This window comes from Clytia hemisphaerica, unplaced genomic scaffold (genome assembly GCF_902728285.1).
Source record: "Clytia hemisphaerica strain Z4C2 unplaced genomic scaffold, Clytia hemisphaerica genome assembly, whole genome shotgun sequence".
NCBI lineage: Eukaryota > Metazoa > Cnidaria > Hydrozoa > Leptothecata > Clytiidae > Clytia > Clytia hemisphaerica.
Window position 1 is genome coordinate 1,781,654 of NW_027103721.1, and position 132,763 is coordinate 1,914,416.

Below are 132,763 nucleotides of genomic sequence, written 5' to 3' on the forward strand. Positions count from 1 at the left end.
CCTAGTCTACTTCACTGGACTCAGCGTCATAAAAAAATAATCAAAAAGCAAAGTTCAGTCACAAGTAGACTCTACCACGCTTTTTTTTTTAATAAGAATACACTTTATAAGAATGTCCATGATGAAAATGGCCAAAAAATTAAGAATATGGTAAGAATATCACCATCATGGAATTTAGCAACTGAACCTAAAAATGCCATTTTTAATGCATTTTAACCTGTAGATTGCCAATTTCGATCTTAACCTAAGAATACCGTAAGAATATTTTTGGAAGAATATTTTTGGATGATTTTCGCCAAAAAGTTAAGAATATCCATGATGGAATGAAAATACACCATTCTTATAAATAAAAAAGCGTGTATTATATGCTCCCTTATTCAATGAAAATCCAAAAAGCCTTTTTATAAATTATTTTAAATATAATGAGTGTCTCGTTTTAAAACCGTGTTTAAATCTCTTGAGTCTTCAAATGTTACTTATAAATATGAACTCCTCTAGGAGTCAATTACCATAGCAATATTTTGAAAAAGAGGTAAGCGTTGCTAGTGCCGTAATTAATAAAAAGATCTAATCCTCTTGAAAATCGAATAAGAGGAGTGATAACTGTACTTGAATGTGAAAGCAAGGTCCAACCTCGTCCCCGTGTATCCCAGGCTTTATTTATGTTACTGGTTGACACCAAAGAAAAACAGACAATGACAGGGTATCAGTAAGCCTCAAAAAAGCTGACAATGCACCGGGAACGAGGAACGATTGCTGTCTCGCAAAAACCACTTTAAATCATTACATATAAATTACTTTTTCGGGGACAATTCGCAATGTGAAAATTTTGAAACCCGAAATCGCGAAACCAAATCATCAAACATCATTGTTATTATTTGAACTTTATTAAATTTATAAAGACCTAACTTACAGTAGTCCCCTAGTCCCGTCTATCCTAGGTTTTATGGGGTCTTCTCAGCGGTTCGCGTTGACGCGCGAATGGGCTTTTTCACTTGCGTGAATGCGTGAATTGGCAAACTTTGCGTGAACAAAAATTACGTGAATTGCAAATAAAAATTACATGAATGTGTGAATTTGGAAAAAAATTTGCGTGTTTGTTTGAATTGAAGGTCTGCTGGGGGCCTCCTTTATTAACGTTACTGATGGACGCTTCAAGTAATTTTTTTTCAAATTCTTATCCGTCATATTTTCTGGCAAATGATGATTGATGACTTCGATCCTTTTTTTCCTGAAGAAGGAAATGATGAAATGCATTTTCTTTTTCCCTCTCTTTCCCAGTTCTTCCATAAACAATTCTATAGGAACCATACTAATACCAAAGTGTTTGAAGTTTTGATGTTCTTATTTTTCCAGTATGTTGTTCTTAGCTTGATTTTTTTATTTTTCGGGGATTTAAAAGAAGACTTCCAATAAATTAACAATTAAAATCCAAGAGAAGTATGGAAACCTTCGAGAAGAACACTGCTTGATTAGATTAGCTAACAATTCGATTGAAAATCTACCCGAAGGTAGGGGAGGGCGCCACTCTTTCTACCTGGATTGCTCAACTTTCCCTTAATCTTTCTCTTCAATAGCTAGGCATCAAGTAGGCTAGTGTCTTCTTCTGACTGAGCTTTGCTTTTTGATGATTTATTGGCACAGAGTCCAGTGAATTAAACTAGAGGATTTCGTCATCTTGAAGTTTCACTTTTGTGTTCAAAAATTATAAACACCAAAGCAGTTTAAAATATTCGAAAACCCCAAAAAGAGTTTAACTCAAATAGAAACATAAAGATACCTCCTAATTTTGAAAAAAATGGTCTTTTGCTCATGGTGCTTTGTTTGTTTTTCTTCAAAAAGGGACTGGATCTAGTGGTATGGATTTGCTACCACCTCAAGTAAAGCCAAAAAAATTAAGTCTGTTAAATAACACCAGGCCACTTATGCGTTTATCGAACTGTAATCGTCGCTGACTCCCCGTCGCTGACTTACTCACGCCTAAATATACTTCGTGCAAAGTACAGCCAGTCCAAAATTATGAGCCTTCATTTGCTAAAGTGGCAACCCTGTTTTACAGAGAACTCTTATATACGTTTTTTTTAATAAGTAAAACTTTCATAAGAATATCAGGGTGAAACTTCGGAGTTAAAACAAAAGGCCTAATGTTTAGACAATAGAAAAATAAGAATAATGTTCACCCTCAGCCAAAAAACACTACATTCTTATATAAAAAAGTGTGTAAAAATCAAATCATAAAACAACAACCGTGCAATTCTTAACCACAAAATACCAAAAAGTGGAAAAATAGCTAATTTAAGAAGAAGAAATGATTTCATATGAAGGATGTATTTTGTAAACATTTAATTGGTTGTTTAACGGACGAAATTATCGTCGATAATGATCTCCTTCCTGCACATGCGTAGAAAGAAAAAAAAAAAGAAGAAAAAAGCTCTGGAAATACGAATGATCTGAAATCTGAAATTTTCATGCTCTAAAGACTATACAACCATTGTACTCGTAATCGACTATTAACACATGCGATGATGCGTAAGAAATTTCTATGGTGTAGCTTACCGCTAAAGAAAATTCATCTGTACAAAAATTAGTCGGTAAAAAAATTCTTACTTTTTGTACCCAATCAATCATTTCGTGCCAGTGCGCAAAATAAAGACAGTTGACATTATTTATACGTTTTTTCTATAAGAGTAACCAAAATTTCTGAAGCTTCATCATCATCCTTCGATCTAGGTCCGAAAGACCTTGGCTAGGACCAGGCTTCAGAAATGTTCTCAACATCTTCTTATTTTCACCATTTTGTGAGTGTACACACTTTTTTAAATAAGAATACACTTTATAAGAATGTCCATGATGAAAATGGCCAAAAAACTAAGAATATGCTAAAAATATCACCATCATGGAATTTTGTTACTCAAGCTAAGAATGCAATTTTAAGAGCATTTTCAATTATAAATCATCAATTATCCCCAAGTAAGGCTCACTCCTTTTACAAAAGTGCCAATTTATGCTTGAGACGTATGAACTAAATGTTAATCTAGTATGAATTAGGATCCTAACATAAGCATGTGCTAGTTTTTAGGTGTTTCCGGGGGGGGGGGATAGGGTTGGTGAATGAGGGGTATTCGGCGGGGACCTCCGAAACCGACCCGAGAAACCAAATTTTATGAAAAAGTGACCCTTAGAGAGGACTTTCGAAAATTTTTCTCTCTGATTTTTAAAATTTCCTACCCTTATGAGACTTTTTTGTAATTTTTCTCTCAAATCAAATTTTTTTTTCTAAATCGTGATTTTCCCACCCTTAGAGAGACTATTTGAAATTCCTGATTTTGAACCTAGAGAGACTTTGAAAGTGAAAAACCCACCCTTCAGTCCCACATACCCAGCACATTTTTGCTAAGTACCCCCCCCCCCCATGACCTCCCAAAAATGTTAAGAATATCCATGATGAAATGGATTTACACCATTCTTATAAAAAAAAGCGTGCATTCGAGAATATTGAGCTTTGAGCATTATCGTATTCCTATTCAAGCTCGTCCGCTATACTTTTTTTAAAAGAAAAAACTATAAGAGAACATGAGGCTACGATGGCCAAAATTTAAAGAACATGTTTACATTTTAAAGCTTCAGACTCTATTTTCTTAGAAAATTTATGGATGTTCTTATCATAAAAAAACCATGTACTAGTTTCATATTCCAAAATAACAAAGTAAAAAAAAAGTAAAAAAGCAGTGTAAGCAATTAAAGCAAAGGAATAAAATTATGAAACATTCATACCATAAGGATATTGCTGCAAGATGTTGATTGAATAGAGATTGATCATGAAACATAAAATGTGGCCAATTATTTCTTTCCTAGGCCCGGTTGCATATCCTTGATTCTACATAAGATCATCCATTGATTCCCATGACGTCATGTAAACCTATGTGAGTGAGTCACATAATAATAGGAAATCTTCGATTTTATAACTGCACTGTTTCCAAATTTTCACATAAAGTAGAAAATTTTATTATTAGAAAGCCAAAACAAAAAAATGGAAACCTTTAAGACGTTTCTGGATTTGTCCAAGTCTATCAATGTCGCTTGATGAGGGTTTACTAAGAACACCCTCTACTCATAGACCCATCAGTACAATTTCTAAGCCTGTAAAGGACTGAAACTGATATGGATTGATATTCCAATGCTTTGGGATTGGGATTTGAATTCCGTTGTTTTCAAGTTAAAAACTTGTGCTTGGATGGGAAATATAGCTCGAAAATTGATCACCATTTTTAATTCTATAATGTTAATCAAAAAAGGTAAAAAATGTTAAGTTTCTTCATAATTTCAACATTTTATTAACAAAGGTCGTAAATTATGACTTGAAGCTTTTCCCATGAACAGTCAAGCTTCTTTAACCCTTTAAGTGCCGATGTCGGGTATACCAGACATGGGCTATATAGGAAGGCAAAGTCCTCCTGTAATACCCAGTCTGAGTTCGAAATCGTCATTTTTGGTCTAACTCGTAGAAATTGCATTGGGCTTAATGGTCAAGGCAAAAAATAAAATTTAAAGTGAGTATCTTTCCAGCTAGATTTTAAGCAAAAAAAAATGCTAAAATTTGACGAAAATCTATTTTTTAAGATTTTGACCGCTTTTTGGTCAATGAGTGATCCAAGAACCTCCAAATTTGGCCCTGCTTTACTTGATTCTGTCCTCTAGCGAATTCATTTGAAGTTTTACTACTGGGCACCTTTCCATCATTCAGGCAGGTCCGCTTTAATTCCCCTAACTTAACCCTCCTTAGCCGCCGCCGCCCACCCTCCCTTCCTAAATTGGGTGGCACCTAAAGAAGAGACTCTAAGCTATCCAATGAACTATAAACGAGCTTCTAACTCCTTCTAGATCCGGAGATATAAGCCTTTAAAGTTTAAACTAGCGATCTTCTTTAAAGAAAAATGACCGTGGCAATTAAAGGGTTAAGTTAGTCTGCAAGAAGGTTTGATAGGATTGCAAATCAATGATAAACAAATACAAATTTTGTTAAAAAAAGATATTTTCAAGTAGAGCATTCAAAATAATATTTTGGTATTTTTTACAAATTGCACTTTTTTTTAGGATATTTAAATAATAAAGTTAAGAATTCGTTTTTCTGAAATTTTTAAGATGAGGTTAGAATTGATTAGTTAAAAGATTCTAAAAAAATACGTGCAACAGTGTGACGTCATTTTAAGCCAATGGATGACGGAATTTCTTGCCAGCATAAACAGCATTTGCTCCGAGCTCCTCTTCGATTCTGAAAATAGAGAAGAAAACATACAAATTTATGACAACAAACAAAAACTCATTTTCAGAACTCACATCTAAGAACAAATTGAGAAACAAACAATTACACGTTTTTTTTTATAAGAACATCCACAATTTTTGAAGCCTTCGGATGATCTTAACTTTTTGAGTTTTAAGCCTAAAAACGTTCTTAACACGTTGTCTTATTTTCACCATTTTTTGAGTATTTTTGTCGATTTTCCTAAGAAATCTTGTGAGTCCGCGAAGCCTTAAAATGTTCTTAACTTGTTCTTAACATTTTGGCCATCGAAGCCTTATTTTCTTATAGTTTGTTCTTATGAAGAAAAAAACGTGTACACAAACTTTAGATAATGTACCTATCCAAGAACACCTTCTGAAAGGTAAAGTATGAATATCATGAAAATATATCAGAATGGCTTAAGTTAAGCGAAAACTCACGGTTCCTATATGAAAAAGATTTTGTACTCTTGCCAGTCAGAAAAAGTTGTTACTCTTGCTAAATTACGATTTAAAAAAGATGATGAAAAAGAGTAAGGAACATTTATTAGCGGACACTGCTAAAGGCCCACACCTCTTTCTAGTGGACAAAAGTTGCGAAGCAGGGTGTTTCACAGTCCAACTCTAATGAAAAAAAATCTCCAAAAGGCGGACACTGATTAGCGGACCACTCAATTTAGCGGACAAGGTTTTTGCAAATAATTTTTTCAATCATTGCCCCCGCAGGAGCGTAGCGACGAGGAGGCACTCATAGTTTCACGCATAGATATTGGACTGGAATCTCGAAAATTGTTGTCTTGTCGCGCAAGCATCCCCGTAGTTAGTCTCTTCCGTAAATGCTCGGTTTTTTTCCGGGACGGTAGTATACATATTTTCATATTACGTTATATGGTATTATCATTATTACATATTACAATTTTAGTTTTGATTTAGCTTTGAAAAGCTGATAGCGATTTGATACAATAAACTGTGCAAATCAAAACAAACAAAATGGCAGACTGGTTATGATTATGATGAGCTGATTCATTGACTAGAAAAAGTGGGTTGTTGTCAAATTTGTTTCTTGTCCTTTGAACTGAATACTAACTCTGTAATTTAGTCAGAAGTTCACTTCAGCAAGGATTTCAATTCGTTTCCGGAATCTTTAAAGAAATTGCTTATTTTCAATGTACATTGATATTTTTGTTCAACTCAAATTTATTTTTGTCTGTCATTTTATTGATAACTACCTTTATTGTTTATAGGGCTTTTGAGCTTTAAATACCATCATGGTCGTAACCGAGAAGTCCTTCTTAACTGTAAAACAACCGACAAAGTACAAAAAAGTTTGAATGTACGCATATGTAAGTGAATCCAACGTGTTTGACTTTTTCTTTTGGTCGTCAAAAAATTTAACCCCTTCTTAGAGTGTTTTTTACGTCTTTTCAGTGGGGTAAATCTTTTTCAAAAACCTGAAAAAAGTTTGTTTACTCGTTAAACGTTACATGCGCATTAAACTTTTCATGCAGTTGTGATGCCTAAATAAACTACGCCCAGTGGTTTGGTGAACTCGCTCCAAATTCTGGCTTTCTAAGGTAGGAACCTTCCCGAAGGCATTTAACGGGTGGTTAGACTAGGTACACAGACAGTCATACAGAAACACCATAAAGGAAAAGTATATCGCTAGCTATAAACTCAAAAAGTCTAGCTTCCTGAAGGAACGTCTCTTCATTGTCTGCGCTGCGATCAGCTTGGAGAAAAGATTGCATCATGAAAAAGTACTATGCACTTGAAAAGAAATTTAGGCGCATTTTAACTTTTCTCGACTGTACGTCTGAATGAACCAAAAATGGCCTCCTTTACTTTTCTTTTGACCAACAACATAGAAGATTTTGCTTGAGAAGTGCAATCACAGCGTACGCTAGTGGAACCCGGGCCTTAACTAGGATAAGTGAGTTTCTATTTCACCCAACTTAAGATGGCGCAGAACTTTTTGATAAATTTTATACGCAGTATCCTCTTGACTATTGTTTATTAGGCAAAGTAGCAATAGAGAAATGTTGAAATATAGCAGCCAATGAAAAAAAAGAAGCTATTTCTGATTGGTTACCTTGTGGATTTATTCACTGCGTATGTCCATATATTTTGCCTACAATCTAAGATGTCTGCGACATTATTAGAAAAGGTCTATTTAGTGAATAGTAATCATGACATATATTGCTATAAGAAAGAAAATAGGAGAAAAAACAAACAAACAGGAGATGTGAAAATCAGTAAGATAATGATACCATAACTTTTTAAATATATTTTTGAGAGGCTTTTCCAGCTTTTCATTAAATTTTATTAAGTTATCAAGCTGCATGAATTCTTCAAGTATGTATTTTTTTATAATGGAATATAATTTCTTTTTTCAAGCAAACGCCTCAATCAATCAATCAATAAATCAATCAATCAATCAATCAATCAATCAATCAATCAATCAATCAATCAATCAATCAATCAATCAATCAATCAATCAATCAATCAATCAATCAATAATTAAATCAATTATTCCTGATTATTTTTTAAATTTTTAATCTTTAAAGCATTAAAGCTTTATAAGTGCATGACATGATCTTTATGTGGGGGCATTTAGTGAAAGCTATGACTAGTTTAAATAATACTGTTTCAAAATTTCGTAATGTATTTCAAATTTTCTTCTGCCCAATCTTTGGCCGGTAAAATAATGAAAATCTGGCACCTGAAAAGTGTGCCTTTCCTATTTATTTGAAGATTTTGCCAGCTTTTAAATTACAACTTTGCAAGCAATCGAGGCTTAGATTTAGGAGAAAATTATGCAAAAATCCTGTTAAAGAGCAGCATTAGAACAGCCAAACAACAGCCAAAATATTTCCTTGTTCTTATCACAAGCGTGTATTTAATTTTTTTCAAAGGGACCAATCAACCAAACGTTACACAATTATCCGTAATAGGTGTATATTAAAGTGTTATCTTTGTAGGTTAAGTCTTTATTAGATAATAGGCTGTTCAATTTTAAATCTATACAGGGGAAGTGGACGAACCTTTTCAAGCAAAAGAATATTTCTCGAAAACGAGTGGACACCCACTGGAAAATGAAAATGCAAAAAAAAACTCTTGAAAAATTCTTCTTAGTAATTTAAAGTGAGGAGGGACGAAATGAAACCACTTAGCCTTACCCTCTGGTAGTTTTATAATAATTTTTTACCCCCTGGAAAAGTTGTTCAACCCTCTTTTATGTGGGTGTAGAATGGAACAGCCCAATCAAAAGTTGAAAATGGTAAAAGGGTAAAGCGGTAAAAGGTCATTCGTTCTGCGTGGTGAAAAATTATCCTAACTTTGGAAAGTCACGCTACCCTTCGTATCCTTTTCGAACATAAGTAGCATAAAACTAGAATATGGTAATTGATGCCTTTATTCTTCATAATTCTTATCAACTAAAGAGACATAATCAAAGGTTGAGAAATCTTCCTAAAAAGTAGTCACGCCCTTCTTAGGTGAAAAGACGCATTTGGGAACCCTCAAATGCCATCGTGAAATTAAAAAAAAAAAGGTTTGTTAAGCAGCTGAAGCTTATTTCGGGAGAGAGGGGAATTCTTAAAAGAATTTGACTTGTGCCATAGAAGCAATAAAAAGAAAAGCAATCTGTAAACTAACTAACTCAATATACATTTTAAGAGCTAATCAGCTCATTACAAAATTCCAAACAGATGCGCTATTTTGAAAAAGGAAGTTAAACTTGTTAAAGAAATTCTTATCATTTTTCAAAGGTTCCCTGACCCATATAAATAATTGCCTAAACATGACAATAAAACGTGTTTAGGGTTATTTTTATAAAACATAATACCAAAGCTAGGTAAAAGACCGGTATAACGACGACAACGAAAACAGAAAAAAGAAACTCTGGCGATATCACTTGGTGCCTAGCGGGGGGATAAGGGGGGGGGGGGGGGCTATTATTTTTTGTCAGTAATGTTTCGTCTTATTTTTTCGTTAATTTACCGTGTAACCTATATTATAAAGATACGAAAACGCGACTGATTGTAACGCAATAAGTAGCCTACACATTATTATATTTTCCATTCATTCTTGTGACTATAATTGTATCAATGCCTTATGGAAATGACCAAAGATAATGCTACTCGAAAGGTATAAATGCAAGTCGAAAAACACGCTTCACAAAATCGAATTGCATCAATAACATAAGTTTTCTATTTACGTGCTTAGGTTTCTAGTTATAGTTCCTTAATTAAAAAACCCCCATAGTGGGCAACACCCGCCCTTCCAAACCTCTCCTGAAAAAGGTCAACCCCACCTACATAGGTTTACCCCCGCCTAATATTTCTCATCACCCAACCCAACCTTTTTTAAAATCTGGATTGAAAATCCAGGGGGATGCCCACTATGAAACCAATACCATAGTGAATAATGATATTAGTTTAAACTCAAACTCCCGCCCCATGGCTCTGGTTCTTATCAGGCCAAGAATCGAATTAGCAGGCCAAATGAGGTCATTGAAGGATAGATTCCTTTCACAGATTTACCTTAAAGGTTGAAACATGAATACACATATTACCTTAAGATTTGGTTGTATTTGGCTAATCGCTCAGATCTGCATGGAGCTCCAGTTTTGATCTAAAAGAAAAAAAAAAAAACAGAATACAGTCAAAGCTTCCATGAGTGGTCAAAAATATTCTTCCTGGGCTAACTCCCGCAATTCAATAATTCTTCAATTATCAAGATCCTTTTTCAATGTAATGATTAATACATTATTTCTTTCTTCAAAATGTATGATATAAAGAGAGGGTACCTGTCCAGCACAAAGACCGACAACGAGATCTGCAATGAAGGTGTCTTCAGTTTCACCACTACGATGGCTCACCATTACGCCCCATCCACTGCTTTGGGCTAATTTACATCTAGAGAAATAGACAAGAAACATATAGTGTAAGACATGTGTAAGGGATCGAGAGTTTTAATTTTGGAGTACAGTAGACCATTGCTTATTCGAACTTTTATTATTGTTTGAATCTTTTATAATTCGAACTAAGTCTCAGTCCCCGTTAAGGAAAAAACCCTCTTGCAATACGTTCTATAATTTAAATCTCTCTGTAATTCAAGTAAATAATATTGCCTGTTTGAGCTCCAATCCCAGTCCCCGTTAAGGAGTAACTCTCTAAAAATACTTAAAATACTTTCTTCAATTCAAATCTCTTTTTAACTCGAATAAATAAGATTGTAAATAAGTTCGAGGTTGCATTAGCGAGGGAAGGGGGAAGTTCAATAACTCGAATGAACGCGAAGAAGAGATCAGCCAACATTTGAGTTGCGGAGACTTATCTCTTAAGAGGCGTTGAATTGCCTTACAATTCCCTCAAGGGACCGTTCTTTTCAAGTTATGGAGACGCAAAATTGCATAAAGACTCCTTCAAGGGACCAGGAAAGTTGTTTACGTTAAGGATACATTTAAGTGTAATGGTGGTTCGAGTTAGAGAAAATTTTGATAAGGGTTATTTACATGACATTTGTCGAAATGGTTGTAAATTTGGCGATAGCAACCCTATAAGTTCCTTCCTCTGTAGATCTCAAAAGTATCGTTGCAAAAAAAACTTACGCCTCAATAGATTCCGTTACTGATCCAATCTGGTTGACTTTCAATAATAACGCATTGCAAGCTTTCTTTTCGATAGCGGTTTTCATTCTTTTCGGGTTGGTGACAGTCAAATCGTCACCGACAATTTGACATGAGGTTGTAGCGTTGAATGCTGACCACGATTCCCAGTCGTCCTGGTCAAAGACGTCCTCCATGGAGACGATCGGGTAATTCTCGGTGAATGAGGTGTAGAGATCGGCCAATTGAGCACCGGTCAAGATTTTAGACGTGTCTTTACCTTCCTTGGTTTTAAAATCGAGATCGTATTTTCCATCGATATAAAATTCTAAAAAAGAAGGAAAATTGATATAGATTTTTCGCTTCCTGTCGCTTCACAAATTCGTCCGTATTTTCATTTGCATAGGTACTGATTACGTCATCGTCATCCTTCGATGTAGGGTCCGAGAGGAAGGAGGTCCGAAATGAGGTAATTGAGTCGCCTCTTACATTTCCCGTTTGTCTCCGTGATTCTTTCTATTTACTGAGGAATTAACATGGCAATTTTAAAGTTTCTATTTAACAAAGACTGTTTTATTTATTAGCATGATTAACATATACCTTTCCGAGGGGAAAAAAAAAATAAACCAGCTGCGCTGGAAGCTCCGGCTTAAGAGATTAAAAGAAGTAAAAGATGAGTTTGTTGAGTTAGTTGTGTTAGAACGTTGCCCACAAACTACTAATCAGAACATATCAGAAAGCAAAGTAATTATTCTATTGCAGAGCGATTATGAGAAATAATCTTAACGAATATAAATAAACCAGCTGAAAGTTTACCTCTTCTAAGTGATTACACATGCATAAAGCATATTTATTTATTTATTATTTATTTACTACTTTTTATTCAACTTAATATTTTTTTTATTGAATTGTACACTAGTTGTTTTATAATCTGTAAATTACTTAATATTTTTTCATTTATTTATTTTTTTGTTCCATTATAGCTAAAATAACTTGTAAAAAGTTCATGCTAATAAAGAAATAGAAAATAGAAATAGAAATGCACTTTCTTGCCTAAAGAACCAACCTCACCCCCCCCCCAACTCATCCTCGACTAAAAAGTTCAAAATGGGATTTAAAGGAGATAAACATTTGGGAGTCAATATTTTCAAGTTCTTATAAATTTATTTTTTTCTAAACTTGCCAATAGTGAAGCCATGATGCGCCGTTGATATGATTATCCGGATAAATTTTGGGGAGAAAAATAGCCTAAATTAGAGGCCACGGCTTTTAGCTAAGCATTATTTTTTCTGTTGGGATAATACTTGGAGGAGAGTAGGATAAACCAAATAAAATGGTACAATAGTGTGTATGTAATAAATAGTGGTATATTTGGAAAAAACCTGTTTCGGGTTTGAAAAATCTTCAAAAGGAACGGTTGCCCCAGCCAATGAAATTACGACAAAGTCCAAAAAATATCATTTTCAGTTATAACACTGAAAATTTCTCCAATCTTGTTCAAATTTCCACAGGAATTGTGTTTTAGTATCCTTTACTGAATTCTCATAGTGATATGTTTGTAAAAAATATGTGTCGGGTTTCAAAAATCAAAAGGAACGGTCGCCAGCCGCGATGAAAATTACGACAAAGTCCAAAACGATCATTTTCAGCCATAACACTGAAATTTCCACAGGAATTGTGTTTTAGTATCCTTTACTGAATTTTCATAGTGATATGTTTGTAAAAAATATGTGTCGGGTTTCAAAAATCAAAAGGAACGGTCGCCAGCCGCGATGAAAATTACGACAAAGTCCAAAACGATCATTTTCAGCCATAACACTGTGAAATTTCCACAGGAATTGTGTTTTAGTATCCTTTACTGAATTCTCATAGTGATATGTTTGTAAAAAATATGTGTCAGGTTTGAAAAGTCAAAAGGAACGGTCGCCAGTCGCGATGAAATTACGACAAAGTCCAAAAACGATCATTTTCAGCCATAACACTGTGAAGATTTCTCCAATCTTGTTCAAATTTACACAGGAATTGTGTTTTAGTATCATTTATTGAATTCTCATAGTGATATGTTTGTAAAAAATCTGTGTCGGGTTTGAAAAATCAAAAGGAACGGTCGCCAGTCAACAATGATGAATACAAAACAGGATCATTTTCAGACATACACATAACACCATAAAAATTACTCAGATCGTTTTTAAATTTGCACTGTAATGTTGTAATTTTAGTATTCGCTTTTGAATTCCAATGGCTTTGTGTTTGAAAGTTTCATTTCCAAGTTACAGAGTTTTATGGTTTTGTGCGTCTAGAAGAGAAGTTAGCCATATGCAAGATTTAAAAGCACTCGATCAGCTGACAATTCATGGCCAAAATTTCTCCAAAGTCTTTCCACATTGTAAGAGAACCAGTATGCATCAAACTTCTTATAAATCATGTCCAAAACATCATAAATAATGATGAAAATTATCAATTTTTCACTGAAATTTGCCCATTCGCTACACAGTCAGCTAGCCCACTTTCGGCAGCCATCTTTTTCTAAATACTTTCGGCGAATCAAATCACAATATTATCGAAATCCAGATAATCCGTTTTTATTAAATCGGAATAGATGATCGGATTAGATAAACAAACAAAAAATGTCTTGACCGGACGAGAGAGAATTTAAGGCTCCTAGGCCGGAGCAAAAAAAAGAAGATACGAGAAAGATTTGACTTCCAAAAGAAAATTGAAAACTACCTTTTGGTTTTAATAAAAATGAACGAACACCCTGACTAGAAGTAGTCAAAATAACGAAAAGAGATGTTTTCATGTTCATGGCCTGGTGTACCTTTGCATAGTTTTTCTCGTTTGTTGGCGAATTCACGTCAGTTAGTAGACTAGAGTCAACTTTTGACTGAACTTTGCTTTCTGATGATTTTGATAGCGCTGAGTCCAGTGAAGTAGACTAGAGGATATCATACTTTCGTTTTCAAAAATTATAAAACAACAAATCAATAAAATATATTCTATAACCACATCAAATTTTTTGGAACTAATTAAAACATATAAATGTATCAAAAATTTGAAAAAATGGTCTATTAGTCATGGTTTTCCATTTGTTTTTCTTCCAAAAAGGGACTGGATCTAGTAGCATGTATTTGCTACCACCTCAAGTAAAGCCAAAAAAAATGGAGTCTGTCAAATTACGCCAGGTAATTACGCTGATAAGTGGTATCAGCGCCATTCAGTCTATCAAAAAGCTTTAGTTTGATCCAGAGCTGGTCAGTTAGGACTAGCAGTTTGCTTGAGTTTAGTCTGAAACTTGTTCCCCCTAGATTTGTAGAATCAGTCTATTCTGCTTTTAATAGTCGGACAAAATCATTTACATAAATCATCAATCAATCACAATTTCAGAAAATAAATATCCAAACAATATCCATTATATGATGACGTCAGCACCATTCAAGTTCTTGCAATGTTTCGACCAATCCGTCAACAATGCAGAATCTTTCCGTTACACAATGTTCTCACATACCAGCAAATTATTCTTTATTCGGCACGCTTTAAATGTTATACTCATCGCCTTAAATCTCATGCTGATATACGGATGTTATAAGACACGTCGTCCATACACGATAACTATCAAATTATTTATCCTACTATACATACTGGACATCCTAACAATCGCCATATATTGCGTTAACATGTTCCTGATTACATTTTACAAACATATGACTTGTTTTATATTCTTGGCATTTTTCTCGTTCAGCCAATTCGCAATGCATTTTGGGGTGTATCTATTCGGTACGATTTCCGTTCTACGCTTTATATCGTTAAGGAAGCCGTTCCAACACCCGAGTTCAAGGCATATTTCATATGTACTATTCGTGGATTTTGGAATTTCTACTATTTCTACTACCTATAGTTCGTTCTGGTCTTTACTATATATCCGACGTCAATTCAGTATGGCTATTATGCGCAAAGCTTCCGTTTTAACATACATAGCATATCTCTGCTTTATTGCGTGCACGCTAATAGTGAAAGTACTTTCTTACAAACAACTGACGAACAAAACGCTCAACGTGACAAAAAAGATAAAGATAAAGGATGTAGGGAATACGCGCCTGGCAGAAGTTAGAGACATACGTGACACTTCATCAACGAGACACACCCGAAGTGATGACTTGAGTGACCAAGGAGCCAAAGATAACCCCGTTACACTTTTTTATAAGAACCAGTAAATTTTTGCTGAGGCTCGGCTGTTCTTATTTTTTTGGCACTTTGAGCCTTGAATTGTTCTTATTTTGTTCTTATTTTTTCTAAGGTAAAAAATAAGTTTTGGCTATTTACTTTACTATTTAGAGGATTTTAGAAACCAGTGATTCTTTTTGTTATAACTCCTAACTTCAGCCTCTCCACTGTTCTTAAATTTTTCTTATTTTATGGCATTTTTGAGCCTCATTGTTCTTATAAAATTGTTCTTATTAAAAAAAATGTGTAACGTCGAAGATTTATCAACAGTTCTTGGTCGACCAGGAGTACAAAACAAATATCATACAAGCAACGAAGCAGTAGTAATTGAGAATCAAACTTCCCTAATGAAGAAACGCCAGGCTGTCAAAACTCTAATTATTACGGATTGTTAAATGGACATATCAGTTGATGACTTAAAAATCAACATTGCGTTAAGACTACTTAGACTGAACAATATATTTACGAACAATATTTGACGATATCGTTTTCGGATCGTAGTGTACGAAGTAAATAACATGTACTCTATCATAAAAAGAAAGTTTCTTTCTGTGTAAACAATCCCCTATATTGTTGGAATGTTGAAAATCGAGGTGATAATATATTGCAGACAACTTTTCAATATATTGCCGCCGGCACTCAGCAATATATCATCAATATATTGCCTGACAATATATTGTGTAGTGTTAAATACATTGATACTTATAATAATATATAACAATGGATATCTTTTGTGAAGATGTTGAAAATCGTTCTGATAAATTCAACCAAATCTTTTCCAAGCAAATTAGAATTGAACAGTTTTTAAAGCTGGTGTTCACGATGACAAGTTGACTGGATGCTGGTTGATGATGGCCGTAAACTCGTCCCGTGTCTTCCTCGATTCAAAACAAAAGCGCGGAATCCTTTCACGAATTTGAGATAAACGAAAAAATTGAAAGCACAGCTTGCGAATACCAAATCACAAGACGTTTGATACGACACCAGTAACCATGACTGATTTAGTAGAGCTGTAGCGGAAAGTGACGTAGTGAGGACCATAAAGCATATTGACGCAATCACTCTTGGTATGAAGTTGGTCACGATAGCTAGAATCATTAGAATTCGTAACGTCTTGACAGCTGTTAGATTCCTCTTATACTCTAGGCGAGACATTCGGTCATTCGCATTAGTATTGCTATTTTCATCGAATAATTTAACAGTCTTTAAATATCTCATTGTCAAGATGTTGAAGCCAACAATCAAAACAATAGGAGTGGTCTCTGAAACAGCTATTACAGTAATAATTGCCAATGTTGAATTATAAACTCCAGACGTGTTTTCAGTGCAAACTCCAGCCTCAGGATAAAATATGTAAGCACCTTCCATGAAAAATTGCGTGCGCGCAGAGAACGCAAGAATATATAAAACGAGACAAAGAAGCGTCCCCATTCTTCTTTTAATCTGTTTTTTCAGCGGTTTGGTGATCTTTCGGTAACGATCAAACGACATTGCAAGTAGCATAAATAAGGAGACGTCACAAAAAGCAAAAGGCGTTTCATTCCATCTACAAGCAAATCTACCAACTCTCAAAAAATCATTGAGCATAAAACTGGATAGACATGCAATTCGTGTCAAACAACTTAATGAATCAGCTATGGCCATGTTCGTTATGAACAAAAAGTAGCCATTGAAAGGTCTTTTTCGTGACTTTGGAGTAAAGTAGTAAAGGATAGCCGCGTTCAAAATGGTAGCCACGAACTGTAGACTAATGGAAATAATACGAAAAATGCCGATTAAATCCATAATGTCACCATTCAAGGTCAAAGATGTTGCTAAAAGAAGTCACCAAAATTTGGTATACTTATAAGTTTAAGCTAAATGATGCAAATCATTTTTCTAATTCCGATTATTTCATAGCAGTTTCTCATCTCTCTGAGAGATTTCTTGAAAATATATTTTGAAATAGTCAAAATATGAGAAAAACAAAAAGAATGAATGAATTTTATCATTGTTCGCGGAACTGATTAAACCTATTATTATATTAAATAATTTATACAAAAACAAGTGATACTTTTATGGGTCTACCTGGTTATCAAACTAATCAATGAACATTGATTGAAACAGTGAAACACATGAGACGTAACTGGTCAAAATAAAAAAAATAATAAATAATGAAACCATATCTATTGGGAGAAGCTATCAACACTATTGAAAAAGACTTTTGAAAAAGAAATAAAAAAGCAATTAAACGCCTTTCTATTTAAGAACAATCCACTATCAGAAAAATGTAGTCTAATAAATAAGGTTTCTAGAAAACTCAAACCATTGCCCTCCATCGTGACATTTACATCTAAAAAAACTAATAAAAATAATAATAATATGACTACAAGAACATTGCTCTATGCTTATCAATAGCGATTCTTATAGATAAAGATTCGTTTTTTGAGCGGAAAAACTTTTGTGAAAATCTGCTTCAGTCATCTTTTACCAATGAAGTTACCCTACTTTCATGCAAAAAAAATCTGAAAAAATTAATGATCCAATTTTTCACAAAGTCTTAAAAAGCCGTTGTTTGGCTGAAATTTGGCCCAAAATTTTTTTTTTCGAAAATCGGGTTCACATTTTGGCCACCACAATGTGATGTTTTTGCACCTTTGTACCAAAAATCTTAAGATTCTATGATTCAATCCTGAGAAAAGTTGGTAACAGACGAACGAACACAGGTTAATTTATAGGACCTCCATCCCACCGGGGTAGGTCCAAAAAGATATGAAATAGATTTTGGATTTTGTCTTGTTCGGTACGGGGTCACCGCCTCCCAAAAGCATCTAAACCTAAATTTTATGTTGTCAAATTCAAGTCGTTTCATAATTCCTATCTACGCACACTTTTTGTCCAATCATGTGAGATTTGCCGATTTCTACCTTAATTCACAAAATTGTAGCCAGTGTCTTAGAAGTAGTTATTTTCGAAAAGATAATCTATTCAATCGAGTCTTCATAACTCGAACACGCACGGGGAACACAAATTTATTCGATAAATCGAATTTGTTTCAAAATAATTCATACAGTCGAGGCTTCATAACTCGAACACGTACGGGGAATCTCAATTTGTTCGAGTTATGGCGTAAGGTTCATAACGTTAACTGAAGGGACAAAAAACTTGTTTCAGTTAAAGAGACTGCACTGCATATACTCATCCTGGTCTTAATTTGAGGGTTCGATAAATGAAATTAATGAAAAGTCATCTTACCTGAGGCAGCAACATCCATTCCGATGTCAACTTTGTCGGTGTATCCAGCTTTGGCGATGGCTTCCTTCAGTAGTTCCAAACCTTCACGGTTGTCTTGGATGTTTGGGGCGAAACCACCCTCATCACCAACGTTCGTTGCTAGGTAACGAAAAAGCGTTACAATCTTAATTGAATCCTTAAGTTTACGCCTAGAATTAGAAATATTTTTTCATTTTGTATTTTTTTATCGATAGATTTTAAAGTAGTATACACGTTTTTTTTTTTTTAAACACTTTTATGAAACACGAGGTTCAGAATGCCTAAAAACTAAGAAACATCAAGAAACATGACGAGGCTGAGGCTGAGAAATTAAGATTTTTTAAGGGGACTTGGAGTTTCATTGAATAAGGGAACGTACGAAATAGTAGGGCGTGGTAAGTGACTTTCAATATTATAGAATAATGAAACATATCGAATAGTAGAACATCGAATTAGAGAACATAAGCTGTAAGTTTGCCAAGTTTTTGACAACTAGAATTTCGCATGTTTTCTTTTTAGTTAGATTTTCAACGTCTTCTCAACAAGAATAAAACATGCAAGTGGGTTTCGTTTCAAGAGATGTCTGATGTCAACGATTTATATAAATGTATTATACTTAATATTCATGATGAAATTTGGCATATGAACCCTGACATTTTTTGAGGTATGTATAATGGTATGGTGAGGTATGTTGAATTTGGGTTCTAACTTAAGAAAACTGTTTAGAATAATTTAGGATAACTTTCCCCATAGAGAATATTGATATGATGAAATGGAAAATAAACACCATCATCCTTTTAACAAAGCGTGTACATACCATCTTGACCGTACTTTTTCTTGATGACCGATTTCAAGTTGTGGTAAACTTCAGCACCAATCCTCATGGCTTCGGTGAAGTTTGCAGCACCAGTGGGTAGAATCATAAACTCTTGCATGGCAAGTTTATTTCCTGCATGTGAGCCACCATTAATGACATTAAATGCCTGTCAAACAGAGAAGAAATGGGTTCAAAAAAATTCTCAGCTTGTCAATTTCATTGCTTAGATAAGTTAAAATCATAATAAGACCTGAAGGCTAATAATAATGTTGAATGTACATACAATCATTAAAGATGATCCAGAGGGTAAAGAATAATTCTATATCGTCCATCCTCATTCTAATATATAGTCGGTCAGATAGGTGAAATTTTCGTCTCCGGAATGGGAGTAATCCTAAGGTGGTTTTTTGGTATCCTTAGACATCCTAGTTATGGAAAAAGTTGGTCGACCAGATCAAATCGGTAGCTTAATATAATTTTTAGGCCCAATTGTGTGGCTCGGTGGTGTGAAATTACAGCAAAAAAATCGCCATTTTGGGGGGTCTGGCTAGCTTGATTCTGCCATAACTTTTGATCTAATAGTGTTTTGTGCTTGAAATTTGGAGGAGTTTTTCATCATTATATGTTAAATTCAATGGCAAAAAATTTTTTTCAAAAATATGAGGTGGGGACCTACAACTGGCCCTTCGAGGCCAGCAAAGACCTAAAAATGAAATTTTCGTACATGAGGTATATTTTTGAGCGTATATCATGATGAACTGGCTGAAATATCTTGAAAATGCTTTGAAATAGTTCACAATAGTTCACTAACATGAAATATATTTAAAAAAATTATATACTGGTCCTAGTTAGTTAAAGGTAAGAAAAGATAGAACTCAAAATTCTCAAAAAATCACTTTTTTAGCATTTTCTATACAAAAAATGTCATATTTTTTCATTGAATGATCAAAATCACTTGAAGTGTTAAAGAATGTTTTCTTTATTGAACCCAAACTAGAATAAAGGGGTAGGGTCCCAAGACTGGCTCTCAAACGCCGTCTGAGGCCGAAAATGCTATGTTTATTCCTGGTCCGATTTTCAAGTTTTCAGAGATATTTTGAATAGTCTCAAAAGCAAAGTATAGTTTATATATAGACAGGTAGATAAAATAAATATAGAAAATCACTTAAATAATAAAAAGTCCATTAAATGAAGACTTCATCATAATCCTCATCTTCATTTGATTCTTCTTCACTTTCAAAGTCATTTTCTTCATCGCTAACTTCCTCATCAAAACCATCCCCCTCATCAAAATCGTCGTTGTTTAACTCAAAAACCACGAAGTTATCACAATTTTGCTTCGTACAAGCATCTGTGCATTTTAAAGAATTGTCTACACAAGGACATGAACCAGCCACGCATTTTTTTGTACAAATACAAAACATCATTTCAAGCACCTCGTCAGGTGCAGGGTTGACATGGTTCCACGAAATGATGAAATCTCCTTCATTTTCATCCCAACCCAATCCAATAGGAGATGGAATTTCTGGATGACTCTCCAATGATTGCCTCCATATGTAAACCTGGTATGAGGCTCTCATACTGTGTTGCCTGAGACTGTCAGCACACGGAGGTATTGACTTCGGGTCCAGATGACCATGTTTGGCTGCATACATCTTGTAACGCACAATGTTCGTGTCGTCTTCTTTATGACCATATAGGTCACACACGAATTTCTGTATTTGCTCGAACTGCTCCTCCGTCAATTCGGGTGACACTCCAAAGTTGGCGAAAAGGTTGATGTAATTCTTGGTCTTTCATCATTGTTTTCACTGGCTGGACTTTTCCTTTCCCAGCAAATGAGCTGATCGTGTCACAGCCAGTAAACCCATGTAATCCAAGGAGTGCTTTCGATGCGTTGACGGTATCTTTGACTCCATACTTGGTTTCCAGTGACTCTACGATTCCATCCAGACTGATGATTCTTGCTTTATTCTTTACGCCGGTTTTCATAAAAAGCGTGCAGTTGATTTTATTAGCGAGCCCAAGAGCAATTAGCAGGACATCGGTGTCTGGGGTATGAATTACAATTTTGTCAAAGGTTTGGGATATGTGCTTGGCGTGAAAGATCAAACGAGTGTCTGCTTCCTCGTGGTTACAGAACAATTCTGATACGTTTGTATCATTCTGAATGTTGATACAGGTTTGATCAAAGCCAACATTCACATTAGTCGTCCCAATACATGTATGGTTGGCTTTCCATCTTTCAGCGAGGTATCGAATCAGTGCCATCTTGTTTTTGCCATTCGACAAAAGTGACGTGAATTGCTTGATCTTCTGAGAGCCAATGATTTTCTTGATCTCCAGTTTTCCACTTTCTCGGTTCCCTCTTTCTGCATTTTTGATCGATTTGTCACGATAAACGTCAAAAACGATGTCCACTCGTGATGCATTTCCAGAGGAAGATATGGCCGATGCTAGGAGATGATCTGCATAACTTTGATAAGTGTGTCCTGTTGGTTTTACTTTTCGTACCAATGCCATACCATCGATGATCGCAGCAAATGGTTTGTCAACTTTCTGCTGAGGGGCAACATCTTTTTCCAAATGATGCATCAATGAAGATTTTGTTGTCTTGTTTAGTGATCCATTGGATTCAGCCAAAGACCATGGAACGGGACCAAGCGGAAAACGAAATACTTCTTTGAGGTCGAGTTGGCGGAATTGTTGGATTAATGCAATCTTGCCAAAAATGTTGCTCTGGGTCGAGAACTGAGCTTCTTTACCATTTGGCATCTTTACTGTTTTCCTCAATAGTTTGGTGAAAGTACCCAAATTAAGCCTATTTAACGTTGCGAAGAAGTCAACTTCGTTTCTTTGTAATCTTTCTTGTTGGAATTTCACCAAAGCGTTTTCACCAAGCATTTCAGCATCAAGAAGTTGATCTTTAACCTCTTCTGTGGGCGCAACACCAGATGTCAAGCTCATCAAATCGCATTCTTCAAAAGGATTGATGAACATTGAATCAATTGTATCTTTGACGTTCTTTACATCCTTTTGATCCCGTCTGATTCGAGCAGGGCTAAGGTCTGGGTGTTTGGAATTCCTTGACATGGAAAGGAACTCTTGCATGTGCTTCCTAACTTCCGCTCTGTATGCTGCAGTGAGAACCCATCTTTGAACAGCTCCGTGGTTTGTACTGAAGCCTGAAAATAAATCAACAAAAGTCTGAAAATGGACAGTTTTTACTTTTCAGTAAACAAATTTCTTTTAAAAACTATTTTTTACAATCTGCTTTAGGCTACTAGCTTTCAGGCAATGTCTTCCAGTCATTGTTTAAAGTAGTTGGTTAAAATCAAACACATACCTGTTGTTCCACCGGGTGTCTTTGTGTCTTTGTTGATTGTAGTTTCGATGACTTTATCAGCTTCCATTCTTCCGAAAGGATTATCAGATGACAGTTGGACGGAGAAGTTACCACTTTGGAATTCGTCGTAAATATCAGGAAAATCTTCTTTGAGGTGTGTCAGTTCTTGGTAGTGAGCAGTTAGGTAATGCGAGTAATTTGGACGGTCGTATGCAAAGAACCAAGGTAAAGCCTGTCTAAGCGAAACAAGGTAGAGTGACCAATGACCACTTCGAGTTGCAAAGATTAGGTTGAAGAGCAGCTCGCACATCTCAAGAAAGGTTAACCAAAACTTTGGAAGATCTGCTTTGTCAGACAAACTTTCTTTGAATGAAACGAGCTTGTTGGAATATTCTTGCATTTCTGTTGAAGATACAACATCGGTGTAATTTTCGATGGTTTTGCTTCCAATGCTGTCATACAACGCTTTGACAGTTTTAGGATGTTCCTTTTTGAATTTTTCCAGTAACAAACGTGAAAATGCTTCATACAGTATCTTGTATGCTCTAACTGCCCTCTTGTAAGCCCGTGATCCCGAAAACATTGTATCAACTGAACCTTCGGCGACAAGAACACTTTGGATGACTAAATCCTTCAGCCCAGCGTCTTTGAATCTGGTAGCCAACACAGCGAGGAAGGTCATAATGATGTGGAATGTGCCCATCATAAGGAAGACGCTTTTAAACTTCTCTGGCTCCTTACACTTTATCTGATACGCTTTAGCATAGATCGCCTGATCGTAAACACAAACGATTGATTTGACATTGAGTTGATCTTTGATTCGTATAGCCCGCTCCAGCATGTGATAGATCGTCGACATTTCAGTGGCGGGGGCGTCTAAACAATCAAGATAACCAACTTGACTGGGTCTTATGGGTATATCTTGCCTTATCTTGATAAAGAAGCCTGTCCAGCTTGGCACGTGTTGCATGATTGGTTGGTGGATTCTTAAAGCTACCCATGTGTTATAGAGATGGACTTGATCGGCACAGAGGATATCAGCGAAAGAATCTTCTTTGGCAGCTGAAGTTGCCTTTGGCCCAACCCTTTTCCCAAGAATATACTCTTCGAGCAACGTTGGGGTGCTTTTAAAAGATCTAAAAGGGAAACAAGATATTCGCCTTATTCATTGCTAAAATAATATGCTTTAACATAAACGGTCAGACTACGGAAATCCGTCATCATAAACAGATCAAGAGCAATTCAGAAATTTATTATGTTCGTTTGCAAATCAATTACCTTCGCTTTGTATGTACAGGCTCCGTTGTGAAACTTCCTCCACGTCCATCGATTTCAATTGTTTTCTTCACGTCTGGCTGGATAATGATTGAATTAACTTTGTGTGTCGTCCCTTCCCCTAAAATAAATAACATGACGGGTTTCTTTTGATATTTTAAAGAAATCCAAGATGTTAAAACGCCGAGGGTATTGATATTGTTATTTGAAATGATTTTGGAATTGTTGAATAATTTAATTTCATACCCGATAGTGTTTCTTCGAGGCGATCAATGTTATCTTCAGCAAGCATGGCAAACGTTTCTTTTTCGGTGGTTTCCGGAAGTTGAACCTTTTCTCCATCTGTTGAGTCAACTTTTTGGTAAGCAACCTCTGTCAGTAACGATTGAACCACATCATAGCTTATCCCGTGGCCCAATTTGTTCATTGTGCGTATTAGTTCCACATTGTTCGTCAAGTCTTTGATCTGACAAGCCAATAAACAACTTTTGGGTGTCAGTTTCTCTCCGTTGTGCACTAAAATTGATATAGTATAATTTGGTTTAAAGCAGAAACTAGATATTTTATAAAATCATGAAATGAATTTAAATTTCTTAAACAGCAACATCCCTACAATGTTCAAGTATTTTAAAAGGTTCGACATACCTGCGTATACGAGATCTTGAGCAAACGAAAGTTTGAGTCGATTTACTCGATCTGATTGAGAATTGATGTTGCCAGAAAGTAAGACTGATAAGAATGAATCCAAGTATTCTGGTATTTGAAAATCGATGGCATTCATATCCTCAGGAGAAGGTGGCCATGGCATTGTGTAGTCAATGTCTTTTATTTCCTTCCTCATAATACTGCCACTTTGACAAACAACCGCTTTTGGTTCCTGAGCTTGATCGATTTCTGCAAGTTTCAATTTGGCCTCATACAATTCTGACACTATATCTTCTTTTCTCCACGAAGATGGGTAGAGGAAAATAGTTTTACCACGAGAGAGAAAAACGAAGTCGTTTGTTTTTCTTTCGATGGTTCGTCGAATGTTTCGCTTCCCACTTTCTGATTTAACTAACGATTGTAGAAATTTTAATTCGATGTATCTCGGGTTCTGATGTAGATCATTCAGACAGTTGAGGAGATCGGTAAGGTCATCGTTATCTCCATCGTCAAAAACAGTATCGGTGTCACCACATGGTTCTTGTTGGTTCTCATCGTTTGGTCGAATGCGGACATAATCTCTGTAACACGTAAAGTGGTAGTGGGCTTCCTTTGCTATTAATTCATCGCTTGTGACAGCAAGAACATCAGAGTCGAATCTTTCCTGAGCCAATGTCCTGATTTTATCATCTGCTCGTAATTGAACACAAGGCGTCAGAATCTCTCGTGTCTTACTGCTTAAAACGTATTTGTCTGCTTTGCAAAATATACACTTTTTTGGAAGAATACTGCTTCCCGATTCAACAGAACTATGACGTGATGACCTTCTTCTCGGGGGCTCATTTTCAACAATTTCGTAATCGGTTTTCTCGTTGGTGAATAGTGGTTGGGTGCTCTGAAATAGAATTTAGTATAACCATTAGTGAAAATCAATATATCACATCTCTTATACCCCTGTCTCATATCATTCAAAATAAGTCAGTGGTGACCTGCGGATTCTCTTGGGTTAGTTAAACCAAGAACTCTGTGACAAACTGTCAGTTATTAAAATATACTTACTTTTAAAATGTTATCTAAAGTCTTCCAGTGGGTGTATGTATTTCTACACTTCAAATGATAGTATATATCAGGGTAATCATCATTTCCACCATCAGCAGTACGTTGAATTTCTAACTCCAATACGTTTTCATCGTTTCGAATTCGAGCGGCTTCCAACAGTTTCTTCCATGATTCAGAAGAGGGTAATTTTGTCAAGTCTTCGCTAGAGTCCGTAATGTGTATAAAGCAAGATTCACCTGCGTACTTGGATTTCTTCTTTGCAACTACCTTTTTCTTTTTGCCTTCTGGAACCCAATCTTCGTCATCATCCTTTTTCCTTTTCTTACTTGTTTTAACCATCTTATCTATTTATTAAATTTCATTTCAATCTGAAATAATAAAAAGTATCTTTAATCGATTATAAATAAAACACGAAAATCCAAGATTTTGTGGATTGATTATAATTGTCTAAAATTCAGCCAATCAAGATAAACATAACCGTAATGTTGTTAGTCTGTCACTGCCACTAGTTATAAATATTGAGACCATAATTTGATTGTAAAATATGAAAGTATTTCCCACACAAAACATGTTACAAAATCGACTGCACTGCATATAAAACGTGTTAATTGCTGTGATATTATTGTGAAGAAAAAGAGATAATGGACAATAATTATTATGATAAAGATGAAGTGATTTTCTCTAACCAGCAGCCCTATTCCGCCTTTGAGGGCCTGTCTTGGGACCCTGCCCCTTTATTCTAGTTTGGGTTCAGTAAAGAAAACATTCTTTAACACTTCAAGTGATTTTGATCATTCAATGAAAAGATATGACATTTTTTGTATAGAAAATGCTAAAAAAGTGATTTTTTGAGAATTTTGAGTTCTATCTTTCCTTACCTTTAACTAATTAGGACCAGTATATCATCTTTTTTAATATATTTCACGTTAGTGAACTTTTGTGAGCTATTTCAAAGCATTTTCAAGATATTTCGGCCTGTTCATCATGATATACGCTCAAAAATATAGCTCATGTGTGAAAATTTCATTTTTAGGTCTTCACCGGCCTCAAAGGGCCAGTTGTAGGTCCCCACCACATATTTTTGAAAAAACATTTTTGCCATTGAATTTAACATATAATGATGAAAAACTCCTCCAAATTTCAAGCACAAAACACTATTAGATCAAAAGTTATGGCAGAATTAAGCTAGCCAGACCCCCCAAAATAGCGATTTTTTTGCTGTAATTTCACACCACCGAGCCACACAATTGGGCCTAAAAATTATATTAAGCTACCGATTTAATCTGGTCGACCAACTTTTTCCATAACTAGGATGTCTAAGGATACCAAAAAACCACCTTAGGATTACTCCCATTCCGGAGACGAAAAACCGAATTCTTAGGTCCTAGCTGACGGACTAATAGTATGAAGGAGAATATTTCCAAGAGATTTTTTGGCAAATTTTGCTATTTTCCAGGGGCTATCCCTGTTTTTTCAAGAAAATTATTTTCTTGAAAATGTTGGCTTAAAAGGTTCGTCCACCCCCTTTGTATGGATTTTATTTAAATGGTAAAGCCAAGTGAGAGCAGGCGAGGCCTGAGTCTAAATTTACTGTTTCCTATGGAGAAAAGCGTGCAGCTTTTGCACCAATTTTGTTATATTTTTCAGGAAAATTCCGCATCCGATATGGAATCTGATACTAGATTCCGTAAACCTTCCAGTTGTAAAACCTTCAGAGCAAAGGGTGTCGTAGCATATTTCCACATCTGGCACAATATAAAAATTTACTTGTTTTCCATGAATGAAGAAAAGAGTGCAGCTCTTTCAAAAACAACTTACAGGGACAGGTAAAATCACTTTTTTATTACCAGCCAGGTCAGCAATGTGTTGATACAATGGAACACCTTTCTGTGCGGCACCAGCCTTACAGACGGCCAGGGAAACAGCTAAGATGGCATTAGCACCAAGTTTCGATTTGTTGTCTGTGCCATCTAAATCGAACATGATTTGGTCGACTGAGGTTTGCTGGGTGACATCAATGTTCTGTTATTATAGGAAAAGATAAAGAATTTTAGAATCGTGACGTAAAATGGAGTAAAATTAACCCATTGGGGTAAGATGATTTAGTAATCATTGCGTTCGACAACTGGTGTTTGGGAGTCTGAATGGAAAGTCTCTCAAATATTCTATTTCAGTAACAGAAGAGACATGTATCAAAAAAAAACTTTGACTGGGATTTCAATAATATGAAAAAAGTTGAAAAACATTATCATTACATTATTCTTTTGCAAGGTGTGATATTGAACTGAAATTATTTACCAACTAACACTACTTCAAAGGAATAAATTTTGGTGGAATTCAATTTAGCGGTTAAAAGGTCAAAATTCGGAAGTTTAATTTAGTAATTTAGTTTCGAATTTAATTTCCCAATTGAGAGAATTTTTTTTATTAGAATATGGCCTATTTTGCACTAAAAAGACCACTTTTAGAGGTGATTTTTTGAATTCCTTGATAATTTGTTCCGCGAAAATTTTTTCCCAAAAAAATTTCTACCTTGCAAAAATTTCTTCCTTTTTTAAAGGTACTATAATATATAGGATGAACCAGGATGAACTCTCACTGGGGTTAAATTTCCCAGATTTGGGTGTCATGTGAAAAATTAAGTCTTACAGTAATTGGAATTTGGAAAAACACATCTGCAAAATTAAATTTCTGCTAAAGGATTTTTTTTAACCACAAAATTATCAATTTTTTTTGTTTTTTTATTATTTGTTAATGTGAGGGTGCACACAAACCTTGATCTATTACAAAATAGATTGCCCTAGTTTTGGTTTATTTTCTTGTAAAAAATTTATTTTAAGGTTTATGCACTTCCCAAAAATTGTCATTTCTACCTTGATGTGCGAAATTCAATCGCACTTAAAATCACCAACCTCTTATCTACAAAATTTGATTCCAGTGGTATCTTAAAGTTTCACGGATGAACTCGCTCACGAAATTTAACCTCCAAAAAAAATTCATCCCATTAAAGTAAATGTTTTCAGTTTTCAAAAAAGAGAAAAAAATGAGAGCATAAATTTTGGGTGCATCTTGGTGGCTTACCTTTTCGATTAAGGCTGGTGCAATAATGTTGTTGATGTTTGAAACCGCTGTACTGACACCTTTTCCAAGGTATTTTGTGGCATCCTTATCACGTAGTTCAAGTGCCTCGTGAATACCGGTACTAGCTCCAGAAGGAACAGCAGCTCTGAACAGACCTAAAACCAAAAATAACATTTATTTTGATCCCATAAATTTTGCGTGCCTTTCATTGTCGTACCGTCCATTGTTGTGCTATTCATTGTAGCGCCTTTTGCTGTCACGAATCACATGAAATAGGGTATTTGGGTGAATTGCAGAAAAATCATACAATGTCCCGTCCGCAACAAAAGCTTCATTTATGCTTACAAGTCAAGATCTGGGAACTAGAGGACCCCCATTTTTGTTTTGTTGTGACATAGTAAATGGTTTCTTCCGTTAAAGACATTTCTTGCCTTTAAATAATCTATTCTGAATTTTTTAATTGGTAAAAACTAATACGGTCATGAATTTAAAGTTCTTAGAAATTGCATTTGCCAAAGTTGAGTTATGGGTCCTCAAAAAGTGCCTGTTGCGGACGGGACATTGTATGATTTTTCTGCAATTCAGCCATTTATGCACATTTCTGGGATAATTCTTTTGATGTTTTGATGAAAAATATGGGTACATAGAAATAATATCAGAGCTTTTATTTTTGCATAAGTTTTCTGCACAAAAACAAAAGGCACATGAAAATGAATGGGATCAAAGTATTTACTTGCAATCTAAAAATATAGACTTTGACGACTTCAATAGATTTATCTATTTACCTTTGGGTGTATGGAGGTCAACTTCTACAGTTGGGTTTCCACGACTGTCAAAGATTTGTCTTGCATGAATCTTGCTAACTCCAGACATTGTGCTGTTTCAGTTTTTAAAAGTTTCCACTAAAGGTAAAACAATATATCTATAACAATATTACATCATAAATTCTTTTTTTCCCGTTCAAGATAAATACATCATACTTATCCCACATCAGTTAGATTCTTCTAGCAAATTTCATTAGTCAAAAGACACCGCGTGGAGGTGGGATGTACACTGTATCTGTCTTCAAGCGTTCGGTTGAGAAAAAAGAAGACATTGCATATTGACGAATGTACTTTCAAATGTTTTTCTAAAACAAAATTCAAATGCTTTATTTTGAAAAAACAGGAAAGATAAAACAAGGGGAAAAAAACTTTAATTGAAACTGAATTTTAGTACCGTCAAAAGCACAGCTCAAAATCATATATTTACGCTGTGCCGACGAATCGAGATTCTATTCATCGCGCAATCAGCGAAGACAAAAGTAACCATGACGACCATCCAAGATCTTGGATGAGCGTCATAGTCGATATTTTTATTCCCGTCGTGAAAACACAATTAAAATCATCAATGCTTGTAAAAGAGTCAGTGATAGAGAATCATAATATAAAGTATGTCTATTATTTCGATTCAATTAAAGTGACATTTCCATAATTAAAAGTTTAGTAATTACTGTTATACATTTGGGGATCATGTAAAAGATTTCTTTCGAAATAAACTCATTTCAACTACACTTGGAGGTTTCTGGGGAATTCGTAAATAGTAAACTGCATACTGATACAGTCTGCTAGACATTAATATGGTAATATTTGCTCTTCACCTTTGATTTTTTCTACAGTGATTAGATTGACACATGCGCGATAAAATTTCTATTATTTGTCTTCAGAGGTTATTATTTTCTTTGAAAACTTAACCTCTGATACTCAGGGTAGAATTTTAGTGATTGAGAATGTTTGTGTCAATAGGACTCAGAAAAGTTATTTTTATTTTTATTTTTTATTTTTCACTTTCTTGAGTTTTATTTATATGGATTTAGCAAGAAGACTTTTCATTGCGATGCTATAAAATGTCATTTTCACAGATCCCACTTTTAAAGTTTGCTATTTAATGTAAGTATCTACTTTGAGAGTTCTGAAATTTTTTTCATGCTGTTGGAAAAAATGAAAAAGGAACTTCAACGGGATAAATCCATTCATAGTTTCTACCCTTCTACATTCAGGGGGGTCTTGGGTTTTGATGAACCAAAAGCAAGGGGAGGGGGTGTTAAAAGTATGACTTACCTAAGGGAGTTGCCAGTTAAGGGGGTATCTTCTTACCTAAGGGGGGGGGGTCTTCTTAGAACCTGCAAAATGTTCTCAGCTTTAAACTAAATTAGCTTTATTTTCTAAACAAGTAACTTTCCTTTGTAAATAGAGGTCTATATTCGACAAAAATCATCTAACCTAATTATGACTTTTGTACAATCGTTTCATTTATACTGATTTTCTAAGGGGTTTAGCACTTAAGGGGAGGTCATCTTACCTAAGGGGGGTTGTTTGTGATCTTTAGGAAATCAAACTATGTTGGTCCAAAAACCCCTAACAGCATATTCAAAGAACATAAAACTTACTGCTAGTTCCTGTAGAGATATCGAAAAATTCCTCTGAAAACAGTATGTCGTCTCCGCCTGACTGAAAGCAACACAGCCGGGGCTCATTGGGAGTTCTGAAGCCGATACCGCAGCTTGTAGAAGCATAATTGCATGGAGCATGATTTTCATTGTTGAAGCAATAAAAACCTAATGGAAGTATCTTTTTATGAAAAACGAAGTAAGATTTTAAGTGAAACAAAGAAATTTATCTGAAAAACTGAAAAATTTGATAATTCCAACCGATATTTGACTTCAATAGCTACACTGATGAAATCAGCGCTACTTTTGACTTTAGGGGTCCAAGCCAAAACTTGAAGTTGAATTCCATAGAAAATAATTTGAAATGACCCAAATGAAAATTTTTAGTCCTTTAGAGAATTATTTCAAGCATTTTTTGTTTTCATGTCCACTTTAAACTCTTTATTCCTGCAAAAAAGTAATAATTAGGTTATAAAATTTGATAGGTCGATTTTCAACGTTTTTGAGCCTTTTCAGAATGTGAAATTTTTATTCATTTCAGCATAGTTTTTGATCTAGTTGACCAAATTTGATAAATGACCCCTCAAAATTTAAGTTTATCTTTCCTCTTTCCAATGCAAAAGAATTGATCTTTTAAAAATTCATAGAACTTGAGAAAATTCACTTCAAAGAGCAGAACTTTTTTCTGGGACACCCGGTATTTACACAATTACTTATTCTATTATAATCATGCAATAGATATCATCCATTCATTTATGTTTTCATAACTACCAGTGGATACCCCTTAAAACCTACAAACTTGGGTTTTGGGCTCTCTTATTAACCACCAAACTTAATTTAATATTGTATAATTCACTTTTTTACAATCTCTAATATAGGTACTTTCATAAAATACCTGATTTCAAGAATTTCAATTATCGTAAAGTGTCGTAAAATTCGAAATTATTGAAAATATTATCGAAAATCCCTTCAAAAAATTATCTTTTTTGGACCTAGAGATTACACAAATGAATTCAAGGTCATAAAACCTATACTTTTTAGGTATTTATACTCATGGTAGGTACGAAAAAATCATTTTCTTCTCCATGGTTACACCTCAAAGAAATCGTAACGCCCTCAAAGTTCTATTTTAAAGCTCATTTATGGTAGTGGCCAATTAAGTCTGAAAATCGACTTTCTCAAAACATGGTCATATTGCATACCAAAATGTCACAAATTTGATGGAGATTTAGAAAAACATTAGTAACATAAATAAAAAATGAAGTGAATAAAGGTTTTTTCAAATCCGTTTTTTAACAAATAAACAGGCGCAATTGCATTATGGGCATGAAATCTTAAATACTAATTGTTTTGGGAAGAATTTTTCAAGTTTTGATCATTGAATCACGGTTCAGACCTGAATTGCATTTTCAGTTTCAGTAAGTTTTGAGGAGGGGTCATCTTTGTAGGTTTTAAGGTGTATTAGTGTAGTTTTAAGGTTAAATTTGATTAAACGACAGTTTGAAAATTTTAGGTCACTGATTATTAAGTAGCATTAGTAATTTGCAGTTCAAATTTGAGACCAAAATGACTATTTATAAAAGTTATTCAAGAAAACCATTTTGTAGGTTTTAAGGGGTAAATCGCTAAAATTGCATTTTTTCACCAAGCAATAAAAATTTTCTTAGCAGCTTTTACCAAATACTATGCCCAGGAAAGAAATTCATAGGTAGCCTAGACTCATCAGAAAAGGTTTCAGCCCTTGCTGTTTTCTCTATCAGGATATAGGGGTACCTTTTTTGTTGTAGGTTTTAAGGGGTATCCACTGGTATTTTAATTTTTTTATTTTACAATTTTAGTAGGAGCACATCAGCATTTTACTGCATTGTATATTTTACAAAACTTACACCTTCTTTACCAAATAAATTAATAATATTAATAATACAAATAATAATAATAACAACTATAGCAATCAAATACTACCCAGAATTTTGACGTTTGATTGAGATTTAATTGTTTTCAACAATATGATTTTAATCATTCGCTTTGAATTGATTTGATTAAGATCAACTGGACCATGAAGGTATAAAGAAAAACAGGAGTTAAATGTGTCGGTAATTGGATGTTAAAGTCTTTTGATTTCTTTTATGAAATATATCAAAAGAAAATACTAAGCTTGCCCGACAAAATACGACTTTTTAGTAAAACAAGATTTCTCTGAACATTCTTACTATCAATAAATAAGATTTCTAGCCTTCTAATATACGAAAATAAAATAAAACTTCGTCCACGAAACAAGTTTATGTTCAATTTCGTTATCCGTTAAATTTTTTTTGAAAAGATATTTTCTCAAGCCAGAAAATTAAAAGCTCTTTATAAGCACACACGATTTCAGATTCAATTTGTAGACATAAAGTTACTAGAGAATTTTGGGGGAAAGTATCAAGCAATAGAGTTCACCTTAAAGAAAACATTGATTGAAAAATTTTATCATTTGATGAAGGATTGCCAAGTTTACAGGCCTTTTTTTAGTCCAAATATATTTTCTTACACTGATTTCAGAAACAATGGATCTCGACTCATCTTATTTCTAAAGCTTAAATGAGCCAATAAGATTTCACCAATGGATAAAAGAGCTCATTAAAAATGCACGATATATGAGATTATGAGCATGCATGCATCGTAACTTTTTAATCGTAGGGCGAGCTTGGTTACAATAGCATACATCTCCTGTTTCTTTATACCTCCATGTCTGGACAGATGATTTCGCATGATTTCAGGTTATGCTCAGGCCAAAAAAGTAAGGGGCCATTGACACTTGACTTTCAAATTTCTTAGCGGCATTTGGATGTTTTTATTAAAGGTATAAATGCCATTAAGAAAATTCGAAAATCAGAATAAGTGTTCTTGTGTTCTTGCCTTTCATTTGCGTTTGCGTTTTCCTCCCTTTGTTCCATGTATATACAAATTGAACAAAATTTGCCAAATACCGCTAAGAAATTTGAAAGTGGAAATCTCGATGGTCCCTACCCTAGACTTATTATATACAATAGATTGAGTTGATTTTCCTTAAGTTTTTGTACTGTCATTTTTCTATCTGGCATTATTTACCTTTCACATTTTTTTCTTTGCAATTTCAGTTAGGAACATTTGGCGAGTTCCTGTATGTGACTGCAATAAAAAAAATCATAACCAAACTCTTAAAAAAATTACGTTTGGGTCTTTTTTTATTGTTTTTTTGCCTAGACAATATAGCAAACATAGTAAGTATAAGCAGACTGTGCCTTTTGACTGTAAAAAAATTCTGCGTCGATAGAACACACCTGGGTAAAGGCCACATTTTTGGTATTTGGCATTTTCCGTTACGTTTTTAAACTTATTCCGGTCATAACTAAGAAATCAAGCCAAAGTACTCAAAACCTTTAGCTTTTTTGTGTTCTATAATAAGATGCCCCTTTAAAAATATAATGTGACTATCTATAAATGATTTCTGCACCTTTGAGGTCCCTTAGGGGGTGGTTACAGGTCCCCGAAGTGAAACTCACTCCGGAGTGAAATTCCACTCCGGTGTGAAAAACTTTCATGTTATACACACGTTTCACTTCACTTCGGTCATTTTTCACTTCGCCCTCACCTCGGGTCAAAATCCAATTAAGCAGTTTGATGTACGAATGAAAAATATCAGCTCTCTTCCTTTTGTAGAATCATACATCAAGTTGAAAAATAAGCTTTCACTTCGGTCTCTACTCAAATATTTTGAGATACACAGAGTTTTCACACCGGAGTGAAATTTCATGCCTGTCTTTTTGACCAAATGAAATCACTCTGGAGTGAAGTTTCACTTCACTTCACCCGTGTATACAACATGTGAGGTTTGTGAATAGACCAAAGTGTTTTCACTTCACTTCACTTCGGCTACCCAAAGTGAAACAGTACGTGTAACCACCCCCTGAGAAATCCAAATATCTCAATTTTTCTTTAAAAAAAAAGTTTGAACTTGATCTTTTTTTTTTTCTCTAGGGCATAAAACCTACTCAAAAAGTTAACTTCATTCACATTATCCCCAAAAGAGGAGACTTTTGCATCAGATTTTAATCATGATATCGTGTATCTATTGCCCAGCAAGCAAATTTTTCTAAAATGTACAGGTACCCTGATTTTGTCCCTTCCGTTATTCTAGTTACTTTTAGTCAAAATTACCTAGTCAAGTTTACTTTTTGGGCCTCTTCTTGTCAGTTTATCATTGGGATGTTCCTAGATTCCATTTTCATGCTCTCATCTATTTCTAAGCTCAGTTTTCAAAAATTGTCCTGACATGGAGATGGTCACAAATTTGTCCTTCCGTTACGCATGTATGATTTGGAATATTTAGTCACCTGATCGCAAGAATATTTTCTTTGGTGTAGTTCTATACCCATACTACTCATTTTTCAAGAAGATTCTGAATTAGAATTTGTCTCGTGGGGATATGTGAATGAATCTTGTTTCCTTCCGTTACGGCATTTTTTTAAATGTATATAAAAAAAGTTCTGAGACTTTTTTGTTTTTTCCGTTCAAAACTAAGGTATTTGAAGACATTTCAATGTGTTCAAGCTGAAAGGTTGAAACACTTCATGACATTTGATGAAAATAAAGCAAAAAGTGTCCTTCCATTACGCTTTTATCATTTAGTTGGTATTTTATGATAGCATTCTCATAGTAATCATAGTTTTGGTAGATTTGTTAGACCCTTTGATTAGCTTCCTTCTACTATACCCAAAAAAGATGTTCCATTGTTAAAAATAAGTTAAATATTAAAAAAAATGAATTTACACATCAACTGATAATTTGTCCCTTCCGTTACACAAAATATATACACTCTACCGTCAACTTGAAAAATATTTATTCAAATTTTATCAGTGGGATTGATTCAACAACTCTGAAGAAGCATTTTTCAATAAACGTCTTTCTTGAAATTGCAATATATAGGGAGAAACACCTAGTCTCCATTGGTTTATTGATAAGGGTTAAAAACTTGACCGGGTGGCAATTAGAGTTACAAACCTTTTATAAAACAATGTTATTGAGGGGCACACAATTTATTATCATGGTAGAACCATTACTTAATACAAATAATAAATTTAGAAGCCTTTTGAGGATAAATATTTTTTAGTGTAACGGAAGGGACAGGGTTGGTGTAATTTAAGATGCACGATCTAACGATTTACGATGCACGATTCGCGATCCGTGCATAAAATATGTTAATTCATGCGTAATTATACTAATCATGATAAAATATTTAGGCAATTTACAAACTTTTATTCGCTGAAACTCAATCATTTTTAAAAACATAATTTATGTAAGATTATACAAATTATATTTAAAAAATCTTTCAGTGCGTTTTTATAGATTAAAAAGGAAGGTGAAAGCCACGTGCATTCACCTTGTGTACTCTCTCTCTTTTTCATAACTTGAATCAATATAGGGAAATTGTTTACCGAAAGAATATTCTTTCTCATAATAGAGCATCCGTTTTTTGCTTCGTACATTACGGTCCGCAAAACATATTGTTCTCCAATATATTCTTTTATTTGCTTTAAGAAAGAAATTCCTATATTCGATTATCGATTGTTAAAACTGAGAGCAAAAATGTTTCTTGTGCATTGTTTATTACTTTCACTTTCTTTATATTGTAAGATTATGCAAGTTATTTTTTTCATAATTTTACGGTCGTAATTATTCGTAGTTCCATTGCTTATTTATTTCTTTTTTTTGGATAAATTTACTGTGGGGAACAAAAGCGAGAAAAGATTATGCCATTGTTTTAGAATTGTGTTATATAATTTATGTTTTATGATAATTATTAAGAATAATCAGCATACTTTATGCATGGATCGCGCATCGTGAATCGCAAATCGTTAGATCGTGCATCTTAAATTACACCAACCCGAAGGGACAGGTGTACCAAAAATGTGGCCTTTACCCACCTTTATATTTAAAAAAAATTAACAAGCGCATTTTTTATCTTTCTACTTCTTCATCTTCCATGAAGCTCTCAAAGTCAAATAGAATTAAGCACATAAGATATTCTTATACAGTAATTGTGAAATATCGTTCCCACTTTGGCTACGGTGGAGTGCATGATGTAACTCGAGCGGCAACAAACTCACCTTCTGTTGGCTGATCATATTGGGCGTTTTGGCGTTACCACCCTCGTCTCGATGCACGGGGCGCCTTCATCATTAACGCTGTCCACCATTTTAAATGAGTTAAAAATAGATCCAAAAAGGAGCCCTCATCAAGAAAGATCATTTGCTTTGGTCTCCGGCTTTGGGAAGTAGTAATTTTTTTGATTATTTTCGATGGAAAATGGTAAGAAACTTAAGTTTACAAGTGTCATTTAGTTTTTGCTGGCTGATAGAATGGCAGGATCCTGGATGGTTTCCCTATGCCCTAACTGAATAGACCTTTTCACCTTTCCATCCGCCATATTGAATTGTATGCAAAAATAAAGGAACGAAAAAGCCGTGGTTGGACTGGGTTGGATTTAGTTGGAAAGTATGCAAAACATATGCAAGTTTACTCAAAGATTGAAAAGACAACAAAGCATCTTATAAATAATATTATAATCATTAGAACAATAAAAGATGGAATTTATCAATCCAAAAAGAAATATTCACAGAACAACAAAAGCCTTTTAGAAATTTGTCCTTAAAGACATAGCATATTCTTTTTTCATGCCATTAAGAAATTCCACGAAGACGGAGTACACACATCAAACTTTCAAAACACGTAAACTGAAAAGCAGTAATTATGACGTCACACATTACAGTATCAATGTTTTGATTTGATCATTTGGCGGCTCTATTCCCAGGAGAATAATTTACCGTCAGCCGAATAAGGATTATTTTTTACCTTCGCTGATGATCTTTCAGTTTGAATTAATGTCTAATGTTATTGATTTTTGAAGAGCTTGTTCTAAGAGATGAGTGAACATAATTATTTTTAGTTTTCAAGAGAAGCAAATCTAATCTTTCTTCTACAAGATTACACTTTAATATAATGCCAATTATGCATGTAAGTTTTATATTAATACTTTCTTTTTGCATAAGGGAATTTCACCACGGCAATTCGGCCACCATAATTTTTGCATACAATTCAATATGGCGGATGGAAAGGCGAAAAGGTCTATTTGAAATTGATTTTTTGTCACTGAATAACAGTGGTAAAAAAGTGCTTGGAAATTACCCTGCTAGTTTCAGGCCCACAGAATAATTGATTTCAGCAACCAAAACCTGGCCATAATAAAACACCCTGGGCATGTGCCGGCCAGTTTTGGGTCATTTTTGAGGACTTTAATAATCAAGTTCAAAATCGCCAAGCAATGGCCCAACAAAGTTTGGGCCATACTGTGGATTTTTACTTTTAACTCATTATAATGGAAAACCAGTCATTTTTGCAATAAATACCAGAATACTGTACCATGAGTGGTCCTAAATCCGACAGCCCTGCCTAAATCCGACGTGGTCTTTCAAAGATACAAACTAAAATAAAAAAAACCTTTTTGCTGTGACGCAACGAAAATACCAAAGTGTCAACTAAACTGGGAAATTTGATACAGTAAACCAGTTGAACCAAATAATTAACAATAATTGCTTCTTATACGAAACATATTTTTTTTTGCAATATGTCAAACATCATAAATGATAATAAAAGGTAATTACATTCAGACTTTTACAACTCACACTTTTTAATTACATTATTGACATTTTGACATTATAGCCATCTTGTTAGATGTTTTGAATTTGTTTTGAGAATTCTTGCAATAGTTTTTCGTTCAACTTGGAGAAGGAGTGTTTGTAAACATAGAATTTTTTTTCATAACCTTTATTTGGGGGGTCGGAATTAGACAGGGCTGTCGGATTTAGGACCACTCACGGTACTATTCTCAGAAGCTCCCCACTCTGTTGATAGCCTAACACCCAAAATTTGATTTGAAAAGTATCTTGCTTCTGATAAAGAAATAAACTTGCTGGGATAATTTTCATCTTGAAAACTTATAACGTAAAAACAACACAAAAATGTGCAGCTGCTATTGTTTTTTGACCCCGAATGACTCTGCAATCCCCCCCCCCCCAGCACAAGCAAGAAACAGGATGACAAAATTACTATGTGTGTGGTGCTGCATCCATATCAGAACTACTACTTTAAACTCACGTAGACATAATGATGTGTGCTGTTTGGAATGATTCTTCATCAATCTTGACCAAGCTCAAAACAAAACAGCTGCATGTGAACATCAAACTGAAAACAGAACATGCATGCATGCATACATGCGCCATTTTATTTTGTTGTGGTTCTCACCCTTCTCCGTAAACAACTTGAAAGAAAGTGGTATTAGCGGTCTTCTTTCAAAAAAGAAACGCCGGTGGAGACTTTCGATTGATCGTCCACATGATTTTTGCACATGATATTTGAACCCGGACGTAATTTGTGGCGGGAAAACGGAAGAGGTAAATCGCGGGAGTTGCGTTTTGAGGATTGAATTTTGGCGGGAAACAGCTAGGAGCTATTGCAAATTAGGATAAACTATCTCCGGTGTATATTTGAGATTTGAGATCTGCTGCCTTCAACTTTTTCCAGTTAAGTTGGCGCAGCTCCGGCGTAACATTTCCCTACTTTCCAGACTGGAGCTGGGATGATTTATCCTAATTAGAGGCTATGTGAAAAATTCAAACTGAAATATTAAAATGGAAGAATGACAGGAATGATTACATGATACAGATCTGCGTCTTCTTTACTCTTTTAACAATTATGCACATAAAGAAGATTTTACTTTTTAACCAAATATGAACTAGTAAGAAAATATAATAAAACATTTATCCTAACTGGGATAATAATATAGCTTAATTAGGAGGAATAGTACTTTTTAACATTTTATGTGTTACCCGCTTTTCCCGTCATAGAAAAATTAAGAACTTTATAAGTTTGAGGATTACGTAAGGGCGCGAAGCGCCTGAAATGTAATCCAGATTTTATGAATAAAATAGAAACAAACGATCTAATATTGGAGTATAGCCCGATCTCGCTCGCATCGAGGAATCCAGTCTATGATAATAGTGTCAAGTAACGTTTTTAGAAAAAATATAATTCAGATTCCAAGACTTCCGAAAAAAGATACATATCAAGACGTTTTTTATTTACTATGGTCGAAACATCGAATACTTTATAAAGGATGATTTTCCCTAGTTTGGCCAAAATAAGAATGGAATGCAGAGAAAATAACGAGAAGTAATTAGGTTTCAGGTTCTATCTTTGATTGAAAAAACTAGTTTGTAATCAGCGCCATCCGCGATAACCACCACGCCCACGACCACGTCCGCGTCCACGGGGTTTTACGCCTGGCGGGCCATAACCTGAAAAAATACACAAGAGAATAAAATAGAAATAAACAGGATGCCAGGAGCGGGTGGGGGGATATTAGATCGTTGTTTCTATTTTATTCATAAAATCTGGATTACATTTCAGGCGCTTCGCGCCCTTACGTAATCCTCAATTTTATTTCATAAAATAGAAACAAACGATCTAATATTGGAGTATAGCCCGATCTCGCTCGCATCGAGGAATCCAGGCTAAGAGAATAGCTGAAAGCTATTGCTCGTAGCCACCATCAACCTCTCTTCAAAGCTTTTTAGATGCTAAAATACTTCCTTGGAAGTCAGATTCTTTAACTAGTCCTTGTGATAAAACTTTCGGAAAGTTGAGTCAGATTTCCACTTCCCCCTTTTAACAATTTCTGTTAGAGAGATACCTGAGGAAGAGGCTTTCGAGGTTGAAGCTGCTCTAGTGGAGTGAGCTTTAAAAGTTTTTGTATCAATGCCACATAGCCCAAGCATGTTTACTAACCACCTTGAGACTGTACATGATTTAACGGGTGGATTACGGACGGACAATAGATATTTAAAACGTTGTTTATGATCACCTTTTTGATTCTGTTCTTTTGAGATACAGGTCTAATGTCCGACAAACACAGAGACTGACATCTCTGTCATAAACTTTAAATTCCATCGTAGGTGCTTTTTGACCTGGTTTCCAGGTTTTTGAAACTTGAGAAAAAGTGAAGACGTAAACGTCAGGTTGTTTCAGTAGAAAATCGATATCCAAATTTGTTATTTCAGAAACTCTTGAGGCTGCTATAAAGATAGCAAGGTTACCAACTTATAAGTAAGTAAATTGTCAGAAATTGATCATCAATAGGAAGAGTCTTAATGAATTTTAATGCTGTTTCAACATCCCAAACGAAACTATATCGTGGTAATGGTGGTCTTTCATTAAAAATCCCTGTCAAAAGACTTGATACTCTAGGATGCTTACCAACCAAAATGCCTTTAATAGGCTCATGATAGGCAGAAATTGCAGACCGATGGGCTGCAATATAGCCGTACCTATAACCCTGATCAAAAAGATGTGCTAGATAGTCAAGAACTATAGATACATCACATGTAGTGGGATCAATCTGTTTTTCACTACACCAACAATCGAACTTTCTCCAGGCCGATTCGTAATTAGATATTGTTCCAACTCTTCTTGCATTGGAGATGAGATTGGAAGCTCTTTCCGAAATTCCTTCTGAAGAAACTTTCCTGAAAACTTCCATGCCAGGAGTCTTAAGGAGTGGTTTCCTAACAATGGATGAATTTCCCTTTTTGGGTTGCTCAAAAGGCTTTCGTATGAGGGAAGAAGAACCGGAATTGCCAACTGCCATTTCCATTAGTTTTGGGAACCAAGACTGAGTTTGCCAAGCTGGTGTTATTAGAATAAGTTTGACTGTTCCCTCTGAACTTTTGCTAGCACCTTTCTATCAGTTGAACGGGGGGAAAGCATAATTCAAGCCCTGGGACCCAATGTTTGGAATGCATCTCTGCCCAGACTGAATGGATCTGTTTTCCACGAGAAATACTTTTTCAGCTGCTGTTTGGAGACCCTTGACGCAAAAAGGTCTATCTCTGGGGTGCCGAATGTCTGACAAAGTCTCTGAAACACTACTCGGTCTAGTTTCCACTCGCGTGCAATCCCTCACATTTCTCGATTCGAAATCCGCTTCCTTGTTTAATATCCCTGGAAGATGTTCTGCAGTAAGTGTGATCCCCCTGGAAATTAAATAATTCCAAATTTGCTTGCTTATTCTCACTAATTCCTGGTTGTTTGTCCCTCCCATTTTCACTAGGTAGGAGAGGGCAGTCATGTTGTCTATCTGAATATGAATGCTGTTCAGATGACTCTTGTTTTGGGTGAATGTCAATATGGCAAAGTTTGCTGCTTTTAATTCCAGAATATTTATGTGCAGGTCCCTTTCCCTTTCTGACCAAGGTCCCCCGGTCTTCTTTCCTTGGCAGTAAGCTCCCCACCCTTCCTTTGAGGCATCTGATTTTATCAGTAACTGGGGGGTTCCAAAGTAGAGACCTTCCATTGTTCAAACGTATGTTGTTTATCCACCATCTATTTCTGCTCTCCCCTGGGGAGAGTACAATCTGTTTCTCGTATGATAGATAAAAGTTCAACTCTTGAATTACTTGTTTTTGTATAAACCTGTACTGGAGAGGAGCTGGCAGGATTGCCATTGTTGTGGATGATAATGTCCCTATCAGCTGAGAAACTTCCCTTATAGAACTTTTTTCTTGTCCAGCATTTTCAAGCATTTCACAATAATTTTCTGAACTTTTTCCTCTGATAGAGACATTTCCATCTTTCACTGAATCTATAATGATCCCTAAAAATTCTATCTTTTCGTAGGAGTCAATTCTGACTTTTTCGCATTGATTACGAAACCAGATGTTGAAATAGAAAAATCAATGTATCCCTGGCTATCTCCAATTCCTCCTTGGATGAAGCCATCAAAAGAATGTCGTCCAGATAAATTATCAATCTTATCTGTAATTTTCTTAGGAGTGTTATTGGAACTTTCAATAATTTTGTGAATACTAGTGGAGCAGGAGACAGGCCAAAACACAGGCTGAGGAATTGATAAAGTGAACCTTCCCATTCGAAACGTAAGAATTTCTGTGAATTCTGATGGATGGGTATGGAGAAGTAGGCATCCTTCAAATCCACTTTGCACATCCAATCGTTGGGTGAAAGTAGTTCTTTTACAAGGAACAACCCCTCCATCTTGAAATGAGGGCAGTGAATGAAACTGTTCAATGTTTTAATTTATCACAGGTCTGTTCCCCCCATTTTTTGGGAACTGTGAAAAATGTTGCTGAGAAACTGGTCTTTGCAAGGTTTCACTTTTGTTATTGCACCTTTCAACTGCATTTGTTCTATTTCCTGTTCCACTAGTTCCTTTTCTTCTTTGGATAAGTTGCCTGCTTTGGGCAAAAAAGTTTGATGTGGAGTGTCTATAAATGGAATTTTGTAACCTTGAACTATCTCTAGAACTGAGGGGTCCTTTGTCAGTTTTTCCCAGTTTTTGATGAAAAATTTTACCCTTCCGGCAAGTGGTAGACTCTGACTCAACTTGACTGGAAACAGGTTTTTCACTAATCGATGGATTTTGGATTTTGGATAGTCCTGAACAGACAAAATTGGTACTAAATTTGTTTGTAATGAAGAAGAAGTTGGACTTACCAATTCTGTTGTTTCCACTTTGAGATTGGTTGGCTTGGAAAAAATTCTGCCCCCTTCCACTTGTACTGGGTAGGGGGCCCCCACGAAAGGACTGGTTGAGCCCAATTCTGTTCTGTTTATTAACGGACGATTTCGTTTTGCCATCCATTACATTGAAAAATTCTTTAGATTTCTTCTTGAGTTTAACGACTTCCACCATCTTTTCATCAAATTTCTCTCCAAAAAGGCGATTAGAAGAGGTATTCTCTTGAAGGATATCTTTGTTCTCCTTCATCATTTCCTTCACTTTCGTTTTGTCCCCTTTGAGGATTGACAACAATGCATTCCTTCTTCTGTAATAAGATAAGCTGTTAAAGGCTTGTCCAAGCATGGTGACTGTCATGTCTATCAGTCTTGCACAGTCTTTTGCTGAGCGAAGCATGTCGTCCATGTCTGATGTAAACTCCTCCTCCGACATGTTTGAGGTCTGCTCGATTGCCTGATCCTTCTGGATCTCCAAGAATTCCCATACTTGGGACAGGGGTCCAAAAACATTCAAGACTTTGTCTTGGACTGATTCAAACGCTTTGTCAAGCGACAAAGTTTCTTTCGCTCTCATTTCAGATAGAAGCGATCTAATATTGGAATCCATTTCCTTTTTGTTATTTAGATTGTCTGGTATCGGAAACTGATATAAAATTTCATCCTTTATATCACCATCATTAATGTAGGAGTTCATCTGTTTAATGGCATACTCCGCAAGATCAGATTTAATACTCCAAGAGTTTGTTTTGTCTTTGTTAGACAGGTCGAAACGTTCCTCAATTTTAGCAAACTTATTAGTAGGAACAGTGTCGTCACTTTCTTCGATATTTCGACGTTTTCTAGACATTTGCTCAGCTGGATCCTGATTTTGGTCCTTTGGACTGAGGGTTTGGGAATCTGCATTCAACGGACTCTCGACTTGATCCTTATTTGTTGAAGCAGAAGTCATTTCGTTCGATTCTTCAGATGCAGGGATGGTGGGAGGTCGTCAGTAGTCCGACACTTTCTAGTCCGACAGTAAAAATGTCCGACGTTGAATTTGACGAATGCGTCAGTATTCCGACAACAATTTTGTCCGACAACGAGTCAAAAAAAAACATGTAAAACGAAATATGAATCGCCGAAAAGGAGGCACATCTTTTATCAGCAACCACGTGCTTATAAAAATCCAAAATTCCGACTTTGACGTTGGGCCCCAAAACCCAACTTTTCTTAAATTTTGGGAAGCTTCATAATTCTGAACATGCAAAAAGGGCGGTGCATTCTTTTTGCTATAAATTATTTCTAAGAAAATTTTATTGGTCCTTAATTTCTAATTATGTCAAAATGCCAAAATGAACTTTTATTAATATTATCTCAGTAAAAAAACCCTTATTCAACATTCGACACTGTAAAATCTTTCGTTTTCGGACATAAGTGACATCGGAAAAAAAGACTTCTAAATTCTAAATTTATTTTATAGATTCTGACTATTTTACTGTCGGACTAGAAAGTGTCGGACTAGTGACATGCACCCGGGATGGTACTCATTCTGAGGAAAAAATTAGAAAAACGCATCTTAGACATTTTATCTTTAACTTGTCTTGAAGAATCAATAAGTTGTGTACATGTATTTTAATCAGATTGAACTGATTTTCTAAGATTAAAATAACTTACATTTTTGTGGTTAACAAGAAACGTCTTGATATTTCCGCGAGAAAGACTAAAAGAGGTTGATGGTGGCATAGTCATATGACATATGACATATGTTTCTTTCATATGACTATGATGGTGGCTACGAGCAATAGCTTTCAGCTATTCTCTTAGCCTGGATTCCTCGATGCGAGCGAGATCGGGCTATACTCCAATATTAGATCGTTTGTTTCTATTTTATGAAACTAGGTCACAGTGTGGATGTAAACCACACTGAAACGACCGCCTTCCATCACGCATCACGCTCGCGAAAGAGCGCGCGCACATTATTAACGCTTACATGTCATCTCCAATACATTTTAGATTATTCATTGAAAACAGATTCCAATGTAGTCATTTTTCATGTCTCGATTATTCAATTCCGAATATAAGACATTCAGGCAAAAAAAAGAGAAACACCTGGGTAATCTAGTTAAAAAAACCGAAAGTAAATGGTAGACAAAGTAATGAGCCAAGGCAAAACGAGATTAGCGTACCACTATGAAAGAAACCGCCTCCGGCGGTCGATAAAATTCTATAATTTGCATTTATAACACTCGCTTCAGCTTTTCAATCCTAAATCAAAACTAATGAAATGCAATATATAATAATGGTAATAGCATATAACGTAATATGAAAATGTGTATAACATTTACCGCTGTATAATTTACCGCCATATTTCTGCGGAACACTTAATTGGCCGGAACATACAATACGAACAAACGCGCGCGCAAAGATTCGAGATTCCTGTCCAATATCCTTGCGTGAAGCTATGAAGGCCTCCTCACTCGCTACGCTCGTTGCGGGGGCAATAATATAGCCAAATCTTCCATGGGCCTATTGATAAGCTGAAATCGATTGAATATTTACCACAATGGTCCAAAATAGTTGCATGTTGTCTAAACTTTAAGATACAAGACCAAAAGGGCAGTTGTAGAAGCTCTCATAATTTTCACAAGCCTTCAACATATTTGTCTACTTTTAGTTCAAATGTTGCCAAATCTGTAACAGGCTCATTTTTCCATATAATACTGTACTTTAAAAAAAAAGTAGCTTGTAGGTCAACTCAGTGTTTCAGAAAACCTGACACAAGCAAAATATAGGATTTTACCCCCTGACTGATTTTACCCCCGTCCGTAGTTATTTTTAGAATTGTTTTCTATTTTTAGAAACCTTAATAGTTGATTATCATTTCCTGAAAACTTCATCAAAAATATTAAAAGATGTAATTTTTTGACTTTTTTAAATCTGAAGGTTAACTCCCACCTTAATGAGAGCGGGGGGAGGATTTTTTCCTCTTAACAATAAGCAGGGGGACGTCTATTCGGTAGATAAGAGTAGATATTTATTTATTAAGTATCAGGGGAGGGTCAGGGTCAGAATTCGCCGGAAATTCGGCCGTCGAAATAGTTCCTTGGCCGGCGGAAATGCTATCCGGCCGGCGGAAAATTGGCCGTCGGAATAGTCATTTGGCCGGCGGAATAGCCGTCTGGCCTGCGGAAAATTGGCCGTCGGAAAAGTTATTCGGTCTGCGGAAATTGACGTCGAGTTATTTTTTTCGAGCTATTTTTGAGTTATGAAAAACCGAGTTGTTGCGTCCTTTTTCGTAATTTTTGGCTTGATTATAATAAACTTATCAACAATCTGGTGTTCGGGAACCGAGTTATAAAATAGTTTAAAATAAGGAAATTTTAAATAGCTAATCTAAAAGTTATTCAATTTAAAATAACCGAGTAGTTAACAACAGCAAACAACTCGAACAATTAAAGTTAGCAAAAAAAAAACAATAACGATATTGATAATGAATGACATCATACTCATTCATAGTTAAACCAAAATTTATGGAAAATGATATCATAACTCGTTTTTTCGTAGCTCAAAATAAAAACTCGAAAAAAATAACTCGACCTCACTTTTTGAAGACCAGATAACTTTTCCGACGGCCAATTTTCCGCGGACCGGATGACTATTTCGGTGGCCGGACGACTATATTGCCGGCCGAATGACTATTCCGACGGCCAATTTTCCGCCGGCCGGATAGCATTTCCGCCGGCCAGACGACTATTCCAGCGGCCAAGGAACTATTTCGACGGCTGAATTTCCAGCGAATTCTGACCCTGACCCCCCTGATAATTTAGTGACGTCAAACGTCAAACTGGTTATCCCAATGGCTTCGATTGCAGTTTTTAAAGGTATTAATTTTTCATATACAATTTTACTTTTTTTATAAGAAAAACACTTTTAAGAAACATGAGGCTCAGAATGAGAAAATATTTTTAATTCGTTTTTTTTTCAAACCTTCCAATCAAAACAAGATGAGGCTGATTATGTCAAAAAGTTTAAAAACATGTAAGAAACATTTAAGACTCAAAAGAGGCCGATTTCTTAAGAAACATTGAGGCTGCTTTGTAAAACTAGTTTTTAAAAAACAACGTGTATTCGTATGCGTGAATATTCATATTCAATGAAATTGTGTTACCATTCAATGATTCTCTTTTTACTTCCTATATTCATTATTCAGGTTTGTGGTTTTTTGAGTAGTACGATACAAGGTGGTACGTGCTTTCACTCATGTATATGGCGCTTCTGGTTTGAAAAAACCATCAACGGTTATTATGGGTCAAAATGGTAAACAGTTTATTTATAACAAGAAGATCTGAGTTGCATAGGTTGTTCTTCGGTGATTTTTTTTGATTGCCTCATAAGTAATTAGTTGAACTGGACCATGTATTGCTGGATATTGCTGATATTTACACATATTCTGATGTACGGCGAAGCATCAACACTTCAAACATACAACTCTGGAATCCGATTCGAATGCAAAATATTTCCCGGTTTTTATATCGGTTTTGAGGAAAATGAAATATTGGAAAATTCAAATGAAACGTTATTGTATTTAAAAGAAGACAGTATGGTATCCAATAGAACCTTATGGTTTGTTGAAAAGCAAATCGAATGTAACAAAAATGATTATGATGGATTCTATCTTCGTTCGTATACTTACCCTCAATATTATATGTCTTTAACGATTAAGAATACACTTCAATTGACCAGATCATCTGATTCAAAAGCATGTCTCATAGCAGCAGATAAAGAAAATGGTACAGTGACAATCGAATTCTCAAAGTCTACAGACTATTCTTTCTTTGGAATAAACGCTGTTAACCATACTATTGACTTTGTGACTACCTCTATGGTAGATAATAACAAATTTTTCGAAACTTGGAAGCCGGAATATAACGGTGAGTTATTGGCAAGGCTATGGTTCAACAAACCTTTTTGTTAAGTTAATTTTTGTTTTTATTACCATATTTCATCGAACATTCACTCCTTTTTTAAACGCCCTCTCAAGCAAATAAGGCCGCTCTTGAAAGAATTCTTTTTGGCTTTTTCGGTTACTAAGATGGACAAACTTCTCAGAAAGGAAAAATCTTTATCTGACACTTCTTCATAAAGGAGAAGACAGAAACAGAGTTTTGTTTTTAGATAAGAGTGATATCGTTTGCTTACTCATCAATTTTAATTCAGAAACGGACACGGATGGAAGACACTGTCCCGATATGAAATATGTGTCTGAGATGAAACGGGAACATTTATGTAAAAACAAAACCTTTAAGCTTTAAGTGTGTAATAATCTAAATATTTTCATTTTTCATTTTAGCACACCAGGAAACAAAGGGGAACTGTGATAGTGGTAAGCTTTTTCTATTGTTTTATGTTTGCTTTTATAAAATACCTTATGCAAAATCTTAATGGATTCTTACAGATTTTAAATTATTTTCATTTGTGTATGCAGTTGAAACAAAATTGGGTCAAACTGCGCCACCTATTAAAGAAACTATCTTTGTAAAAATTAAGCGAACGAAGTGACTACAAATTGTTTGGATATTTTCCCTCTTTTTAGCCGAAAATTGCTGATTTAGAGTGAAAAAACACAAATGAGCACCAAAATTAGCAATCACAGACACGCTTTTGCAGGGATAAATGACTAACCTATACTAGACGTCACGGCTTTTTTTCTACGCTGTAACGTCTAATCCACTTTGCGACCTTTTCGAATGTTTCACTTTAAACGTTTGAAGCTCTTGCAGTATCAAAAAAAATCGAACTTGCGTCAAAACACTTGAAAGACTTCTAATCGTCAAAGTGGAACTCACTAAGAAACGGGATGAAAAATCCCGGTTTTTGGTGATGTTTTTGGTGAGGTGCTCGCTGGGAAATGACATACTAGTAGTGGAGTTTACTATATCATTTCCCTGCTTTTTGGTGCCCCAATTAAATCGACGCTTAGTTTGCTTGAAATAAACTACTTTGATCATTTGGTTAACTCGTTATTAAAAGACGTAGGTCAGTACTTATCTTCCAGTGCTACTAGAAGTATCTTATCCTAACTTGAATGGCTATTGTTTAAGTTTTGAAGCTCAAATTCTTGATATCCGTAAGTCATTTTTCTAGCAGTAACACCCAAAAGAATCCGGGATTTGACCTCTCTCTGTTACTAAAAATAGAAACACGAAGGTTCAAAATCCGGCTTTTTTCGAGTGCTTCCGTTAAAAAATATGACGTCATCTTGACTTACGCATATCAAAAATACAGTAGCGTAGACAAGAGGGGCGCAAAATTTGTGTAGGAGAGTAGATTTTATGACACTCTCATTATCTATTCATAATGAAAAAAGATAATTACAGTGTCATAAAAATCTGCTCCCCCACACAAATTTTGCGCCCCTCCACGCTACTGCAAATAGGCCCCTTGTGTATTTTTTCGCTATCTAATAAAATCATTTTTCGAAATGGAAAAAAAAACAGATCTTTTTCGAAAATCTTTTTATTTCTCATTATACTTTAGCTGGCGGAGCATGGAGCATATGGAGTGATTGGAGTCTTTGTAGCTCATCATGTGGTAATGATGGAATACAAAAAAGATATCGAAAGTGTTTCTCTGATCAATGTTTGATTGAATTCGATGTGGATATCAAAACTTGTAATCGTCAAAGGTGCCCAGGTAGCTAAAAGTAAATAAAATCTGACCCTTATATCATAGTACCCAGAGCCACTGGTGGTACCATTTTTTCATGCCATTTCATACCATTTCACTGATGGGCGTTGGTAAAACCCTGAGCTCTATCAGAATTATAAAAAAGTGAACGAAGGAACTAAATTCGAGTTTGTTATTATACGACTTCCAGGTACCTTTCTTTTTATGATACTGAGAAAAAGTTCTTTCCTAGTCCTATTTTTTAAACAGGTGTACTGATCTAATTGTTCTATCCCGAAATTATAAGAATTCTAGCTTTGTTGCCACCGGAGGAGGCCTAAAGCTTCTGAGGATGGCATTCATAGCTTCACGCATAAGGAAGTTGGGGAAACACCCGGGGAAACATCTCATAATTTTGCGCGCGTTTTTCAGTATTTTAGTTCCGCTTAACGGTAAGCAGTCTTATCTTACGGTCTCTCTATTGTTTTATCATCATCAAAAAGACTCTTGAAGACTTCTCCGGAGTTATTTTGATCTGATGACTCATTTTGTTATGTCAGATTGTCTTTTTCTTATCCCTAGAGAGTTAAATGAATCTAAGGAAATTCCCTTTTCTGGGAAATTCCCTTTTCTGGGAAATTCCCTTTTTATATCACAAGTAGTTCTATCACAAGTAGCTCTTCATAGGTTAAAAATATTACTCTACTCAAGGTATTCGAAAGTTGCTAAACGTGTACATTAGTAAAATGTAAAATAACATATGATTATGAAGAGAGGTATCTTCAGATATATACGCTTTTTATAGGAAAAACCAGTAAGTCATAGGATTCTGGCTGGGCTGCTCTTAAATTTATATGAGTTTTTTCAGTCTTAAATGTCAATGTTAATTAAAATGGAAACATGTACTTCTCAGTAATTTCTGAAATTTGAGGTTCAGATTCTTCTTAATTTGTTCTTAGGTTTTGGCCAAATTTCAGCCTCGTATTCTTATGAAATTGTTCTTATAAAAAACGTGTAAGACAAGGCACAGATATCACTCTAAGTAGACTGTAAATTACTCCCTTGACACATTTGTTAGCATTTGAAAGAATTTTGTCTCAGATGAGAGGTCACTCTTAACAAAATTACTGTAGGGCTAAGATCATTCGTTTGAACGCAAACTCAACTCTATGTGTTCGTTTTGCTGCGGTGGCACCTTAATGAAAGTTATGGCTAGTATATTTACTAATCCATAGAGCATTATTTTTTATTTTCCTCAAAATAACTTTATATGATTTTCTAAACCTAAGGTTCTAGTGAAGATTTAAGTTTTGATAACTAAATAATTTTAATTTTCGATTTTTGATTCCAGTACAAGCAGACTACTACACAACGCTTTGGAAATGTTATTACTGGCCTCCCGTTCATGGTCAATGGAGCAATTGGTCAACTGTAAACGAAACATTCCAAAACGAGACGACGTGCCCTGGGAAACTTTCGTTCGCAACACGACAGTGCGATTCTCCGACACCAGAGTATTGCGGAATGTATTGTGGATCCAGTAGTATCAAGATTGATATATTTCCTGGTATGTGACACAATTTTTCAAATAGATATACTTTTGTAAATATAGAAATATTACTTTTTTATATTTCCAAAGTTGTGGAAATATCATATTTCATGATATTTCCATATCATATTTCATGATATTTCCAATTCCGAAATTCATTGAAACATCCTATTTTCAAAATATTTCCAATTTTTGAATTTGAAATATTTTGAAAATATGATATTTCAGATTTGGAAATATCATGAAATATGGTATTTTCATAACTTAGAAATATGGAAAAGTCATATTTCCATATTTACAAAAGTATATGGAAATATCATATTTTCAAGATATTTGCAGGATTGGAAACCTCTTATTTCGCCCAGTGGAGGGGGCATGGAAAAATTGGCTTTTAAAATCACACCCTTACACTACAGTGCAGCAAAAAATTGATAATATTCATACCCTTACAGTGCATTTTCCTCGAATTGTCAACTCTTTTTGAGCAAAACAAGACGACTCAGAGTCGAAAATTTCGCAAAGTATTTGATTATAGTGGGGGCCACTAGGTCGCCAAAAAACTTCTCGTGTGCAGCAGCTTGTGCAAAGGGATTTTATGATTGAATATTGTTCCTTAAATGTAGAAGATCATAATTTGAGAGGTGGGGCCGGGTGGGACCACCCGCTGCCATGGAAACTGACGTCATTGGTTACTATGGCAACCAAAGTAAAAAGTCGTCAAAATTGAAAACATTTTTGTTCCATTCGAAAGAGCATGAAAAATGATGAAAAAAAGATCGCAACCTATATCTGAAAATGAATATATCATGAGATAATAAGGAAATAAGGCAAAATGACGTCATGAAACGATGACGTCATTGAAAAATAAAAATTTGTCAAAATTCAAAAAATTTACTTTTTTTTGGAAAGAATACCTATGGTGAACATAAAATATTATTACGAAAAAGTCAGAAAATCCTTTTTAAGAAGTGTATTAGCCTAAATTGATATTTTTAAATTTTGCCTGTAATAATGTGCTGGCTGGGCGTACTCCCAAGCTCCAACCTTCGACAGGAAAAAATTGAAAATATCAACAAGCTGCTGCACACAGGAAGACATAGTGGCCTCTACTATTATTCATAAATGAAATAATCATATTAAACGACTGGGGAATACAAGGGTTGAAGAATGTCAATCGGACCTCTAACAGAGAATAAAGTTACCCTTACAGAGACAAGGCGAAAAAGTGACTCTTAGAGCACATTTTCAAAAAATGTTCTAACCTTCTAGAGATTTTTTTGACTTTTCAAGTTCGTACCTTAAATAATTCCGAGACTTGGGAAGGTTAAAAACAGAACCTTAGCATCAGCATATACCTGGTATATACCTATTTATGCCCAAGTACACCCCCACACCTTCACCATTAAAAGAATGCAATAAATAGAACGGAGAGCTATATTGTCACCTAAATGTGAACTGTCCCAGTGTGGCCAAGTTACATTTCAATATCATACCAATATCTTTGACTATTTACAAAATATTAAAATGTTTACACCTTGTAGATGAATCAAAAATAACTGTTTCAAGGCTCGAAAAGCACAAATTTGGAAAATTACATGAATATTTTAAATGTGATGGAAATTAATTTAAATTTTTAAGGCCAATTTTTTTTCTGCAAAAATGTTTTACCTTTAAGCTACTGCTACTTTGTTACTGCTGTTACTTGCCTTGCATCCATATCATTGGGACGTGGAGTTACATATTTTTTGAGAATTTATTGATTGACTATAGGAAATCGATTTTGGAGCAGGTCGATCAAATTTGATTGACTTCCGTTTCTTTTTTTGATGAATAACCAATCAATTTGTTCCAATATTCGATAGGTAATGAAGCCCATTAGAAAATTTTGAGTATTGATCATTAATTGGATTTGAATGATAGCATAAAATTATCAAATACCTATCAATTACTGTACGTTGGTCTAATGTCAACATCCCCTTCTAATTTCAACATCCTTCTTTAAAGATAGGAATAATTGGTAGGTCAGAATCGCTGATGGAAACTATTTTTCTTTGCTTAGCGAATCAGAGAAGAAAATACGTTTTGTCTATATAAGTGATCCCAACCTTCCTATTATTCCTATCTCTAAAGAAGGGTGTCAGAATTAGAAGAGGGATGTCGACATTAGACCAACTTACGGTACTAGAACCTATCGATATCCAGTCAATTGATTTGTTATCGATGTGTCATCGATAGGAAATAAATCAATTGTTTTGGAGTGGGAGTCTGGCACTGTATAAAAAAGTTTGTCTTTGAGTTATATATCTGATCAATCAAAACTCAAATCCATTGTATATACAGTATTCAATCAAAGTTGATACAGATTTTACAGTAAGATTTTGATATAGATTTCAACAACAGTTTTGCCGTTTTCCCTCGCATCCATTTGGGTTGACCGGGTGAAGGCTCGTACACTTTCCAAGTGAACCGCTGTGAGTGGGAATCCTAAACTTTGACGCCTGCTTAGCAATCGATATGATGATATAAATGATATCATACTTCAGGATGCATCGTCTCTTATTTTCCCCTATTTTCTACTTTCCTATCTTCTATCCTGATTTTCTATCTTTCTCAAGTGTTTCTAACTGTTTTCTAAGTATTTTTCTGAAATTTGCCCGTACCGGTGAAACAGGTCTCCCACCCCGGCTCGAAGCACCAAATGCAAGCAACCTTGGTTTGCAATCCCAATGCTTAACCGCTTGCGCCAACGAGACACAACAGAAAGCTGTCATTCACAAATACTTATAGCGTGTAATTTACAGACCATAACTAAGAAAGCTCCCAACCCTACCGGCCTTCGGCCTTATATTGTGACTCTGGAGCTCCAACCCTAACCCTAACCCTAACTGATAATAACCGAACCCCCGTCTAGGTCCGCGGATTGGAAAATTTCACTTGCATCCTGGAGTATGATATCATTTACCAACCGTAGCAATCAAGGTAACTTTTTCCAATCGATGACTAATCGATAAATAATCGATGGATTGGATGATATCGTTTGATTTCAATAATAGAGGATATCGGATTTAGATAAATGCAATGCATTCTGGTTTCTAGGGACTCTCAAAGGAATTATAATCTATTATAATTGATCTATTATAATTCCTTTGAGAGTCCCTAGAAACCAGAATGCATTGTATTTATCTAAATGCGATATCGTCTATTGATACATGATAGACAGAATCCATAATCAATATTTATTTCACGGGAAGCTCGATTGGCTATCAATTGCATTTGTGATCCATTTTCCATCGATTTATTCTTAAGATGTTCGATTGATCACAATTGACAGCCAATGAGTCCAATCGATTAAAAAACTAATCTATTATCAGTTAGAATAGTCTCGATTATTGAAATCAATCTAAATCCAATCAATCGGTTGGTTATACCAATTAGTCATCGATTGATATTGAGCCTGGAAAATGACAATTAACACATCCATCGCACCTACTCTAGCTAGCGAAAAGGTAACTTCTCTATCAGATTGACACCCCCTGCTATAAATTTTTCTGTGAAATACTTAGTAAATGATAATACTTAGTAAATGATAATCTGTCTTACAACACAACTTAATCAAATATCAACAAATAATTCTACTTGTAAAAATGAAGATCATACCTGAACCTGTCTGTGTTGTTGTCTGTATTATTGTTGTTGTGTGTAGTGATGTTCAAGAGCAACTCTAATTGTAAGATTCATATCACTTTATTGGTGCATTACTAACTACACAAACATAAAATACTATGCTATTGTAAAGAAATATAAACCTCTTTAAGTACTCTAAGAACATCAAAAATCCAGAGCAAGTCTGACAGCGTGATCGAATCCGCCATTTTAAAAAACTAGCAATGTTTACGAATGCCTGGTTCTACCGGGTTTGTGTACTTTACGATGCACGATCCAACGATTTGCGATTCGCGATGCGCATAAATTATGCTAATTACAGTAATTATGCGGATTTTAATAATCCAAACAGCGCAATGTGGCGGGGGCAAATTTCAATTTCTGAACCTGGGAATAGTGTGAAGCAAAATCCGTATAGAAGACAGAACTTTACCTAAAATTACTCAAATTTTGAACGCACCAAAGATACAAAGACCCCGAATTTTCCAGTTATTTTAGCTTTGGCACGGTTGCAAAGTTGAGCAAAACAAGCCAAGTATTTTCAAGACCAATTCTTGGAAAAAGGGACTTAACGCTGAAATACTTAAAAAGAAAACAGAAACTCTCAAAAGGCCATTAGTTCGGTGGCTTTGGATTATGTCTTTATTACAAACACCCCATCTCAATTGTTTTCGATGGTTGAAAGAAAAGAATTTCACTTGAAAGTCATCAACGATTATCTAAGTAAGAGTGAGTTAGATGTTCTTCCAACCCGTCGCAAAGAAAGATGAGTACTCTTTTGTGCTTAATTGTAGGGGGTGGAATAAGCGGGGAGGCTGGGTACTTCCGGGAAAAATCCATAAATGGGGGGGGGGGTCGTTATAAAATGATATTGGGGTAATTTTCCCAAAAACCCCTAGGAAAATGTAGGTTTTGGCACTTTTTCAGACTTTTTTGGGAAAAATTCATAAAATGGGGGGGGGGGGTTATTATAAAGTGAAATTGCAAAGTGACCCCCCCCCTACAATTAAGCACAAAAGTGTAGAGGAAAATTTACGAGATTGGTTGCTCCGTGGTGACTAAGGGGATTGCTAGGCGCAAGATAACCCGATAACTAGATTTCAACAGATCTAAGGAAAGGCGCCACTAAAGGGAAACGAAAAAGACAATTTTCTACAATGTTCTAAAATATGTATAAGTTTTCGTTTTTAAAAATGACTCTGCTTTAAAAATTCCTACTTTAAAAAAAACTGCTAATAAAAGTATGAAAAATAAAAAACATCTCAAACACTAACCAAACTCTTTTAAAGCCTTGACGTTTTTAAGCAATTTTCAATGACAAATTTGCTGGCGAAATTAAAAAGTTACGGTTAGATAACTCCATTTGAAACTATCGCAGATTAAAAGCTAAGACAAGAACGTGAATTTTGTTCAAACTATAAAGAATGTAGCTTAAATTACACGATTGCCGTAAACACATTTAGCAGCAAGACTAAAAAAATACTAATTTAACGAACTGTCGATAGGACGACAGAAATGACTCAGTCAGTTCGATTTCTTTTAGATACCGTATTTCCTCTATCTAGCGCCGCCCTCTGATGAGCGCCGCCCTCTAAAGAGCGCCGCACCGAAAACCTCAAAAATTTTAAGACCACCGCCCTCTAATGAGCGCCGCCCTCCAATAAGCGCCGCACTTCCTAATGCGGCGGTGATTAGAAAATGACTGGGAAATGAAGAAATTCTAAGACATAACTCTAATATCCGACTTAAAAGATAAGTAGTTTTACAAATTAGTCTCGTTAACACCTTGATGGTAAAATATAGAATGAAAAATGACCCATCTCAGAATGCAAAATCCACGATTTCAATCGAATTTGTGGAATTACGGTGCAGTCGTTTCTCAAAGCGTGTAAACAAATGATTGTCGTTTATCCAAACCATAGTAAATGAAATATTAAAATTAGATTTATTAAACAAACGCTGTAATTTGACAAATTTTGTTAGCGATTATCCAAAGGAGGATGAACGAACTTATACAGTTGACGCTCTCTAATTCGACGTTCTACTATTCGGTGCGCTCCCTTATTCGATAAAATTGAAAGTCACAGTCAACAAGAAACTCTCATGTACGACGCTCTATTATTCGGGAGCTTCCCCTCATTCGATGAGAATCCAATTCCCCTTGAAGATCGAATTAGAGTGCGTCAACTATACAGGGTGTCCCTAATAAAAGTATCGAGTTTGAACATGCGATTGAGTAGAAAGTTTTAAGTGTGTATTCACAAAATTGTATTTAAGCTCTCCCTCTTTTTTCTTTGTCATTACGTAACAATAAAAACATACTCTGCCTGTTTACAAATGCAACGAAATTACGATCATGAGAAAAACGCAACAATTAAAACATGTTTGTAAAGAATCGTATGTAAAACTATGAAAATAATAAAAATGGAATGTATGGAACAATAAAAAAGTAAAACGAGGGAATTTGAATTTTTATTAATTTTGATTTTTAAAGACGTACATTTATGGCATTTATGCAACAGGGGAATAGTAAAAGGGCTATTGATTAATTTATACGTTGTAACTACCTTTTGTAATGAGCCTATGTGATGGAGAACGTTCTTATATTTTAGCGATAACACACACAAACTTTTCTACTCAATCGCATGTTCAAACTCGATACTTTTATTAGGGACACCCTGTACATGAAGAAAATAACATGAAACAAAGTCAATACGAACATGAATGAATGAATGAACAACGAACTGAGCAAGACCTAAACATCCACTCCAAAGTTTTTTTTAATAAGGTTCTTATGCTCTGTTAAAAGTTGGATGGTGGTGGAATCCAACTGTTCGAATGAGAAGTCCTTGTTTGCTCCGCTATTTCCCTTTCTTATGCAAACAGGGCTCAGGTGGTAATATCTTGCGCTCGCCTTGTTTGATTTTCTCAGGAGCCCGGTGTTCTTATCTCGCCAAGTTGCTATTTCCATGTGAGTAATAGCAATGTCATCAGGAGGGGGGGAAACTTCTTTGGAACTCGGTCGAGCGATCGGAACTGGGCAGCCACCGCAACTACGGACTTTAGGATGGTCCTTTAAATACACCAAACGATACGGCTTATGATCGGATGTAGTTTGCTTTACAACTTCCCCAACTGGTGTAGATGATTCGACTTTTCGGTTATACCTTTTTCGGGTTGTCCCTGACTTTTTACCCGCACCAGAGCTGATATTAAATTTACTTATGTTGGTCAAATTTGCAGATGTGTTACTAGCTCTAAAAAAAGCCATAAACCGATCTAATTGGCCTGATACCTTTGCGACTGCGTATGTATGGGAACAAACACCGCTTCCGTTGAATCCCACACAACCGGCGCGTAGGTCCCGGTCGTCACATGTGAATGATCCATCTTTTTTTTGTTTGACATAATGGGGGCGCGAGCTATCGGTGTTTATTACGTGATATGTTCCGCTTTCCGCAAACGGTACGACACCACCAGCTGCAATGATTCGTTCTGCTTTTGCGATTATGTTTTTCGAATAGGTGCAATCGATTCCAGGGATACCTTCGTCGGGTGTTTCATCTTGATCAGAAACGGTAGATTCATAGAAAGCTTTTTCAACTGTGATTCTCTCATCATCAGGAAGATTGTAATAGGAGTCTCCTATCTGGAATTTAGGAAACAGTTCGGATATTTTGAAATCTCCTTCTCCGTGAAACGCTGACCTGTTTTCTTCCAATTGGGTGTCATATACTTCCTGCATGAGGTTGAGAAATTTTGGAAGCTCGTGTGCTTGATACTTTGTTTTCCGGCGAATTTTAGCGTTAAGGGATTCACTCTGGTTTGTGGAGAAATCTTCAGAGATGCCATTGCGTTGTCGGATGTTAGTCAACATGTGCGACCTCATATAAGGCACAACATTTTTGGTGAACCACTCGTGAAACTTGGGTGATTGATTTTTTGGAACATGAGGCAACTCAATATCGTCCCATTTATTCTTGATGGATTCAACATAGATGTCAAACATGTTGGCGTCTGGTGCATGTGCCAAACCCTCAATCCTGGGAAGTAAAAAGGAAAAAAAACGTCGATTAGGAATTAAAAAAATACTACAGAATACCAAAACTAAGTACTATTACTTTCAAAATGTTTGCTGGCATAAAAGAAGCGCTGGTGGCTCCACCAACAGGGAGGCAAAATGAGAAAATTGGGAATTTGGCGCCTTGTTACTTCAAAGATTTAGTGTCAAAAGGACGCAAGCGTGAAAATGTTAGACAATTCTTCCTCTTAAGCTAAAATCTGCGAGGTAAAAAAGGGAAATGAGCGCCAAAATTAGTGTTTTTAGGCGCCTTTTGGCACGCTTTCCTCTTTGGCACCCTCTAAAAACCGCCGCTGGGGGCTGGGGTTGCCACATGCATAATTTGGCAGTGAAAAGGCACAAAACCGTGAACAAGTGATCTCCTATATTGTTCCATCCGCGATAATAAGTCCTGAAATTTCAAGTCAGAGCAGCTCAACCGCAAATTTTATACAGATGGCGATTTTCTCTAAATCCGAAATAAAATCAAACTTTACTTACTTGTGGGTTCCTTCTACTTTGCCAAAAATGTCGTGGATGATGGTCTGTTTGGATGTCATCGGAAGTGCAAGTTCTTTAAGCTTTTCTTCAACGTTTCTCTTGGAGTGGATAAAACACCTTAGCTGGTCAGAGAACGGGAACGTTTTCGAGAATGCTGATTGAAGTGTTGCTTCTCCGTCCGTTCCAAAACATTTCAACTCGCTTAATTCAGGGTGAATTCCGACGAGGCTCGATGAGAAGTAATGATATGAAGAAAACATCTTCCGGTAGTGTATAAGTGCTGGACCCATATCAATCTTCGGTTTGTTTGTAGACTTCCTCAACACTGCTAGATTTTGGTATGTTATCGGAGTGAAAAAAAAATCACCAAAATTGAATGTCGGATCGACTGTTAACACTGAATTTAACCCTTGAGGCATTTTACAACAATATCTGTCTAAATCCTGAAATGCTGCTTCAGATCCGATAATACACATTGGTTCAGGGGCCCCTTCGACACGGCGGATAAAGTATCTACTAGATTTCATTGTTTTCTTGCACTCTTCCATCATCATAGCAAGAGTGTCCTTTTTAGATGTTTCTCCTTTGTTTGCTCTGTTTAGATTGCGGACCTGACAATTGTTCCTTGGTAAGGAGCCAGATGATGTGGCTTTTAGTGTGCCGCCCAGTTCTTTATTTACCTTCCTCATCGTCTCTGAAGGCTTGTTCGACTTTCCGGTCGTCTTCACCATATTTCTTACACTGCTTTGTGTCTGTTTGTAAGAGCCTGCTTTCTTGGCGTTTCCGTGAGACGCCACGGTAAAGCTCCTTTCTTCCCCGTCAAAATTGTATTGCAAAAGGCAGTATTGAAAGTAATTTTCGCCACCATCCTTTCGCAATCTTATGATTTTCCGATGAAAGGTTTTGCAGGAGTTCGAAGTGCCGTTATATTTGGAGATAATGTAAGAGTCGCCATTAAATGTAACAGATGTTGGTCGACTGTAACCATTCATGTACGAGCCATTGTCGTCTGCGCTAATATCGGACTGCATTTTGAGGGCATTCAAATTGACGATAAAGCTCATGTTTCGTTGACATTTTGTTGGAACCTATAAATACAACAATTAGACAGTATTTAATACATAATCTTTTAGAAAACCTAGTCATCTGTCTTTCTGCAAAAAATGAGAAGCTAGCGAATAGATGCCCAATACTGAATTGGATTGGGCTGACTTGCTTAAAATTTTCTTGATATAGCTGAAGGGTTCGAAACCCCTATAAAAAAATTATAATCCCCCTTAGCTACAAAATTTGCAAAGGTTTTAGTAACCCCTGAAGAAAACTCATGCGACCACGGTGAAAATTTTATCCAGTTTAGACACTCTCAGGTGCTTAATAAACGGCCCCCGTTTGTTAATTTTTCGACTTTTTCCAACCCCCGGACGTCATCGTGGAAACTGAGTTAAAAATGTCAAATAACTCGAAAACGTAAAGGCTCGAAAAACAACCTAGTTAAAATTTTCACAATGACGTCAAAATTGTACGAAAATGACGTCATAAAATGTCAATTCATCGTAACTCGGAGTTTTCCAGATCCCCAATTTTCAAGTCCCTGCCTGGCAACTAGGTCCCCTCCGTTTATTGAAATTTGATAAAATGTTTCAACCCCCTACTCATTGGGCACCTGAGAGTAGATTGTTCAGGGAAGAGCAAGTGCAATGACAGTATTATGGTTTTAAATAAATTCATAAAAAACTCGAAGATAGGCAAGACTATTCTAGGGGTTACTAAAAAGTTACATCAAAACCCTCTATGTATGAAATCGTTACCCCCTTAATGGCTTGACCCCCTAAAAGTTCAAAAATCCTGATTGATAACCCTTCCCTAATGACAATTTCAAATCATGATAAAATCATAAAACCCCCTAAAACATAAATCACGTATTTCTATACCTTATCACAGATCAATTCTCCATTAATTTCAGGGTTCAACAACAAGCTGGTGATCTCCTCGTTTGACAGCGAAATCCCATTATTTAACACTGGAAGGCCCATATAGAAATCGCAAGGTTTGGAAGACTCCTAGTACAAAAAAAAAGAGAAAAATTTATTCAATATTCAACAAGATTATGATGTATATAGAATGGAAATGAAAAGTAAAATAAGAAACATACAGGGACCGAAAAAAAACCAGAATATAGAAGGAAACAGCGGGGGAAACAGTCAAATGAAAATCTCTTAAAAGGGTCATTTCCCATGATTTTTAGAAAGAATCGGCGGCAAAAATCAGTTTTATTAACAATTGAACCATGAAAGGTGGTTGATATTGTTATTTAAAACATTTTTGAGTGAAAAAACAACGTAATAATAAAGAAAAATATCCAATGAAAATCTGCAGAAACGTGATTTCCGGCATTTTCGGCCGTAAAAAAATGTTTTTTTGAAAATCAGGCTTCGTCACAATTTTGGTATTTTGGAATTTTGCATCAGCATTCATGAAAAAATAGTCGAACGTGCGCAACGCACTGGGCTCAACTTCAGTGGCTTCAAATTATTCATAGGCCCAATTGTAGACCCCCAGATATTTACCCAATGAACAAGTGTGCCAAATTTCAACCAAATCCGACCATTTTGGAGGCCTGTAGGCTGCTTCAAAGCTTTAGCCTCGTTTTGGCAAAAAACTCGTCCCCAGGCCCCAAAAATCTAAATTTTTGAAAAATGCAAAAAGCACCCCCAGATATTCACCCAAGGAACAAGTGTGCAAAATTTTAGCCAAATCGAACAATTTTTGAAGTCTCCAGGCTGCCCCAAAGTTCTAGCCTCGTTTTGGCGAAAAACTCGTCCCCAGGCCCCAAAAATCAAAATTTTCAAAAAATGAAAAAAAACACCACCAGATATTCACCCAAGGAACAAGTGTGCAAAATTTCAGCCAGATCAAACAATTTTTGAAGTCTCTAGGCTGCCCCAAAATTTTAGCCTCGTTTTGGCGAAAAACTCGTCCCCAGGCCCCAAAAATCAAAATTTTTGAAAAATGAAAAAAACACCCCCATATATTCACCCAAGGAACAAGTGTGCAAAATTTCAGCCAAATCGAACAATTTTTGAAGTCTCTAGGCTGCCCCAAAGTTTTAGCCTCGTTTTGGCGAAAACTCGTCCCTAGGCCCCAAAAATCAAAAATTTTGAAAAATGAAAAAAAACACCCCCAGATATTCACACAAGGAACAAGTGTGCAAAATTTCAGCCAAATCGAACAATTTTTGAAGTCTCCAGGCTGCCCCAAAGTTTTAGCCTCGTTTTGGCGAAAACTCGTCCCTAGGCCCCAAAAATCAAAAATTTTGAAAAATGAAAAAAACACCCCCAGATATTCACCCAAGGAACAAGTGTGCAAAATTTCAGCCAAATCGAACAATTTTTGAAGTCTCCAGGCTGCCCCAAAGTTTTGGGACATACACACACACAGACAGACACACACACACACATTCTCAGATTCTAACTCAACTGAAGTTGAGAAAAATGTAAAGTACAGCTCGAGAATTTCAAGAAATAGTGTTTTTCCAGCGAAATTGGCTTTTCCGGCGATTTTTAGAGAGTTCTGGCTTAGAAAGTCAGTTTTATTGACAATTGAACCATGGTTCATGGTGGGCATTGTTATAAAGAATGTTTTTGTGTAACAGCGAAATATCAGGAAAAGTCTAATGAAAATGCTTATTCTAGACCCCCAATTACTAAGTACCAGAGAGAAATCTTTTTCTTATTATTTTAAAAGTTGAAACTTGTGCTTTATACAAATACAAAAAATAATGTATTTTGATATACCTTATCAACAACAATGTCCTCATTAATTTCAGGATCTGGCAATAAGTTGGCACCTTCTGTGTTTGACAGTGAGATCCCGTTATTCGACACTGAAGAGTCCATAAAGAAATCACAGGGTTCGGAAGACTCCTGTAAAAAAAAGAAAATTTGAGTAATATAACATTCACAAAAACAAAACAAATACTTTTATCGGAAAGAGGACTTAAATCCAGTCCAACTTAAATTTTGAGGTATAACTTTTTAAATTTGGGTTTAGTTGGCCAGTGGCTGAGTTGGATCGGTCAGTGGCATGGTCGGGGGGTCATGCTGTTACTATGTGAACTATGACAAAAGTGGTGTAGGAACCAAAAAACCTTTTTTGAAAAATTCGTAACAAATTTGAAATTTTTGCTAAATACAAAAACAATATCTGGACAGTGAAATCTTATATATATCTAGAAGAATCCCCACAAATTACCTGTTTTATGGGGTGGCTTACCCCTTTTTGAGCACTAATATAATTACTAAAATAATTTTCCAAAATGACAGATACCTGTCGCAGTGTTATGAATCAACTGCTTGACTGGGTTGGAAAATTTCTTTTTTAAGGTGTTTTCACATGCACGTAAAATTTTACTTAAGACCTTACAAAAAATTGGTGTTCATTCATTCTCTTACGTTACGAAAATTCTTCGTACATGTAACGAGAAAAAACTCCACTTAAGCATTCAAGTAAGGCTCAAAAATCTATGCAAGGGCTAATGAAAAATTTGCTTAGGTTCAACAATTTTCGATCACAAGCAATTTTTCGTAAGCGGCTTACGTAAAAAAGAAGAAAAAAAGAAGTAAAAAACGTTCAAATGACAGTTAAGATCACCATCCAGAGTCCTGCCAAGCTCTCATCCAGCAAAAATTAAATGACACTTGTAAACATAAGTTTCTTATCCTTTCCGATCGAAAACATTGCAACTTTCCAAACAGGAGATCAAAACCAAAGATTTTCCACGTTCAGCACGCCCTTTTGAATCTATTGTGTTTACTGCATTTAAAATGGCGGACAGAATCGCGGGAAAAATAAAGGCGCCCGCTGTTTCGAGGGTGGTGACGCCAAAAACGCCCATACTGCCATCCAACAAAGGAGAGTTATTTGCCGCGCGAGTTACGTCATGTACTCCATCGCAGCGCGCAGCAAACAGGCTTTCCGTGAACATCAATACTTATAAGAATAACTTATGTGCTTAATTTCAGTCGAGTACGAGTGCTTTATTGAAGATGAAGAAGAAGAAAAGATAAAAATCCGCTGGTCAATTTTGTTTAAATAGGATTGTTCCACAATTGTTGATAGTTGGAAAAAAATCTACCGTTGCAAAATAATTTTACAGCCAATTAAAGGCAAAGTTTGCTAATATTTAATATATTTGCTGTATTGTCTACGCAAAAAAATAATAAAAATGACACGAACATAATTTTTTTATGAGTGTCGCTTTGATTTTTTTGATTGCTGCCACGTACAGGAACTCGCAAAATGTTCCTAACTGAATGATACATTTCGAACGTGAAAAGATTCGAAAACTGAATCGAATGTTTCGATGACGTCATTTTTAGAGGGCTTTACGAATGAAAACATGCCTTCACAAAGTAACCAAACGTACATGTGAACAGCGGCCATCAGCACGGTCCGGAGGAGCAAAACTCTTCGTAAGCTCCTCTACGAAAGCGGTTTCCTAAGACTTTAAGTAAAATTTTACGTACATGTGAAAAAAGCTTTATTGATCCAGGAATTTTTCAGTATGATATTGGGCTCTTCCAGAAAAAATCCGTTCATGGGGGGTGGAGGATATATTATTTTTTTCATGAATTACCCCTGGACATTTTGATTTTTAACCCCATGGACATGGGTTATACCCCTGGACAAACATCAACTCAACCCCGTGGACACAAAAAATTACCCCTGGACATTGGAATTTACCCCCTGGACATTGCAATTTTTTGGTATTTTTTCAATACCCCTGGACAATTCATCCTCCACCCCCCATGAACGGATTTTCTCTGGAAGAGCCCATTGCCTCTTGGAACAAAAATTGATTTTTAATTGGGTCAGCAAGTTTCAAGTAGTTTTGCTTAGAGGACAGCAAAACCAATATTTTCTACTTCTATATAATATACACCTCCAACTTACAATGTCGTCATTTTGCGTAGCTTCAAAACCATCAGGGGCATTACTTGACTCCTCCGTTTGACTTCTGCATGGATACTTTGCTTTATTGAACAACTACCAGGAAAAAGAAGAATAATTTATTTATTTTACAAGTAATTGGAAAAGACATAAAAGAAAACTAAACAACTAACGACTAAATGACTTTGCACATAGAAGAAGCTAAATACTGATTTTCATTGAAAATGACAATGACTTATGAAATTAGCGACTAAATATCTCTAAAATCAACTTGTTCTGCAAAAGTGGTAATTATGTTGCCCAAAAATTGTGGTTTCAAAACCCTCTTTACTTTTATCTAAGAATTAAAAAATACTTACAGATTTCTTTCCTTCATCCAGGAAAACATTAACTAAACATGCTGGGATATCACCAGTAATACCATCCAAAATTTCTTTGCACTGTTCATAAATTATGTCATCAAACTCATTTACTACAATAAGTGGTTGATCAATATGGTAGTCTCTTGCTTGAGCCTGTAGTGTGATACTATCCTGATGATTGTCAACTGCAAAAGCTTCACGCAAATGGCTAAGGTCCAATTTGTCATCAAGCTCTGGTGTAATGTAATGAACCAATGGGCCATAAGGCATACGGTGATACTGAAAGTAAAACAAAAATGGACTTGGGTTAATTGCCTTTCCAATTCCAAAAAAAGATTTATTCTATCTTTACTACATCAACATTTAATTCCTGGGGTCATAAGGCTGAAAAACCCTGTTTAATAAAGTCTGATTATCACACCTCCCCTTAACTCCCAGCTTTCTGCTACTGCACTGCGAAAATTGACTCTCTTTCATGCCAAAAAAACCAAATCCATCCAATAGCTCAGACTTTTGCTAAATATGAATATTCTTCAGCACTGACTCTTAGGTGCCAAATGAACGACCCTCGCTTGTTAAAAATTTTCCAAACTCTCGTTTATTCCAACCCCCCATTTATTTGGCACCTAAGAGTATGACGTGGGGGAAGAAAGTGTAAAACTACAATCTCTCACAAAATATATTGAGAATTCTGGTTATTTTAACATTTTCCACGATTTAAAGTTCGGACGAACAAGTCGATTTTGAACTATCTCTTCAATTTAATCGAATATTTTGATTTGAGAGGGGTTGACAGACTTCTAGGCTATATTTTTCAGCCTTACTGGACCATTTTTGATCCATTTCTATTCCTATGCATTTATTTGCATAATATAAGAGCCTAAAAAACCTAACAAACATCGCATACCCTTTCCTGTACAAGGGAAAAATGAAAGCTTTTTATGCTAATGAAATCAATCTCCAGTGAAATTGTAGTGAAATTGTATACACTGCCTTCGCAACTCTAGATGGTAAATAACTGGCTTTCAAATCTTATCTGTAGTTTCCTCCAGGTTGGGTCCCCCAGAAAATTTTCCTTCCCCCTTATGAGTTTGTTCAAATTGGTACGCTAACATTTCTATTGAAGTAGCACACAATAATGCTGCAAATTTTCCCACATAGGGTGCAGAGGGCGCTTGCCACTCAAAAATAAAATTTGACAAAAAAGGTCAAAGTTTTTCCAATAGAATATAATTTTCTTAAAATTCTTATATCAAGATAAATCAGGGGGGGGTCAACATCCAGATACCAGACACATAGCCGGGTGGTGGTGTCTTTTTTTCCTTTAAAATTTTGAAAAGTCAAGTTGGTATTGGTGGGGGTGGGTCCCCCTATTTTTTAGAAAAAAGAGTTATCCTCGGTTGGTATTGATACCAAAATAGGGGGTGGGTCCCCCTTTTTTTTAAATAAATGTTATAAACTCAAATTAGTTCGATAGTTTAAATGAATTCGATTAGTCTTCGATTAGTTTCGATTGAGGTTTGAATAGTTTTGATAACTTCGATCAAATTAATCAAGGGTAATCAAAGAAGATCAATGGTAATTAAAGATTATAAATCTATCGAACTTTTTCAGATCTCAATTAGCTTCGATTAGTCCTTGATGAGTTCGATTAATTGAAAAATAATTGCTTTGATTAGCTTCAATTTTAAATTTGATGACTTCGGTAATTGAATTATTCGATTACATGGTGGCCAGCACTTTTTTTTCAACAAATTCAAGGGTTTCAAGGGTCATTTTTGACTAATTTTCAAGGGTTTCAAGGGATTTCCACCCCAGATTTTCAAGGGTTTCTAGAGTTTTGTGGTTGATCTTTGCTAGTTTTTAAGGATTTCAAGGAAATCTGTCGACATTAGGAGAAAGCTTGAATTTTTGATTGGCCAGTGCTGAATTTTCAACCCCCTTAAAATGCACAAATTACCCCTAAAACGTTTTCTTTAACAAAATCACGAAGACCTTGAAATCTTTCTAGCTAACAAATCAGTCTTCTCAATCCCTTGCCCTTGATTTCAACATAATCTCAAAGGCATTCTTCAAGCAGATACTTTCCTTATAGTTGTGGTAAAGGAGGGCCCACTATAGTTGGGCCCGACTGAGAAAATTTTTGATTTTCAGTGCTTTGGATTGGCTGAAAATGCACACAATTCAGACGATAGAATTAATTTCACAACCACCCATTTTATCACCCAGACCTGCCGATCTAATTTTATTCAAGTTGCACTTAACAGGTTCAAGGGCAAACTCCAAAAGAATGAAGAAGAAGAAGTCTCCTAAAGAATGAACGTGGAATAACCCTTGAATCTCAGGGTTCCAAAAGAAGTTTTCTCATTTGATTCACTGATGTTTATATCCCACGCAGTGGAGAAAAATTTTGTATTTCTATGGCTGAAAATGGCCTGAAAATTTGAAATTTCAAGGATTTCAAGGGTATAAATCTTGCACTTCAAGGGTCCCTAAGATAATATTGATTTTTCAAGGGTTTCAAGGAAATTTTCAAGGGCAGGAAAAAAATCAAGGGTATTTCAAGGGTTTCAAGGAATTCAAGGGTCGCTGGCCACCATGGATTAATCACGTCTGATCTTACATAGGTATAGATATATCATAGATATCATCATCGAATGGCTATTGATTGTTAGTCTGTACTGCAGTAACCGATAACCAATTGATCATTTAAGAGTCTTAATCAAAAATCAATCGATCATTTACAAGCCAATCAATGACCATCAATCAATTGATAGGTACGTAATTGAGCCTAGGTAATTAATCCTGATTGAGCTATTCCAGAAATTTTCTGTTTACCCCCTGTGGACGACACGGTTTTTTGTAAAGAATAAAGCCTCAGAACTTCGATGTGAAATTCAAAATATACTCGGAAATTGACTGGATTTTTTTAACAGGTATTGGAAATTCCATCATTTTATCTCATTTTTAAGAAAATGCCTTGGAAAATCACGCGTTTTCCCTTCATTTTTAAGAAAATGTCTTGGAAATTCCAGATTTATAGTCGAGCCAATCGAATCTAATCGAACACTCACAATTTTTGGTAAAATTTGAGTTCGATTAGTTCGATAAGTCGTCTGGCGATTAGTTCGATTAAGTTCGACTAGTTGGATTAGTTTGATAGGTCCTTCCATTAATTCGAACTAATCAAACTTAATCTGAATCGAACTAGTCGAACATAGTCGAATCTAATCGGACTAATAGAACTTAATCGAACACTCACAATTTTGGAGAAAATCTGAAAGTTCGATTAGTTCGACTAATCCAACTTTAATCGTTCGATTAGGTTCGATTAAGTTCGATTAGTTGGATTAGAAAATCAGTTCCATTAGTTCGAATGATCGAGTCTGGTCGATAGGTAATCGAGCCTTCTTTAAAATCCTGATTATCGATTGGTCAACCTATCGATTGTTGATCGATTGATCATTGATTGATAATTATCATCGATTGGCGAACGATTGGTAATCTGTTCTACAGTGTAATCGATCATTTACAGATTTAAAGAGTCAATCGATAATCAATCGATCATTAACAAGCCAATCAATGACCAATCGATCAATCAATAGGTAATCAAGCCTCCCTCAAAATCCTTATTATCGATTGTCTGTCGATTATCGGAACCAATCGATATCCAATCCATCGATTGGAAAAACCTATCAATTGTATTGAGTTGGAGGGTCTGGAATAACCACCAGTCTGGAAATGATGCACAGTCCACCAAATATATTTGACGTGAGGCTGTAAAATTCCTTTTGGCGTATTGGCGTAAGGTAAGGAGCAGAAGTGTAAGCTCTGTAGGCCCACATCCACTTGCTGTTCCACGAGTGGAACTTTTTTGGCGTTGGCTGCAATTTAAACAAATAACAATTCGGTGTGGACTTCTCATCATTTCCAGACTGGCATGCATAACCATAGAAATTGATAGTAAAAAGAGCTGGGGTAAACATCAAATAAAAATGGCATTGTGATCTCATGAAAAAGGAGGGCCTGGATATTAATACTATGTATGGGGAGGACTTCTTGTACTGCAAACAGCAGAACAGAGTTTTTACAGCTACTTACAAGTTGTAGATTAATACATCTTCTTAAAAAACGCTGCTTAACAACCATGATTCCCCAGCTGTAAACAGCAAAGCTTTGGGTACCATTTTTGTTATGTTATTAGAGTGAGAAATAGTTGAAGCAAATGAGACTTACCTTTTCACTGTCGAGCAGGGAAAATAAGAAATTCAGCTCTTCTATACGATCCATTTCTTCAATTTGCCTGATTCTTTCAAACTGACCCTATAGACAGGCAGCTGACGACATCTAAAATCTGGACGACTTTGGGACAAACGTCGAGTTGATTTTTCTTGTTCCCATATATCTACTGATCCTAAAAATTTTACTCGGCGTCCGAAAATTTATTTAACGGACATGTCCGGTAGTAATTTGTCAAATGATGACGTCACCACCAAAAGTGAAAATTTGACTTCAGCATATAATAATGATATATATACCATTCGATGCATTTTTCGATCTAGATTCTAAATCACATCAGTCTCAATAAGTAAAAATTTAGATTTCAAAAGTTATGACTTAAATTTGACATGTGATTTTGGTCAATCATGACCCTTTGACCCCCTAGAAAATGTCAAATTTCAACGTCATCAAATCGAAAAACAATTTACACCATTCGAAAGCTCGTCAAAAACTATATAGAAGACAATTAAACGGGTATATTCGATTTCTCAGCCTAACTCGAGAAAATTGAGATCGTAATTCCTTATAAAATCAGGCATTTTTTCAAAAATGACGTCATAGAAGAGCTAGAGACCTCAATAACTTTTCATATTCAAATTTTTACTTATTAAGATTGATGTGATTTGAAATCTACATCAAAAAACACTTCGAATGGAATGTAAAACTTTGAAATTTTGCAACATCAATTTTTCACTTTTGCTTGTGACGTCATCAATTAATAAATTATTCTCGGACACGTCCGGTAAAGATTTTTAAACACGCCGAGTAAATTTTTCTGACTTTCTAAACTATAAAGATTTCTAAATAAGTACTCAATATTTGTCCCTCGAATTTTCACTGATTCACTTTTTTTGATGTCATCAGCTGCCTGTCTACTACAACAGTTGACATTCTCCTGCACGTGCGAAAACTCGATTCGAACAATTCGAATATTTATTCCTCAACTCGCCTCAACTCGAATTCGAGTGAATTTCCGAGAATGAGCTTGATTGGTTTATCCGTAAATAATGAAAATTTATGCATAATTTATGCGCATCGCGAATCGCGAATCGTTGGATCGTGCATCGTAAAGTACACAAACCCGGTTCTACCTACCTAAGCACTTGCAGACTGGAATCATTAAATTTTATTTTAGCGAGTGAGTTCATATTATAGAATCTTCGAGAATGTTCTAGAAGTTTCAACTACTTTCGTTTTCTAATTTTTTTTCCGCACCGCCGCCGCGAAAGACGATCGTAATACTTTCGCTATGCGAAATTAATAATCAGAATTTTCGGGCAAAAATGTGCAACTGTTCCTGGATTTGCTGAAAATTCCACCCTGTATCTAAAAAAAGTCAACCCTACAGTGCGGTTCTGTTATCTTTAAAACATACCCTTAATCGCCGCACATACCGCCGCCGGTCAATTTGCCTGACTACCATCCCCATCCAGACCTTTCATTCCTGTTCTATGACTTGTTTAAAAGGTTGTTATAACAGTTATTTAACAATTATTTCCACGGAGCTGTGAAAAAGAACAATAACTTGATGTATTTCGCAAAAAAAAGCTCCGACATCATTCAACCTTCTCTAAATTAGATGTATAAAGCATCAAAAAGTATCTTATCTTCCTACCGGTCTATAAAACAAATATGAACCTATCTCTGGAACTCAGGAATTATTGGAGCTTCTGAATTGAAAGTTTTACCAATAATAGGTATATTGACCACCTAAGTCGCTGTGAGAAATTTCAGAGACCTCTTAGATGCATGAAGGGTATTTGCAATTTATCTCTTCGTTCTAGTGGATGGTGGTTGGTCTAGCTGGAGTGGTTTTTCTTCTTGCACACTAAGTTGTGGAAGTGGTACGCAGTATCGAACACGAGCTTGTGATAATCCAGCAAGTCAGTACGGAGGAAAGCATTGCGAAGGCTATGAACGAGAAGAAAAATCATGCAATACCAATCCATGTCCTGGTAAGAGTAACCAACGCCATGGGGAAATTAGCGGGTTTATCTTCTTACCCAGCTGGCACACAACGTCGTTTCAACTTTCATCTAACGTTATATGGACATTGTGAATATTAGAAAAACGTTGAAACGACGTTGTGTTCCAGCTGGGTAAGCTTTGTGTTTTCTAAGACATAACTTAGAAATATAGAAAATTCATATTTCCATATTTACAAAAGTATATGGAAATATCATATTTTCAAGATATTTCCAGGATTGGAAACCTCTTATTTCGCCCAGTGGAGGGGGCGTGGAAAAATTGGTTTTTAGAATCACACCCTTACACTACAGTGCAGCAAAAAATTGGTAATATTCATACCCTTACAGTGCATTTTCCTCGAATTGTCAAAGCTTTTTGAGCAAAATAATCAGAATTTTTGGGCAAAAATGTGCAACTGTTCCTGGATTTGCTGAAAATTCCACCCTGCATCTAAAAAAAGTCAACCCTACAGTGCGGTTTTGTTATCTTTAAAACATACCCTTAATCACCGCACATACCGCCGCCGGTCAATTTGCCTGACTACCCTCCCCATCCAGACCTTACATTCCTGTTCTATGACTTGTTTAAAAGGTTGTTATAACAGTTATTTAACAATTATTTCCACGGAGCTGTGAAAAAGAACAATAACTTGATGTATTTCGCAAAAAAAAGCTCCGACATCATTCAATCTTCTCTAAATTAGATGTATAAAGCATCAAAAAGTATCTTATCTTCCTACCGGTCTATAAAACAAATATGAACCTATCTCTGGAACTCAGGAATTATTGGAGCTTCTGAATTGAAAGTTTTACCAATAATAGGTATATTGACCACCTAAGTCGCTGTGAGAAATTTCAGAGACCTTTAGATGCATGAAGGTATTTGCAATTTATCTCTTCGTTCTAGTGGATGGTGGTTGGTCTAGCTGGAGTGGTTTTTCTTCTTGCACACTAAGTTGTGGAAGTGGTACGCAGTATCGAACACGAGCTTGTGATAATCCAGCAAGTCAGTACGGAGGAAAGCATTGTGAAGGCTATGAACGAGAAGAAAAATCATGCAATACCAATCCATGTCCTGGTAAGAGTAACCAACGCCATGGGGAAATTAGCGGGTTTATCTTCTTACCCAGCTGGCACGCAACGTCGTTTCAACTTTCATCTAACGTTATATGGATATTGTGAATATTAGAAAAACGTTGAAACGACGTTGTGTTCCAGCTGGGTAAGCTTTGTGTTTTCTAAGACATAACTTAGAAATATAGAAAATTCATATTTCCATATTTACAAAAGTATATGGAAATATCATATTTTCAAAATATTTCCAGGATTGGAAACCTCTTATTTCGCCCAGTGGAGGGGGCGTGGAAAAATTGGTTTTTAGAATCACACCCTTACACTACAGTGCAGCAAAAAATTGGTAATATTCATACCCTTACAGTGCATTTTCCTCGAATTGTCAAAGCTTTTTGAGCAAAATAATCAGAATTTTTGGGCAAAAATGTGCAACTGCTCCTGGATTTGCTGAAAATTCCACCCTGCATCTAAAAAAAGTCAACCCTACAGTGCGGTTTTGTTATCTTTAAAACATACCCTTAATCGCCGCACATACCGCCGCCGGTCAATTTGCCTGACTACCCTCCCCATCCAGACCTTACATTCCTGTTCTATGACTTGTTTAAAAGGTTGTTATAACAGTTATTTAACAATTATTTCCACGGAGCTGTGAAAAAGAACAATAACTTGATGTATTTCGCAAAAAAAAGCTCCGACATCATTCAATCTTCTCTAAATTAGATGTATAAAGCATCAAAAAGTATCTTATCTTCCTACCGGTCTATAAAACAAATATGAACCTATCTCTGGAACTCAGGAATTATTGGAGCTTCTGAATTGAAAGTTTTACCAATAATAGGTATATAGACCACCTAAGTCGCTGTGAGAAATTTCAGAGGCCCCTTAGATGCATGAAGGGTATTTGCAATTTATCCCTTTGTTCTAGTGGATGGTGGTTGGTCTAGCTGGAGTGGTTTTTCTTCTTGCACACTAAGTTGTGGAAGTGGTACACAGTATCGAACACGAGCTTGTGATAATCCAGCAAGTCAGTACGGAGGAAAGCATTGTGAAGGCCATGAACGAGAAGAAAAATCATGCAATATCAATCCATGTTCTGGTAAGAGTAACCAACGCCATGGGGAAATTAGCGGGTTTATCTTCTTACCCAGCTGGCACACAACGTTGTTTCAACGTTCATCTAACGTTATATGGACGTTGTGAATATTTGAAAAACGTTGAAACGACGTTGTGTTCCAGCTGGGTAAGCTTTGTGTTTTCTTGACATTGCTTGATATTTTTTATTCCCTAGATCCTGGTCACTGAGAGTAAAGGTAGATAATGGGCTTTTCCAGAAAAAAATTGAATATGGGGGTAGAGGATATAACAATTTAAAAGTGATTTACCCCCGGACAAAGTGCCTTTTGGCCCCCCAGACAACTGGTTTACCCCCCCCCCCTGCGGGTAAGCATCAGTTGACCCCCCTGGACAACCCAAATTACCCCCGGACAGAGCAAATTCACCCCCCAGACAAGGTAAATTTCGATGTTTTTTCGCTACCCCCCCCCCCCCGGACACTATATCCTCCTGCCCCCATGTATGAACATTTTCTGGAAGAGCCCAAAGAATTTGTCCCATCATCATTTTTGTAAACAAAAACTTTGGTTCCCTGTAAATTATTTCAGCCAATTCTTCACACTCGTTGGGTTTTGGATTGAGGAGAGAAAATGACAAGAAGTCTCGGTATTTTCTCAGCCATATAGCGCAGAATAGAGTTTATAGAGTAATCCATATGATTAGGAGCTTGGAAAGCATTAACTGCAGCGAATCCCAATGATGTGGTTTATGACTGATCTGGTGACGAAAAGTTTTCTTTTTATGTCAATCATTGCCTTTCACTCATTCAAAATAGAACCACCTGGCAATGAAACACTTTTCCGATACCTTCAGGTGATCGCCAACTCACCTAAGCCTGAAAAGCCTTTTTAAGATACAGTGTGTCCAAATAAAAGCGGACAAATTTTCATTTATTTCTTCTCGTTTAGTTAGATTATCTTTCTTATAAGCATATACTTTATAAGAATCAAATCAATAACTCTCGATAGATGGTGATATACCTTTGGGAATTAGTTTTTACAAAGTGAACAAGGGATGGCACAAAATATGAGCATATTTATTTTACTTATAAGCATATACTTTATAAGAATCAATCAATAACTCTTGATGGACGGTTATATACCCTTCGGTTATTAGAAAATTTTTGACCCCGTCTAGGTTTGTCCACCCCCCTGTATGGTTATAAAATAGAACATTGCTGAAACCATAATCGACCAAAAAATAAAGGGCAGAATCGTCAATGGACCCGTAATTAGACGCAACCGAAAATTCACGAAAAAGAAATAGAGCGCTCCTCTCTTGATTCCAGACGTGTTGATGAAATCAAGGATATCAGCGGTGTCTTCCGTGGTCTACGGAGATACGTCAAAACCGTGGGTATTGAAGACAATACAGGAAGCGTCGAATGTTCTGCTGGTACTTCAATCGATTCCGAATCTCCATTTCTTTACGAAGAATATTTTGAGGTGGGCTTGGCAATAAAGGTGAAATGGATGCAGAAAGATCTTGGAACTGGGTGGAAGCCTGGCTTGTATTCTGCTGTTGTCCAATCATGTGATATTCAAAACGACACTATCAACATTATTTAAAATTTAGAACCTAACGTGATATACTCAGTGGAAATATCCCCTTGCATTTCGTCTGCCAGAATCAAATTAGCTGCGAAATGATTTAATTAACTAGCCAATGTATACTTTTCCCTATATTGCATCCATTTTTCAGTCCCCACCTAGCCATAACTACTTCATCTTTTTCATTTTTAAATCAAAAAACTTTTGAGCTTGTTTGTTTACATGCTTGGAGGTCTTTTTCTATGCTCGCTAGTCGGAAATCTCTTTCTGGAAATCTAATTGTTTAATCGTTTCTCCCTTTTTAGCCCTTTAAGAGTACGTGCTTCTTAAAGCGTAGGATTATAGGAATCAGCTAGCGATTCTTGATGTTACGTTTTATTCTTGATCGACTAGACCCAAATCATTTTTTAGCAGCAAAGTCAGTTAGGGTAAACAAAACCATGGTATTCCATAGGGTTAAAGAATTTTCTAATCGGAATTACATAGGGGTAAGGGATTTGTAGTTCCGGAATTCCATAGGAGCAGATAATTTGAAGTTCCAGAATTCCATAGGGGTATGGGAATTTTCGGTCTGGAATTCCATGGGGGTGCACCTAAAAAAAGAAACCTCCTCAACAGGGGGGTACGGACTTTATCTGGAAAAGCCCATTGCAGCAATTGAAAATATGTTTTCTTCAGTAGATCAGCTTTTGCCTCTAAGGTTTCCCTGAGCTTTCATGGCGTTTGAATTTGAAGACTGTATTATGATTCATGATCATCCAAAAATTTTGAAGCCGCTTCGGATGTTGTCAATATTTTGGGTATTTTTGTCCATTTTCCTAAAAGAAAATGGGTATTTTAGAGTCCACGGAGCCTTAAAATGTTCTTAACTTGTTCTTAATATTTTGGCCATTGAAGCCTTTTGTTCTTATATAGTTTGTTCTTACTAGATTTTTTGGCAAGTTTTTTGAGCAAAGTATAACTATTATCCTGCCACTCTGTCTTCAAGAAAATTGGAAACTGATTTCTCTTTATCTTGTATTCTTTTACCAGCTTGGTCAAGTTGGTCATGTCAGCATTGTTCAAAGACAGCCATACGAACACGCACGTGTCATCATGGATGTTCTGGCAAAACGACCGAAACTACAGAAATGTGCCAAATTGAATCTTCATGCTTCCCTGACAAAGGTAATACAACCCTGTCTCAAGTGAAAGTGCTTCTTAGTTTTTTAAAGAGGAAAATAAGTACTGAACAGGGTTATTATTCACTGGGGACGAGTTTAGCCGCATCGGTGTAGGGTTTTTACATCAAATACTGAATGTGGATTCTGTTAATTTCCATTATTGCCCCGCAGGGGATTTTGTTGCTTCACGTAGTGGACTTGCTCGCCAGAAAAATATTCATGTCGTTGATGTTTTTTCCGATTCTGAGCGGACCACTGCTCTTAAAAAATGGTCGCGCGCACCTATTGTTTTATCTACTTTGTTGCGACTTGTATTGATTTTAGTTCTATTCTATTCTTCTATTTATATTCTTACAAAGTAAAACAGGGACAGTACACAATATGTGCATTATTTTTCTTATAAACACCAACTTTTATTAGAATCAGATCAATAACTCTTGATAGACAGCCATATACTTTTCGGTAATTAGTCCCTACAAACTAAGTAAAGAAGGGATATTTAAAAGATATTTTACTGTGTGCACCAAGCTGTACACATCGTTTCTTTTTTTATCAGCCAATCAGTTCATTCTCGATTATGAATGCGTTCGCGAGGCATTCATAGCGCGACCGCTACTTGCTAGTATAACCTAAATAGAACGGTCGTAGCGATAATTACTTTTAGAAGTTGCCAATGCCAATTTTCTTTAGCTCAAATTTACTTTTCATTCAATCTTCTACACACATCTACCATCTATCTACACTAAAAAAATTATATTTTAGTTCTAAGCTACAACACTGATTTATGGGGCAGTTGGCGTTCATGGGAGTATTGCCCAAAAGGAACCTGGGTTGTCAGGCTGCAAACAAGAATCGAAAGCCACCAAGGAGGTATAGAATCTTTCATAAAAAGTTGTTTCCGAGAATTTTTTGGCATGGTTTTGTTAAATCTCTTCAATTCCTGCCAAGTATAATTTTCATCATTGGCGTTCTTGAAATTAATCGAAAAACAAAATTATCTCGGGTTATAAATTGGTTCTCAGGGCAAATTTTCTTATAAAATGGGTTCTATAAATACATGTGTTTTACATCTTATCTTAGAGCAGTTACAACTCTAGATAGAGAGATAGGAATTTACTACTCACTATAGCTAGATACTGATAGTTTTTAATAAAGTTTTTCTCTTTGTTCAATGTATGTCTCTTTTTATTCCAGATGGCGATGACACGGCATTAAATGCGATCTCTTTAAGATGTAACAATGATGTTGGCACTACCATCACAAGTGGATACACCAATTGGGGCACTTGGCGAGCCGAGTCACAAAAATGTATTAATGGATTTTACGGTGGAATGCTAAAATTTGAAAGCCACCTGGTAATACAAATTGGACTTCTGTAACTTATCATCTCCGAAGAATCAAAATATCATTTTAAGGCTTTTAAATTTTCCAGCAGTCAATAATTTCGGTTTCTCAAGAACCAAGAACTCAAATTTACCCCGGTTTAAAAGTCATCTTATTGAGTTGATATTTTAAAAGTTGATATACCATTACACCTCCTTAATAAAGTTTGATTACATAGATCCTTCTACTCTTCTTATCAAAATATTTATTCAAATTCCAACCCCTCCCACGTGCTAAAATTACCTTGTAAGAAATAAACCTTATTTTATAATGAATTTTCAGGGGCCTGATGATGACGATACTTCGACCAATGCCATTCGTTTGATATGTCGAGATGACAATCAGTGGTACGAAAGCGGTGAAGGTGGTTGGGGTTCATGGACACAAAGCACTTACTGTCCTGCTGGTTTGTACAGAATTGTTGGTCTTCAAACACAGATCGAAAGTGACCAAGGGAGTGACGACGATACTAGTTTGAATGGTGTTCGATTGTTGTGTCGATATTTTGGATAATGCAATGGTGCGTGATACGGATAATTGATAAAGGGGGTGTTTGTGCATTTTTACTTGTACTAATTGTTACAAAATTGTATACTTTTTCTGTTTTGTATTGTTAATAATGAATTGCATTAAAAAAATTGTTCTATAGGATTAATTACTACATCGTTCAAAGTTTCTCAAACCTTAAGTATACATAACAAGAAATATCTCTTTTGTAGCATGATAGAATTACATTGTTTCGATTTTAGAGGGATTTAGTAAATTGTTCCTCTTAAGAGTCAAAATTATCTATGAAATAGGTGCTCATCCTCTACCAGTGGATACCCCTTAAAACCTACAGCAAAAAAGCTACCCCTTATATCCTGATAGAGAAAATAGTAAGGGCTGAAAGCTTTTTTGGTGAGTCTAAGCTACCTATGAATTTCTTCCCTGCGTATGGCTTTTTGTAATAGATGCTAAGAGAATTCTTATTGCTTCGTGAAAAAAAGTACTCTGAGTATCAGAGGTTAAGTTTTCAAAGAATATTTCAACCTCTGAAGACCAATAATAGAAATTTTATCGTGCATGTGTCAATCTAATCACTACGTATAGAAGAAATCAAAGATGAAGAGCAAATATTACCATATTAATGTCTAGCAGACTTTATCAGTATGCAGTTTATTATTTACGAATTCCCTAAAAACCTCCAAGTGTAATTGAAATGAGTTTCTTTCAAAAGAAATCTTTTACATGATCCCCAAATGTATAACAATAATTACTAAACTTTTAATTATGGAAATATCACTTTAATTGAATCGAAATAATAAACAGACTTTATGTTTTGATTCTCTACCACTGACTCTTTTTAAAAAGCGCTGATGACATTTCTGAGTTGTGTTTTCAACGATGCGAAAAAAAAATCAGCTTTGAACTTAATCCAAGATCTTGGATGGTCGTCATGGTTACTTTTCTCTGCGTTGATTGCGTGCTGAATAGAATCTGGATTGGTCGGCACAGGTCGATATATGATTTTGGCCTGTGCTTTTCACGGTAAAGTACTAGTACAAAGACACATATCGTCTAGCTCTATTTCATCATTGCGTGATAATAAAAAGGGGAAAGGAATGGAAACGAATAAATTTGTCATATATATCATTTCATTTAACCATCAATTAATAAGAGGCCCACTTTTGAAACGAATCATGTGACTAACCATACTCGTAAATTATATAAAAAAGGGTCAATTTACTCCTCCTATTTCTATTATTACTTCTTCCAGTAATATAATATCTTGAATATTATCCCAATATATTATATTGACTAATAAATATTAATTTCGTTGTTATGGGAAATCTTATTTTTAGAATAATTATATGAATAAAGCTTGGCCATTCATTCAGTCATTGAGTCGCAAAAACTTCCCTTTCGGTAACTCTTTTCAACTATACGTAATTAATCATTTAATAGCGCAACATTAAATTGAGACTTGTTGGTCAGCCTCGGCGACCCTTCAAATCGGTTCTGCGATTTCTTTCCCGCTCCAGCTCTGGATCAAAATTTTGGAGCATTTAAAACCGATTTCCAATCTCACTTTGATTTCTAAACTTTCTTCCGATCGGCTTAACTTTTTGGGTACTTTTAGCGTGTGTTGTTTTTACAGATCATAATGTGGTGTTTCAAGATGGCGGCTCAAGCGATAAGTCGATAAAGTGTTGTTCCAAAGTATTTCCAGTGTGAATCTGTTGCAAGCTTCAATTTCTGTCATTTATTTTTCTAACTCGCCAAATCAAACACATGATTTTCATCAAGGGGATTCTTTTTCTACATCTTTTGAAGGTTTAAAGCCGTTTGCTCAAGTTTTTGTTTATGTTGAATTTTTATTACAGTACAGTACAGTAGTTTTTGCAATAAAAACATATTTTTCTTGTTTGCCTCTAGAGGGGGGATTGATGGTGTTATAATGCTATTGGAATTTGATAAAGTATACCAAAGTACAGCTACTGTCTAAATTTGATAAAGACTGGATGCAATCGTGTTTTTTTGGACTTGGACGTGTTTGGCTTCCGACGACCCTGCCGATACACCGTACATTCCGGCGGTATTTTTTGTCTGGTGTTTTCTTCATTAAATTTTCAAAGGTGCACACCGGACTACACCGGACTGTCTGGTACATTTTTCTCTCGGAAGCAAAGTACACCAGACACTACACCGGAACTTTTGTCCAGTGATTTATCCATATATTTGCGCACCTGACGAACTGCACCGGAATGTCCTGTGTATCGGCAAGGTTGTTGCTTCAGTCATATTATATAACACGGATCGCAAAAAATTGTTTGTTTCCCGTCATTTCTACTTTAAAAAGTGGGTCGTTCGGTCGGTCGATCGAAAATATTTTTCTGTTAAAGAAGCAACTACATCTTGTTGAAAGGGAATCGGCGTGGACTGGTCCGAATTAAAAAATTGAGAAACCGTCAACCGTGGATAAACTGGTTTTCGGTTTACACCCATTAGCACGCGGCTCGCTACTTCGATTTGAAAACTTGTAAACACAGAGCGTGCAGATGTTGAAAGTGGGAATCCAGCAAAGCAGCAGAAAAGCTTTCAGACTTAAAGACTCTACCTGCTGCCGTGGTACAGTGGTCATCAACCTTGATTCCTGTACGGGAGATCAAGGTTCTATTCTTACTCACAGCAGCTCGCTTGGCAAGTGAGTGAACCTTCGCCCGGGTCCACCCTTGCCATGTGAGGGGAATTGGGTAGTCAGTCCCAAGGTGCTGACGGGACACTAACTTGGTGTCTATAGACATAGACATAGACATAGACGTAAATCAGGGTCGGCCAGATGACGGGATCCAAATGATGACGATCACATCTCCTATTATTGGACTTGCAAAATTATTATATACAGTTTTTGTTGAAATTGATCAAATTATTTTTCACGCAGTTCCGAACAGCAAATTGTTCTGATTTTGCGCACGTTTTTGGCTTCAACTAAATGGTTGATATGGAATGAATGGCGACAACAGTTTTTACATATCTTTTATCAGACTTGCAGAAAGCGGACTGCGGAAAGTTATGAGAAATGGTTTCTAGATTTTTTAATGAAGTATATATACCAATACCATAAAGTTACACAACATGGCCACTCTCTGGCAAATTGTGTTTTTCAAGAGTGTGCGGTTTGTGACTACTGTAGCTTAAAATTGTTAATGGCGACCAGTTACAATTTCTGGTAGGAGTTGCAGAGAATTGTGACAAGGTGTTATATATTGGAATTTGGTAAAGTATATATATGGTGAAGATCAGAGATCTGACCTCAAGGAGAGAAAGTGTTGAAAATACTAAATAAAATAAAGATGAAACATAAAAAGGCACTAATATTTTTATAATTATATGTTTTTTTCCATTTTTTTGAATTTTTGTAAATATATAAATCAAACCGATTATATAGACTAAAATTGTTCCTGTTTTAGAAATTTATGAAGGATAAAAATATTTCTCACAAAGTTATATATATACTGAAGATGCAGTCATTTTAAGGAAATGAAAAGATTTGATATATAAGCAGCTTAAAAAGATCTAAATTAAAAAGAAAAGAATGTTTTTGTATTTTTGAAGATTGTACATACCCTGAGTATCAGAGGTTAAGTTTTCAAAGAAAGTAGTAACCTCTGAAGACATATAATATAAATTTCATCGCGCATGTGTCAATCTAATCACTGTAGAAAAAATCAAAGAGGAAGAGCAAATATTACCATATTAATGTCTAGCAGACTGTATCAGTATGCAGTTTACTATTTACGAATTCCCCAGAAACCTCCAAGTGTAGTTGAAATGAGTTTCTTTCGAAAGAAATCTTTTACATGATCCCCAAATGTATAACAGTTATTACTAAACTTTTAATTATGGAAATGTCACTTTAATTGAATCGAAGTAATAGACAGACTTTATGTTATGATTCTCTATCACTGACTCTTTTTACAAAGCATTGATGACTTTTTGTAAGTTGTGTTTTCAACGACGGGAATAAAAATATCGACTATGACGCTCATCCAAGATCTTGGATGGTCGTCATGGTTACTTTTGTCTTCGCTGATTGCGCGATGAATAGAATCTGGATTCGTCGGCACAGCGTAAATATATGATTTTGAGCTGTGCTTTTCACGGTAGATTGTACATCTTTTGATTTATTTATTATGTTCAGATGAAAAATACAATAAGAAAGATTTGGGACTTTGAAACAAAAGAGAGATGGTCAATTTAAAAGAATGAGAAACACAAAACCACCAAATAATAACTCTCAACACACATATATAAATAGAAAACAAAAATTATGCCTGAAGTCCCAGACTTGTGACAGGTTCAAAGCGACTTTACGCGTGTTACGGGTACCCAACACTCAGTCTCCCTCAGGCAATATCTAAAACCGACCCGCAGTTCCAAACACATAAACAAACTAAATAATAAAATAACATTAAGAAGAGAAACAAAGCTAAAAGATATTTATCACTGATCCATTTCTATATAGGCAAAAACTATGTTTTTCAGGAGTTTGCGGTTTTCTTAAAGTTTGTAGCTTAATGGCAGTCTACAAACAAGTTACGACAAAGTGTTATTGGGGTTTTATTAAGTAAACAAAAAAGTACAGTATGTAATGAAAACTAAAAATGGTTCTGCACTAAAATTATGACATGTATCTTTATTTTGGGTTTGACTTTTTGGCAATTTTCTTATTTATTTGTAGTATAATACTTTGGTCAGATATGGATATTGTCTACACCCAACAGAACAAATGTATTATAACTGACTAAAATGAACAAAAAGTATAATTACACTAGACTAACTAACATCCCAAACGAGCGAGGTTCCTGGACTTTTGTATCGAACGCTGATCTAACATTTGCTCGCATCTCATCAAAATTATCCCTTTCACCCCTTTTTTGACCCTCTTACCCCTTTGACCCTCTAACCCTTAACCCTCTTAGCTCTTTTGGCTGACCTTCCAGCCTTAACCTGATAACAGATTATGTATTTTCTGGCCCAGTACGCTGAAGCTCTAAAGACGTGGGCGAAAATATACACTTGGAAAAGTCATATTTCCATATTTACAAAAGTATATGGAAATATCATATTTTCAAGATATTTCCAGGATTGGAAACCTCTTATTTCGCCCAGTGGAATCGATCATACCAAATTGATAGCTGGATGACAACTTTGATTCGTGTTTAGTGAAGAGTACAACATCTCCTTTCTTGATATCTCGATCTGATTTGAACCATTTTGGAGTGAACATGAGTTGAGGTACATGGTTAACGAGCCATGTTTCAAACCAGGCGTCGAATATTGCTTTGTTCTGATCCAGTATTCGATCCTTGAAGACGATCTTGAACGAGCCAGTAGGACTTCGATCATTGTTTCGACCAAGACGTAGTCGATTGGGAGTTAGTAGATCGATGCTTTCGAAGTCTCCTTTTATCCCTCTAATTGCCATTGGTAGATTGTTGATGTTGCTAGAGATTTGAGCAGCAAGTGTTTCGAGTTGCATCAGTGATAACTTTTGGTTTGTGAACTGAGTTTCCATTGATCGACGAATCTCTCGGATCTTTCTTTCGACACGTCCGTTCATGTTATGTCCCCCAACAGGACATACTTTAAGCTCGACAGCATAGTTGATGAATAGTTTCCACTGGGAAATCACTGAACGACATCCTACCCAAAGGACGCAATGGTATGAATAAACTTCTTGAAATCTTCCTTCGGTGGAGGGGACATAGATTTGCATTCCACACCGACATCCAGAAGATGTATAACACTATCAAGCTCGATCAATCTCACTGGTGTTTACAACGATACCTATGGCATGAATCACTTGCCCATGATGCATCACCAGACGAAAAAATCATCAAGACTCTTATATACGGAGTTAAATCAAGCGGAAATCAGGCAGAATTCGGTTTGAGGGAGACCGCCAAAATCTTCCAAGACCAACATCCAAATGTCTATCGTACTGTTTCAAAGAATATCTACGTCGAAGATTGTTTATCTGGGCATTCAACACTGGAAGAAGTCCAAGGAATGTCCAACGAGCTTGAAGTAGTCATATCCCACGGTGGTTTTGCTCTCAAAGGTGTAACAATCTCAGGAAGTCATCCAAACGAAAACCTCTCATCAGACGGTGAAACAATATCAGTTGCTGGAATGACGTGGAAACCAAAGGAAGATTCGATCGCACTTGACATCAAAGACCTCAATTTTGCAAAACGTTATCGTGGCAAGAAAGTTGGTGTCATCAATGAAGTACCAGCAAAATTAACCAGAAGACAATGTGTATCCAAAGCTTCAGAAGTCTTTGACTTATCCGGAATCATCACACCAATCACAGCATCGCTCAAATTAGATTTACATGATCTAGTAAACCGAAAACTATCTTGGGACGACACATTGCCTGAGAATCTTCGTCAACTCTGGATATCGAACTTCCAACTCATCTCAGAAATTAAAGACATCACCTACAGAAGAGCTATCATACCTGAAGATGCTGAGAGTCTACACAAATCAACACGTTGGATTTTGGTGATGCAAGTCAATCCATTGCATGTTCAGCAATATATATTCGTTTCAAGAGAACATGTGGCAACTACTCGTGTCAACTGATTTTTGCTCGTTCACGTATCCTACCAGAAGACATGACTCAACCAAGAGGAGAACTAGTAGCAGCACTTCTAAATGCTCACACTAGTGAAGTTGTTCGTCAGGCTTTCTCAACTCAACACAACGCATCCCACAAATTCACTGACAGTCAAATCGTTCTTCACTGGTTATGTGATGAAGACAGACCACTCAAGAAATGGCTCAGGAGTCGTGTGGTTGAAATCAAACGTTTTTCTTCATCATCAAATTGGAGTTACATCAAGAGCACTGACATGATCGCAGACATAGCAACAAGGAGATGTGACTCAAATGAAGTCATTGCAACCAACTCTACATGGATCAATGGATTGCCATGGATGACTGGTGACGACTTCTCAAATCTCACAGCAAAGGAAATATCACTGAGCCAGAAGGAGCAACAGGAAGTTTCCAAGGAAGTCAGCACAACAGAACAACAATCACACTTCACCAAAGCAGATGTCAACGAAGCATCCAAGTTCTACAAGTTCTCAAATTACTTAATTGACCCGTTACGTCACAGATTTTCAACAATATGTCGTATCCTTGCAATGACCATCAGATTTCTTCGAAATTGCAAACATTCCAAATACAATCACATTCCAAGACTCACAATTGAAGAATTATTGGAAGCTGCAAAGAACTACTTTTACAAGAAAGCTACCCAAGAAGTGATGGAATTCGTGGAAGCGTCAAAGTACAAAAACAGCAGCAAAATGGCCAACAAAGTGATGATCTACACTGGACGAATTTTACCAAACGACTCGAATACCATCACTGGAAAAGCAACTCAAGCAATGATTGATCTGTTATCTACTACTTTTGCAGTACCAATTGTGTGCCGTCATTCACCAATAGCAATCAGCATTCTTAACGAAATCCATTGGTATCATCCAACAGTTCGCCATTCTGGTATTGAAACCACATACAGATATCTTCTTCAACAGATCTATGTCATTGATGGAAGAGGCTTGGTCAAATCAGTACGTACATCATGCGAACGATGCAGGTACTTGATGAAGAAAACCATCGACATTGAAATTGGACCAATCTCACCGCATAATTTGATGATTGCACCCGCATTCTACTCCACCCAACTCGACATATGTGGACCATTCCTTGCCTATTCACCACAAAAAAAACGAAAAAAACGTAAAAGCATCAAGGTATGGATGGTCGTCTTCTGCTGTGCAACAACAACAACTGTATCAATCAAGGTCATTGATGACTACAGTTCAACGGCATTCATTGAAGCATTTATCAGATTGTCATGTGAGGTTTTGGGTATCCAAAGCACGTCCTTACTGATGAAGGCAGTCAACTCCTCAAAGGATGTGAAGGCCTGCACTTCGATTTCATAGACACCCAGTGGAAACTATTCATCAACTATGCTGTCGAGCTTAAAGTATGTCCTGTTGGGGGACATAACATGAACGGACGTGTCGAAAGAAAGATCCGAGAGATTCGTCGATCAATGGAAACTCAGTTCACAAACCAAAAGTTATCACTGATGCAATTCGAAACACTTGCAATTCGAAACACTTGCTAAAACCTTTGGGAAGATCACCTGCTTGTTTAGACTGCCAATGACCGGAAAGATTAGTTCCATCAAACTTGAGCATGTTTCTGGCTATATAAGTTGCAGCATCAGAAAAGAAAAAAGTTACTGGGCTTGCGGATGCTGTTACCAGTCAACTTCAGTCCTAACTCTTATAACTGACGCAAAGGACAACCTACAATTCCCGGTTCAAAATTACGAAACCAAAGTCGGTCATAAGGAATTTACTGTACCTGGGTTTAATCAAATGTCTAAATTTCTTGTTCTACCTGATTGGCTAGGAATTGGGTTATTATCAGTTAGGGTTAGAGTTGGATACGTAGCTGTCTTACCGTGAAAAACACAGCTCAAAATCATATATTTACGCTGTGCCGACGAATCGAGATTCTATTCATCGCGCAATCAGCGAAGACAAAAGTAACCATGACGACCATCCAAGATCTTGGATGAGCGTCATAGTCGATATTTTTATTCCCGTCGTTGAAAACGCAACAACAAAAAGTCATCAATGCTTTGTAAAAAGAGTCAGTGATAGAGAATCATAACATAAAGTCTGTCTATTATTTCGATTCAATTAAAGTGACATTTCCATAATTAAAAGTTTAGTAATTACTGTTATACATTTGGGGATCATGTAAAAGATTTCTTTCGAAATAAACTCATTTCAACTACACTTGGAGGTTTCTGGGGAATTCGTAAATAGTAAACTGCATACTGATACAGTCTGCTAGACATTAATATGGTAATATTTGCTCTTCATCTTTGGATTTTTTCTAAAGTGATTAGATTGACACATGCGCGATAAAATTTCTATTATTTGTCTTCAGAGGTTACCATTTTCTTTGAAAACTTAACCTCTGATACTCAAGGTATAGCTGTCTTCCTTCAGTCGAGATTGTGGGGTCATACTTGATATAATCTATTTGAGTATCATAGGTTAAGAATTTACAGACTATGCTAAGACAAATCACCATCTAAGAAAAAAACCGAAAGACGAAAAAATTTCGCAAACGGATTTTTTGCCGAAAAGAGTTTACAGCCGGTAGAGTTTGCCAGTAGTTTCTTTGAAACTCTCTCGCCAATTTTTTCGTATACCCCCATTACGGCTGCAAACTGCTTCGCGCATGTATATTTTCCCGCCTTTCCTATCCCTGTAACTAACGATAACATTGTCTAGAAATTTACACTGTGGTGACAAATCTGAATTCTATTGAGCGCGCATTCAGCGAAAACAAAAGTAACCATAGCAATAGTTTATGATATTTGGTGAAAGCTGTACCAATACACCTTTTCGATCGTACTAACTAAACTCGATCCAATCCTTTTTTGACACATTTTTCTATTGCCTTTAGGTGCGAAAAAAGGACTGGGACGGTTTTAGTGGGATAAAGAGGACAAAAAAATGTCCGCGCGGCAATTGGCGGCTACGGTCGAAAAGGTGTATCGAATCACAAGTAAGAAACCTAGAAAAGAGAGCCATCTCAAAACATAGCATACAGATTTTTAAAAAAGACTCGAAAAGGAAACCACAGTCACATTTTTAGCATGTTTTGGTAACTGAAAGGAAATTGAAACTAAAGGTTTTGAGTACCTCTTAAAATATCCTTGTCATCATTTCTATGAATAAGATATCATGACAGAGGAACTGAACAATCTCCTATTCATGAGGACGTGTAAAAACTATTCAAAATTCAAACTCATTGAAAGTTTAAAGGCTGAAAAAATGTGGAGCTTTATGATAGTCGTTTGCGGAGTGTTTTTTTCGACAGGTATGTGAAATATTTTCCAATTCCAAATTATGTTTGTGTTTAGTGGCCCTTGAAAACTAAGAAAATAGTATTAGCATTTTTTTGGGGGGCATTTAGGACTGCATTTTTTAAACATTTTTCTTTCTCGTCGCTCAAAAACCCTATCTCTATCCTGTTTCGTATCAAATAAAAAAATTTGAAAATGATAAATTATGATAAGTTCACGTTTTCTGGCTTACATAATTTTTTTATTCAATTCCTCGCAATCTTGCATTTAAAAGGGGGATCCCTGTTAAAGAGATCATCAGATAGTTTGCAATATTTGGCCAACAGAAACCTCCAATGGTCCTGAGTAGAGCCTCCTAATATTTTGGTTTAACTACTTTCCAATGTTGAGATTTGAAATCTCTAAAAATACAACCCCTTCTCACAGACCCACTTGGACCCCTTCCCACTAGAAAAATCAGCCAGAATATCGTCCCCGGTGGAAAATTATACTCCAATTTTTGTTCCCACTGAAAATAGTCAATTAAATCAATCTTCACTGCCAGATGTTGTGCTATTTTCTCCATCTTCACTGAATTTTTAGACTTGAAAATAAAAGAAGTGAAATCCCCAGCCATAAAAAACCGGGGGGGGGGGGTACTAGGGCAAGATGGGTTACGGGGATGTTCTGCTGGTCTGGGTACCTTTTCTAACCTCCACGAGTCCCAGGTAGGGTCGCATAAACACCAAAATAGAAAAATCATTCCCTCGTAGCAGAGATTTGGGAAAAGAGGATAAGAATTGCTGCGCTATTCAGCTTTTGTTCTCTAGGCTAGGCAACCTTTTGTTCTATTAAAATATCTGCGCCCGATCGATTGTTTTAGTTCTGAGCCAATATAGAGGTACAAACAAAAAATGGCAGCCGTGGTTGATATCGAAAGTGAAATAAAAATATTTCTAATATCGGGGGTTTTGGTATTTTTTATAAGCACTTTTCATTTTGGACATGGCGGATACAGTGTTGGTCGAGCCAAAAAGTTTCAGTTTTAGCCAAAATACTTTCCTCAAGGAATGCTCGAACCAATGTCACAGATTATATTTAAAATTCATTGCATTCAAACACAAAACGAAGCTGGTAAAGCTAATATAGTTTTTCATTACTTCTCTTCTCTTCATTAACAAAAATTAAACACAAATCTTTATTTGGTCGCGTTGTAATAACAAAAAATAATAATAAACTGGGTTGGTGTAATTTAAGATGCAAGATCTAACGATTTACGATTCACGATGCGCGATCCATGTATAAAGTATGCTGATTATTCCTAATAATTATCATATAACTTAAATTATATAACATAATTCTAAAACAATAGCATAATCTTTTCTCGCTTTTGTTTACCACGGTAAATTCATGCGATAAAAAAGAAATGGAACTATGAATAATTACGACCGTAAAATTATGAAAAAAAACTAACTTGCATAATGTTGATAATGGAAGCTAACTTGTGAACATATTACATTAGACAGAGAGTGAAAGTAAACAATATACAAGAAATATTTCTGCTCTCCTCAGTTTTAACAATCATAATCGAATATAGGATTTTCTTTCTTAAAGCAAATAAAAGAATATATTGGCAAACAATATGTTTTGCGGACCGTAATGTACGAAGCAAAAAAACTGGTGCTCTATTATGAGAATGAATTTTCTTTCGGTAAACAATTCCCCTATATTGATTCAAGTTATAAAAAGAGAGAGAGAGTACAGAAGGTGAATGCACATGGTTTTCACTTTCTTTTTATCTACGACTGATTTAAATATAATTTGTATAATCTTACATAAATGATGTTTTCAAAAATAATTGAGTTTCAGCGAATGAAAGTTTGTAAATTGCCTAAATATTTAATCATAATTTGCATAATTACGCATGAATTACCATATTTTATGCACAGATCGCGCATCGTGAATCGTAAATCGTTAGATCGTGCATCTTAAATTACACCAACCCTAATAAACTGGATAAATTTCTGGACTAATTTGATTCTTGTTATGTCAATTTTATTTGTCCTATTGCTTCCAAAAAGTTACTTAAATAATTGCAAGAAAATTAATTACAATAGAAAAACTTTGACTTGATCCTTCCTCACTAAAAGCACCTTGGAAAATAAACATATATTGTGAAACAGTATATGAAAAATCGGTCACTCTTGGATTTAGGGGGGGGGGGGCTCACTAATTCCAATAGAGGTGTGATTCTAAGATAAAAAGCAATTTACGCTTTCAAATAAAATTTTAGAGAGAAAAAGTATGAATATAACCAGACTGCTCATCAATGTGGGGGCGTACGGGTTTGTCGGTGTGTCGGTATTGACCCTTTTTGCGTCGGTGTTTCGGTGTTTTAAGTAAAAAGTGTCGGTATTTCGGTGTTGGACATGCCTTGCGGTGACGGTAAAATTGATTTTTTGGGTCGGTATTTCGGTGATTCGAGAAATACTGGCGGTGAATCTGCATATTTCAAACGATCTCATAAAGTTTTTGAATCTACATTTCAGCTATTGAATATCTTATCTATACAAGAATTGTAGCTATGACGAGTAGAATTGTAGCTATGATGAGTAGAATTGTAGCTATAATATAGCTATTTTTGGTAGCTACCCTGTCTCATCCTCTTTTTAAAATTGTGTGTATAATGGTGTTTCTTAACCACTTCTTTACGGGAAATGTTAACTTAAAAAATCATAATAGTGGGTAACAGGTAAAGAAAGCCAAGTTTGCAGAATTTCTCGAGGTCTCGAATGCAGCACTCATCAAAAATCAACAATCGTTAAATTCTTTCATCCGAATAATCCATTAACCTATGATTTAGATGCGTTTTTCAGCATTTCTGGCACCTTAAATTTCAAATTTTGCCTCCTCTGGCCAAACCATGGTTGGCCCTCGAAACATATCTCATTTTGCCTTTCAATATAAAATACTTCCTGTGGTCCTCCCCTTGCAGAGCTCTCTTTGCAGGCTTTCAATGCCAGTTTAGTTTCAGCCTAAATCAAACGAACTATTTATCTGGATGGCGTAGTAAAATGACTAGTTTTGTGAAAAAGAGAGCGTTTTTAGCCAAATGAGATTTCCTGAAATATTTTTCTGTCGGCGCAAACCATACTTGTGCCTTCTTTTACCCACGTGGCTTTGTTTCAATCGGTTTCCGACCCTGTCTGGTTAAAGCGTTTTAAAGACAATGTAATGAGAAACATGCTAAGGCTCCAGGGGTTTCGACCCATGAATGATTAGAAAACCCATTTCTTGGGATCGGGAGGGGTTCTCCGTTATAATGTCATGCCGTGAATAAGTCACCAAATGAGAGATTACCAAAAAGACCGAAACTTGTTGATGCTCGCTGTGGTTTTTGTGGTCTTATGCTGACTAACTTTCTCCTTTTTAGGAGCTCTTTTAAAGCCACTCTATACATACATGAGGCTCTTTGCTTATTCTGTAAAAGCATAACATTATTAACGCTACTGCATTAAAAACACAGACACTTTATTTCAATTCTTATTCATCTCTTAAAAGTCAAAACATTGCAAACTTTCGGGTCGTTAAAATGTAATTTTAGAAAGAGGACATTCTATTGTTTAATTGAACAATGAAATGACGTTGCGCGCGTTCTTTTGTTTTGATGATTTGTTTAAAAAAGTGCTATATGTATAAAATGTCAGCATTTTTTAAAACAGCAATTCAGACCTCGCTAAAAAGCGTCAATGTGTAGAACAAATCGCCTTACAAAATCGCTTTAGGTACAAAATTTCAATTTCAAGTATCAACAGCTCATGTATTTTATTTGAGCAGGGGCTTTATTTTTGGTGCTAAATCGGTATGATATAGGGCGTTTTTAGAGATTGAAAGTTGAAAGTTGAAAAATTTTCTGTCGGCGCAAACCATGGTTGCGCCTGATTGTCCAGAAGATTTTACATTTCAAATTACAAGGAAATAAATATCAAGTTATCATTATACCACCATCTTCGTATAAATAAAAATTCCAAGTTTCTTAACTCAAAGATTCCGGGCGCTACTTTCAACCATTCACTGCTCTTACAGATTATGTCACTTAATGATGGAGGGCGCAAATAAGGACAAAAAATAGCAGGGGCGCCTATTTCATAGTTTGCACCATCGAGAAAATTAAGTCAGGTCGCTACTGAACAAGAGCTCTTTTGCGGCGCCCTTTTCTAACGGTGCTTTCGGCTAAGGTAGATTTACTTCTAATAACGTTCAAAAAGATCTCTTTTAGCTAAACAAGAGGACAAAAATGGGAAAATTTTCTCCGTTTGCGCAAACCATGGTTGCGCCTCCTCCTCCATTACTTTATACATTCAGATATCTCTTTTGTTCCCTCGTTTTTTGCAAAGATCTTTTAAAAACTTTTTAAATGTTTTTCTTCAAAGTCAACTAAAGTAAGCACTAAAGTAAAAATAGCACTTTAAACCCTTCAAAGTGTTCCTTAAAAATTCTGGATTTATTTATCCACTAGTCGTTGAAAAACTGAGCTTTAAAGATTTGAAACCCTTGAATCGGCGATAGTTTTCTCCAAGAAAAACTGAACTAGTGCACTACTGCGCTCGTGATATTGAGCATTCGTACAGTACTAAGAATAAAAATCTTAAGCTTGCTCTAAAAGACGTCGGTGTCGGTGTTTTAGGAAAATTTTTTCGGTATTACGGTGATTTAAGAAAAATCTGTCGGTATTTCGATGTTGGTAACCCTCGTACGCCCCCCACATCAATGCTCAAGAAAAGAGTATTTCATAAGATGAATAATTATATAATGTATATGATGCATGAAAATAGTCCAGTGTCCAAACTGGAATTTCTATTAAAGCATTTTTGATATCTATATGGTTGGTTCATTTCTTGTAATTGTAGTCTAGCCTCATTCTGGTGTCTTGTTTGGGACTATTTGCGTAATCAAGCAGGAAATCCTGGTGAAACAGGGATAAAAAGACCTCAATCCAACTACAAACAAACAATGACATCAGATTCCATTGTTGTTTCCTTTGAGTTAAATATGCTTTTCACCCGTCCATCTTATTAGCAGAATTTGTTGGTGTTTGCAAAGATATTGAACCTTGTACGTGACAAATTCAGACAAATTTTAAGCCAATTCTCATTGTATACCAACCACGTGAAGGTACAAAATAATTCATGGATCTAGGTTACTGGGCAGTATGATGGTAACTAACCTGAAAGTATATAATAATGAAAATGGGAAATTAGGATTTTTGCAGCAAGCTATCATGAACAAATACAGAACACAACAAATCTTAATTCCACCGACCACTGACAAAAACGGTGACAAAAACCAGTGAAATAAATCTTATATAACTGGACAATCTATTAACCGATCAGAGCCAATCCATTAATCGGTCAGAGCCAATCTATTAACCGGTCAGAGCAAATCTACTAACCGGTGAGAGCAAATCTACTAACCGGTCAGAGCCAAACCGGTCATAGTTTTATAAATTACATAAGTGAAAATATTAGAACTTTGGTTGCAATTTTCTGTTACATACAAAAACTTGAAATTTCAACCCCAAAAAAATGTTTTTCCTCAGTAAAAGCTAAAAAGACATCAAGGATAATTTAGCGTACTTACCAAATCTAAAATCCATTGCCATCAAGCAAGTTTTGCTAGGATAACATTATTTTTTCATCTAAAACTAGGAAAAAATACAACATTTTTAGTCGATTTTGCCCATCTGCCCATCTTCAATCAAAATGCTAAGAAAGTTTGAGGATTTGCCATGTAAAACTAAGCTATAGGTTGTCATTTAATCAATCTTACTGCTACGCATAAAAATTATGTTTGCAACACAAAAAAAAATATTTTTATTCAACTTAACAAACAAAAAATACACTTTTTCATACGGCAAGTACAAAACGCCTACTACCTACTACTACTACTACTACTACTACTACTACTACTACTACTACTACTACTACTACTACTACTACTACTACTACACGACTACTACGACTACGACTACATACTACTACTACTACACTACTACGACTACTAACTACTACTAACGACTACTACGACTACTACTACTACTACTACTACTACTACTACTACTACTACTACTACTACTACTACTACTACTACTACTACTACTACTACTACTACTACTACTACTACTACTACTACTACTACTACGACTACTACTATACTACTACTACTACTACTACTACGACGACTACACTACACTACTACTACTACTACTACTACTACTACTACTACTACTACTACTACTACGACACTACTACTACACTACTACTACTACTACTACTACTACTACTACTACTACGATACTCTACTACTACTACTACTACTACTATACTACGACTACTACTACTAACTACTACGACTACTACTACTACGACGACTACTACGATATACTAACTACTACTACTACTACTACTACTACTAACTACTACTACGACGACTACGACTACACTACTACTAACTACTACTACTACTACTACTACTACTAACTACTACTACTACTACTACTACTAACTACGACTACTACTACTACTACTACTACGACTACTACTACTACTACTAATTACTACTACTACTACTACTAACTACTACGACTACTACTACTACTACTACTACTACTCTACTACTACTACTACGACTACTACTACTGACTACGATACTACTACTACTACGACTACTACTACTACTACTACTACTACTACGACTCTACTACTACTACTACTACTACTACTACGACTACTACTACTACTACACTACTACTACTACTACTACTACTACGACGACTACTACTACTACTACGACTAGACTACTACTACTACTACTACTACTACTACTACTACTACTACACTACTCTACTACTAACTACTACTACTACTACTACTACTACTACTACTAACTACTACTACTACTACTACTACTACTATACGACTACTACTACTACGACTACGACTACGACTACTACGACACTACTACTACTACTACTACTACTACTACTACTAAACTACGACTACTACTACTACTACTACGACTACTACTACTACTACTAACTACTACTACTACTACGACTACTACTACTACGACTACTACGACTACTACTACTACTACTACTACGACTATACTACACGACTACTACTAACTACGACTACTACTACACTACGACTACTACTACTACTACTACTACTACTACTACTACTACTACTACTACTACTACTACTACTACTACTACTACTACTACTACTACTACTACTACTACTACTACTACTACTAGACTACTACGACTACTACTACACTACTAACAACTACCACTACCACTACCACTACCACTACCACTACACTACCACTACCACTACCACTACCACGACCACTACCACTACCACTACCACTACCACTACCACTACCACTACCACGACCACTACACTAACCACTACACTACCACTACCACTACCACTACCACTACCACGACCACTACCACTACCACTACCACTACCACTACCACTACCACTACCACTACCACTACCACTACCACTACCACTACCACTACCACTACCACTACCACTACCACTACCACTACCACTACCACTACCACTACCACTACCACTACCACTACCACTACCAACTACCACTACCACTACCACTACCACTACCACTACCACTACCACTACCACTACACTACCACTACCACTACCACTACCACTACCACTACCACTACCACTACCACTACCACTACCACTACCACTACCACTACCAATACTTAATACTTAATACTTAATACTTAATACTTAATACTTAATACTTAATACTTAATACTTAATACTTAATACTTAATACTTAATACTTAATACGTAATACTTAATACTTAATACTTAATACTTAATACTTAATACTTAATACTTAATACTTAATACTTAATACTTAATACTTAATACTTAATACTTAATACTTAATACTTAATACTTAATACTTAATACTTAATACTTAATACTTAATACTTAATACTTAATACTTAATACTTAATACTTAATACTTAATACTTAATACTTAATACTTAATACTTAATACTTAATACTTAATACTTAATACTTAATACTTAATACTTAATACTTAATACTTAATACTTAATACTTAATACTTACTACCTACTGTAAAATAGCTCAAAACGGCTCGAAATTACCTTTAAAATATTCAGCATATTAAAATTAGCAAAATCTGAAACTTTGGTGGTAAAAAAGTTAAAACTTCTTCTTTTAGCGTACTTTGAAGACTTCAAAATATTTTGTCTCTTTTATTTTGTTTATGACTTTTTCCCGCGCTTTTTCTAGAAAGTTTACAGACGCACTTCTTTGTAGAAGAGAAAAATATTTCCTTCGCTCAGTTTTATTTATAAGAATCGATCAATCTAAAAAGTTAAAATACTTTAAGTAAGTATTTCAAGCTATTTTAAGTAAGTAGAGCCCTATGCTTCACTGGGTACTTGCTGAAAATCCTTTGACATGTTTTTGACATTTATTGACAAAATGACCCTTTTGAACCAAACTATTGACATGGTCGTTAAATATGACCTTTGTAGACTATTCATTTTATGTAGCAAAAATTCTTATTGTGCTCAATAAGATGCTTTCAGTATCGCAAGCTAAAAATTTCTTAAATTTTCAGAAGGAAAATACTACAAAGAGCTGTTTTAGAGGTGTCAATTTGACCATGTCAAAGTATGGCAAGTATTGACGAAATGAAATTTTTGATAAAAATATTGACACAGTTATTGAATATTAAATGCTTCGCAAACCAATTCCAAGAAATATTTGGCACCATTTGATATGATGCAGATCATACAATAGGATAGAGATAGATTGACCCCCTATTTATATTACAGAGCCTTTTTTAGACGTTTACGTGTATTCTTATCGTCTTATAATAAGAGTCATCAGAGGGAGTATGTTTAGGAAAAAGGAAAGTTCTTATAATAAGAGTCATAAGAGAGAGTAGGTTTAGGAAAAAAAAAATCAAGATAATGGCCTTTTGTTTTATACTTCAGTATACTTATATGAGGCGAAGAGAATATTTACTCACTACGTAAATATGCTAAATATTCTTTTAGATAACACTTTTTTCAAGTAAATATAAAGCAAAGACTTGTGTGTTAGCATTCAGATATTTCAAAACCAATTTTTTTAGAATAGAGATTTAGAACAAGCGAAGGAGAGTTCTGGTCTGTAAAGTATACAAACTGAGTAGGTAGTAAGTAGTAAGTAGTAGGTAGTAAGTATATAATATTTCAGCTATCTTTGAAGGATGTGCCAAAAAGATCTAGAAGATGCCAATAAAAACCAAAGCTAGGCTAGTCACCTACAACCTTTTGCCAACCCAAACCACTTTATTTTGACTCTGAAAGACTTTCCAGTAAGGCAATAAACTAGCTAAAAATAAAAAGGTCCCATTCCACATCCAATTTTAGCATGCCTGCTTCCACCATCTTTTTCTCAAAAAATAAAGCATGCAACAGCAGATTTTTTTGTCAGTGGAAACCCCAAAAGATCGTTATTTGTTTTTCAGTTGTTTATATAAGTAGGACCCCCTCCAAAGGAGTAAATTCAGACAGTTTTTTTTGAACTGTTTTAATACTGCACATAACGCCATTTTTTCGCAGTACCTTCTTGGCCAAGTTGTTGCCTAGCCTAGCGACTTCAGACGACGCCGAATTCAATGGTCAACAATGAGAAAACAGCGAGCGGCAGCGGTGATTCTTATCCTATTTTCCCAAATCTCTGCTCGTAGGGTGCCTTTTTTTGGAAAATTTGGGGAAAAAGTAGAAAATTTGAGAAAATTTCGGAGTTTCAGTTCCATTCAGGGTCACTTTTTTCGCAAATTTCGAGTCCCACGTAGGATCCAAATATAATCTTTATCGTTTTATTTTAGTTTCAGGTGGACAAATATATCCTTCAAATGAAGTACAAAGTGTAGCTTTGAATTCAGATTTCCACAAAAATTGGACAATTCAAACAGCACCAAATGAAGAAGCTAAATCAATTATTCTTTATTATCACAGTGGCGAAAAGGATCCTAAAGTAGCTTGGCACGGAAGTGTCACCAAATTGGGAAAATCAACATTCAACAGATCATTAAATGTCAATATTATAGAAAATACTGAAGTTGTAGTTGAATTCTCAAACATTCAAGAAGCCATGGTTTTATATTTGATGGTTCATTTTGTAGATGACAAGAGCGGGGAAATGCATGCTTTTTACTCAAACGTCAAGATTGTTCTAAAAGGTTTATTTAAAGCATACTCACAACTTTTGGAAGTGAACAGCACCCGGGGGACACTCGATTTCTAAATGACGACATATGTGCCGCCAAAAAATGACTTTAAATAAAATCGACTACCTCAAAAGGTCATAAACTTTTGAAATTTGGACTAAAATTTGAAAAGTTTGGCTGAAATTTTGGGTGACATCAAAAAATGGACAAAATTTTCGAAATGTAGTCTCTCTAAGAGTCGATTTTCCAAAGATTTATTATACACTGGATAAACGACTCATAAAACGATGGAGAGCGATCATTGTATTTCCTTTGTTTCAGAAAACAATTGATTTTCTAGCTTTGCCCGCAAAAGACAACTGTCATGGCGGCTCGAAGATGTCTGATTTTTAAAAATGTTTATCAGAAAAAAAAGTTGAAAGTAAGGCTAGTATTCCAACCCGGATACATTTGTGAAATCTAATGTGAGAAAAACATCATTAGACAAGAAATTCAGACAAAATGCTTATAGTGACACAAAATTTTCAATTGAAAATATCTTTCCAAGACTGTCCCCAGAAGAGCTGAAATTAACATACATAAGACTTGAGTGTCTTGGCTCCACTGTGATATAAAAATCCTTTGGAGGCATGTGGTGGCGAGGTGGTTTTTTTGAGGTTGAAGTTTGAAAATTTCCGGTGTCAACATTAAATTTCTTATACACAACACGTCTTTTGCAACTTTCTCATAGCTTGAAACGTCATAACGACTTATAATTATCATTAAGTGGAAGAATCTGATTCTCACAGGAAAGTTTTAAGTCTCTTTTGGGAATTGGATAAGTGATTTTCGATAAAAAATGCAATAAAAATGCTTCGAAAAATCATTTAATGAGGGAAGGAGAGTGAACAATAATATCACTACTGCGGACATAGCTAGTACACGAGAAATCGGCAAAAATCTGTTACTTTTATATCCAGTGTATAATAAATCCTTAAATTTTCAAACTTTGGCTTGGACATACCCGTCATCTCCTAAACCTAGTACCCCCGGATCGATTTAGAGAGCTCCATTTACAACGCTTTCGCATTTCATAAGCCAGCATATTTGCTCTCCTTTTGTTTTAGTCAATGGGGAATGGGCAAATTGGGGAAGTTGGAATGCATGTAGGTATAGGTATATTGACCACCTAAGTCGCTGTGAGAAATTTCAGAGACCTCTTAGATGCATAAAAGGTATTTGCAATTTATCTCTTTGTTCTAGTGGATGGTGGTTGGTCTAGCTGGAGTGGTTTTTCTTCTTGCACACTAAGTTGTGGAAGTGGTACGCAGTATCGAACACGAGCTTGTGATAATCCAGCAAGTCAGTACGGAGGAAAGCATTGTGAAGGCTATGAACGAGAAGAAAAATCATGCAATACCAATCCATGTCCTGGTAAGAGTAACCAACGCCATGGGGAAATTAGCGGATTTATCTTCTTACCCAGCTGGCACACAACGTCGTTTCAACTTTCATCTAACGTTATATGGACATTGTGAATATTAGAAAAACGTTGAAACGACGTTGTGTTCCAGCTGGGTAAGCTCTGTGTTTTCTAAGACATAACTTAGAAATATAGAAAAGTCATATTTCCATATTTACAAAAGTATATGGAAATATCATATTTTCAAGATATTTCCAGGATTGGAAACCTCTTATTTCGCCCAGTGGAGGGGGCATGGAAAAATTGCTTTTTAGAATCACACCCTTACACTACAGTGCAGCAAAAAATTGGTAATATTCATACCCTTACAGTGCATTTTCCTCGAATTGTCAACTCTTTTTGAGCAAAATAATCAGAATTTTCGGGCAAAAATGTGCAACTGTTCCTGGATTTGCTGGAAATTCCACCCTGCATCTAAAAAAAGTCAACCCTACAGTGCGGTTCTGTTATCTTTAAAACATACCCTTAATCGCCGCACATACCGCCGCCGGTCAATTTGCCTGACTACCCTCCCCATCCAGACCTTACATTCCTGTTCTATGACTTGTTTAAAAGGTTGTTATAACAGTTATTTAACAATTATTTCAACGGAGCTGTGAAAAAGAACAATAACTTGATGTATTTCGCAAAAAAAAGCTCCGACATCATTCAATCTTCTCTAAATTAGATGTATCAGAGATTTGGGAAAAGAGGATAAGAATTGCACTATTCAGCTATAGAAATATAGGCTAGGGAACCTTTTGTTCTATTGAAATATCTGCGCCCGATCGATTGTTTTAGTTCTGAGCCAATCGGAGCGCTTGATCATTCTATGTGCACAAGACTAGAAGTACAAACATAAAATGGTAGCCGTGGTTGATATCGAAAGTGAAATAAAAATATTTCTACTATCGGGGATTTTGGTATTTTTTATAAGCACTTTTCATTTTGGACAGGGCGGATACAGTATAAGTCGAGCCAAAAAGTTTCAGTTTTAGCCAAAATACTTTCCTCAAGGAATGCTCGAACCAATGTCACAGATTATATTGTAGAAATAGAAATAACTACTATTAAAGAATTTAAAATTTATTGCATTCAAACACAAAACGAAGCTGGTAAAACTAATATAGTTTTCATTACTTCTCGGGCTAAAGTGTTTTGACAACCATATAAAAAGAGCTAGCTTGGTTGAATATTAAAACAATGAAGGAGAAGGGAAAGAAAAAAACATGACTAAAACAATGGCAATTCATGATATCAATGACAAGAAATCAAAAATATCATGAATTTTTTTGTAAGAACTTTTTGAAGTTTACACAACAAAGCGAAAAAATAATAGCAATATAATACAAAACAGTAGCAAAAATAATAATAATAATAAACTGGTTAAAAATTTCTGGACTAATTTGATTCTTGTTATGTCAGTTTTATTTGTCTTATTGCTTCCAAAAAGTTACATAATTGCAAGAAAATTAATTACAATAAAAAAAATTTGACTTGATCCTTCCTCACTAAAAGCACCTTGGAAAATAAACATATATAATGTGAAACAGTGTATGAAAAATCGGTCACTCTTGGATTTAGGGGGGCTCACTAATTTTAATAGAGGTGTGATTCTAAGTTAAAAAGCAATTTACCCTTTCAAATAAAATTTTAGAGAAAAAAAGTATGAATATAACCAGACTGCTCATCAATGCTCAAGAAAAGAGTATTTCATAAGATGAATAATTATATAATGTGATGCATGAAAATAGTCCAGTGTCCAAACTGGAATTTCTATTAAAAGCATTTTTGATATATATATATATGGTTGGTTCATATCTTGTAATTGTAGTCCGGCCTCATTCTGGTGTCTTGTTTGGGACTATTTGCGTAATCAAGCAAGAAATCCTGGTGAAACAGGGATAAAAAGACCCCAATCCAACTGCAAACAAACCATGACATCAGATTCCATTGTTGTTTCCTTTGAGTTAAATTATGCTTTTCACCCGTCCATCTTATTAGCAGAATTTGTTGGTGTTTGCAAAGATATTGAACCTTGTACTTGACAAATTCAGACAAATTTTAAGCCAATTCTCATTGTATACCAACCACGTGAAGATATACAAAATAATTCATGGATCTAGGTTACTGGGCAGTATGATGGTAACTAACCTGAAAGTATATAACAATGAAAATGGGAATTAGGATTTTTTCAGCAAGCTATCATGAACAAAAACAGAACACAAACAACAAATCTTAATTCCACCGACCATTGACAGACCAAGAACCGGTGAAATAAACCTTATATAACTGGACAATCTATTAAACCGGTCAGAGCCAATCTACTAACTGGTCAGAGCCAATCTACTAACCAGTCAGAGCCAATCTAATAACCGGTCAGAGCCAATCTATTAATCGGTCAGAGCCAATCTATTAACCGGTCAGAGCCAATCTATTAACCGGTCAGAGCCAATCTACTAACCGGTCAGAGCCAATCTACTAACCGGTCAGAGCAAATCTACTAACCGGTCGGAGCAAATCTACTAACCGGTCGGAGCCAAACCGGTCAGAGTCATAGTTTTATAAATTACATAAGTAAAAATATTAGAACTTTGATTGCAATTTTCTGTTACATACAAAAACTTGAAATTTCAACCCCAAAAAAATGTTTTTCCTCAGTAGAAGCTAAAAAGGCATCAAGGATAATTCAGTATACTTACCAAATCTAAAATCCATTGTCCATTGCCATCAAGCAAGTTTTGCTAGGATACAGTAACATTATTTTTTCATCCAAAACTAGGAAAAAAAACAACATTTTTAGTCGATTTTGCCTATCTGCCCATCTTCAATCAAAATGCTAAGAAAGTTTGAAGATTTGCCATGTAAAACTAAGCTATAGGTTGTCATTTGATCAACCTTACTGCTACCCATAAAAATTATGTTTGCAACACAAAAAAAATTAATTTTATTCAACTTAACAAACAAAAAATACACTTTTTAATACAATTTTTCAGCTATCTTTGAAGGATGTGCCAAAAAGATCTAGAATGTGCCAATAAAAACCAAAGCTAGGCTAGTCACCTACAACCTTTTTCCAACCCAAACCACTTTATTTTGACTCTGAAAGACTTTCCAGTAAGGCAAACTAGCTAAAAATAAAAAGGTCCCATTTCACATCAAATTTTAGCATGCCTGCTTCCGCCATCTTTTTCTCAAAAAATAAAGCATGCAACAGCAGATTTTTTTGTCAGTGGAAACCCCAAAAGATCGTTATTTGCTTTTCAGTTGTTTATATAAGTAGGAAACCCCTCCAAAGGAGTAAATTCAGACAGTTTTTCTTGAACTGTTATAATACTGCACATAACGCCATTTTTTTCGCAGTACCTTCTTGGCCAAGTTGTTCCCTAGCCTAGCGACTTCAGACGACGCCGAATTCAATGATCAACAATGAGAAAACAGCGAGCGGCAGCGGCGATTCTTATCCTCTTTTCCCAAATCTCTGGATGTATAAAGCATCAAAAAGTATCTTTTCTTCCGACCGGTCTATAAAACAAATATGAACCTTTCTCTGGAACTCAGGAATTATTGGAGCTTCTGAATTGAAAGTTTTACCAATAATAGGTATATAGACCACCTAAGTCGCTGTGAGAAATTTCAGAGGCCCCTTAGATGCATGAAGGGTATTTGCAATTTATCTCTTTGTTCTAGTGGATGGTGGTTGGTCTAGCTGGAGTGGTTTTTCTTCTTGCACACTAAGTTGTGGAAGTGGTACACAGTATCGAACACGAGCTTGTGATAATCCAGCAAGTCAGTACGGAGGAAAGCATTGTGAAGGCTATGAACGAGAAGAAAAATCATGCAATATCAATCCATGTTCTGGTAAGAGTAACCAACGCCATGGGGACATTAGCGGGTTTATCTTCTTACCCAGCTGGCACACAACGTTGTTTCAACGTTCATCTAACGTTATATGGACGTTGTGAATATTTGAAAAACGTTGAAACGACGTTGTGTTCCAGCTGGGTAAGCTTTGTGTTTTCTTGACATTGCTTGATATATTTTATTCCCTAGATCCTGGTCACTGAGAGTAAAGGTAGATAATGGGCTTTTCCAGAAAAAAATTGAATATGGGGGTGGAGGATATAACAATTTTCAGTGATTTACCCCCGGACAAAGTGCCTTTGGCCCCCAGACAACTGGTTTACCCCCCCCCCTGCGGGTAAGCATCAGTTGACCCCCCTGGACAACCCAAATTACCCCCGGACAGAGCAAATTCACCCCCCAGACAAGGTAAATTTCGATGTTTTTTCGCTACCCCCCCGGACACTATATCCTCCACCCCCCCCCCATGTATGAACATTTTCTGGAAGAGCCCAATAAGAATTTGTCCCATCCTTATTTTGTAAACAAAAACTTCGGTTCCCTGTACAAATTATTTCAGCCAATTCTTCACACTCGTTGGGTTTTTGATTGAGGAGAGAAATGACAAGAAGTCTCGGTATTTTCTCAGCCATATAGGGCAGAATAGAGCTTATAGAGTAATCCATATGATTAGGAGCTTGGAAAGCATTAACTGCAGCGAATCCCAATGATGTGGTTTATGACTGATCTGGTGACGAAAAGTTTTCTTTTTATGTCAATCATCGCCGCCTTTCACTCATTCAAAATAGAACCACCTGGCAATAAAACACTTTTCCGATACCTTCAGGTGATTGCCAACTCACCTAAGCCTGAAAAGCCTTTTTAAGATACAGTGTGTCCAAATAAAAGTGGACAAATTTTTTATTTATTTCTTCTCGTTTAATTAGATTATTTTTCTTATAAGCATATACTTTATAAGAATCAAATCAATAACTCTCGATAGACGGTGATATACCTTTGGGAATTAGTTTTTACAAAGTAAACAAGGGATGGTGCACAATATGAGCATATTTATTGCCGACCCAAAAAAATATCAGCGTTTTGATTGGTCGAGAGCATCGAGATATTTGCGATATTTCATATTTCTCTAGTATGGAAATATGACCGCGTTGACTTTTGGGGGACTGGGTAAGCGACGGGAGAAAAATCAAAACAAACCAGCTGAGAAGAACGGAAGATGATAAAAATTGACCGTCAGTCGAACATGGTTTTTTTTTCATCTACGATTTTGTATTTCCGGGGGTTTTGTTGTTTGGAATTGATTAACTAACAGTTAGGTAGGGTCAGGGTTGCTAGTAACGGCTTGTCACTGTGCCGGGTGCATACTCGGTGCCTTGGGCCCCGCAGGGTTGCTAGTAACGGCTCGAATTTCAGTCAGGTTAAAAAAGGGGCAATTTTACCCATATTATAATAACATTACCCCCGTCTTTTTAGTCATTCTATAAGTATTTACAAATTTTATTTTCTGTTGTGCGAGTGTGGCTCAACGGATAGCGCGCTGGGTTTCTGACCCGGGGGGGGGGGCAGCTGGGCAAAAGGACCGACGGGTATGTGCGGGTCCTAAGGGTACCTTTTCCAATATGTTTAAAATGCACTGTAAGGGTCGGAAAAACTAGAGATGCACTGTAAGGGTAGAAATTTCAGAAAATTCTTGAAAAATCTAGATATTTTGACCAAAAATGCTAGAATTTTGACCATTTTTTGCACGAAAGGGATCGAAAGTTTGGGGGAAAATGCACTCTAAGGGTGTGATTTTCACTGATTTTTGCTGCACTGTAAGGGTGCAGTTTTAAAAGCCAATTTTTGGCCCGCACATACCGTCAGTCCGCAAACCCAGTGCCCCCCCCCCCCCCGGGGTTTCTGATCAGAGACTCTTTCATTTGGTGGGTTCGAATCCCGGTTGGGTCGATATTTGGAGAAAGTTTGAAAGATCAAATTCATAGAAAAGTTAGTAGAAATCAGAAAACAAGTCTCAGAAAGTCAGAAAATAGAAAAGGAGATAGAGAGATAGGAAGTAGAAAAACAGAAGAGTGATGTTCGATTGACGGTCAATTTCTATCACCTTCCGAAAAGAACTGACTTTAATAAGAAAAAAAATAAGTACTAGTTATCGCATGACTTTGAGTGCAATACTCGATATTTTACTCGTTCCGAGATTTTACCGATATTTTTCCTCGCCTAAAGGCTCGGAAAAATATTACGGAAAAATCTCAGAACTCGTAAAATATTTCTCGTATTGCACTCAAAGTCATGCGATAACTAGTACTTATTTTTCTTATAAGCATATACTTTATAAGAATCAAATTAATAACTCTTGATAAACGGTTATATACCCTTCGAAAAATTTAGACCCCGTCTAGGTTTGTCCACCCCCTGTATGGTTATAAAATAGAACAGCCCATTGCTGAAACCATAATCGACCAACAAATAAAGGGCAGAATCGTCAATGGACCCGTAATTAGACGCAACCGAAAATTCACGACAAAAAGAATAGAGCGCTCCTCTCTTGATTCCAGACGTCTTGAAAAAATCAAGGATATCAGCGGTGGGTATTGAAGACAATACAAGAAGCGTCGAATGTTCTGCTGGTACTTAATCGATTCCGAATCTCCATTTCTTTACGAAGAATATTTTGAGGTGGGCTTGGCAATAAAGGTGAAATGGATGCAGAAAGATCTTCGAACTGGGTGGAAGCCTGGCTGGTATTCTGCTGTTGTCCAATCAAAACGACACCATCAACATCATTTACAATTTAGAACCTAACGTGATATACTCAGTGGAAATATCCCCCTTGCATTTCGTCTGGCAGAATCAAATTAGCTGCGAAATGATTTAATTAACTAGCCAATGTATACTTTTTCCTATATTGCATCCATTTTCCAGTCCCCACCTAGCCATAACTACTTCATCTTTTTCATTTTTAAATCAAAAAACTTTTGAGCTTGTTTGTTTACATGCTTGGAGGTCTTTTTCTATGCTCGCTAGCCGGAAATCTCTTTTTGGGAATCTACTCTCGGGTACCTAATAGCCGTCCCCCCCCCGCTAATTAATTTTTCGAAAATTTTCCACCCAGGACATTCTTATTCCAACCCCCCCCTGCTTATTAATTTTTGGAAAAATTTTTTTAAAAGTTTCCTCTTTTGTCCTAATTCAGCTGTATTAGCCTCCTTTTCAAAAATTTTCCACCCAGGACATTTTTATTCCAACCCCCCCGCTTATTAAGTTTTGAGATTTTTTCCAACCCCCCCCCCGCTTATTCCAAACCCCCCGGCTATTAGGTACCCGAGAGTAATTGTTTAATCGTTTTTCCCTTTTTAGCCCATTAAGACTACGTGCTTCTTAAAGCGTAGGATTATAGGAATCAGCTGACGATTCGTGATGTTACGTTTTATTCTTGATCGACTAGACCCAAATCATTTTTTAGCAGAAAAGTCAGTTAGGGTAAACAAAATCATGGTATAGGGTTAAAGAATTTTCTAATCGGAATTACATAGGGGTAAGGGATTTGTAGTTCTGGAATTCCATAGGAGCAGATGATTTGAAGTCCCAGAATTACATAGGGGTAGGGGATTTTTTAGACACGGAATTCCATAGGGGTAAGGGAATTTTCGGTCCGGAATTCCATGGGGGTGCACCTAAAAAAGGAACCTCCTCAACAGAGGGGTACGGACTTTATCTGGAAAAGCCCATTGCAGAAATTGAAAATATGTTTTCTTCAGTAGATCAGCTTTTGCCTCTAAGGTTTCCCTGAGCTTTCATGACGTTTGAATTTGAAGACTGTATTATGATTCATGATCATCCAAAAATTTTGAAGCCGCTTCGGATGTTCTCAATATTTTGGGTATTTTTGTCCATTTTCCTAAAAGAAATTGGGTGTTTTAGAGTCCACGGAGCCTTAAAATGTTCTTAACTTGTTCTTAATATTTTGGCCATTGAAGCCTTTTGTTCTTATATAGTTTGTTCTTACTAGATTTTTTGGCAAGTTTTTTAAGCAAAGTATAACTATTATCCTGCCACTCGTACTGTCTTCAAGAAAATTGGGAACTGATTTCTCTTTATCTTGTATTCTTTTACCAGCTTGGTCAAGTTGGTCATGTAAGCATTGTTCAAAGACAGCCATACGAACACGCACGTGTCATCATGGATGTCCTAGCAAAACGACCGAAACTAAAGAAATGTGCCAAATTGAATCTTCATGCTTCCCTGACAAAGGTAATACAACCCTGTGTCAAGTGAAAGTGCTTCTTAGTTCTTTAAAGAGGAAAACAAGTACTTGACAGGGTTATTATTCACTGGGGACGAGTTTAGCCGCATTCGGTGAAGGGTTTTTACGTCAAATACTGAATGTGGATTCTGTTAATTTCAATTATTGCCCCGCAGGGGATTTTGTTCCTTCACGTAGTGGACTTGCTCGCCAGAAAAATATTCATGTCGTTGATGTTTCTTCTGATTCTGAGCGGGCCGCTGCTGTTAAAAAATGGTCACGCGCACCTATTGTTTTGTCTACTTTGTTGCGACTTGTATTGATTTTAGTTCTATTCTATTCTTCTATTTATTAAATTCTAAAGTAAAACAGGGACAGTGCACAATATGTGCATTATTTTTCTTATAAACACCAACTTTATTAGAATCAGATCAATAACCATAGTATAAGAAAGCCGCGGCTGGAATATGTACCGCATTGTCTTTTCAGTTAATTGCTGTTCCATCTCTGTCTCCGAGCTTTATAAGAACATCAAGATGATCAGTTTTTTATTGGTAGATAGTTTTTGAAATTTTTTTCTTATTTTCCTTCACAAAAAGTTTTTTTGTTACTAGATATCTTTGAATCTGTACCCAATAGAACACTTGAACTAATTTTGGACATATTTTAGGGGTATTTTTTGGAAACATAGTTTTTCGCTAAAATTGAAATTATAAGAACTATATTCAAGATGACAACTTTCCTGTCAGTTTAAATGATAAATTTTGAAGGTGCTGGCTTGAAATTTTCACAGTGTTATCTTGATGTAGCTTTTCATTAATTTCAAAAGAGATTTCACTGAAATATTGCGAAGGCATTTCGAGGCACCTCGTTAATTTTTGAGTTCTTTCAGCCCAGCCATTTTGTGCTTGTTTCAATTTCTTAGTGTTGATTTTTCCGTTACAATGATTTTATAATGCAAGTGTATTATCAAGAGCATATCATTAATGTCTAAAACGCACTGAGAAGTAATTATTAACGACAAACCAATAAAATTTACCATTAAAGATGCTACATTACTGATTTCTTGATCAACAAATAGTCATCAAATACGACAGAGATAGAATAACAGAAATTCAGATGTTATCATTCCAGCCGCGGCTTTCTTATACTATGCAATAACTCTTGATAGACAGCCATATCTTTTTTGGTAATTAGTTCCTACAAAGTAAGTAAACAAGGGATATTTAAAAGATATTTTACTGTGTGCGCCAAGCTGTACACCTCGTTTGTTTTTTATCAGCCAATCAGTTCATTCTCGATTATGAATGCGTTTGCGAGGCATTCATAGCGCGACCGCTACTTGCTAGTATAACCCAAATAGAACGGTCGTAGCGATAATTACTTTTGGAAGTTGCCACTGCCAATTTTCTTTAGCTCAAATTTACTTTTCATTCAATCTACACACATATACCATCTATCTACACTAAAAAATTATTTTTTAGTTATAAGCTACAACACTGGTTTATGGGGCAGTTGGCGTTCATGGGAGTATTGCCCAAAAGGAACCTGGGTTGTCAAGCTACAAACAAATATCGAAAGCCACCAAGGAGGTATAGAATCTTTCATAAAAAGTTGTTTCCGAGAATTTCATGGCATGGTTTTTTAAAATCTCTTCAGTTCCTGCCAAGTATAATTTTCATCGTTCTTGAAATTAATCAAAATACAAAATTATCTCGGGTTATAAATTGGTTCTCAGGGCAAATTTTCTTATGAAATGGGTTCTATGGTAAATACATGTGTTTTATATCTTATCTTAGAGCAGTTACAACTCTAGATAGAGAGATAGGAATTTACTACTCACTATAGCTAGATACTGATAGTTTTTAATAAAGTTTTTCTCTTTGTTCAATGTATGTCTCTTTTTATCCCAGATGGCGATGACACGGCATTAAATGCAATCTCTTTAAGATGTAACGATGATGTTGGCGCTACCATCAAAAGTGGATCCACCAATTGGGGCACTTGGCAAGCCGAGTCACAAAAATGTATTAATGGATTTTACGGTGGAATGCTAAAATTTGAAAGCTCCCAGGTAATACACATTGGACTTCTGTAACTTATCATCTCCGAAGAATCAAAATATCATTTTAAGGGTTTTAAATTTTCCAGCAGTCAATAATTTCGGTTTCTCAAGAACCAAGAACTCAAATTTACCCCGGTTTAAAAGGTCTTCTTATTGAGTTGATAATTTTACAGTTTAGATACCATTACACCTCCTTAATAAAGTTTGATTACATAGATCCTTCTACTCTTCTTATCAAAATATTTATTCCAACCCCTCCCACGTGCTAAAATTACCTTGTAAGAAATAAATCTTATTTTATAATGAATTTTCAGGGGTCTGATGATGACGATACTTCGACCAATGCCATTCGTTTGATATGTCGAGATGACAATCAGTGGTACAGAAGCGGTGAAGGCGGTTGGGGTTCATGGACACAAAGCACTTACTGTCCTGCTGGCTACAAAATTGTTGGTCTTCAAACACAGATCGAAAGTGACCAAGGGAGTGACGACGATACTAGTTTGAATGGTGTTCGATTGTTGTGTCGATATTTTGGATAAGGCAATGGCGTGATACAGATAATTGATAAAGGGGGTGTTTGTGCATTTTAACTAGTACTAATTATTACAAATTGTATACTTTTTTTGTTTTGTTTTGTTTTGTTTTGTTAATTATGAATTGCATTAAAAAAATTGTTCTATAGGATTAATCACTACATCGTTCAAACAGGGATATGTTATAGCGTAGCTGGATGAAGGACGAGAATTCCTTAGCGGATTACTCCGTTGTCTTTTCTATTGTAAACTGTTCATAATAGAAATCCATCTCTGTCCCCTTAAGTGTTCTGTTTTTATAAGAAAAATGAAGCAGACAAAGTATTCATGCAGTACGTTTGCATATATTTTGCTATGATGTTCCCGCTTTTCATCAAAATAATATTTGCAAAAGATACCCCAAAAACTTCTTTGTAAATGAAATCTAATTTTATCAGCGTGTGTTATGAATTTGAGAGGCTTTCATGATTTCTCTTTAAAAATTTCGGATGTAAATATTTTGACAAATATTGTTTCAATTGACTTGAAATTTTTTCCATAATCAGACATACCGACTTGCTATCTGAAAATATCAGTTAGAAAGTGAGGCACCCCGCGGTGTAGCGCGGTATTTCAAATGAAAAAGAGCTATTTATAATCTTACAGAAGGAATTTCTTATAACTTTACTAATAAAAACAATGTTTTTCATTTTTTTAAATTGTCATTAACCAATGTTTTACAGACCCTCTTGATAATTAAAAGTTTTTAATCGTGAACAATAAATGCAGCAGCAGAATCATTGGCTAAAAAGAAATCCAAATTTCACGAATTTGTAATTAAAAAAGTTTAATTTCATATCAAATTTTAATGTCAGGGACAGAGATAGAACAAGGCCTTTTCAAATGTGCGTTATCCAGCTGTGCTATAACATATCCCTGATTACAAGAAATATCTCTTTTGTAGCATGATATAATTACATTGTTTCGATTTTAGAGGGATTCAGTAAATTGTTCCTCTTAAGAGTAAAATTATCTATAAAATAGGTGCTCATCCTTTACCAGTGGATACCCCTTAAAACCTACAGCAAAAAAAAGGTATCCCCTATATCCTGATAGAGAAAGCAGTAAGGGCGGAAACTTTTTCTGGTGAGTCAAGGCTACCTATGAATTTCTTCCCTGGGTATGGTTTTTTGAAATAATAAACAGACTTCATGTTATGATTCTCTACCGCTGACTATTTTTAAAAAGCGCTGATGACATTTCTGAGTTGTGTTTTCAACGACGCGAGAAAAAAAATTAGCTTTGAACTTGATCCAAGATCTTGGATTGTCGTCATGGTTACTTTTCTCTGCGTTGATTGCGTGCTGAATAGAATCTGGATTGGTCAGCACAGGTCGATATATGATTTTGGCCTGTGCTTTTCACGGTAAAGTACTAGTAGAAAGACACATATCTTCTAGCTCAATTTCATCATTGCGTGATAGTAAAAAGGGGAAAGGAATGGAAAAGAATAAATTTGTCATATATATCATTTCATTTAACCATCAATTAATAAGAGGCCCATTATTGAGACGAATCATGTGACTAACCATACTTGTAAATTATGTAAAAAATTTACTTCAATTTACTCCTCCTATTTGTATTTACTTCTTCCATTAATGCAGTATTTTAAATAATGTCTCAATATATTGTATTAACTAATAAATATTAATTCGTCTCGTTGTTATGGGAAATCTTATTTTTAGAATAATTATAGGAATAAAGCTTGGCCATTCATTCAGTCATTGAGTCGCAAAAACTTCCCTTTCAGTAACTCTTTTCAACTATACGTAATTAATCATTCAATAGGGATTAAATTGAGACTTTTTATTTATATAGTAGATATATATATTATTGCTTTTGGCTTTGTTTTTAGGATATATTATTGTAATATCACTTAAAGGTGAAAATCATGTTTTCCTTCGCTTTGGTCATGATTCTACAATTGGTTCAAACAAAACAACAATCCTTAACATTCACTGATGTGCGTCCGAATAAACGCTTGGTATCGAATATTATAACAGTATTTTCGGACATTTCCGGACAAACGCCTATACCGTGTTTGAAAAATTGTCTCGCTAATCAAAATAAATGTAAATCGATCAACTTCAACGCGAAACTTAAAATTTGTGAGTTACTTGGAGATAATGTTCATTCAACACACAATAAACTCAGCTTGAAAACTGAGAAGGACTGGGTGTATTATGGACCAAAACAACAAAAGGAGGTAATCAATTATCTTTCGACGCTGCAGTACTTTAAATTTAATATACGCATTGAATTTACGGTTCTGTTCTTTTTACATGGGCTCATCAGTAGCGTAGACAGGGGGGGGGCGCAAAACTTGTGTAGGAGAGCAGATTTTTTTGATACAGTAATTATCTTTTTACATTAAAAATCTGCTCTCATGCACAAATTTTGCGCTCCTCTGTGCTGTCTACATTACTGCTCGTATTCTAGCGAAAAGAGTTTCTATATAGGAAGTACCTATATCTATAGAGGTCTGCGATTCAGACTACTTTTTACAGTACTTAAAATTCAAGAAAAATCTATTTACACACCCTCATCTCACAGACCCGGCTGGATTTGATTAGCCAGTGGGTGTAAAAATAACAGAAAAGTTTTTATGGCAGGGGATTTGATTTTAATTGTTTTCTAGCCAGAAAATTCATCTGGGATGGAAAAAAAAACATAATAATTCGTGAGAATTTGCTTATCTGGTTATTTTCAGTGGGGACAAAAATTATAGACGATATTTTTGCCAATTTTTCCAGTGGGAAGGGTTCCCAATGGGTCTGTGAGAAAGGAGGTGTATTTACATTTTCTTCCAAAGGTTTATACAGGATGTGATCAATTCAAAGATATTGATGGACGAGAATACTGTTGTCCTACAGGAACCTATGGATCACGTTGTCAATTTCAACGTAAGTTTTCACTTCAACATAGATGCATTGGGCTTTTCTAGAAAGAAATTGAATATGGGTGTCAGAGGATATAATATTTTTTGGAAATTTACCCCCCCCCCTCTCGGACATTGTGACTTTTGACCCCCCCTCAGACAACAGGTCTAACCCGTCGGACAAGCATTAGTTGACCGATCAAAATTCCCCTCAAACAGAGCAAAATCACCCCAAACAGAGCAAGTTTACCCCCTGGACAAAGTAAATTTTGTAGATCTTTCACTACCCCTGGACACTATATCCTCCACCCCCATGTACGGACATTTTCTGGAAGAGTTCATTCATTCAAAATGAGCCTTAAAAGTCTAAGCATGAGTAACTATGATCGTAAAAATCGTTGTATTCTTTTTAATACATATCTAGCTACTCTCCATCAAATTAGTTGACATTTTTAAAGTACTAATAATTTTCTCAAATTCCAGCCTCTGGTTTCCAACATTGAAAAAGTTCTGAGAAGTATTTTAAAAGCATCTATGAGTGTTGCAATGGTTTACCTATAAACACTTGTCATTTTTATTATCACTTAGGAACTACGACCACTACACCAACAACGACAACGACACCGACACCGACAACGACAACGACAACGACAACGACAACGACAACCACGGCACAAGCAAGAGGTTGTGTTGGAGTCGCTCCATTTGACTCTGATGCTCAAGCTTCGTCATGCATGAGTACTTGTTTTCACATTCCTCCGTCCTGTCCATCCACTCATTGTCAATGCTGGGGAGAGTGATAGCATCCTGAGCTTGGTCGTTGAACTTTATGTTTTTATTTTGAGAAAAAGATATTTTTAATGATGTGAACATAATCACTGAACCATGAAGTCAAGGAAAACGATAGACGTCAAAATCAAAAAACAGATAACCAAACATTTATGTGGAGATAATGGCGTTTGAGGCGTAAAAAAATTTACCGAATAGCAGGAATTTTAAGTCTTGGGGACACGAGAAGTTTTTTTCGCGTTGGTGTAATGCAACATGCTCCATCCCACCAACACAAGAAAAAAAGTGTTTATCCCTTGTTTTCTTTTTTTGTTTCATGGAACACAAAGTGAAGGAAATACCCAAAAGACACGCTGATTTTGTCCCTGGGACAATGGAGCAAAATTGATTCGAATAAAAAACTTCTTGTGTCCCCAAGCCTTAAAATTCCTGCTATTCGGTAAATTTTTTACTATCGTCCATGAAACGACTTCAAAAAATTGAGTCCCCACAAAGTCGAAATCGCTGCACGCTTGCTAGGTCTGTAGATTTAGAATGCCATGGTGGAGATGGAGTTAATAAACAGAAAAAGGACTACAAAACAAGAGGTTTTTTCAGTTTGAAAATTGTGTAATACATAACGTATATAACATATGAAATTTTCATTTTTGATGAAATTGTATGATAATTGTAAAATGTATAATAATTGTAAGTAATGAGCATTGTTAGCCTAGTTCTTCGTATAATCAAAGTTTTTTCTTTTGAGAGCACACCTGTAAATTTTTATATTTTTAATGAATATAGTAGTAACTAGACGGTTCCCGTCGTCGCAAACGCCGGTTAACGGTTTTGCTTGCACATCAAAATCCTTTAAAATACTATAATGTGGGTTAATGCCTGACATCATTTTGGCTTAAAATGCCGAATACAATAATAAAAATTATACTTCTAAACTTTCTACATTAGTCAAAATTTTGTGTCTGTAAGCCTCGATGATATGTCTTTTTAAGATAACGGAAGTTTGAGTTCAATGAAATGCCATAGTGACCCTGTTAAAATTATCGAGGGTACCCGTCGTTGCAGACTCCCAAAGGTGTCTATGGTGGTGAGAGGGTTGCTTCTAGGAAAAGAAAAAGCCTTAGTTGTGAAGGAGAGGCTCGCGCTTTGCGATCGAGCACTGAAGGTTTTCCCGTTTGTTGGCTTCACATGCGGACAGCTTAAGACCGGCACATATGCAATGCAACCAACATTGAAACCTTTTTAAATAATGTTAGACGAAGTTTAATCATCAAACAACAATGTTGGATTTTGTTGCGAGTGTTGATATAAAATAATTCGAAATCGTGCAACAAAAATGCCACACCTTTTTATTTGAAACTTTGTGACGTCGCAGTACTTTTTCATGAAATTGACGTCAGAACTTTTTTCGTTTACAAATAGCAGTGTAGAGTCTTCTCTAATCCGAGTTTTCTACGTTGTCAAACTTAGCGCGAGACTTTTTGTATCGAAGGTGGATAGGTTTTCCAGCCGCGGCGTTCAAATTTTAGAAACCTTAACATATGTTACTGGGCTAGCGTTACAGACATTTTTCATAAACTCATTTAGTATAGTAAGATTTAGTAGTTCCAGTATGATTTAAATTTTGAAAAAAAAGAAGGAAGAATAACACATGAAAAGCGGCATTGAACTTATTGTAAAAGTGTGCTAAAACTATTAATTCGCATCAGTAAATTTTAAATCTTAAAAGTTTTGTTTTCAAATTAGAGTGACATCTTTTGCTTACTCGTCAATTTTAATTTGCAAGTTTTTTAACATTGGATTGACACGGATGTGGAGCAAGATTGGTCAAAAAGAGGAAAATAAAAACATTTTTTGCTTATATCAGCATAATTGCCACCGCAGGAAGCCTAAAGCTTCCGAGGATGGCATTCATAGCTTCACTCGTGAGGGAAAGTTGGGAAAACATCTCATAATTTTGCGCGCGCGTTTCAGTATTTTAGTTCCGCTTAGCGGAACATTATCAATTAACGGTTATTTGATTTCCCGGAATGAAGAGCGATAAGCCGTGTTTTACAGGATAGCTCTTTTTTAGCTTGCGCGGCGGACGTTTGTTTCTTCCTATCGTGTCGGAGCTTTCAAACAATGTCAATTGAATTATCTGGTATTTCTTCTATTGACTATGTTTCAAACGATCAGCCGATGGCTCTGGCTTTAGGTATAAGGTAATGTCAGCGATAAAAAAGGAAAGTTGGTGGACCTGATGTGATGGTGGCAGACATCTTGAATTTCTCCCTGTTTCTTTAAATCTGTTTTATTCCAGTTATTAGCACAGTCCAGTAGTCCAATCGCACTACTTTTCTATAAACCCAACAATCCAGTGTGAGTTTGCTGAAAGGAAAACTAAACAATTTGAATCCTTTTTAGACATTGAGATTGATTTATATTTTCCAGCGAAACAGAACACAGACTGACAGAACAACAGTCTGACAGTTATTTATATAGTTTTTTCCATCATCGTTCTAACACTATTGATACAGAACAGCACACAGCTGACAATTAAAAGAATTTTTGAAACTGAACTAAAGTATAAAACAAGGCGCCCTATAAAAGGGAAATTCCATAAAGGAAAGTTTGCATTTTGCAAAAATCTATATATACAGTAGTTGACACTCTCTAATTCAAATTTCAAGGGATTCTCATCGAATACCACAGCATATTGAATATTGAGAAGGTCTCCCAAATCCCTAAAGTAAATATTGAATTATAGAGTAACACGGGAAGAAGAAGGCGAAGCGAAGGTTGGTTATTGCGATTGGTTTTTGAACGTCGAATCAGTACAATAACCGAAGATCTTGCTGAAAATTTATATAAGTTTTTTGGAAGAAATCTTTGATATTTGCAATATTTGAGGAGTCAAATTTTGAGTTTCTAATTTGAACGCAACAAAATCGAACATTTGAATTTCAAAATATCTGGCATTTTTTTTGTTACTAGAAATCAATAGAGAGTGGTTTTTCAAAACCTTTAAAGTGACTTCAAATTTTTATCCAAAACGGGCTTATCAAATAGTAGAACGTCAAATTAGACAGTGTCAACTGTAATTACATTTTTTGCTTTTTGCTCCTAAAATAATTTGAAGATTTTTCACAGTATGACAGAGGAAGACTTTGCGATTAATCTAGACACTGCATTGAATGTTGCACATTTCCGAAATTCAAGCAGGACAACTGGCAGTCGTACCTATTCTTGCGCTGTTGATTGCTTTCTTGAAATATGTTACCGCTTGCTTCTTCCAGAAATGAAAGCTAAAGTATCATATGAAAAATCAAGTGATTTTTTTAAGCTGCTTCAATTAAGTGGATCAATGGAAATTTCACTTGAAGATTACGATATGAAAAGTAATGCTTTTCGACTGCTGGATGAAATTAGGGAACCGGTATGGTCTAAGATTATTGAAAATTGTGGTACCTTTGTGAGAAGAAATAGCGACGCCAGAGTTTCAAGAGATTTTTGGAAGTAATATTTTCAAAGAATTATCAGAAGAAGAGAGACATGTTTTTGAAACAAGTTTTGTAATTCAGGGTACTTGTAATAGTTGTGGTAGTGAGAAGGAACAAAGAGAAACGGGTAGCATTGTCAGTCTTCTTTCGCATTTTTGCCACCGCAGGAAGCCTAAAGCTTCCGAGGATGGCATTCATAGCTTCACGCATAAGGAAGTTGGGCAAACATCTCATAATTTTGCGCGCGTTTTTCAGTATTTTAGTTCCGGTTAAATTGTGTACCGGTAACATTCTTAGCTTGACTGTATTTCTATTGTTTTATCATCATTAAAAACACTTTTCCGGATTTGTTTTGATCTGATTACCCATTTTCAAAGCTCTATATGTCTTTTTTTATTACCTCAGGAAGTCAAATTAAGGGAAATTCCCTATTTAAACCACAAGTAGTTATTAACCGCTATGAGCAAGGCAAATTAGAATTTTTATCCTTTCAAAAACTTGCCGTTTGACTATTACAATAAAATGGCAGTTTAGTACAGTAGCGTTTAGTATGATATAAACAAACCATTATATACCATTATTTTGGTAATAAAAGAGATAACAAAAAAAAACAGATAAATAACTTTATCTTATCTCTATAAGAAGATATCTATGAGATGGACACAAATTGCTAATATTTGTAGACTAAATTTTGCTTCAGATGAGATGTCATTCACAGAAGTAACGGCTATCAGTAACATTTCTTTCAAAATTCAACAACTAATTTGAACGTTCTTCTGCGGTGGCACTTTAATGAAAATTATAGCTAGTATAACAATAGGCAGACACTGCCCTGATATGAAACATGTGTCTGGTATGAAACGGGAGCACTTATGTAAAAACAAAACCTTTAAAATGTCATCACTGTGTAAAAGAAATTTCTACTCCCGGGGGGGGCACTGGGTTTGCGGACTGACGGTATGTGCGGGCCAAAAAATGGCTTTTAAAATTGCACCCTTACAGTGCAGCAAAAATCAGTGAAAATCATACCCTTAGAGTGCATTTTCCCCCAAATTTTCGATCCCTTTCGTGCAAAAAATGGTCAAAATTCTAGCATTTTTGGTCAAAATATCTAGATTTTTCAAGAATTTTCTGAAATTTCTACCCTTACAGTGCATCTCTAGTTTTTCCGACCCTTACAGTGCATTTGAGGTGCCTTGAAAAAGACACCCTTAGTGCCCGCACATACCCGTCGGTCCTTTTGCCCAGCTGCCCCCCCCCCCCCGGGTTTCTACTACATTGACTATAAAAAGCCTTGTTGTGTCGCTGACGATTTAAAAAAAAAATTCATTTTCAGTGACAAACTTAGAGTGAAATTTTTTTGACTGAATAAATAATTTTCAATGTTCTAAAAATCAAAGATAACTCCTTTGAAATTGTAAGCACCCTTTTTATAAGAAGAAACTAGATAAGATCATATTAAGAACAAGCTAAGAACATTTTAAGTCTTTGCAGACTGTAAAAACCCCAATTTCTTAAGTAAACGAACAACAATTCTCAGAAAACGGTGAAAATAAGAACATCTTAATAAACATTTTTAGGCTTAAAACCCTAAAATTTTTAAGAACATCGGCGCTTCCAAAGATTTTTATAAAAAAACGTGTATCAATGGCAAAGCTCTTTAAACTTTTTTTCCAACCAAATTAATTTTCATTTCAACAACCACAAAAGTATAAATACTAGCCGTATATGATATAAGAAACTGTAACGAAAGCAAGTAGCTGCTAAGGTCTAAGGATTTCATACTTTTTGTTAATATATTTAAGAGCCCCCTGCGGTCCTTCAATTCACGCAATCACGCAAATTTTCATTCAAAATTCACGCAATTTCTGTTTACGCAAAGTTTTCCGATTCACGGATTCACTAGCGAGCACCTCGCCAAAATCCAGGATTCTTATTCATTCCGTTTCTTACTAGTGAGTTCCACTTAAACGATTTTTGAAATATAGAAGCCTTTGCTTTTTGACGCAAATTCTATTTTTTTCACTTCTTTGGAGGCCACGGCATATTTCCGGAGGCTAGAACATATTCACAGTATTCTTTCAAACCCCCATTCATAGAGTTTGCCACCTGGAAGTCTTCAATATAAGTTTCATTTATTTCATTGATCCTGTTCAATTCTCCTTCGTTCATACCCTGACTGCACTCCTCAAATCCAAAAGAATAGGGAATATCAAAAAGTTCATTCAGTATTCCATGTACAGGATCTAATCTAGAGGGTCTTATTCGATGAGCTTTTCAATTATCAACCACGTTATCAATATGATTTTGAATGAGGGGCGAGAACACGAACCAAGATACCTCCTCGTTAAGCTTGCTTCCAGTCACAAAATATCCCTCTTCAACTTTTCTTTAAAAAGAATTGATTACCCAACCACTGTAAGTCTTTCTTAAAGAAGACCACCATGCTTCGATCCGCTGGTTATTATAACAATAGCATTCAGTTTGAGGTCGTTGTTGTTATTTTCTGCTTGCGCAGTTTGATTATTAGCCCGAGAGTGTCATTTGGGCCCGACGCGAAGCAGAGGGCGCAAATGGCACTAGAGGGCTAATAATCAAGCTGCAAGGGCAGAATTAATGACAACAACGAACGAAAGCTTAACGCTATTACTATTATTATCCATATCGGAAATTCAAACAACGTTTTTTTCTAGCGTCAGCCAAGCCTTTTCGCTTCAATGCAATGACTTCAACAAGTTTTGAGTACCCTTGCGAGTGGGCCGCAAATGACCAAAAAGTGTTTTTTTCTGACGTCGGTTTAGTCTCACCGCTTCAATGCAACAACTTCAATAAAGTTCCGAGCGGGCTGCAAATGACGTTATCGCCCATTAACCAGGGCGGTTAATGATATTTCAGCCCTCTGAAGCACGACGCCTTTAGTTTTCTCAGCGCGGGTATGACTATTTGAGTCATAGAACCTTTCAATACCGCCCGCTGTTCGAATCTTTAATGGCTTACTTAATGACCGCTATATGGATAATAATAATTGATTATCCATAGAGGTGTGCGTTAATGTCATTCCAAAGCGTGCATTACAATGCTGCGGTAATGCCATTCTCAGTGCCCAAATCTGTTCTTAAGAGAGTAAGTATTAATTTCAACTTGTTCATCGTTTCAAAGTAATAATTTGCTGCAACCGATGGATGATTATTGCTCTTGCAAACTTTTAGCCACAATATCTTTCTTGAGAAACCATCAATAGCACCGTGAATTGGCAAGCCGTGAGGTTTAAAAGCTTATCATACCCGTCCATATGCCACGTGTTACTTGGGCCTCTCGAGGTGTATCTTCGTCTCCTTAAAACACGTGACCTGCGTATTTCCGTTCCCTCTGGATCTAGTTCTCGAAGGATATTCATTACTTTATATCGTTTACATTTGATATTATACTTTGTTTTGAGTAGTCCCCACATGCTTCTATAACCAAGATTTGAGGATGGTCCATTGATTTCATCTTGAATGATGGTCCGTAGAGCTTGGTCATTTATATTCGGATTTTTTGTTAGGTCATACCATGGCCTACTAAAAATACGGCCATATATGTCACATTTTTTTTCAAAAAATTAAGAGGCCTAATATTTGTTGCTTTATTACTATTACTATTATAATCTTGGTCATATTTGCTGGAAAGACACAGGGCTTTGGCTTGTTTTCAAGCTTGTAAACCACATTTCCTTTATATTTTGATTTTTCCTTTTCTTTTATAATACACAAAGAAAAATACGGTAAACAAAATATCCAACAAACAAACAATACAGAATAATGTAAATACCAGAGAATGAGAATATTATGTTTAAAAACGAGAGTGTTCGAGAGGCTACAAGACAAGTTATTGTGAGCTCTTTTAGCTTGATGAATTATGAGTCTTCCATGATTATTTTTAACTGGCTGTTGGGAGCCAAAGTCAAACCCAAATTCAAATCAAAAGTGGAACAATAATATCACATTGAACCATACTACATGAAAAGGAAGACATGCATCACTCTTTGGCACAGATCCTGCAGACTCCCAAATTATTTCAAACACTTTTTCTCTGCAAAAGCAAACCAGAACTACTACGGTTACTACTTCATAGCTTCACAGCCTCATCAGCATAAATTTCATGCATGTAATCACTTCATATCATCCTCCAAGTAGTTAGCACCCTCCTCTTTGATTTCTAAGTTTGAAATGCTAAAATTCTCTCCATATCATTTCACGCAACAAAAATTTACCACCGTTCATTTGACGATACTGGGAAAGCGACCTTCGATTGGATCACTTTTGAAAACGTACTTTAAAAACCAAATTGTAGCCAACAATTACAACTACTCATTATTTACGATAGCAGCTCGTGATGGGCTAGTGGTTCAAGGGTTTGAATCAAAGTACATACAGGAGGTTTCGATTCTCATAAGTCCACGATTAGAAATAGTCAGAAATAGGCAGAAATATTCATAAACTTAAGTTCCATTTACTCTGCAACAGGAATTAACCTAGCTTTTATCGTTTATTTGTACAATATCGTTCGACCACTGGCACTACTACAAATTTAGTGACTCCATCTAACCACATGAAACATAAGTGAATCCATATGAAAGCCACAGAACGACAGTGTTTTCAAATCTGAAAAGTAAATTCTGATGGAGATTTGATTTGTTTAACCTTTCCAGCGCGCTGTTTTTTATATTTTCACGCTGTCTGCGCGCAACTTTTTTTGAGAAAACGCGGGGTTTGGAAAATTTGCCATAACTCAAGAACTAGAAATCTTTTGGCAAAAAGTAAACTATCCCTGAAAAGCTAATTAAGTTTTGCAGCTTTTAGGTTGGGTACAAGTTCAATTAAAGTATTCTAACTTAAATGGTAGCTTTACATACACCAATGCTTTTTTCCTCATTTTTCGACAATGTCACTTTTTTGGCAATTTTCACTTTCTATGCAAAAAAAAGTGGGGGAAAGTTAATTATAAAATCTTTCTTTACTATTTTATCAATATATACTTACTCATGAAGCCATATACCAAAAATTAGCATCCAAAAACAATTCTACTGGTCACAAGAGCTTTTCAAACATTGTTCACTTTTCTCCAAAATCAGTGTTTTTCCGTCTGCCATCTTGAATCAGTGTTTTTATTTGAAAAGTGCTGACTCACACCGTGATCATTACATTACATCATTATATATCAACGGAAAGCTTAGACTCTCTACTTTCTTTTTCTTTATTTTTCAACGATCAGAAAGCAAGCCAATTAAAGATATTGCGCGAGAAAGACATGCCTATCAAATTGCGTATATGTACGGCATTCGGAACGTCTCAAGGACGTATATGTACGGCATTCGGGTCCAAAAGGTTAAAGTCAATCAAGGTTAACATATAACAATGGCTCTGGATTTGAATTCCTTGCTAAATGGTTTTCTTGTGAGTTTCGTTTGATGGAGGCTTACAAGGGGCTTACAAGTTATTTTTGTAGTTGGTACACCAATTTTCAAGCTCAGTCAAGCTCCTTATAGAATGTTTTGTTGGAACAACAGGGTCTAAATGACCTAAATCCCAGTGTAATGAAGCCCTTTTGCAATTTCGTGTCAAACATTTATACTCATAATACTGTGTGTTCACATAAAACTGCGTCTGTTTTATTGGAGTCCAGTTAACAGGATAGGGTGAATCCATTTGTTATTCATCAGTTCCTCTTTACATTTGCTCAAAGAAAAATGAAATGTAGATATCTTTTACCAGTAGTCTCGTGGCTTGTGACCTACACGTTTTTTTTTATAAGAACGTCAAAGATTTTCGAAGCCTTCGGATGTTCTTATTTTTTTGGATTTGAAGCCTAAAAATGTTCTTAAAATGTTCTTATTTTCAGCATTTTTTTAGCATTTTGATGTAATTTCTTAAGAAATTGCACGTTTTTAAGTCTCCAAAGCCTTATATGTTCTTAGAATGTTCTTAAATTTTTGGGCCTCGAAGCCTTATGTTCTTATATAGTTTGTTCTTATAAAAAAAACGTGTAAAAGGATACCCAGTCTTGCATTTCGTTGGAGTAGAGCATTTGGTAACCATAACTTTGTGTTCATATAATCATATAAATAACCTTCTGAAATGAAAAAGTTGGTTAGTATATCTATAATCCATGAAATAACTATTTGAAAAAAATATCCCATCAAATTTATTTCTACACACTACACTCCACACATCTCACACAACCAACTACTCTAACCTCTTGTGCACACACTTACACAAAATATTCGGTTTTTCTTTCCTATTGTTTTAATTAAAGTACCTGTCTGTTTATTTACTTTGTATGTAATGAATTTTTAATGAAATTATTTCTTTAATAAATCTTTTATAACAATAGAAAATCTATAACAGTCAATGAACAATAGGTAATATATATAATTAAAGAGAAAGGATAAATAGTTTTCAAGTCTACAGTGCCATTTGATAGCAAAAATTTTTTGAAAAAAATGTGACATATATGGCCGTATTTTTAGTAGGCCATGGGTCAGTAAACGCGGGAAAAAGTTCGGGCGTCAGAGGGCGGTTTACGGGAAAAAAGTGGCGGTAGAGTTTTGGAACTGTACACTTTAAACATCTCCGCCACTGCTCACTCCACCCGAATTTTTCACGGCTCTCCTAAACTATTCCCTTTTTAGTGATATTGTGTAGACGATAGCATCGTCTAGACGATAGGATCGTCTAGACGGAGGCTAATGCAGTAAATCGTGGAGAAGTATTAATTGCCCCCGCAGGAGCACCCTCGACTCCATGGCTTATCTAACCCCCTTACGCTATTGATGATTCTGATGGACGCGTTGACGGGGGATATAAGCCCTGGTACACATAGAAAACGAAAGTGATTTCAGGGGTGTACGCGAATCGGATGTTGATTAGCAAAGTCCCATAATGACGGATAGGAAAAAAAATCTTGTCCGAACTACGGATGGTTTATATCATTTTTCAACAAAAACAAATACAAACTAGCCACAACCAGACTGTCAAAATGTTTGAGCCAAGCTGTTTCTCCAAAGCAAAACAGAATATGCAAGAGGATCACTTGTCACTTTCTTGATTTCTTTCTCATTGAATATGAAGAATGTTCTTCTGATCAAGCAAAATGCCATTGGAATTTCATACTGCTAACGAACACTATAGAGGGAACTAAACAAATTTGATGCTGATTTTCTACTGTCTGCTGCTGAATGAATAAAAAGACATAAGGACAGAAGAACTATGTAAAAGGTCCTATGTCTTCGTATAAATATATCTCTGGTACTGATGTCAGCTAGCACTCAATGGCTGAATGCCAATTGTGTTCATCGATCTGGTTGGATGAATTGGAAGTTGCCTTCTTTAGAAGTGGGAGTTTTAATGACATATCCATAAAATGAAATGGACTTATATGGATTGAATAATAAAGTATTATAAGATTATAATCTGTGTATACCTACAACTGAACTTGGCTTTGTCCTTGTATAACTTTGTGTGCGTAACCTGATGCCTTACACAAGTGACAGTACAAATATGGATTGACGTGAAATGTATATAATGAGATATGGATTTGAATAGCGGTAAATGATAATGACTGAATGATATTTGGGGAACGTCTTTTGACGCCTGAGTGAAACTACCTGATACCAATGACTGACAGTGTTGAACGTTTAAATGGGAATGGTGACTACTAATTTTTATCATTTTGGCACTTGAGAATATTTTTCAACATTTTTTCAAAATACACCTGAATGATAATTATATAAACAGATATAAACACAATGCCATTATGTACATTTTGGACTGATAATAAACTTGCCAAAATTGGAAATAATATATAATTTTTATTTTGTACAAACTTTGAATATTTCAACCTTTTGGCCATAAACAAAAAGGCAATAATCATGTTACTCAGTAGGTACAATTTTAAACTTTTATGTTTGTCAAATGTTTTGAATATTTCTAAAGATCGAACAAATTTTTCAAACAAATTCAGAAGATTGAATCAAAAATGAATTTTCAGATTAGTTCAAGCTCTTTTATTTTGATCCAAATGATTTGGAAATTTATGACAAATAACCTTTTTGTTTTGGAAAGTACAAACTTCTTGACTTTCTTCCAAGATTTCTACATTATTCTGTTTTTTTTTTAAGGAAAATAAGTTTCTTCCATAGAAAATAGAAATTTGTTGACTTTTTCTTGTATTTTTAAAGGAAAATATCTCTGTGTTTTTCATCTTTGTATTAAGGATAACTGTTTATGTTTTGAAAGAAAATGATTTTTCTGCATTTTTCAAGAAAAATGTCTCTGTATTCTTATAGGAAACTCAATTTTTGTATTTTGCAAGGAAACTTACGTCTGACTAGCAGTTTGCTTTGAATTGTGGTAAAATTTGAAAAATTGAAAGACATTTTTTTTTACTTTTAATAAAAAGTGATCCTCTCTTAGCAAATTTTCTTACCAAACTTTTTTTCTTTCAAAGAATAGAAATCATTTTCTACACTTCCCCCCTTTTCTATTTTCTGACTGCTCAAGAAACTAATTTCTTATTTCTAAATTTCTAAAGTAAAAACTTGCTAATTTCCTACAAGGTTGGTCACCCAGAAAGTTTTACAAGAATGTGATGAGATTTGTTAAAAATCAATCAAAGTTTGCTGCCCCTTTTCCATGATTTTCCTTAATTTCCAGTCTCCTAGGAAATTTTTTTATCCTTTTTTCAGGATCTTGCTTGTTTCGTCCAAAAATCCTGCAACAAAAAAGAAAGAATATAATATTGCCAAACAACAGCATAAAAATTTTACCTGAGGACAGGATAATTTTTTGGAATGAACAGGTTGATATCGCAGATTTGGGTTCCACTTGAAAAGTTTTATTAGGTCTTTTAAAAATCAAACCTATTAAATTATTATATTAGTTTGTTGAAAGATAAAGATTGACATGGAAAGCTTCAAATAATAAAAGGGACACTTTATATAAAATAAATAAAACTTTCATTCTCTAGTAAGATAATTCTTGTTAGCTGTTAGCCTTAATGAACTACAATTTTGAAAAATAAGGGAGGCACAAAATTTGTGTAGAAGAGCAGACTTTCATGACATAGTAATCTATTCATAATATAAAAATATAATTACTGTGTCATAAAAATCTGCTCTCCTACACAAATTTTGTGCCCCTCCTGTCTGCGGTACTGCCCTCTAGAAAATCTGGAAATAACCCAAAAACTTGAATGTGTTATTATTGGAAAATAATTATACTTTTGGGCAAAAATTAGTATTTTTAATATAATTGATGTAAATTAGCATGCAAGATCTGAAGATAAACTTACCGTCAATGGCTCTAACTTGGGACAGTCTGATACCGTAAGTTGGTCTAATGTCAACATCGGTCTTCTAATTTCGACACCCTTCTTTAGAGATAGGAACAATAGAAACTGAGGAAGGTCGGAATCGCTGATTGACTTTGATTAGCGCGATGAGAGGAAAAATCTTTAGTCTACCAGTGATTTCGACCTTCTTATTATTCCTATCTATAAAGAAGGATGTCGAAATTAGAAGACGGATGTCGACATTAGACCAACTTACGGTAAAACATGGGACAGCAATTCGGCCATCATTTTACAGAACCTCCAAAGTCATTTAATTAACATAGTTACAAATCTCATAGAAAACAAACTTTGTTGTCAAGAGAGATTTAGCAGTAATGAAAATACAGACCAGAAAGTCAACCATCCCATTATATGACCACTTGTCCCAAGTTAGAGCCGTTGACGGTACACAGGAAAAAATTCAGAAAAATTCCTTGTGACTTTTTGGTGAATTCACATTGAATCTAGGTGAAAAGTTGCAACCTTTCTACAATTCACAGCTTTTTTGAGTGAATTATTGAATGATTGCAGCTTTTCACCATGAATTCACTAAAATGTCATGGTGATTTTCTCGTAAATGTTATCATTTGATGTCCACAATATAATATATAAACAATGGCCATATTATTGCAAAAATCCTTTCAGTGTCTTTGGCTGCCAAATGTATAAATACTACGATCCATGTACAATTGTTTGCAGGACAAAAATGTCATTCTAAAATTTTAAACATGTACGTTAACACCAAATTATTGAGCAATGTTAATTTTAGCAACCAGAAATACCAGGGCTAAAAAAACACAGTAATCTCTCAGAGTTTTTTATAACATAATTCAACAAAAATGAAGTTTATTCCATAAATTGGTTGATGCTACGTTAAATCTCATCTGATAAATTCATTCTTCAGTCAGTCAGGCACATCCTGGCAAATGAACGGGGTGAGCATTTGCATGGGGTATTCGTCACCCAGTGTAAATGAGATAGGTCGTCTCAGGCTAAAAGCGTGAAAATGAATAAAAATGAACTTCAAACTGAAAAAGGGAAAAAAGGAAGAAAACTGGGAACTTTATTTTTTCATTAAAAGTTTCTTCAATCTTCGAAGACAAAATTGACCCATGGAAAAAAAATTTCATCTATGCAGTTCTTTGAAATGAAGCAAAATATTTCCAACCTGGTTCAATTAAACTGGGTATTCGGCGCTATTACGTCACTTTCGTTTTCGACCCCGTTCATTTGCCAATGGTCGCAAGTGAAAAATACCCCGTTCATTTGCCAGGATGTGCCTGACTGTCAGTTCGCCAGTGTTGCACATCTTTCACAGCGGCAAAAAAGCAGCTGCCATGATGTATGTGATTTGATAAATACCCTTTTAGGTTTACTCGGTTGACATTACTGCATGGGCTGTCTGGTGGGGCTGGTTATATAAGACATAGTAGTCAATCAGCTACTCTTCAAATTGCCATTGGAAAATAATAAGCATGAGATTTGTTTTATTCTAACAACTTCTCTAAAAATAAAGAACAAAAAGCTCATAATTAACAGCAACTAAATTCAGGGCTGAAATTAGGACCTGCTGTCTGAGTCTAAACATGACTAAAGTCAGTCAAAGGGAAATATAGGCAAAAGTCAAATCAGATAACCAAAACAACACACCATCCACATCCAGAAAAACATTAACATTTATGATGATTTTGACTGAATTAGATAATTTTGAGCCAGTAAAACTAAAACTCACACAGACAGTTCAATTGATATAGTGTAAATTTTTATTGAGAGAAAAACAGTCAAAGTCCAGGCCAGTTATTAGTCCAACACTCCAACGCTTGCTTCCCATCCATCAAAAACGAGAAACCAACTTTTCAAGATATTGGTTTTCATTGCCGTGGTCGTACAGCGTAAAGCTATTCACAGTATTTTGATGAAAATTATCCTAGTAAGTGCGTTCGCAGCTCGATTTTCTGTCTTCCCGAAATCTTTCTCTCACTCACTCAGCCAGAGTCCAAAGGTCGAAAAATATCAAGATTCTTGATATTTTCTCTTCTAAAGTACCAGGGCCCTAAACGATTCCTCCAATTATACGGTACTGGCCTCTTTAAGTCGCTTAAATCGTTTATCGGCCCTGGCTCGCGAGGGTGCCCGCAGGAGCGTAGCGACGAGGAGGCACTCATAGTTTCACGCATAGATATTGAACTGGAATCTCGAAATTTTGTTGCGCGTTTGTTTTGTCGCCCAAGCATCCCCGTAGTTAGTCTCTTCCGTAAATGTTCGGTTTTTTTTCCGGGACGGTAGTATACATATATTATACGTTATATGCTATTACCATTATTACATATTACAATTTTAGTTTTGATTTAGCTTTGAAAAGCTGAAGCGAGTGTTATAAATGCAAATCATAACAGTGTATGATATAACATGAATTACAAAATTACTTGTGCAAATCAAAACAAACAAAATGGCAGACTGGTTATGATGATGAGCTGATTCATTAAAACTGGAAAAAGTGTTTTGTATGTCAAATTTTGTTTCTTGTCTTTGAAACTGAATACTAACTACTGTAATTTAGTCAGAAGTTCATTTCAGCAATGATTTCAATTCTTTTTCCGGAATCTTTAGAGAAATTTGCTCAAGTTTTCAAATGTACATTTGGTATTTTTGTTCAAACTCTAATTTATCTTTGTCTTTTATTTTATTAATAACTACCTTTAGCTTCTCGAGCTTTAAATACCATCATATGGTCGTAACTTGAGAAAGTCCTTCTTAACTTAGTAAAACAAGATACCGGCAAAGTACAAAAAAGTTGAATGTATGCATATGTAAAGTTGAATAGTCCAAAAGTGGTTGAAAATGAATGTTGAATGTCAATCAATGTAAACAAACTTTTTCTTTTGGTCTTCAAAATAGATTTACCTCACTTAGAGTTTTTTCACTGTTTTTTCAGTGTGGTAAATCTATTTCAAAAACCTGCAAAAAGTTTGTTTACATTCATTTAACTTTCCATGCGCACATTCAACTTTTTCATGCAGTTGTGATAACTAAATAACTTATGCTCCAGTGGTTTGGTGAAATAGCTCCATTTCTGGCTTTCCAAGTTAGGATATGGACCTTCCCGAAGGCATTCAACGGTGGTTAGACTAAGTACACAGACAGTCATACAGAAACACCATAAAGTGAAAGTATATATAGCTATAAACTCAAAAAGTCTAGCTTCCTGAAGGCACCTCTCTTCATTGTCTGCGCTGCGATCATCCTGAAAAAGTACTATGCACTTGAAAAAAGATTTAGGCGCATTTCAACTTTTTTCGACTGTACTTCTGAATGGACCACAATGGCATTCCTTTATTTTTCTTTTGACCAATAAAATAGAAGATTTTGTTGGAGAAGTGCAATCACAGCGTACGCAAGTTGAGGCCGGGCCCTAGCTAGGATTAGTTTCTATTTCACCCTATTTAAGATGGCACAGAACTTTTTGATAAATTTCATACGCAGTATCCTCTTGACTATTGTTTATTAGGCAAAGTTGCAATAGAAAATTGTTGAAATATAGCAGCCAATGAAAAAACAAGCTATTTCTGATTGGTTACCTTGTTGATTTATTCACCACTATATATTTTGCCTACAATCTAAGATGTCTGTGGCACTACCAGAAAAGGTCTATTTAGTGAATAATAATCACGATATATATTGTTGTAAAAAAGAAACTAGGAGAAAAAAACAAACAGGAGATGTGAAAACCTGTAAGCTAATGATACCATAATTTTTGAAATATTATTTTTTTTCCTTAGATTTTATTAAATTATCAAGCTGCGAATTCTTCAAGTATTTTGTTAATGGAATATAATTTTTTTTTCAAGCAAATGCCTCAATCAATCAATCAATCAACCAACCAATCAATCAATAATTAAATCAATCAATTATTCCTCATTATTTTTTAATGTTTAATGCATTAAAACGTTATAAGTGCTTGACATGATCTTTGTGATGGGGGCATTTAGTGAAAGCTATGACTAGTTATATTTGACTTGAGATCTTTTTTGCCATATCGTGCGGACTACTGAATTGCAAGTCTGAAAGTAAAAAAGTTGATGTATCTTTATAGTTTCGACTCGCATATTTTCAGTTTTCTAGTGTCTAACAAAAAACAATCATTTGGGAGCATTTTGGTGAAATTCCAAAAATAAAATCACGCCGTTGTGGAGCAATTCGTGACACAGTCACATAGATCCATAATGGTAGAATAAACGCGGTCTACAATAAAGTTTTCACCGATTGTGTTCAAAATCGACTACAAACTACTCGTAACTTGTTGCTTTAAAAGTAAACTTCTTTATGCTAGTTTAAACCGTCAATTATGTTTATCATGCATTGAATAAGAAATGTTTCTAGAAATTTGGAATTGAAAATATGGAGAGACACAGGGACAGTCAGTCTTGCAG

General features: G+C 35.6%; 7 protein-coding genes and 2 long non-coding RNA genes across 10 annotated transcripts; 4 read left to right on the forward strand and 5 right to left on the reverse strand.

The window, feature by feature from the left end:
- Nucleotides 1-5,014: 5,014 nt before the first annotated feature.
- Nucleotides 5,015-29,502, reverse strand: LOC136804379 (alpha-enolase-like). The gene is made up of 9 exons (XM_067061092.1): nt 29,370-29,502; nt 28,585-28,739; nt 27,322-27,525; nt 19,179-19,344; nt 18,344-18,481; nt 10,892-11,216; nt 10,088-10,196; nt 9,854-9,912; nt 5,015-5,272 (listed from the first exon to the last, which is right to left on the reverse strand). Exons 1-9 carry the CDS (start codon nt 29,455-29,457, stop codon nt 5,206-5,208), a joined length of 1,311 nt encoding a protein of 436 aa, XP_066917193.1. The 5' UTR covers nt 29,458-29,502; the 3' UTR covers nt 5,015-5,205.
- On the reverse strand, nt 20,208-25,842 carry LOC136804387 (uncharacterized). Its single transcript, XM_067061101.1, has 6 exons — nt 25,504-25,842; nt 24,445-25,339; nt 24,046-24,315; nt 23,803-23,920; nt 22,525-23,660; nt 20,208-22,363 (listed from the first exon to the last, which is right to left on the reverse strand). Exons 1-6 carry the CDS (start codon nt 25,840-25,842, stop codon nt 20,880-20,882), a joined length of 4,242 nt encoding a protein of 1,413 aa, XP_066917202.1. The 3' UTR covers nt 20,208-20,879.
- A 10,763-nt stretch (nt 29,503-40,265) lies between the features above and the next one.
- Nucleotides 40,266-44,594, reverse strand: LOC136804380 (uncharacterized). Its single transcript, XM_067061093.1, has 2 exons — nt 43,598-44,594; nt 40,266-40,386 (listed from the first exon to the last, which is right to left on the reverse strand). Exons 1-2 carry the CDS (start codon nt 44,568-44,570, stop codon nt 40,310-40,312), a joined length of 1,050 nt encoding a protein of 349 aa, XP_066917194.1. The 5' UTR covers nt 44,571-44,594; the 3' UTR covers nt 40,266-40,309.
- Nucleotides 44,595-47,932: 3,338 nt separating this feature from the next.
- LOC136804382 (coadhesin-like) lies at nt 47,933-79,539 on the forward strand. 2 transcript variants are annotated; one of them, XM_067061094.1, is made up of 11 exons: nt 47,933-48,534; nt 48,954-48,986; nt 50,141-50,296; nt 51,621-51,836; nt 72,419-72,589; nt 73,509-73,679; nt 74,601-74,771; nt 77,371-77,505; nt 78,264-78,371; nt 78,696-78,856; nt 79,167-79,539. In XM_067061094.1, exons 1-11 carry the CDS (start codon nt 48,018-48,020, stop codon nt 79,395-79,397), a joined length of 2,070 nt encoding a protein of 689 aa, XP_066917195.1. In that variant the 5' UTR covers nt 47,933-48,017; the 3' UTR covers nt 79,398-79,539. The 2 variants fall into 2 exon arrangements, with proteins under 2 accessions (XP_066917195.1, XP_066917196.1); XM_067061095.1 differs by having other exon boundaries at nt 47,935-48,393.
- On the reverse strand, nt 58,115-70,474 carry LOC136804388 (uncharacterized). The gene is made up of 8 exons (XM_067061102.1): nt 70,455-70,474; nt 66,351-66,632; nt 65,995-66,087; nt 63,837-63,965; nt 61,974-62,102; nt 60,043-61,130; nt 58,489-59,524; nt 58,115-58,159 (listed from the first exon to the last, which is right to left on the reverse strand). Exons 2-8 carry the CDS (start codon nt 66,621-66,623, stop codon nt 58,115-58,117), a joined length of 2,793 nt encoding a protein of 930 aa, XP_066917203.1. The 5' UTR covers nt 66,624-66,632; nt 70,455-70,474.
- Nucleotides 79,540-86,050: 6,511 nt separating the features above from the next.
- Nucleotides 86,051-87,394, forward strand: LOC136804425 (uncharacterized). Its single transcript, XM_067061136.1, has one exon. It carries the CDS (start codon nt 86,051-86,053, stop codon nt 87,392-87,394), a length of 1,344 nt encoding a protein of 447 aa, XP_066917237.1.
- Nucleotides 87,395-89,229: 1,835 nt separating this feature from the next.
- On the forward strand, nt 89,230-112,002 carry LOC136804383 (coadhesin-like). The gene is made up of 8 exons (XM_067061096.1): nt 89,230-89,360; nt 99,289-99,642; nt 100,873-101,043; nt 104,762-104,932; nt 109,052-109,186; nt 110,663-110,770; nt 111,092-111,252; nt 111,558-112,002. Exons 1-8 carry the CDS (start codon nt 89,255-89,257, stop codon nt 111,783-111,785), a joined length of 1,434 nt encoding a protein of 477 aa, XP_066917197.1. The 5' UTR covers nt 89,230-89,254; the 3' UTR covers nt 111,786-112,002.
- On the reverse strand, nt 102,627-103,823 carry LOC136804440 (uncharacterized). Its single transcript, XR_010846276.1, has 2 exons — nt 103,774-103,823; nt 102,627-103,225 (listed from the first exon to the last, which is right to left on the reverse strand). It is a non-coding gene; the product is annotated as an uncharacterized lncRNA (long non-coding RNA).
- Nucleotides 112,003-113,742: 1,740 nt separating the features above from the next.
- LOC136804441 (uncharacterized) lies at nt 113,743-115,414 on the forward strand. The gene is made up of 3 exons (XR_010846277.1): nt 113,743-114,024; nt 114,631-114,721; nt 115,285-115,414. It is a non-coding gene; the product is annotated as an uncharacterized lncRNA (long non-coding RNA).
- The last annotated feature ends 17,349 nt before the right edge of the window (nt 115,415-132,763 follow it).

Coding starts and splice junctions, on each gene's coding strand:
- LOC136804387 (XM_067061101.1), bottom strand. CDS start 25,842: ATGGTTAAAACAAGTAAGAAAAGGAAAAAGGATGATGACGAAGATTGG. Junction 24,316..24,444: donor TCAAGATCTCGTATACGCAG/GTATGTCGAACC, acceptor TATCAATTTTAG/TGCACAACGGAGAGAAACTG. Junction 23,661..23,802: donor CCTGTACATACAAAGCGAAG/GTAATTGATTTG, acceptor TTTCCCTTTTAG/ATCTTTTAAAAGCACCCCAA.
- LOC136804379 (XM_067061092.1), bottom strand. CDS start 29,457: ATGTCTGGAGTTAGCAAGATTCATGCAAGACAAATCTTTGACAGTCGT. Junction 28,740..29,369: donor TGACCTCCATACACCCAAAG/GTAAATAGATAA, acceptor TTTTGGTTTTAG/GTCTGTTCAGAGCTGCTGTT. Junction 18,482..19,178: donor GAAAAAGTACGGTCAAGATG/GTATGTACACGC, acceptor TTCGTTACCTAG/CAACGAACGTTGGTGATGAG.
- LOC136804380 (XM_067061093.1), bottom strand. CDS start 44,570: ATGACTTCTGCTTCAACAAATAAGGATCAAGTCGAGAGTCCGTTGAAT. Junction 40,387..43,597: donor AAGTGGAAACAACAGAATTG/GTAAGTCCAACT, acceptor GTATTTTTTCAG/GTTATGGCCCGCCAGGCGTA.
- LOC136804382 (XM_067061094.1), top strand. CDS start 48,018: ATGTATTGCTGGATATTGCTGATATTTACACATATTCTGATGTACGGC. Junction 77,506..78,263: donor TTCATGCTTCCCTGACAAAG/GTAATACAACCC, acceptor ATTATATTTTAG/TTCTAAGCTACAACACTGAT. Junction 78,372..78,695: donor AATCGAAAGCCACCAAGGAG/GTATAGAATCTT, acceptor TTTTTATTCCAG/ATGGCGATGACACGGCATTA.
- LOC136804388 (XM_067061102.1), bottom strand. CDS start 66,623: ATGCCTTATGGCCCATTGGTTCATTACATTACACCAGAGCTTGATGAC. Junction 62,103..63,836: donor AGGACATTGTTGTTGATAAG/GTATATCAAAAT, acceptor TTTTTGTACTAG/GAGTCTTCCAAACCTTGCGA. Junction 61,131..61,973: donor GAGAATTGATCTGTGATAAG/GTATAGAAATAC, acceptor TTGTATTTATAG/GTTCCAACAAAATGTCAACG.
- LOC136804425 (XM_067061136.1), top strand. CDS start 86,051: ATGACTCAACCAAGAGGAGAACTAGTAGCAGCACTTCTAAATGCTCAC.
- LOC136804383 (XM_067061096.1), top strand. CDS start 89,255: ATGAGGACGTGTAAAAACTATTCAAAATTCAAACTCATTGAAAGTTTA. Junction 99,643..100,872: donor CGTCAAGATTGTTCTAAAAG/GTTTATTTAAAG, acceptor TCTTTGTTCTAG/TGGATGGTGGTTGGTCTAGC. Junction 110,771..111,091: donor TATCGAAAGCCACCAAGGAG/GTATAGAATCTT, acceptor TTTTTATCCCAG/ATGGCGATGACACGGCATTA.